The sequence below is a fragment of the Drosophila obscura genome, unplaced genomic scaffold (assembly GCF_018151105.1).
Source record: "Drosophila obscura isolate BZ-5 IFL unplaced genomic scaffold, ASM1815110v1 contig_95, whole genome shotgun sequence".
NCBI lineage: Eukaryota > Metazoa > Arthropoda > Insecta > Diptera > Drosophilidae > Drosophila > Drosophila obscura.
The window spans coordinates 1,197,003-1,341,181 of record NW_024542889.1 but is presented as its reverse complement, the minus strand read 5'-3'; the positions used below and the strand labels follow the sequence as shown (position 1 = coordinate 1,341,181).

The 144,179-nt window shown below is 46.0% G+C and overlaps 1 protein-coding gene across 1 annotated transcript; it reads right to left on the bottom strand.

Annotated features, from left to right (window-relative positions):
* Nucleotides 1–140,901: 140,901 nt before the first annotated feature.
* LOC121405397 lies at nucleotides 140,902–141,477 on the bottom strand. The gene has a single exon (XM_041596073.1). It carries the CDS (start codon nucleotides 141,475–141,477, stop codon nucleotides 140,902–140,904), a length of 576 nt encoding a protein of 191 aa, XP_041452007.1.
* Between the last annotated feature and the right edge of the window lie 2,702 nt (nucleotides 141,478–144,179).

The window sequence follows — 144,179 nt, the reverse complement described above, 5'->3', positions numbered from 1 at the left end:
TTCTATTAAAATGTGTTGGTTACCAAAAACTAATTCATATGGACAATAATCATGTGCCATAGAGGGGGTTGTGTTGAAGCAATATACGAAGTATTGTAGCCATACATCCCAATCTGTTTTGTCAGTTGTGATGTAAGAGCGGTTCCGCTGCACGGTTCCTACAGTCTGGTGATGATGTGCAGTGGTTGTTATGTTTTGAATATTTAAGTTTTTACATAAATCTTCAATTATTGAATTTTTGTATTCCCTTCCCATGTCCGTAATGAACGTCTTCATTGGACCGTACTTTAGAATAAAATCTTCAAATATAGCCTTAGCTACTGTTTTTGCACTTTTGTTCTTGTAATTTGACGTGTAATGTTTTTCCAATAATAATGCCTTCTTATTTTCGCTAATGTTTTAGCTATACCTGTGTGACCTCCTTGGTTTGGAGCATCATGGAATGTAGACAGTATCTCTTCTTTTTCTTTACTTTCTTTTATTGTGGTCACTGGCTTGAGTAGCGCTACTCTTAAATTCTTTAATATTTTATTGCCCTTGTTCTTAAAAGAATCTATTGAAATGTTCTCAAAGATTTCTTCGCTCGGTGCCATTTTAAGTTGGCTGACGTTATTTATACCGGCTTCTTTTTCAAGCCTTTGGAAAAATTGACCTAAGTCGAAGGTTCCATTAGTATAAAGGTCGCTAACTTTAATTCTCACAAATATCTTTTTCCCATGTTTAAAGAAACATTTAGTCGAAGATAAATGTAAGGTCACTACTTTTTTAACATCATCATTTTGTATGACGTTGTATATATTGGGCTTTGAAGAGATCGATTGCTTTTGCAATTCTGTGTTTGAACCTGCGCAGGTTTTTTGTCTACTTTGATTTCTTGTAATGACTTTTAATACTGTATTGGTTTTTTGTATATTCTTTAAGTCTGTAATGGTTTTTCTTGATAACGCATCTGCTATATAGTTGTCATTTCCCTTAAGATACTCCACAGTAAAATCATATTCCTCCAAATCTAGTCTCATACGTGTTATTTTTGAGCTGGGATCATGGATAATAAATAGGTAAGGTGCCTATGGTCAGTTTTGACAGTGAAATGTTTGCCATAAATGTATGGTCGAAAATGATTTATTGCCCAATGTATTGCCGCTAATTCTTGTTCTGTTGTGTTTTTATTACTTTCTCCCTTTGTGAATGATCTTGATGCATACGCTACTGGTAGCTGAGTTCTATTATAATTTTGTGTTAGAACAGCACCACATGCTTGCTTACTTGCATCCGTTGTTATACAAAATTCTTTGCTAAAATCTGGATATTGCAGTAAGGTTGGTTTCATCAATTGTACTTTTAAATATTCGAATGCTTTCTGACATTTATCTGTCCATTCGAAGTTAACATTCTTTTTACATAATCTTGTTATGTGACATGAATAATCGGACAAATTTTGAATGAAACGTCTATAATAATTGCAAAATGCAACGAATCTTCTAGCGCTATCTGCGTCCGTTGGGACTGGGTATTTCTCTATAACGTCATATTTCTTGTCGTCTGCTAAAATACCTTTATCAGTATCACTTATGACCTAGAAAGGTTACTTCGTGTCTGAAGAATGAGCACTTTTCAGGGTGCAATTTAAGGTTGTGTTTTCTACACATATCAAAAACGCTGGTGAGCTTTTTAATCATGTGTTTTTTGGAACAACCGATGACAATTAGGTCATCCATATACAAGAATGCCTGAGAAGGTTCGATACCTGAAAATGCATTTGTCATCGTTCTTTGAAAAGAATTGGGCGCTATTTTTAGACTATATGGTAATGGCGTGAAGCGATAGGAGCCATTGCTCGTTGAAAACGACGTTATATTTATTGAACTTTCTTCAAGTTCTATTTGATGAAATCCTGACATCAGATCTAGGCATGAAAAGTATTTAGCTAATTGATCAAGAATATCATCTATTCTGGGAAGTGGAAATTTGTCTGATAAAACTTTTTTGTTTATTTGGCGGTAGTCAATCACTAGGCGCCATCTTTTACTATCTGAATTCGGTAATGATTTTTTCGGGACAATTAATAATGGACTGTTGTATTGAGAGACTGAGGGTTCTACTATTTTGTCTTTTATAGGCTGTTCTACTTGCTTTATTACTTCCTCTTTTTGACTGTGGGGAATTCTGTAGTTTTTTATATATATCGGTTCATCATCTTTCATTCTTATTGTTCGGGCCAGCGGCTACTTAAGCGTCTATCATAATATTAAATGTAGCTGTAACTAGGTGTATAAGAGTATCGAAACCTAAGCTTATGTATGTCCCCAGCGTTCGGCAGTGCTGTTGCGCTCTCCCTGTTAAAGGGCACTCTGCACCTGCCGCGTCGGCTCTTGCATTGATCGGCCGTCGTGGCCCAAGTAGTTCTATGCTAATTTCTCGCCGCATAGGTTGCATACTGAACCCCCGCTTGTGCACATTTATCTGGCTGGGCAAAAGAGCGAGCAATTGGCTTCAGCTAGCCGTCGGTATAAATAAACATTATAACGTTTTAAATCAAAGGTCTTTAACTGATTTTGGATAAATATAGGTGCCAAAAAAGCTTGGCATCTCAAACATTGGTGACCCCGACGTGATCTAACTACAATTTTTAATCGCGTTTTGTTTAAAAACTATAAAAATCGAATAAGATATTCGTTGCTGTGCCGTTTAACGACCAACAAATACATTTTGTGCAAATAAGAACAGTTAAAGTGCAAGTTCAGTGAGACTGCAGCCGTCTAATATTCCGTTGCTTAATCGCCGATTCTCTCTTGCTCTGCGTCGCTACAGCCACGGCCCTTGACTTTCCGTGTCTTCTATTCTGGCTCCCGTTCTTTCGCCGTCGCTTAAGCGGTCTTACATTTTCCGTTGTTTCGTTGCATTACACCGGTTGGCATGGACATAGAACCGAATACAGGTGCGGGCGGAAATATTGCGATGGAGGAAAGCGTAAAGCTCAGTCTCTGCATGATCGGCTGCAGCGTCTTGGCCAGTCATTCTCGGGGAATAAAATCGACAATCTTAGTGCGGCTGAAATAGATGTGCGCCTCGATATGTTGGCTGAAATGCGTGAGGAGTTCAACAAGTCCCATAATGAGTTGGAATCACTGGATTCGATACGCTCTTCATTTCTTTGAAAGCCGAGCTGATGGCGGCTCTCGAACTAGGACATTTGCGCGTAGCTGCTCATTCCACTAGCATGCCAAATAGGTCTGGAGGTCATACCATCATCATGGCTCACAAGCAGCGGCTTCCTGAGCTGAAGCTACCTAGCTTCTCCGGTGGCTATGTGGAATATGCGAATATTATTGCCATGTTCAATTCGGTCATCGAAGGGGATGCAGATCTCAGTGAAATCGAGAAGTTCCAACATCTTCGCTCATGTCTCTCGGATGCGGCCCTGGATTCGGTTCGATCGTTGGAGCTCCCCAGTGCAAATTATCGTGTGGCTCTGGACATACTTAGCAGACGTTTTAATAATAAACGACTTGTTTTCCAGGCACACATCAAGGAGATTCTTGGGCTCAAGAAGGTAGATTCGCATTCTGCTAAAAGGCTTCGGGAGTTTTCGGACGCAGTCAACTTGCATATCTGGATGCATGATAATCCACATGCTGCTGCAAAAGCTAGATGAGAAGACCCAAACCAAATGGGAAGAGACTGCGTCATCGGACAGGATACCCACAGCTGGGGAATTCTACGATTTCCTGGAGAAGCGATGCCAGAAGATGGAGAACGTGCAATACGCTATAGCGACACACGCTGGTAGCGCTCAGGTGGGAAAAAGCCAGTCTACACACCTTAAGAAAACCTTTGTTGCCTCTAACTCTTCCGCCGACCCGTCTGGATGCCCTTTCTGCTATTCAGCGGGCCACGGAATATACTCGTGCAGCATCTTCACAAATTTATCTCCTTTTCTGCGTCACAAAGAAGTGAAGAAGCTGTCACTGTGTTTTAACTGCTTAAAATTGGGTCATCGGACTCGTGCATGCACGGGTGGCCAGTGTAGAGTTTGCGGAAGGAGGCATCATACCTTGTTGCACTTCGACTCATCTATAGCGCAAAGCTCCCCAGCTGTTTCTCCTCCAGAACGAGCAGTACAACCAGGAGCTATTACGCCGGTTCTGGATTCTGCCAGCAGTGTGCCGTCTCATGCGTCTACCTCTCTTGCTGCCCAAAGTCTCCACTCCGATATTGTGCTGCTGGCCACAGCTGTTGTTTTGGTTAAAATCTATCTGGCGTTTTGGTTCCTTGTCGCGCTATTCTAGATTCAGGATGTCAGCTTCATCTCGTTACCTCCAGGTTCGCCCAGCAGCTTCAGCTTAGGAGAACTCAATCGTCTGCCCTTGTTTCTGGTCTGGGCGATACTAGCGTGTCCACTGAGGGATCCACCGTCAGCATTTGCATGCAGTCTCGCACTTCGGACTATTCGACCACATTCACTGCTCTCATCGTACCCACAATCACAGATAGCCAACCAAGTCTGGCAGTTAAGGTAGCCGATTGGAACATTCCCTCCAATATTCAGCTTGCCGATCCTGCATTCTTAAATCCTCAGCGAGTAGATCTCCTCATTAGCGCGAGCATATTCTATGTCCTTCTCTGCGTAGGGCAAATCAAGCTTATAGATGGATTGCCTTTTCTGCAGAAGACCCGGCATGGGTGGATCGTATCTGGTGGTGGACAGAGGGTATCAAGCTCGTCGCTTTTGGCAACCCAAATTTCTCCGGATTCGGAGGATAGAATGAATGCAAGGTTGTATCGAACTCTTCGTATGTTTTGCGAAGTTGAGAATTGTGTGGAGGCTAGCTTGAGTACAAAGGAAGAAGTAGATTGTGAGGCGCATTTCGTAAGCCACTTTTCACGGTTGCCATCAGGGGAGTACTCCGTTCGACTGCCTTTAAAGCATGATGCTGATCACTTAGGAGAGTCCTATACTCAGGCGTATCGACGATTTCTCAGCTTGGAGCGAAAACTAGATCGTAATCGCGCGCTCAATGAGCGTTACTCAGCTTTTATGAAAGAGTATACTGATTTAAAGCATATGTCCAAAGTCCATCTGACTCACGTAGCCTCTGCAAGTATTTTCTGCCTCATCACTGCGTTTTAAAGGAGGATAGTACCACAACAAAACTCCGTGTCGTTTTCGATGGCTCTGCAGCTACATCAACTGGATGCTCCTTAAATGATGTGATGATGACAGGTCCTGTTATTCAGCCAGCATTGTTTAACGTACTGATCCGGTTCCGCACATATCCCGTCGCTCTCACTGGTGACATTTGTAAAATGTACCGCTGCGTAAAGGTATCTCCGCCCGACAATTTTCTCCAGTGTATAATATGGCGAGATTCGATACGGTACGAGGGCTGCATCGTTTTTAGCGATCCGCGCAATGCACCAGCTGGCCATCGACGAGTGTAATCCCTACCCTTTTGGCTCAGCTGCTCTGCAACAGGAGTTCTATGTTGATGATCTCATCTCTGGCGGCAACTCGGTCGCAGAGGTCATGGAAAAGATGCGCGAAACTTCAAGTCTTGCGGTAACTTTAAGCTTAGAAAATGGTGCTCGGGTAACCAGGAGGTGCTTGATGGAATTCCAGAGGACGACGTTGAGAAATTTCTATGGTTTATGGAAGCGACATTACCAAAACTCTTGGTTTAGCTTGGGACCCTGCGTCGGATCAGCTGCTGTTTGCCTTGTCCGCGCTGGACACGAATTCAGGGCCCTCCAAGCGGTCGGTTTTGTCAACTATTGCGCGTTTCTACGACCCTCTTGGATTGATTAATCCTGTTATTGTCAGGTGCAAGATATTTCTTCAGCAGCTTTGGAGAGAACATTTGGACTGGGATGAAAGCCTACCGACAGCGCTGCACTCAACTTGGATTGACCTGAGAAACAGTTTGGCAAGCATCTCTCGCATTTCCTTTCCTCGCGTTGTCCATCATTCTAGCACAATTGTAGAGGTTCATGGATTTTGTGATGCCAGCATGGAAGCATATGGTGCTTGCATATATGTCGTGTCCTGGCAAGGGGAGTCATCGAGCAATGTTTTGTGCTCAAAGTCTCGAGTGGCGCCACTAAAATCATTGTCGATTCCAAAGCTGGAATTGAGTGGAGCCCATTTGCTTGCGAAGGTTATGCCCAACTTCAAGGAGACGGGCATTTTCCCAGCTCAGTTTTACTGCTGGTCGGATTCGTCTACGGCGTTATCTTGGATTCGGGATGAGCCAGCAAAATTTCAGGTTTTCGTGGCAAATCGAGTGGCAACAATTCAGGAGTTAACGCAAGGCATGGAATGGCGCTATGTTCCCACATTGTTGAATCCCGCTGATATCCTCTCCAGAGGCTCGCTTCCCAGCTACCTCATCCAGTCAGAGCTGTGGTTTCACGGCCCCTCGTTTTTGTTAGGTTCTAAGGATGAGTGGCCTGTATCTGCCGTTTCTGAAACTCCGACCATTGAGCTTCGCAAGCGTGTATTGCTGATCGCGTCTCCACATGCCGATCTCACGTTCGGATGCAAATTTGCTAATTCTTTCTTTGGCATGCAGCGCACATTTGCTTACATGCATAAATTCGTTCATCGTCTTAGGCATCCTGGACTCACGGTTTCTGACATACAGCAAGGAACGCATCTTCTTGTTCGAAACGTTCAGCTGTCAAGTTTGTGGTCGGACATAAAGGAGATTAGACGCAATGGGCAAGTCAGGAAGTCTGGCTCCATCAGTTCGCTATCTCCGTTCATCGATCCGTCTGGTTTACTTCGAGTTGGAGGTCGTCTAGGTAACTCATCGCTCCCGTTTAATGCTCAGCACCCGCTTATTTTGCCCAAGGGACATCCCGTAACATCTGCAGAGATAAGCTATTATCATCAACGGAACCTCCATGTCGGACCTCGCGCCTTGCTTGCTAAAATTCGATTAGAATATTGGCCTATTGGAGGAATCAAAGCCGTGTCGAAAGCGGTTAGGAAGTGTGTAAGATGCTTCAGGACGAGACCGCGCATGGTTGAGCACATTATGGGAGGCTTGCCTAAGGAGCGTCTGGAAGTATCGCGGGCCTTAAAAGTAACTGGAGTGGACTATTGTGGACCTTTTTTCTACCGATCAGAAATCCGCACGAGGCCTCCGATCAAGTGCTACATAAGCGTGTTTATTTGCTTCACATCCAAGGCCATACATATGGAGCTTGTTAAAGATCTGACCACCGCATCGTTCCTAGGCGCATTGAAACGTTTTACGTCCACTGGAGGAAGGCCAAGTCATATTTGGTCGGACAATGCTACAAATTTAGTTGGCGCTAAGAATGAGCTTCTGGAGCTGAAGAAGCTTTTCCTGAGCGACTCGCACATGAAGGAAGTCAATGAATCCTGCTTGGCTGACAGCATCGACTGGCATTTCATCCCCCCGCGGTCTCCGCAGTACAGTATCACCTGTACCGCTCAGTTGGGCCATACATCCTTAGCTTCGACGAGCTCCGCACCTTTATATGCCAGATCGCGGCAATTGTTAATTCTCGCCCTTTGCTCTCGCTTTCAGAAAATCCTGATGACTTGGATGTGTTGACGCCTGCTCATTTGCTTTTAGGAGGCCCGCAGAAGTCAATTCTCAAGCCTGACCTAACGAAGCTCAATTACAACCGTCTGGATGGTTGGCAGCGGGTCACTCAACTGCAGCAGACATTCTGGAGGCGTTGGCGCGAAGAGTATCTTTTGCAAGAGCGCTCGAAGTGGCGTACGCCTGCGAAAAACCTCTGCGTCAACGATGTCGTCTTGGTGAAGGATGAGAATCTTCCTCCAATGCGTTGGCCACTGGCTAGAGTGGTCGACGTCGTCAAAGGCAAGGATGGAGTATGCCGCGTGGCTGATTTGAAGACGGCTTCAGGAACCATCAGGAGGGCCGTTACTCGGCTGTGTTTGCTGCCCCTTGAGAAGTCAGTTGAAAGGCGAGCTTCCAACGGGGGGAGTATGTTCGCGTCTATCATAATATTAAATGTAGCTGTAACTAGTTGTATAAGAGTATCGAAACCTAAGCTTATGTATGTCCCCAGCGTTCGGCAGTGCTGTTGCGCTCTCCCTGTTAAAGGGCACTCTGCACCTGCCGCGTCGGCTCTTGCATTGATCGGCCGTCGTGGCCCAAGTAGTTCTATGCTAATTTCTCGCCGCATAGGTTGCATACTGAACCCCCGCTTGTGCACATTTATCTGGCTGGGCAAAAGAGCGAGCAATTGGCTTCAGCTAGCCGTCGGTATAAATAAACATTATAACGTTTTAAATCAAAGGTCTTTAACTGATTTTGGATAAATATAGGTCCCAAAAAATCTTGGCATCTCAAACACTTATCTTTTCTTTATAAAAATTATTAGTTGATATCGATTCGGTTTGTGTTCCGAATATATCACAGTATTTGATGTATTCCAATGTATACTCCATTTTGAATCTCTTGATTTGGTATGAATATATATTCAGTTGCTGTATTTATAGCAATCTTTCGGACAACTTCGGATCGTGCTGGTAAAATTGTTAAATTGTTTTCTAGTGTATATATTGGAATATTGATGGGATAATTGAAATTATTTGGTCTCAGGATGAGCCAATCATTTTCTGGTTTTAAGTCTATTTGACAATTGAATTTTTTCATGAAATCTATACCAATTATTCCATCGCAAGGAATGGGAAAGTTTGAATCTACTATATGAAAATTATGTGGAATAGCATATTTTCCTGAGAGAAGTTCTATGAATGCTAATCCTTTGGAATTGGTTGAACCTTCACCAATACCTGATATTTGTGTGATATTTTTGTAATCTATGTTACGAAATGTGTCTGTATTTTCTTTTATTAAAGATATGTCCGCACCTGTATCTACCAATAATGTATACATGTTGTGTGTTTTTTCATTTTGTAATGAAGCAAAAAGAAAATTAAGATTGATAGTGTGAACCGTTACTGTTTTTGTTTTCTTAAGGGGGCTTACTGGTTTTCCGGCGTGGTTTGCACCTGTCGGACGTTATTATTTTTCCTGTTAGAGTTGGCATTAATACCACTATAGAATCCACCGTTTTGACGGTTGTTTCCTCTATAGTTTGTATTGTTGTTATTACTATTGTTGTAACGTCGAAAATTTCCTCTGAAATTCCCGAGTCCACGGCTTTGGCTACTTTGGTAACTACCACGGTAACTACCTAACTACCTACCTCCTCGGTATGAGTTTCCTCTATATGAGTTATTACTCTGCCGATTATAGTACAGTACGGTATCAGTTTTAGCGGTTGCATCTGTGCAACTGCTTAGGAACTTGGAGACAGCTTCGTTCATGTTATCGAACTGTCCCGCTTCCATAATAAGTTTAACTTTTTCGATGGAGCAATTCTTTGTCATAGCTTTTACAGCTTGTTGGGTTAAATATTTAATGGCAAGTGAAAGGGAAATTCCGTCTGCAATATAGGCGCTTTCTAGAGCCTTTGTGAATTGTTGTATTTCCTGACTATAAACATTTTCAGTTTTATTTTTCTGTTGGACGTTCAACATTTTAGCGTTCAGTACTTCAACTGACTCACCTTTTACGTCATTTTTAAGCTTACGGATGATGTCTGCTATTGTTGTTTCTGATTCTATTAAGTTCCTGGCATGTCCTTTAAGTTTTGATTTAAGGAGGGATACAGCTAAAACTTCATGAGTTCCTTTAATGGAATCTACTATTTCTAGTGCGTCTAGGAAACTTCTCAGATTTTCGTGTTTACCACGAAATCTGGTATAAGCCTAGAGGCTGAGTTGAGAAATTCTATATTTGTTTATGCCATTGTTTTTTCTATTTCTTGGTCAGTTTCTAGGTCAGTTTCTAATACTATTTGTTTTGCTATATGTCTTGTATCGGGCAGAAATGATTTATTAAAGCTGGCTAGAGTGGTGTAATTGTTTGGTAAGGAGAGTTGCAAGCTATGTATTGAACTGATTTTAATAAGTTTTTCTTGTAGGTTTGTTAATACATCTATAATTTGGGTTTCATGTAGATATGATAGATAGATAGATAAGTACTATTTTATTATATTGTGCAATAAGTATTTCTGTATGCTTTAATATAGTTTGTATTGTGATATGCACATTTTTGTTTAAACATTTAAAAGATCTATCAAATTCTGCTCTAATTCTTACAATTGCTTTTGTTATCGGTATCCAACCATTGTCCATAGATAATCGGATATTTTGAAATAATTTAATTAAATTTTTTTTTTTAGTATATATTTGTGTTTATAAAATGGTTGTTGCGTACTTTTTCTTTAATATCTTATTGTGCATTGCATACAATTTTAGCAAATGCATTGTGGATAGCAAAATAATTTTTATTAGTAAAAGTGTCCACAGTGAACCTATGTCTTCTGTGTGATCTACTTTTTCAAGTTTATTGACGACATTTGCCGTCGGATTTTAGATCTTTGATTCTGTTTTACCCATGATTGAATTATTGGGTTTTTCTTTTATCTCAAAAATTATTTTTAAATTTGATATATTATTATACCAATTACACTAGTCAACACGATTTTTCCTCAAGGAACAAAACGAACTTTTTCTTAAAGATTTGGGGCTTAGAAATGGTTTGATGATATTTTTTTTTTTCTATGGCAGAACTTTTTTTTAAAGAATTTTTGAAAACTGGTATTTTTTTTTTAAGCTTTTTTCAGAGGTAGCGCTTGTTTTTTTCACATAACTCTAGTATCTTACGTCTGGTTGTAAAGAACTTTGCTATGTTGAAAAGATAATTAAAACAGCTAGAAGTTAAGCCCAAACACTTTGTGATTACAGCTTACCGTCTGGGAAATATAAAGCATTGAAATGCAAAAATTATGATTTTTGTGCGGTATTTCTTACGAAATTTTGACTTTAAAAACTCAGGAAAAGTCGAAAAAAAATTATATCCTGTGTCCTCTATTTTTTTGTGTATAGGTGCGTTAATTTGGCGTCGTTCAAGGTATCGCTCATTAAAATCTATGGAGAGACTTTGGAGCTAAAATTCGTTAACCAAACCTAAAATATGGAAAAAATGAACAAAAAATACCTTTTTGAAGGCGGCGGGCCCAACTGCCAATTGGGAACAAAGCAAACGAACAAGGGTTGTACATTTGGTACCTGATCGCGCTACAATGGACTTAACGATAAGGGCTTCGAAGTCAAACTACTATCAACTACGACTCCAGGAGTTTCTTTTGCTCAGGCGTTAAGCTACAACAACGGGTCGTACGCCTCAGTCTCTAAGCCGACACTTCAACCAACCACAGCTGGAATAATGCTGGAGCTCCTAATCAAACAGAAATCTGTTTAAATGTCCTGTCTAAATATATGTTTCTGGAATGCAAATGGCATTTCTCAGCACAAATGCGAGCTCTTACAGTTCCTCGCTCAACACGACATTGACGCCATGCTCATATCAGAGACTCACCTAACAAATAAAAACTATTTTCACCTCGATGGCTATAACTTCTATCCATTACCATTGGCTACCTAAACCTAGTCGCAGTATACTGCCCACCACGCTTCTGCATTTCCGAAACAGAATTTGTAACATTCTTCGACCTACTAGGTGACCGATTTATAGCAGCTGGTCACTACAATGCCAAGCACACCCATTGGGGATCTAGACTTAGCAACCCGAAAGGAAGACAACTATATAACGCTATAATAACCCCAATAGCCCCACAACCCTAGACTTTATCTCTCCGGGCAAGCCCACATATTGGCCCACAGATCCAAACAAGCAACCCGACTTGATTGATTTTGCAGTTACACGAAGGGTGCTGCAAGCTCAGATTAATGTAGATCACTTAACAGTTCTATCATCGGATCACTCGCCCATTCTACGCCCACACTTTCTAACTTCTAGTAATAGCTACCCAAACATTAATTGTGAATATGACATTGATAGGTCAGTCGAAGCATTGGTATCCTCAATGTCACTAGCGGCAAAACACTCAACACCAATATTAGCTTCTAATAAACTTTCCAATAGCAGTCGTACTTCTAGGCACATTGAAGTGCTGCTACGCGATAAAAGAAGGCTTCGCCGAGAGTGGCAAGCACACAGATCACCTGCCTCGAAAGAGCGGCTAAAAATAGTCAACCACCTACTACGCAGAGCCCTAGAAGATGAAAAAAACCGAGCTCAAATATCCTATATGGAGCAACTCTCCCCAATTAGCAAACGATTCCCACTGTGGAAAGCAAAATCAGGCGTATGCCCACCAATCGATAGTGAATCACCTTTGCGTACACAAACCAAGAAGTTAACTTGATTGCTCTTGCTTAAGCCGGTCGTCTTTTCACCTCGCTTCTGCATTTTTTGCCTTTTTGCCAATTTAATTTCAATATTAATTACAACAAATCGTGTACATCTTAAACTCATCATAATTGGTTCTTTTTTGTGCCAATTATCTGTGTTTCGCTGTGTTTTGTAGGAGGGTGGATGTTGGTCGTTCCCACAGTTCGGATTCCCAAATAAATAAAAAGGCGGGGGCGTCAACTATAATTCTGGTGTATTTGGCGTGCACAAAGCTGAGGGCTGGTTGTAGATAGGCGCGTAGTTGTCGAGAGACTGTTCTCTCCAGCTCGGCCTACGGCTAGCGCCCGTGATGGAGCGCCGAGTGGATCGCGTCCACGCCGCGCGAGAGCGAAGGGCATGGGAGAGCGTGCGAGCTAACAGAGCGCTGTTAACCGCGCTGCTGCCCTAACATCCTCTCCCCCTTGCAGGACTGCAACATCACCTCCTATGGCTGCGTACAGGCCCCGGACACAATCCATCCGAAAACGGTGCTTTGGGCCACTGGAAGGCCGTCTCCTCGAGCAAGGAACCCGGGTTGGATCACCTTCTGGTAGACATCCGCTCCCAATACTAGAGAGACGGTGGCCGGGCGATGGAAATGCTCATTGGCAAGGCTGATGTCGTTGAACCTGACCCGAGTCGCCTCGCTCAAGGGTCGCAGCGGCGTGCGGACGCGTAAGCGGGGCGCCAGTTTGAGGACGACGTCCAATTGGACATCGCCGGTCCTGGCGCGGATAATGGCTGTGGCCACCTTCTCCGCTCCGATGCGCGTGCTGGGCAACTTTAAGTCGGCGGCCAGGGAAGCGTCAATGCAGCTCACAGGCGTGCATGGGTCGATGAGCGCCGTTGTCTCGTGGGTTTTCGTTCCGTGTCCAAGACCACTCGGGCTGTCGGGAGGCAGTTGGTGCTTCGGTGCTGGAGCAGCGTATCGACCGATGGAGCCGGATGACCCACGATGGGTCGGCGATCGGCTCGGGACACTGGAGCTGGAGACGGACCTGGAGTCACGGCTGACGACTCCGAGCGGGCTGGGCGCTGAGAGGACCACGTCTTTGGGCGTCTTGCGGGAACCCGTTGGCGGCGATCGGCTCGGGACACCGGAGCTGGAGACGGACCTGGAGTCGCGGCCGACGACTTTGAGCGGGCTGGCCGCCGGGAGGGCCCCGGCTTGGGGCGTCTTTCCGGAGAACGGGGGCGGCGATCGGCTCGGGACACCGGAGCTGGAGACGGAGCTGGCGACTCCGAGCGGGCTGGGCGCTGGGACGGTCGCATGTGGAGCAGCGTGTGATGGTCCTTGTGGCACACCTTGCACCGGCCACCACTTCGGCAATCCTTGCCAGAGTGCTGATGAGCCAGGCAGTTCCGGCAGTATTTGTTGACCAGCACGGCTCGTAGCCTCTTCGCCACGCTCAGCTTGAGGAAGCTACGGCAGTCTCGGAGTGGATGGCTTCCGGAGCAGACTCGGCAGCGGTAGGTAGCTTGTACTCGGGAGCGTCTGCTCCCTGAGGTGTGATTGACACGGGGTTGTGGAGCCATCAGGATCTGGATGCAAAATGAACTGGTTCGGAAAAGAAGAATCGGAGAAGCATTAGTAACGTGCTAGGAACAGGTGACAGGCACTTCTCTAAGTACTGTTGGAAGAACAAACGAGGGTTTTTTGGAGGCGAAAAGAAACTTGGATGGAATAGTAGACACGGAGAGGCATTACTAAACGGGCTAGGCACAGGACGCCTTCCGTTATTGTTGTACGGGACGAGGGAGTTCCCCCGGAAGGAGAACGACTTTTGCGACCGGGCGTTTGAGCACACCGCGGGCAGTAAGAATGTCTACCACCCGAACCCTGTTATCGGCGCCGGGATACACGGACTGTACTCTTCCGAGTCGCCAGTCGTTAGAAGGCAGGTTATCTTCTTTCACGATAACCATATCGCCGATCTGAAGATTGGGCATATCCGTCTGCCACTTGTTGCGCTTGTGGAGTTCCTTGAGGTACTCATCCTTCCACCTCTGGCAGAACTGCTGGTTGAGGGCCTTCAAATGCTGCCACCGATTAATGATCGACTGGAGGTTCTCTTTAATTTCGGGCTCTGCGGTCGCCATTAACGGTCCTCCCATAAGGAAGTGCCCTGGAGTGAGGGCCAGCAACTCTGTCGGACTTTCGGACATAGGTGAGAGTGGCCTGGAATTTAGGCATGCTTTAATCTTAGCGAGCAGCGTCGAGAGCTCCTCAAAGGTATATTTCCGGGTGGACGTGGCTTTGTAGAAGAGCGTTTTAAAACTCTTTACGCCGGCTTCCCAAAGGCCCCCCATATGTGGAGCTCCTGGCGGGATGAAACGCCATGCAACCCGTTGATGGCTGTATGCCTCAGTCACCGAATCCTGGAACGCCTCTAGAAAGTCCCGAGAAAGTACAGTTGCTGCTCCCACGAAAGTTTTTCCATTGTCGGAATGGATACGCTGCGGACAACCTCGTGCAGCGACGAAGCGAGCGAAAGCCGCTAGAAACTTCTCGGTGGTCAGGTCGGAAGTGGCCTCCAAGTGAATGGCCTTCGTGGAAAAACATACAAATACGCACACATAACCCTTGGTGATCAGGCACGCTTTCCCGGTATAGTTCCTTATGCCGAAAGGACCTGCATAGTCAATACCGGTATGGGTAAACGGTCTGGAGAAAGAAGTTCGGTCTGTCGGGAGATCACCCATCAGTTGGGTCTGTAGCTTCTTCTTGTGGATGATGCAGACCTTGCAGGAGTTCACCACGCCCTTCATCAGGTTCCGGATTCTCGGGATCCAATATTTGCGGTGAATGAGGCGCGTCATCAGTTGATTGCCGCCATGGAGAGTGATCCTGTGCGTGAAGTGAGCGAGCAGGCGAGACAGGCGGCAACTATAGGACAGGATGATTGGATGGCGCTCATCATACTTCAGATCTTGTGAAGCTGTGATCCGGCCACAGGCTCTCATGATCCCCTGTCGGTCTAGAAAGGGGTTCAGATTCAAAATAGAGCTTGAACTTGGCACGGGACGTTTACCACTCAGGCAGTGAGATTCTTGGGGGAAGTCCCGGCGCTGAGCCTCTAGCTCTCACCGGCAACACTGAATAAAACGTAGAACATATGCCCGCACTCGAAGAGCCTTCTCAAGCTGGAAACGAGATGGACCTTCACGGCCCGCTGCTCTAGGGTTTGAACTGGAGTTTCGGCGGCTTGGGCTGGCCATTGATCACGTGGAGATTGCAACCACGCTGGTCCATGCCACCAGAGTTGGCTACCCACCAGTTCTGGTAAAGCTACGCCTCGACTGGCTAAGTCAGCGGGGTTATGTTCGGAACGAACATGAGCCCAATGACAGGTTTCGGTAGTCTGAGCTATTGGCGTCACTCGATTGGCCACAAAGGTAGTCCAATGGCAAGCGGGCTTGCTCAACCAAGCCAGTACAATAGTAGAATCGGTCCAGTAGTAGCATTGATGACTTCCCGTCGGCATGCTTGGCAGGATAGCCGTCGTCATTTCGGAAAGGAGCACTGCACCGCACAGCTCTAGTCGAGGAAGCGAAACGGTTTTCACGGGAGCGACTCGTGTTTTCGCCGAAAGTAGATGCACCGTGATATGCTGGTCACACTCGACGCGCACGTAGAGCGCTGCACCGTACGCCTTTTCGGAGGCATCGCAGAAACCGTGATATTCGATCTTTACCGATGGCTGGTAACATACCCATCTTGGAATCTTGATCTCGGGTAGTGATGCGTAACTTTGCAGAAAGTCCAGCCAGCGTTGGTACAACGAACTTGGAAGAGGTTCGTCCCATCCCAAATCTTGCAACCAGATCTCCTGCATAAAAATCTTGGACCGGACGATGAATGGGGCTAGCCACCCCGCGGGGTCAAACAGCTTCGCAATTTGGGAAAGAACTTCTCGCTTGGTGTAGGATAACTCAAGTGTGAACACGGGAGAAACAAAGAAGAACTCGTCTGACGCCGCCTTCCAGCGAACTCCGAGGGTCTTTGCCGTGCTCTCGGCATCGATTTCCAGAAAATCGGTGTGCAGGAGGTGGTCACTCGGAAGCTCGGCCAAAATCTCCTTTTGGTTGGACGTCCATTTGCGCAGTGGAAAACCTGCAGAGCTGAGGGCGGCCTGCAATTCGTGGATAGCCAGCTGAGCCTCCTTGATGGAGTCTGCCCTGGCTAGGACGTCGTCGACGTACATGAAATGCCGTACAATGTGGCTTGCCTTTGGAAATCGCGACTGGATGTCGTCGGCAAGCTGTTGCAGTACCCGGATGGCTAGAAACGGAGCGCAATTGACACCAAAGGTCACGGTTTTCAGCTCATAATCCCGAATCTCACCCTCCTGGTTTCGAAATAATATTCGCTGGAAGGGTGTGCACGTTGGATGTACCCAAATTTGGCGGTACACCTTTGTAATGTCGGCGTTGAAGACGTATCGGAAGTAGCGCCACTTCAGGATTTGGAGGGTTAAATCGGATTGGAGGACCGGACCAGCATGAAGAAGATCATCTGTCATATGATCGAGATCTAAGTATTCCTGGATCACAGAGTTATACTGTTCTTGAAATGGAACGTTTGTCTTTAGCCGATTCTCATTTCGGGGAAACTGAGCTAGGGCAATGGACCTTGAATGCCCCAGGCCTGATCCACAATGATCGGGGTCACGAAACGGCAGTGTTACCACGTACTTTCCACTTGACGTTCTTGACGTGGTTCGCAGAAAATTTCTTTCGCAATAGGAGTCCGACTCTCCTGCTACCTTGATAGGTAGATCCTCCACCTCCCAAAACTTTGTGAGAAGTTTGTCCAATGGAGCATCGCGGACGTGGGAAATTTGGGTGGAGAAAGATGCAATCTGGTCTGCAACAGCACTTGGCACTGGACCGGTAGGCACCCATCCAAAGATGGTTTGCTGTCCGAGGAGGGAACCACAGATGTCGGTCTGTGAGCCGCTTAACAGTATGGACGGAAGGATGTCGGCTCCGATCAGAACGTCTATGTGTAAGCTCTCATAAAATTAAGGGTCTGCTAAAGGCAGGTTCGGCAAGTCTCGCAACGCGCTCTGCGGGATCGGATATGAAGGGAGATAGCCGGCTATGTCGGGCAGGACGTAGGCCGTGGCGTTTAACTGTACGCTCGGCGTCATCAGGGAGCGAATGGACAAATCACAGAGCTTCTTGGATTGAGCTGCTACAGTCTCATTTAGGCCTGAAACCTGGGCCTGAATAAGGCGGAATGGCAACTGGATGATATTAAAGAGACGTTCCGTAATGAACGTCGCCTCGGAGACCGAGTCGATCAGAGCGCGGGCACGGAAATTTGTCCCCCGGTGGCAGATGTTGATTATTGCCGTACCGAGAAGCACCGCTCTTGTTCCCGAAGCAAAATAGTTCTGAACGTTGGGCGGAGCGACGGAAGAAGCGGGATCCTCCGCTGTTGTGGAAGTCAGCTCGCTGGGAGCTGGAGTCCCCCGATGCAGGAGCGTGTGGTGGCGGGCTCCACAAGTGAAGCAACTGTGGGCGCTTTGGCATTCACGGAGCTGATGACCTCTAGCGAAACAGTTCAAGCACAGCTGCCTTTTTTAATGCAGCTGGCTCGTGCATCCACAGTCATTTGTAGGAAGTGCGGACACAGTCGGATCGGATGGTTCTCTTGCAACAGAGATCACACGTTCTTCTCTTCGGACTCACTTGTGTCTGGAAGGAGTGAAACTTCCTTGGCACGGGACTACCATGAGACCGGAACGGATTGGAGTGGCTTCCAGAGGATTGCGGATTCAAGGAACTTTTGGACGATGGTGGGGTCGGATTGCCTTTGGAAGTGGACGGGTCGCTCTCCATGGCCTCTAGCGTCAAATAGCGCTGAGTGAGGAAGGCATCGATTTCCGTCCATGGAGGCACCTCCTTCTTGTCTGTGACGGACGCTTCCCACAAAGACCGGGTCAACTTCGGCAACTTGGAGGCACAAATAGTAACGAGGAGGCTATCCCAGTTGTCGGTGCAGACCTTGGAGTGAGCAAGGGCGGTGAGGACCCCTTGCATCGTGCTTTGAAGCTCTTTTAAAGCTCGACTGGTCTCGGACTCGACGCGAGGCAAAAAGAGCAAAATATTTATCTGGTTGGTCACCAGGAGCCGATTATTTTCATAACGGTTTCGGAGGGCCGACCATGCCGACTCGAAACCATCGTTTGTGAGCGGGGACTTCTCGACTATGGCCTTCGGATCGCCACTTGTCTTCGCGGTGAGATGGTACAACTTCTCTACCGGAGACAGCCTAGAATTATTTATGTAAATTGCAGTAAATAAATCTCGAAAAGTAGGCCAACGGACGTAATCTCCTGCGAAGACCTCGATGTCGCAGGGAGGCAGTCGGCAGCCGCCCTGGTAGGTTTGCGGTGCAGACGGATGGACTGCTGTTTGGGCCAGCTGAGCATTGAGGTCGGCGAGGCACTGCTCAAATACCCCATAGCACTCGCCGTACTTCTCTCGGATGTCTTCTTGGACCCTTGGGTCCTCGTCAACCATCACTGCGGAGCAAGCTTTATATTCCGCCTCGACATCCGCCCACATACTCAGAATTTGTCCTCGGCGAACCTCGGAAAGAGATGCGGATGGAGCGGAAGTGATGCGCGCTTCCAAATGAGCCAGCCGGCCAATGGCGGCGGCTAATTTTGCTCGTGCAGTAGTGGTGGTGGGTTGAGCCATTGTGATGGAAGGTCTCGAGCTGAAGGGACTATTACCGAAGGAGCTGGTTGGATCGCCTTGGATCCGAGCTGGCACCTTGAGAGTGACGGGAGACGGAAAGAGAACCGACTTGGTCCTCGCAGCTGGGCTGCTACTGGCTGCTCTGGGAGTGACTGGCGACTTGATCTTTTGAGTGGGGGTAGTTCCTGAGGCGGAAGAGGTGCGTAGCCGACGTGGAGATGTCGCAGCCAAGAACCCTTTGCTGTCCTTGTCCCCCGTTGGCATACTACTCGCACACGCAGAGGTTGGATGCGAAGTCGGATGCGGAATCCGCGGATTGGCGAAAGAACAGAAAAAAAACTAAGCCTGGGCTGGGCACCACACGAGAAGGCACAAAATCCCTTCAACACACAAAAAAGAACCCACTGCTGAAGGAATGGAAAGGAAAGGGCCTCGCGCGATGTTGGACAACAATTTTTAATACCAACTCGAATTATTTGTGGCCGCTCTGGATCGAGGTTCCCAAACAATGAGTGGATCAAATTGATACACGCCGAGGAGAGGAACGGTCACACTGGCTGTGGCAATATTTAAAAAAAATATTGTTAGTGCGGCTTTCCTCCGTTTACCCTTTTAACGGACCCTTGCAGTGGGCAACTAATCTTCCTTATCTAGTGCGGATGGATTGTGGACGGAATTGGTCAATTTCTTGCTCCCCTTGTTATACCGTGGAGGTGGTAGGGCCGATAGGATACACGAGCACGAAGATCGGAGCCAAGAAATTAACTGCTACTGGTGTGGCAGAGACTATCGGAAGGAATATGCAAAAAAAAATAATAATTCCTTATACAGTCGTCTGTTAGTGGAAGCGGAACAAACGTGGGACTATGTATTTTGGGTAATTCGGCAGCTTGAATTTATTTCTTGTCTTCAATTTGGTGTTTGTGATACCGATAGTTTTTCTTAAATTTTGTCACCTCTAATTTCCCACGGACATACAATTCGACAGTTGGCACCAAAAAAAATGCGAAATCGCGGCGGAAATGCGCTGTGCCTGGGTGGAGGATAATTTGTTACGGAATTGGAGATAATATCACGTATTGTGGCGACCAAAGTTATTGCTGGAACGCGTAAACTGCTCGGAATCGCAGATTTTTATTGTTAAATGTATGTGGATATGAGCGGAATGTATGTGTGGGACGCGGTATTTAAATACGGAGTATGGTATTTTTGTATGTGAGTTATGTTATTTTTATATACATATGTATGGCTCCATCGATAGATCGATCTATTGCAGCCAACTATGGAAATAATATGTGTATATAGATGTCGGAATAAAAACACTTAATAATTGTTGAGTGGGTTTTTAATATGTTAGCACTTGGATGTATGTATGTATGTGTATGTATTTATGGATGTATATATATATTGGTATGTTATTTTGGAGATGCGGAGCCGCTCTTGCGAATTGGAATGCACATATGTTTTAGTGAACTGGGGTGCAGTTGGATTTTGTCGAATATATTTAATTTTTCACAAATCATGCCCATACAAAACGAAATGGAAGAACTACCGTAGTACTGGTAGTTGGAGCGTTGGCGTTGGCGAAAGAGAAGGAAGCACAGAGAAGGATAGCACTGTATGCACAGATATGTATATAAGAATATATATACATATATCGCGGAACTCGGACGTGGTGGGGAATAAATCAAAAAACGCACTAGGAAGCGATTTGGGAAGACGAAATCGTACTTATCTTCGGAACGTAGCGATGTAATCCACCGATGCTTGCAGGTTGGACTCCTCCTCATAGGGAAGGCGAAGATCCGGCTCGAAGGACCAATGTTTTGTAGGAGGGTGGATGTTGGTCGTTCCCACAGTTCGGATTCCCAAATAAATAAAAAGGCGGGGGCGTCAACTATAATTCTGGTGTATTTGGCGTGCACAAAGCTGAGGGCTGGTTGTAGATAGGCGCGTAGTTGTCGAGAGACTGTTCTCTCCCGCTCGGCCTACGGCTAGCGCCCGTGATGGAGCGCCGAGTGGATCGCGTCCACGCCGCGCGAGAGCGAAGGGCATGGGAGAGCGCGCGAGCTAACAGAGCGCTGTTAACCGCGCTGCTGCCCTAAACACGCTGTTTAACAATTGAGTTAATAATAACTTTATATTTCGAACGCATATCAGACGTGCGCAAGCAATTTGTTAGTGCTTTTATCCATTCCGTGTTGGATCATTGCTCTCTGCGCTCACTGTGCGTGCACTCCATCCGTTATATCGCCTATCAACACCCGCTCTGGAGAGCATAAGCGCAAGCTCACTTGCTCTCACTCTCACTGGACTTCGCCTGCATCTGCATCTTCTTGAATTGCTCTCTCGGTGTCTCTGTTTCGTGAGCTTCACCGTTTGTTTTCGTCACTTCGCTGGATCGTCTGCCGCTGCTGCTGATCGTCGCTCTCTCTGCTGCCTGCACTCTTATATCGCTTGCGCTCCCACTTTGCGTTTTTCTTCGAGCACAGTGATTCAACTACTGTCAAAAAATGGTTCTTGTCTGCAAAAAATCATAAGCCCAAAAATGTATATACTGACTGAGTACGGGTATAAGTAGAGTCGCGTCCCCAGAAGCGACTCACACGTTCCTTCTCGTTATTATTCATTACCAGAACGTACGCAGTCTGTTAGGAAAATTGTGTCAAATACATACGAATAGTTCCTCTTTTGACTTTGACGCTGTCGCTTTAACTGAAACCTGGCTTAACTCCTCCGTCTATGATCATGAAATTTTCGTTCCAAAGTTTATCACATATAGATTGGACCGTCCATCTTTTGCTGGTGGGGTTCTGATTGCTGTGAAAACGGATTTCTCATCCGAGTTGTTCCCATTCAACAATATCTATGGCATTGAATTCATTGCAGTCAAAGTTTGTGTTGGATCGGTATCGATCTATTTGACTTGCTCTTACATTCCTCCCAAATCAGATGCTGAGGTTTACTCTTATCACCTTTCTGCAATTCAGACTATTGTATCTACTTTAGGTTGCAACGATCATATTATTGTCATGAGTGATTTTAACTTACCACTTCTTTCTTGGCTGCCTAGTGATGAGTCTACCGATGTCTCCCTTGTTCAAATTAATTCCATACGAAATAGTAGGGATAGACTACTTGACCTTATTTTTGTGTGTGTGATGCTGCTCTTGCTACGGTCTTCAGACTAAGTCCAGTATCACTTCCTGAAGACCCATACCATCCAACTTTAGCCATATCCCTTGAGTGTGTCCGATCCAGTTGCGCTGCCAATCCCATGGCACCCAGCCGCATACAGTGTTTTCGGAAAACTAATTTTGCTGAGCTAAATCTTCACCTCTCGCACATTGACTGGTCTTTTCTCCACGTGTTCCCGAACATTGACGAAACAGTCAACTCGTTCTATGAAACTATTAACGACGCCCTTAATATATATGTTCCTGTCATCAAATCTTTGTCGTCAAAACCTCCTTGGTTCTCCAAGAATTTGTCTTATTTAAAGAATAGAAAAACTAGGCTCTATAAAAAGTATCAGAATACTGGATCTATGATTGTCTTCGCCCAATATTCCTCCGCTCGTTCTCAATTCCTCACTGTTAATAGTCTTTGTTATAATCAATACCTTTCCCGATGTAATAAACATTTTCGTAGTGATCCAAAAAAATTCTATTCGTTCGTTAATTCTAAACGTTAGTCCAATGCATTTCCTCCATCCCTCCATTATCAAAACAAATCTGCCACCTTCTTCCAATCAACGTACTTGTCACATATCTACCATGCATCTACTCCGTATCCCTATCATTTACCTTATGCCAACAGCATTTTTCTGCCTTATTTGAGGAAAGTGATGTTCTAGAAGGTTTGTAAACGATTGACATATCATTCTCGGCGGGTCCAGACAAGGTACCAAGTTGTATTTTAAAACACTGTGCCCAGTCCTTATGCAAACCGTTGACATATCTTTTCAACCTATCATTGGAACGGTCCTGTCTTCCAGTGATTTGGAACGAATCCTATATCATTCCGCTTCACAAAAAGGGTTCAAGATCTCACATTGAGAACTACCGAGGTATTGCTAAGCTTTCCGCCATTCCAAAGCTGCTTGAGTTCCTTATTACCAGGCAATTGCAACACCTATGCAGGAGTCTAATATCTCCATCGCAACACAGATTTTTTAAACATCGATCAACATTGACAAACCTTCTCGAGTTCTCTTCTGCAATTAACCGAGGATTTCAAAGCTCCCTGCAAACAGACGTAATTTTCACAGATTTTAGCAAGGCTTTCGACTCCGTGAACCATTCTCTTCTCACAAGCTTTCTTTAATTGGTTTCCACCCTAATCTTCTAAACTGGATTTCGTCATATCTTTCTAACCGCACACAAAGTGTTTTGTTTACTAATGTGTTGTCGAATGTCGTTAATGTTACATGTGCCACAATGTAGTCATTTAGGTCCACTTCTGTTTATTTTATATGTGAATGACCTTCCTCAAGTTATAACATACTCCCTCCTACTCCTCCTACTCCTCTCTGATTGGTACCTGCACAAACGCCTTCAACTCGACCTAAACGAGTTGCAAATTTGGTGTTCAACAAATCTCCTCTTTCTGAACCTTTCTAAATGCAAACTTATGACTTTTTACCGTCGCACTCCACACTAGGAATTCATGCCCTCGAACGAATTTCGAGTTCTAATGACCTTGGAGTTATTTTCGATCATAGACTGTGTTTTAATAGCCATATAGCTGCAACTGTAAATAAAGCTAAGGGTGTTCTAGCGTTTATAAAACGTTGGTCCAAGAAGTTTGATGACCCGTATGTCACCAAAACACTGTACGTCTCCTTGGTTCGTCCGATTCTGGAATATTGTTCTTGTGTGTGGAGTCCACAGTACAAGGAGCAACAGTCCATTCTCGAGTCGGTCCAAAAACAATTTTTAATTTTTGCCTTACGTAATTTTAACTGGGACTCGGATAGAATCTTGCCACCTTATCAATCGAGGCTACATCTATTAGACCTCCCTTCTTTGCGCCATCGCAGAATTTGTAACGGCGTTATATTTGTACACAAGCTCTTAGTTGGGCTTGTTGATTCAGAAGAACTTCTTGGCCTGCTTGACTTTTCTGTTCCCCTTAGACCTACCCGTACCTTTCGTCCGTTTCGTTTACCCTTCTGTAGGTCTAATTACGCTCAACACGACGCTTTTCGAATCTTATGCTCTAATTATAATAATCTTTATCACACCCTGTCCCCTGAATTATCCCTTAAAATCATAGCCAGTAAGATATACCTGTTCTTACAATCCACTAATTTTTAATTTTTTCCCATATCCACTTTTTTTTTCCTTTAATTTTAATCATAATGTATGTTAGCAGATAGTTGCTAGTCTTCAATAAATAAATAAATAAAAAAAAACAGGAGAGTGGGCTCGCAGCAACAAAAAGATGGCAAATACATTTGCCGTCCATCTAGAAAACGTCTTCAAACCACACCCAGCAACAAATAGCTTTGTGCTCCCACCAACCAACAATCACGAAGCTACTCCGCCTATCATATTCCAATCAGGAGAAGTCACAAGGGTCATTAATGACCAAATCTCAAAGCAGAAGAAAGCTCCTGGCCACGATTTCATCTCCCCTAAAATGATCATAGAATTTCCGAGCTGTGCAGTGTATTTCCTTACTGTGATATTCAACAGCATGATGCAATGGGACTATTATCTTCAAAGGTGGAGGAAATCAGTCATCAGAATGATCCATAAAGCCGGAAAAGACAAGTCCAAGCCATATAGACCTGTCAGCCTACTGCCTTGCCTATCAAAGATATTTGAGAAGCTGCTCCTGAATCGTATCAAGCAACACCTACATATCAACGTAAAGGTGACTTTGCTCATTTGCATGTATCCGCCAGTCTGCTAGCCATTTTTCCAAGGCCACGAGATGAGATGATAAGTGTTCCGTGGCCCTTCTTGGGCACTTGGAGCGACTTAATATGGCAGTATCATCAGCAAATGTCGAAGTTGTTTTTAGGCTGTTTGTCGGGAGATCTGCTGTGAATATGATATACAGTGTCGGTCCAAGCACGCTGCCTTGCGGTACACCAGCTTCAATTGGATGATATTCAGAGAGGAAATCTTTGCATCGTACTGCGAAACTTCTTTGCTGTAGGTATGACTCCAATATTCCATGGATGTTCTGTGGAAGTAATATTTTGATTTTGTGGATTAAGCCATCTAACCAAACGCGGTCGAAAGCCTGTTCGACATCCAGAAAAACAGCGGAGCAATACTCCCGTCATTCAAATGCATTTCGTATCTCAGAGGTTATACGGTTTACTTGTTCAATGGTGAGTCGGGATGGCGGTACACTTATCATCTCATCTCGTGGCCTTGGAAAAATGGCTAGCAGACTGGCGGATAAATGCAAATGAGCAAAGTCACCTTTACGTTAAACAGACAAACTTACCCTCCATTATGTCTGAACAATATCAACATTCCACAAACCACCGAAGTAATATACCTTGGTGTTCATCTGGATAGAAGGCTTACTTGGCGTAAACATATCGAAGAGAAGAGAAATCTACTTAAATTTAAAGCTAGTAATCTACATTGGCTAATAAACACCCGTTCACCACTAAAACTGGAGTACAAAGTACTTTTGTACAATGCAGTTCTCAAACCCATCTGGACATACGGCTCCGAGCTATGGGGAAATGCTTGCGTTAGTAATTTAGAAATAATCCAGACAGCTCAATCGAAGATACTAAGAACTATCACTGGGGCACCATGGTACATACGGAATGAAAATATCCATAAAGACTTAAATGTAGGATCAGTTAAAGATGAAATTGCCAAAGTGAAAGCAAAGTACCAGGCAAAGCTTCAAGCCCATCCTAATAGACTTGCGCTGTCTTTAACTTGGCACACTAGCCATACACGACTCCGGCGAAGAGACATTTCCACCCAGCAATAATACTTAGCTAGGGACGTACTCTAAGTAATTAAGTGTAATTAATTAAATAAATATATTATGCTAAGATTTGTATACTTGTCGTAAGTCTCTAATAGGCAATATTCAATAAATAAAATCCCGTAATAAATAAAAAAAAAATTGAATGCCTCTGGGCAGCGTGCTCCTCCTTGTTTGAATCCATTTCGCTTCTTACTTATTATTTTGGCCGGTTGGGAGAATTTTTGTTTGCTTTGCAGCTGGATCCGCTCCTATTCGCAACCGATGTTGGTCAAAGTAAACGTACAGACGACGTACTGGATGGAGGCTTTGTGCTGGTGAAACGCACTTGTGATCTTAATCTTATTAATCGTTGATCTTGTTGGCTGATGATCTGAAAGTGCCAGATCTGCCAAGTATGTGGCTTGCTGCCAGTTTGTGTTGAAGAGTCCTGGTGACTTCTTCAGTGTGATCTGCAGGTTTTCTGCGTCGGGGTCACCAAATGTCAATGTGTGTATGTGATTTGGTATGCATTCGGTTACAAATTTACAAATTTGTCATCGCAACTAGAACTTGAACCAGTTGGACTGCGGAGAGGGTTTCCTACGTCGAGCAAATGAGGTTCTGAAGACACGGCGACAGCCTCTGTTGATTGCAGTTGTAGAGAATGAGTGAACAGGCAGTGATGGTACTGTTTCTGATACTGATTTTATTCAACAAACTTAAATTCCAGTTATAGGTCACAAAAGGTACAGAAAGTGCTGAGTCTAGTAAGAATATGGTAAAAGGGAATTGGAATAAATATTGAATTAATTTGGATTTAATATGATATTTTGTCATTGGGCAAATGTGATAGTCAGCAATTGCACCAGTGCTGTTGCCCTCTGATTTCAATCTTTCAAAGCACAAGAATCCAAAACAAACGAGAAGGCACGTGTGAGTCGCTTCTGGGGCGACTCTACTTTATATCCGTACTCAGTCAGTATATTCATTTTTAAACTAATAATTTTTTTAGAATTTTGGAATTAAGAAATTCATTTGAACTCTGGGTGTGGTAGCTGAAAGAGAAGGTCTCCCTGGTTCAAGAATAAGGCGACACAAGTAAGAGGGCAAAAATAGGTGGTTATTTTTATTGATTTAAGGATACAGAGTCGAATGTGGTTCTCTGGAGGATCTCTGGCTCTGTCTCGAGGTCTTCCTTCAGGGTCGTCAGGGCCGCACGTGGCTACTCGCAGCGTGCAGGTCGGACCTGGTGGGGATCGGTCGTGGAGGATAATGCGCTCGGAGAGAACAGAGTTGCGGAAGATAATGCGCTCCGGGCGAAGTACTCGTGGCGGAGGATAATGCGCTCCGAGAGAAGTGTTCGTTGCGGAGGATAATGCGCTCCGAGAGAAGTGTTCGTTGCGGAGGATAATGCACTCCGAGAGAGAAGAGTTGCGAAGGATAATGCGCTCCGAGGAAAAGGATTCGTTGCGGAGGATAATGCACTCCGAGAGAGAAGAGTTGCGGAGGATAATGCGCTCCGAGAGAGAAGGCGTTGCGGAGGACAATGCGCTCCGAGGAGAAGATTGGGGAGACAGAGGAAAATGCGCTCTGAGTAGGAAGGGGAAAGCCGGAGGCCAATGCACTCCGACGAGGAATCCGAAGAAAACAGTAAAGATTACCGGGTAGAGGAATCGTACGCTCTAATACGGTGATCAATGCATTCCAAAGGAATGGACGGTATATAGCAGGGAGAGTTGTGTTCTAGAGGAATTGTTCGCTCTGAGAACCACAGCAATCAATGCTTACCAAAAGCCTTGGGGAGCGAATCAGCGAAGCCTGAAGAATGGAATGGTGCTGATGGCTCTGGCCTGGCTGCTTTTACCTATCATTGGAACGGTCCTGTCTTCCAGTGATTTGGAACGAATCCTATATCATTCCGCTTCACAAAAAGGGTTCAAGATCTCACATTGAGAACTACCGAGGTATTGCTAAGCTTTCCGCCATTCCAAAGCTGCTTGAGTTCCTTATTACCAGGCAATTGCAACACCTATGCAGGAGTCTGATATCTCCATCGCAACACGGATTTTTTAAACATCGATCAACATTGACAAACCTTCTCGAGTTCTCTTCTGCAATTAACCGAGGATTTCAAAGCTCCCTGCAAACAGACGTCATCTCATCTCGTGGCCTTGGAAAAATGGCTAGCAGACTGGCGGATAAATGCAAATGAGCAAAGTCACCTTTACGTTAAACAGACAAACTTTCCCTCCATTATGTCTGAACAATATCAACATTCCACAAACCACCGAAGTAATATACCTTGGTGTTCATCTGGATAGAAGGCTTACTTGGCGTAAACATATCGAAGAGAAGAGAAATCTACTTAAATTTAAAGCTAGTAATCTACATTGGCTAATAAACACCCGTTCACCACTAAAACTGGAGTACAAAGTACTTTTGTATAATGCAGTTCTCAAACCCATCTGGACATACGGCTCCGAGCTATGGGGAAATGCTTGCGTTAGTAATTTAGAAATAATCCAGACAGCTCAATCGAAGATACTAAGAACTATCACTGGGGCACCATGGTACATACGGAATGAAAATATCCATAAAGACTTAAATGTAGGATCAGTTAAAGATGAAATTGCCAAAGTGAACGCAAAGTACCAGGCAAAGCTTCAAGCCCATCCTAATAGACTTGCGCTGTCTTTAACTTGGCACACTAGCCATACACGACTCCGGCGAAGAGACATTTCCACCCAGCAATAATACTTAGCTAGGGACGTACTCTAAGTAATTAAGTGTAATTAATTGTAGGGGGGTACACGAATTACAAAACTCCGCACAAATCAGTTCGTTTTATCTTTTTTTTATTCGTTTTATCTCTTTTTTTATTCGTTTTATCTCTTTTTTATTCCGCTTCGTGAGTTTTCAGCCGCTCGTATTCCAACCAAAAGTCCAGCCTCGATCACGATCTCCGCTTCCTTCCCTATCGATATTATCTCTACGATCTATTCTAATATATTCTACTCGCAACTGCATGTATCGAGTTGGTGAACGTCTCTCTAAGTATTTACAGTACTCTACTTATATTACTACAATTCGGCCATCCTGACCGGAGTGCTCCTGAACTCCTTACAGTTGCCTTGGCTTCTTGTTGGCCTTATTTTTAACAGGTGGTTTCATTCTTATTTTACTATCCTTAATCTATATATTACAATCATTTTGTCTGTCATTTTTCCCTGTGACATTTGCCTCGTTTCCTTTTCCCAGCCATGGCTTCATATTCGCTACCGCCCACACTCCTTTGTACGGGATCCTAGACTGCTGAAAACCTTCTACATCTTCCAATACGTATCTATCGTTTCTTAACACTTTAGCTATCCTATACGGCCCTTTGAACTTCGGAATAAGTTTTTTAGATACCCCTATATGGGTATCGAAGTTTTTCACCATGACTAGATCGTTGTCTTTGTATACATGTGGCTTTTTCCGTCTTGCGTCTGCTGCCTGTTTGTTGTAGTCCTGTACCTTTTCCTGATGAGTGTTTGCTTCTGATCTAATTTTTTCTAAATCCCTGGTCACTCGTTGCTCGGTTAGCTCTTTTAAACAATCACCTAGTAGATCTGACACTTCGCCTATCTGCCTGACCCCGAATAACATACGACTCGGGTGTTCATTAACTGTCCTTTGAATTGTGTTGTTCATTGCGTGTTCAACTGTTCGTACCACTGTATCCCAGTGTAAACCTTTCTCCGGGTCGACGAGCTTTGCGATCATTGGTCCTAAGCTTCTGTTAACTCTCTCTACCTGGCCGTTGGCTTGTGGCGATCCTGTAGCTATCTTTATGTGCTTAACGTCGTTCTGCTCTAAAAAATCCCCGAACTCTTTTGACGTGAAACAGCTTCCTCTGTCTGATACGATGCATCTCGGTCTGCTGTAGCCTCGAAAATAATCGTTCATTGCCTTAACTGCTTCCCTTGAGTTAGTGGTTTTTGTTGTGTAAAGCCTTACAAACTTGGTGAACGCGTCTATAACTACTAATATATGCTTGTTCGCTCTACTTTTGTCAACTGGTCCAAAATGGTCGATATGTACCACATCGAATGGAACCGATCCTTTTGGTACCTTGTGCAAAAACCCTTCCTCCTTTCCGTGCTTCTCCGAATACGCTAAGCATTTGAGACAGTTCTCTATGTGCTTTTTGGTTTTTTCCCTAACGCTTGGGAACCAGTAACTCTTCGATATCGCATCGGTCATTTTGTCTATTCCAATGGGTCCTAACTCATCGTGGTATTTATAGAGTACATGGCTTTCCATCTCCTCGGGTACGCAGAACAGGAGGGTATCGTTATCCTTCTTTCTATATATCACTCCGTTTCTCATCTCGTACTGTTTGTGCTCGGACTCCTGCAATATCTCTTTTAACTTTAACAGTTTGTCGTCTCTGTTCTGGCATATTATTAGGTTTTCTTCAAAAGTGTTCGTGTCTATCGTCAGTATCTGTGTAACTCTGCTAAGAGCGTCCACGTGTTGCATTCTGCTCCCGGCCCTGTGCTCTAACTTGTAGTCATAATTCTGTAACTCTAACGCCCAGCGGGCGATGCGTGGATTCAGTTCTTTCTTGTTCAGTGTCATGGTTAGTGCATTGCAGTCTGTCACTACCTTAAATGGTATGCCTAGAACATATATTCTGAACCGTTGAAGGGAGTAAATTATCGCTAGAGTCTCTAGTTCGAAGCTGTGATATTTTGCTTCGGTGACTGTCGTCCTTTTGGAAAAATAAAACACTGGGTGCATCTTGCCATCGCTCTTCTTCTGCATTAGTATCGCTCCGAACCCTAACGCGCTCGCGTCGCAATGTAACTCTGTTGGATCTAGGGGATTATAAAGTGCCAATATTGGCGCTTCAAACAAGTTATTCTTTAGCTGCTCGAAACACTCTAATTCTGTGGCTCCGAACTCAAACTTTCTGTATTTTTTTAACATCGATCAACATTGACAAACCTTCTCGAGTTCTCTTCTGCAATTAACCGAGGATTTCAAAGCTCCCTGCAAACAGACGTCATCTCATCTCGTGGCCTTGGAAAAATGGCTAGCAGACTGGCGGATAAATGCAAATGAGCAAAGTCACCTTTACGTTAAACAGACAAACTTTCCCTCCATTATGTCTGAACAATATCAACATTCCACAAACCACCGAAGTAATATACCTTGGTGTTCATCTGGATAGAAGGCTTACTTGGCGTAAACACATCGAAGAGAAGAGAAATCTACTTAAATTTAAAGCTAGTAATCTACATTGGCTAATAAACACCCGTTCACCACTAAAACTGGAGTACAAAGTACTTTTGTACAATGCAGTTCTCAAACCCATCTGGACATACGGCTCCGAGCTATGGGGAAATGCTTGCGTTAGTAATTTAGAAATAATCCAGAGCGCTCAATCGAAGATACTAAGAACTATCACTGGGGCACCATGGTACATACGGAATGAAAATATCCATAAAGACTTAAATGTAGGATCAGTTAAAGATGAAATTGCCAAAGTGAACGCAAAGTACCAGGCAAAGCTTCAAGCCCATCCTAATAGACTTGCGCTGTCTTTAACTTGGCACACTAGCCATACACGACTCCGGCGAAGAGACATTTCCACCCAGCAATAATACTTAGCTAGGGACGTACTCTAAGTAATTAAGTGTAATTAATTGTAGGGGGGTACACGAATTACAAAACTCCGCACAAATCAGTTCGTTTTATCTTTTTTTATTCGTTTTATCTCTTTTTTTATTCGTTTTATCTCTTTTTTATTCCGCTTCGTGAGTTTTCAGCCGCTCGTATTCCAACCAAAAGTCCAGCCTCGATCACGATCTCCGCTTCCTTCCCTATCGATATTATCTCTACGATCTATTCTAATATATTCTACTCGCAACTCCGCTGCATGTATCGAGTTGGTGAACGATACCTACGCGCGCTCCTTAATATTTAAATGGTGTCTCTCTAAGTATTTACAGTACTCTACTTATATTACTACAATTCGGCCATCCTGACCGGAGTGCTCCTGAACTCCTTACAGTTGCCTTGGCTTCTTGTTGGCCTTATTTTTAACAGGTGGTTTCATTCTTATTTTACTATCCTTAATCTATATATTACAATCATTTTGTCTGTCATTTTTCCCTGTGACATTTGCCTCGTTTCCTTTTCCCAGCCATGGCTTCATATTCGCTACCGCCCATACTCCTTTGTACGGGATCCTAGACTGCTGAAAACCTTCTACATCTTCCAATACGTATCTATCGTTTCTTAACACTTTAGCTATCCTATCGAAGTTTTTCACCATGACTAGATCGTTGTCTTTGTATACATGTGGCTTTTTCCGTCTTGCGTCTGCTGCCTGTTTGTTGTAGTCCTGTACCTTTTCCTGATGAGTGTTTGCTTCTGATCTAATTTTTTCTAAATCCCTGGTCACTCGTTGCTCGGTTAGCTCTTTTAAACAATCACCTAGTAGATCTGACACTTCGCCTATCTGCCTGACCCCGAATAACATACGACTCGGGTGTTCATTAACTGTCCTTTGAATTGTGTTGTTCATTGCGTGTTCAACTGTTCGTACCACTGTATCCCAGTGTAAACCTTTCTCCGGGTCGACGAGCTTTGCTATCATTGGTCCTAAGCTTCTGTTAACTCTCTCTACCTGGCCGTTGGCTTGTGGCGATCCTGTAGCTATCTTTATGTGCTTAACGTCGTTCTGCTCTAAAAAATCCCCGAACTCTTTTGACGTGAAACAGCTTCCTCTGTCTGATACGATGCATCTCGGTCTGCTGTAAGCTCGAAAATAATCGTTCATTGCCTTAACTGCTTCCCTTGAGTTAGTGGTTTTTGTTGTGTAAAGCCTTACAAACTTGGTGAACGCGTCTATAACTACTAATATATGCTTGTTCGCTCTACTTTTGTCAACTGGTCCAAAATGGTCGATATGTACCACATCGAATGGAACCGATCCTTTTGGTACCTTGTGCAAAAACCCTTCCTCCTTTCCGTGCTTCGCCGAATACGCTAAGCATTTGAGACAGTTCTCTATGTGCTTTTTGGTTTTTTCCCTAACGCTTGGGAACCAGTAACTCTTCGATATCGCATCGGTCATTTTGTCTATTCCAATGGGTCCTAACTCATCGTGGTATTTATAGAGTACATGGCTTTCCATCTACTCGGGTACGCAGAACAGGAGGGTATCGTTATCCTTCTTTCTATATATCACTCCGTTTCTCATCTCGTACTGTTTGTGCTCGGACTCCTGCAATATCTCTTTTAACTTTAACAGTTTGTCGTCTCTGTTCTGGCATATTATTAGGTTTTCTTCAAAAGTGTTCGTGTCTATCGTCAGTATCTGTGTAACTCTGCTAAGAGCGTCCACGTGTTGCATTCTGCTCCCGGCCCTGTGCTCTAACTTGTAGTCATAATTCTGTAACTCTAACGCCCAGCGGGCGATGCGTGGATTCAGTTCTTTCTTGTTCAGTGTCATGGTTAGTGCATTGCAGTCTGTCACTACCTTAAATGGTATGCCTTGAACATATATTCTGAACCGTGGAAGGGAGTAAATTATCGCTAGAGTCTCTAGTTCGAAGCTGTGATATTTTGCTTCGGTGACTGTCGTCCTTTTGGAAAAATAAAACACTGGGTGCATCTTGCCATCGCTCTTCTTCTGCATTAGTATCGCTCCGAACCCTAACGCGCTCGCGTCGCAATGTAACTCTGTTGGATCTAGGGGATTATAAAGTGCCAATATTGGCGCTTCCAACAAGTTATTCTTTAGCTGCTCGAAACACTCTAATTCTGTGGCTCCGAACTCAAACTTTCTGTATTTTTTGACGAGATCATAAAGAGGCTTGGCTTTCGTCGAAAAATCCTTCACAAAACGCCTGAAGTAAGAACATAGCCCTAAAAAACTTTGTACTTCGTTCGTTTTCATTGGAACTGGGAACTCTTTCACTGCCTGTAATCCTCTGGAGTCCGGTTTAATCCCGTTACCAGAAATAGAATAACCCAGGTACTTGTCTTCTGACTTCAAAAATTCGCATTTATCTAACCTCAGCTCGAGTTTGTTTGCTATCAACCGTTTCATCACTTCCTGTAGAATTTCCATGTGACTGTCACTATCTTTTGTCGCTATCATTATGTCATCCATGTATATTATCACTTTGTCTTCTTTTACCATGTCGGCGAAAATCTTGTTAGTGAACCTTTGAAAAACCGCGGACGCGTTGCGCAGTCCAAATGGCATCCTTAACCACTCGTATTGTCCCATCGGCGTCGTGAAAGAGGTATATTTGACTGAGTCGTTGTGCATGAAAACGTGGAAATACCCGTTTTTCAAGTCTAATTTAGTGAACAGTCTTTTTTCTGCCAGTTTATCCAACAGGTCGTCTATCAATGGAGTCGGGTAGTTGTCTTTTATCATCCCCTTATTGAGTGTGCGATACTCGACGCATAACCTTAACTCTCCTGATTTCTTTTTTATTACTACTATGGGCGAGACATATTCCGACTCGCTGGCTCTGATGTAGCCTTTCTCTGTGTACTCGTCTAACATCTTTTGAACTTGCGCCTTTTCGCTATACGACAGCCTTCTGGGGGGACAATGGAACGGTTTTTCGTGTTCGAAGCTTAATTTCATCTCCCACTTTGTTTCCGGTAAATCTGGTCTGATTGCGTCCACATAGTCCGTTCTGAACAGTTTCATAAGCCTTTCTACGAGTTCCTGGTTACAGTCTGTACCTACTTTCAGGTCACACTCGTGCTTTACGGCGGGATATTCGTGCGGCAGATCGTAAAAGTTGACCCGGATGTTCTCGCATGTATCAATGTCTTTCAACCTCATTTTTCTCTTCGCACTCGTCTTCCTCTAAACACTCATTTTCTCTTTCACACTCATTTTCTCTTTCCCAATCATTTTCTATGTGGCACTCATTTTCTATTTCACACTCATTCTTCCCTAACCACTCATTTCTCTCTTCTTCTTCGACTTCCGTTTCACACTCCTCTTCTTCGAAATCGTCATTTTCAGCATTGCCAACGTTCTCTTCCCCACTCTCATTTTCCTTGCAAATGTCACTTACAATCTTAAATTTACATAATCTCATAAAATCTCTATCTAATACAGCCTTATGGCCCATCGACTCGTTTGCCACTACTAATAGTTCAAAATTAAATTGTTCTTCATTAAAAATTACAAAACCGGAAACTTGTCCGAAAACACGAAGTCTACTGTTGTTAAGACCAATGTATGTGTGGCTCGTATTTTTTTTAATAACAAATGTAGGCTTCTTCGTTTCATTGCCATACTGTGAATTACATGAACTTAACTCGCCTTCTCGGCCTTCTGTCGCATTAATTTTAGTTTCTTGGTTGTGATATGAACTTAAATCTACTTGATTAATATTGTGTCCATTTGAGAGGCACGAGATCTTCACAAAACTTATAGGGCTCCCTGAGTCGATGAGGCAGTCTAAGAAAAAACATTTATTACTAAAATTCTTAATGAATATGTTAAATTTACGGATGTATTCGTTCTGTACCTTATCTTTCCGTTCACCGCAATGTGCTTTCTGGTGGTTCATGCTACCGCATCCGTAGCATGCTCCTCTTTCACGCTTGGGCTTGCGACAATCCACAATTAAGTTATAGCAGCGGACCAGTGACGAAGACTCTCCCGAGATGCTCCTTGCTCCTGGTGGCGTGTACTTCTTCGGCAGCATGACTTTCTCGAAAGCCCTCAGCAGTTGATACGGCGCGACGAAACACTGCATATGGGCCTGACGGCGCAGTGTCTCATCTGGGATACCCTCGACGATGCCGTCGATTAACTCTTCGGCGTCGATGGCTATGCGAGACGCTAGCATCATTTTGTCGTTGAAGTAGCCGACGAACTCCTCGTCGCGCATCCACGACCGTGACTCAAACTTGCGGCGGAGTGATAGCTTGCTTTCCTTGAGTTGAAATGTATTCTCCATTATGTTTAATAGTTGATCAATTGGCATGGACATGTGCTGTACCTCAGAATGCAGCCACATTAGGGCATTGTGTTTCAGCTTTGACATCAGCAGCATCAGTAGCTGCTCATACGACAGTTTGTTTATCTTTGCCGTCGCTCTGAATTGCGCGATCCAAGCAGTGACGTCACTATTGTTGCCAGAGGTGTTGCCGTGGTAGTTTGGCAACATGTCTTTCGCAACATTGAGTCGCGAGAGGCTAGACTCAATATTGACAGACGTGCCTGCACACAGCGGAATATTCTCGCTCTCTCCTCCCTTTTGCAGCTTTAGCAACTCAATTCGTAACTTCAAGGCCTCGATTTCGTTTGCTAGATCCGTTGCTTTTCGTTGCTCCTTTTGTGCTTCTGGTTCGTTGTTGTAGCTGTCGTTTGTCGGCAATACGAAGGTCGACGTCGCATCATCGGTCTCTCCTTTGTCCTCACCGTTAGAATGCTGACTGGCGTCGTGGTTTTTTGTCGAATCTGGATTGTTCTGGAACACCTCGTTTTCCGACTCGCTCTCGCACATGTCGGCCCCTGTCCGCGTGCTTCCAGTGGGACTTCATTTAAACGGGCTGCCATGGCGGCTGTGGTCCCGTTCTTTGGCAAGTTAAGGGACTCAAGCCACTCCCGCAGTTGTGCCGCTGAGTATTGCACTGCTCCAACCAAATCCGACATTTTTACTTTTGAATTTTTTAGTTTTGCTTTAATTGTAGCCGGCGTCGATTAAGGGTTGAAGAAGAAAAAAAATGTGCAATTTGCTTGTGGCGACTGTGGTTCTGATCCCACTTCTGAATTTGTAGGGGGGTACACGAATTACAAAACTCCGCACAAATCAGTTCGTTTCATCTTTTTTTTATTCGTTTTATCTCCTTTTTTATTCGTTTTATCTCTTTTTTATTCCGCTTCGTGAGTTTTCAGCCGCTCGTATTCCAACCAAAAGTCCAGCCTCGATCACGATCTCCGCTTCCTTCCCTATCGATATTATCTCTACGATCTATTCTAATATATTCTACTCGCAACTCCGCTGCATGTATCGAGTTGGTGAACGATACCTACGCGCGCTCCTTAATATTTAAATGGTGTCTCTCTAAGTATTTACAGTACTCTACTTATATTACTACATAATTAAATAAATATATTAGGCTAAGATTTGTATACTTGTCGTAAGTCTCTAATAGGCAATATTCAATAAATAAAATCCCGTAATAAATAAAAAAAAAAATTGAATGCCTCTGGGCAGCGTGCTCCTCCTTGTTTGAATCCATTTCGCTTCTTACTTATTATTTTGGCCGGTTGGGAGAATTTTTGTTTGCTTTGCAGCTGGATCCGCTCCTATTCGCAACCGATGTTGGTCAAAGTAAAAGTACAGACGACGTACTGGATGGAGGTTTTGTGCTGGTGAAACGCACTTGTGATCTTCATCTTATTAATCCTTGATCTTGTTGGCTGATGATCTGAAAGTGCCAGATCTGCCAAATAGTTCTACTTATTGGTAGGAGATTCTTCCGTAAGTATGTGGCTTGCTGCCAGTTTGTGTTGAAGAGTCCTGGTGACTTCTTTAGTGTGATCTGCAGGTTTTCTGCGTCGGGGTCACCAAATGTCAATGTGTGTATGTGATTTGGTATGCATTCGGTTACAAATTTACAAATTTGTCATCGCAACTAGAACTTGAACCAGTTGGACTGCGGAGAGGGTTTCCTACGTCGAGCAAATGAGGTTCTGAAGACACGGCGATAGCCTCTGTTGATTGCAGTTGTAGAGAATGAGTGAACAGGCAGTGATGGTACTGTTTCTGATACTGATTTTATTCAACAAACTTAAATTCTAGTTATAGGTAACAAAAGGTACAGAAAGTGCTGAGTCTAGTAAGAATATGGTAAAAGGGAATTGGAATAAATATTGAATTAATTTGGATTTAATATGATATTGTGTCATTGGGCAAATGTGATAGTCAGCAATTGCACCAGTGCTGTTGCCCTCTGATTTCAATCTTTCAAAAAGACTCTTATCGTTGACCATATGGTCGGAAGCACAAGAATCCAAAACAAACGAGAAGGCACGTGTGAGTCGCTTCTGGGGCGACTCTACTTGTATCCGTACTCAGTCAGTATATTCATTTTTAAACTAATAATTTTTTTAGAATTTTGGAATTAAGAAATTCATTTGAACTCTGGGTGTGGTAGCTGAAAGAGAAGGTCTCCCTGGTTCAAGAATAAGGCGACACAAGTAAGGAGCAAAAATAGGTGGTTATTTTTATTGATTTAAGGATACAGAGTCGAATGTGGTTCTCTGGAGGATCTCTGGCTCTGTTTCGAGGTCTTCCTTCAGGGTCGTCAGGGCCGCACGTGGCTACTCGCAGCGTGCAGGTCGGACCTGGTGGGGATCGGTCGTGGAGGATAATGCGCTCGGAGAGAACAGAGTTGCGGAGGATAATGCGCTCCGGGCGAAGTACTCGTGGCGGAGGATAATGCGCTCCGAGAGAAGTGTTCGTTGCGGAGGATAATGCGCTCCGAGAGAAGTGTTCGTTGCGGAGGATAATGCACTCCGAGAGAGAAGAGTTGCGAAGGATAATGCGCTCCGAGGAAAAGGATTCGTTGCGGAGGATAATGCACTCCGAGAGAGAAGAGTTGCGGAGGATAATGCGCTCCGAGAGAGAAGGCGTTGCGGAGGACAATGCGCTCCGAGGAGAAGATTGGGGAGACAGAGGAAAATGCGCTCTGAGTAGGAAGGGGAAAGCCGGAGGCCAATGCACTCCGACGAGGAATCCGAAGAAAACAGTAAAGATTACCGGGTAGAGGAATCGTACGCTCTAATACGGGGATCAACGCATTCCAAAGGAATGGACGGTATATAGCAGGGAGAGTTGTGTTCTAGAGGAATTGTTCGCTCTGAGAACCACAGCAATCAATGCTTACTGTTCGGCTAAGCGCCGGCCCATGGCAGCACAATGAGCAAAGAGACCATATGTAACATCTCTTAAAAGTAACGTCTCTCTTTATTACTGTTTTGTTTGCTTTGCTTATGCTCTGTCTGGTGCTTTGCTCTCTGTCGGCGTTCGACAGCCGCTGTGGGGGAGGCTCGTCAGAGAAAGCAGAAGACACTTCAGATTCGATCATCACCGTCGTTAAACGTTTTGCTGTCTGGCACAGTGACCTGCCTGCCACAGAGTTCTAAACTAAACCTTACATAAATCTAACAACTTCAACAGTCTTGAACCAGCCCCCGCGTCTTCAATCGACCCATCGTTAACTCTCGTTATCAAATCCGCACACCTTTCGCTAGTTTTGGATAAAACATATATATTAACTTAAGTACAATAAACTGTGAATACATTAACTGAACAATCATCGCCTTTTTAATAATATCGCAATACAACGCTACTGAAGAAGCTCAGTAGCTCAACATTTGGTGACCCCGACGTGATAGAAACATAAACTTGTTAAATTTTATCACAAAAAACATAACATTTTCGTTGGATAAATTGGCTTTGAACCACGGTTTTTTCGGTTTGTCGTATGTGCACAAGCAACAGAAACGGTTCTCGCGTCATCTGCTTTGCGGTCTGCTTGCTTGCTGCTGTTTCGTTTCGGTTTCGTGCTCTCAGTGTGCATGCCTTTGTTGTTGTCGGATGCACAAGTTTAGTGCGTTTCAAACTGTTAGCTCACGCTGCTGATCTGTAAAACTGCAAGACCGTGTGTTTTGAGCGCTGCGATCGATTGTACAGTTCATGTAAAACTGCTCGAGGTTGTTCACCGGCTGTTAACCTCTACACTCGCTCAGTGACTCTAAACCCAGCTTTCTACTGAGCATACACGATGGCTTCTAATAGCACCCCTTCAATCTCTCCCCCCTCACCTTTGTTCGTCGATTCGGAAGCTGCATTCAACAAGCGCAAGGTGCAATCCATGGTAGGAGCAGCACGGAGAATGGAAACTGCCGTCGCCAAGGAGAGGATTGGGGAACTCAGTGAGGAGGAGTTAAATGTGCGACTAAAGTTGCTAGCGGATCTGGTCGCTTCGTTCAACGAGCACCATAATGCCCTGGAGAGGATTGATCTCGATGAGATTGGCAGTCCCTTGAGGGAGGAGTTTGACGAATGCGTGGTCATGCTGGAAATTCGTATGAAGCGCGAGTTGAACAAGCGGCAGCCCACAATGCTCCCATGCTCAACAATGCGGACGGATCATGTTGGAGAGGCCCCAGCTACAGTCATAGTGCAGAGTCGGCCTCGCCTGCCGGAATTAAAGCTTCCCGAATTCAGCGGGGGCTACGCGAAATATGCTGCGTTTTGGGGCATGTTTGCCTCCATAATTGACAAGGATTCTGACCTAACGAATGTGGAGAAGCTGCAGCACCTACGATCCTGCCTGAAAGGACCTGCTCTAGACACAATCTCTTCGCTAGAATTCAGCCACGCCAGCTATCCCATCGCCCTAGACCTTCTTAATAAACGATTCAATAACAAGCGTTTAATATTTCAGGCACATGTCACCGACATTTTGGGTGTGCAGCGTATTGAGACCTCGTCTGTGTCCCAGCTCCGGTCATTGTCAGATACTGTAAATGCCAATCTGCGGGCCTTGCAGAGTATGGGGACAAAGGACCAGATAGCTGACTGCATTCTGATACATATCCTGCTACAGAAAGTGGACAGCGCCACACAAGCCAAGTGGGAGGAATGCTCGTCAATGGATAGCATACCCACAAGCCAGCAATTTACCGCTTTTCTGGAGCAGAGATGCCAGAGGTTGGAGACTCAGGAGCACGCTAAGGAAATGTACACTAATAGCAATCGGAAACACTGCCTAGTTGCAACTACCTTCAAGCCGATTGCCTGCGCGCTCTGCGGCGACACCGGACATTCGATATATCGATGTTCTCAATTCAGCAACCTTTCTCCTCGACTTCGGCTCCAGGAAGCTAATAAGCTATCCCTATGCACCAACTGCCTCCGATCAGGCCATCAGCAAGGTGAATGTCGGTCACGATCCTGCCGAGTATGTGGTGCTAAGCATCACACACTACTTCATTTCGAGTCTTCGTCCTACACTTCTCAAGCCATTCTGCCTCAACTCGTCAAATCAACATCGACTCTACGAATTCCCGCGATACCCTCTGTCGCTGAACATGCCGTAACATCGTCAGCCACGTCGCTCTTGGCCCAGAGTCATCGACGGGACGCTGTGATTTTGCCCACTGCCATAATCAGCGTAAGGAGTCGCTCCGGGATGTTGATTCCTTGCCGTGCCCTGCTCGATTCTGGATCGCAGGTGCATTTCGTCACTTCTCGTCTGGCTCAACAGTTGCAGCTACAGAAGAAAGAGTCGGAAGTTTCCGTTTCTGGTCTAGGCGATTCGTGTGCCATATCCGAAGGATGCTGCGTCGATATCCAACTGGAATCATACGCGTCCAACTATGCCGCGACCATTACGGCCCTTATTGCTCCAACCATTACGGGTAACCAACCCAACGGTATCCACGACATTAATCGCTGGAACATGCCCTCCAACATACCTCTGGCGGATCAGAAGTTTCACCAGCCCCAGCCAGTTGATATTCTGATTGGAGCGGCTCTGTTCTTCGAGCTTCTATGCCCTGGCAATATCAAGTTGGGAACTGGACTGCCACGTCTTCAGGAGACCAAACTGGGATGGATAGTTGCAGGAGAGGTTTCTCCGTCTCTCAAGGCAGCTCCACTTTTTGCTTCTCTATTTTCAGGTAGCTCATCTGAAGTGGCCCCTCGCTCGACCCAGCATAGGGTCAGAAATAAAGTCCGGAGTAGCGGTACTGAAGACGGTTCTGAAGACAACAACAGTGCTGCAAAATAAGGACGTTAAAGATCCGTGCTCTTCAACGGGGGAGTATGTTCGGCTAAGCGCCGGCCCATGGCAGCACAATGAGCAAAGAGACCATATGTAACATCTCTTAAAAGTAACGTCTCTCTTTATTACTGTTTTGTTTGCTTTGCTTATGCTCTGTCTGGTGCTTTGCTCTCTGTCGGCGTTCGACAGCCGCTGTGGGGGAGGCTCGTCAGAGAAAGCAGAAGACACTTCAGATTCGATCATCACCGTCGTTAAACGTTTTGCTGTCTGGCACAGTGACCTGCCTGCCACAGAGTTCTAAACTAAACCTTACATAAATCTAACAACTTCAACAGTCTTGAACCGGCCCCCGCGTCTTCAATCGACCCATCGTTAACTCTCGTTATCAAATCCGCACACCTTTCGCTAGTTTTGGATAAAACATATATATTAACTTAAGTACAATAAACTGTGAATACATTAACTGAACAATCATCGCCTTTTTAATAATATCGCAATACAACGCTACTGAAGAAGCTCAGTAGCTCAACACTTACCAAAAGCCTTGGGGAGCGAATCAGCGAAGCCTGAAGAATGGAATGGTGCTGATGGCTCTGGCCTGGCTGCTTTTACCTATCATTGGAACGGTCCTGTCTTCCAGTGATTTGGAACGAATCCTATATCATTCCGCTTCACAAAAAGGGTTCAAGATCTCACATTGAGAACTACCGAGGTATTGCTAAGCTTTCCGCCATTCCAAAGCTGCTTGAGTTCCTTATTACCAGGCAGTTGCAACACCTATGCAGGAGTCTGATATCTCCATCGCAACACGGATTTTTTAAACATCGATCAACATTGACAAACCTTCTCGAGTTCTCTTCTGCAATTAACCGAGGATTTCAAAGCTCCCTGCAAACAGACGTCATCTCATCTCGTGGCCTTGGAAAAATGGCTAGCAGACTGGCGGATAAATGCAAATGAGCAAAGTCACCTTTACGTTAAACAGACAAACTTTCCCTCCATTATGTCTGAACAATATCAACATTCCACAAACCACCGAAGTAATATACCTTGGTGTTCATCTGGATAGAAGGCTTACTTGGCGTAAACATATCGAAGAGAAGAGAAATCTACTTAAATTTAAAGCTAGTAATCTACATTGGCTAATAAACACCCGTTCACCACTAAAACTGGAGTACAAAGTACTTTTGTACAATGCAGTTCTCAAACCCATCTGGACATACGGCTCCGAGCTATGGGGAAATGCTTGCGTTAGTAATTTAGAAATAATCCAGAGCGCTCAATCGAAGATACTAAGAACTATCACTGGGGCACCATGGTACATACGGAATGAAAATATCCATAAAGACTTAAATGTAGGATCAGTTAAAGATGAAATTGCCAAAGTGAACGCAAAGTACCAGGCAAAGCTTCAAGCCCATCCTAATAGACTTGCGCTGTCTTTAACTTGGCACACTAGCCATACACGACTCCGGCGAAGAGACATTTCCACCCAGCAATAATACTTAGCTAGGGACGTACTCTAAGTAATTAAGTGTAATTAATTGTAGGGGGGTACACGAATTACAAAACTCCGCACAAATCAGTTCGTTTTATCTTTTTTTTATTCGTTTTATCTCTTTTTTTATTAGTTTTATCTCTTTTTTATTCCGCTTCGTGAGTTTTCAGCCGCTCGTATTCCAACCAAAAGTCCAGCCTCGATCACGATCTCCGCTTCCTTCCCTATCGATATTATCTCTACGATCTATTCTAATATATTCTACTCGCAACTCCGCTGCATGTATCGAGTTGGTGAACGATACCTACGCGCGCTCCTTAATATTTAAATGGTGTCTCTCTAAGTATTTACAGTACTCTACTTATATTACTACAATTCGGCCATCCTGACCGGAGTGCTCCTGAACTCCTTACAGTTGCCTTGGCTTCTTGTTGGCCTTATTTTTAACAGGTGGTTTCATTCTTATTTTACTATCCTTAATCTATATATTACAATCATTTTGTCTGTCATTTTTCCCTGTGACATTTGCCTCGTTTCCTTTTCCCAGCCATGGCTTCATATTCGCTACCGCCCACACTCCTTTGTACGGGATCCTAGACTGCTGAAAACCTTCTACATCTTCCAATACGTATCTATCGTTTCTTAACACTTTAGCTATCCTATACGGCCCTTTGAACTTCGGAATAAGTTTTTTAGATACCCCTATATGGGTATCGAAGTTTTTCACCATGACTAGATCGTTGTCTTTGTATACATGTGGCTTTTTCCGTCTTGCGTCTGCTGCCTGTTTGTTGTAGTCCTGTACCTTTTCCTGATGAGTGTTTGCTTCTGATCTAATTTTTTCTAAATCCCTGGTCACTCGTTGCTCGGTTAGCTCTTTTAAACAATCACCTAGTAGATCTGACACTTCGCCTATCTGCCTGACCCCGAATAACATACGACTTGGGTGTTCATTAACTGTCCTTTGAATTGTGTTGTTCATTGCGTGTTCAACTGTTCGTACCACTGTATCCCAGTGTAAACCTTTCTCCGGGTCGACGAGCTTTGCGATCATTGGTCCTAAGCTTCTGTTAACTCTCTCTACCTGGCCGTTGGCTTGTGGCGATCCTGTAGCTATCTTTATGTGCTTAACGTCGTTCTGCTCTAAAAAATCCCCGAACTCTTTTGACGTGAAACAGCTTCCTCTGTCTGATACGATGCATCTCGGTCTGCTGTAAGCTCGAAAATAATCGTTCATTGCCTTAACTGCTTCCCTTGAGTTAGTGGTTTTTGTTGTGTAAAGCCTTACAAACTTGGTGAACGCGTCTATAACTACTAATATATGCTTGTTCACTCTACTTTTGTCAACTGGTCCAAAATGGTCGATATGTACCACATCGAATGGAACCGATCCTTTTGGTACCTTGTGCAAAAACCCTTCCTCCTTTCCGTGCTTCTCCGAATACGCTAAGCATTTGAGACAGTTCTCTATGTGCTTTTTGGTTTTTTCCCTAACGCTTGGGAACCAGTAACTCTTCGATATCGCATCGGTCATTTTGTCTATTCCAATGGGTCCTAACTCATCGTGGTATTTATAGAGTACATGGCTTTCCATCTCCTCGGGTACGCAGAACAGGAGGGTATCGTTATCCTTCTTTCTATATATCACTCCGTTTCTGATCTCGTACTGTTTGTGCTCGGACTCCTGCAATATCTCTTTTAACTTTAACAGTTTATCGTCTCTGTTCTGGCATATTATTAGGTTTTCTTCAAAAGTGTTCGTGTCTATCGTCAGTATCTGTGTAACTCTGCTAAGAGCGTCCACGTGTTGCATTCTGCTCCCGGCCCTGTGCTCTAACTTGTAGTCATAATTCTGTAACTCTAACGCCCAGCGGGCGATGCGTGGATTCAGTTCTTTCTTGTTCAGTGTCATGGTTAGTGCATTGCAGTCTGTCACTACCTTAAATGGTATGCCTTGAACATATATTCTGAACCGTTGAAGGGAGTAAATTATCGCTAGAGTCTCTAGTTCGAAGCTGTGATATTTTGCTTCGGTGACTGTCGTCCTTTTGGAAAAATAAAACACTGGGGCATCTTGCCATCGCTCTTCTTCTGCATTAGTATCGCTCCGAACCCTAACGCGCTCGCGTCGCAATGTAACTCTGTTGGATCTAGGGGATTATAAAGTGCCAATATTGGCGCTTCCAACAAGTTATTCTTTAGCTGCTCGAAACACTCTAATTCTGTGGCTCCGAACTCAAACTTTCTGTATTTTTTTAACATCGATCAACATTGACAAACCTTCTCGAGTTCTCTTCTGCAATTAACCGAGGATTTCAAAGCTCCCTGCAAACAGACGTCATCTCATCTTGTGGCCTTGGAAAAATGGCTAGCAGACTGGCGGATAAATGCAAATGAGCAAAGTCACCTTTACGTTAAACAGACAAACTTTCCCTCCATTATGTCTGAACAATATCAACATTCCACAAACCACCGAAGTAATATACCTTGGTGTTCATCTGGATAGAAGGCTTACTTGGCGTAAACACATCGAAGAGAAGAGAAATCTACTTAAATTTAAAGCTAGTAATCTACATTGGCTAATAAACACCCGTTCACCACTAAAACTGGAGTACAAAGTACTTTTGTACAATGCAGTTCTCAAACCCATCTGGACATACGGCTCCGAGCTATGGGGAAATGCTTGCGTTAGTAATTTAGAAATAATCCAGACAGCTCAATCGAAGATACTAAGAACTATCACTGGGGCACCATGGTACATACGGAATGAAAATATCCATAAAGACTTAAATGTAGGATCAGTTAAAGATGAAATTGCCAAAGTGAAAGCAAAGTACCAGGCAAAGCTTCAATCCCATCCTAATAGACTTGCGCTGTCTTTAACTTGGCACACTAGCCATACACGACTCCGGCGAAGAGACATTTCCACCCAGCAATAATACTTAGCTAGGGACGTACTCTAAGTAATTAAGTGTAATTAATTAAATGAATATATTAGGCTAAGATTTGTATACTTGTCGTAAGTCTCTAATAGGCAATATTCGATAAATAAAATCCCGTAATAAAAAAAAAAAAATTGAATGCCTCTGGGCAGCGTGCTCCTCCTTTTTTGAATCCATTTCGCTTCTTACTTATTATTTTGGCCGGTTGGGAGAATTTTTGTTTGCTTTGCAGCTGGATCCGCTCCTATTCGTACTGGATGGAGGTTTTGTGCTGGTGAAACGCACTTGTGATCTTCATCTTATTAATCGTTGATCTTGTTGGCTGATGATCTGAAAGTGCCAGATCTGCCAAAAAGTTCACTTATTGGTAGGAGATTCTTCCGTAAGTATGTGGCTTGCTGCCAGTTTGTGTTGAAGAGTCCTGGTGACTTCTTCAGTGTGATCTGCAGGTTTTCTGCGTCGGGGTCACCAAATGTCAATGTGTGTATGTGATTTGGTATGCATTCGGTTACAAATTTACAAATTTGTCATCGCAACTAGAACTTGAACCAGTTGGACTGCGGAGAGGGTTTCCTACGTCGAGCAAATGAGGTTCTGAAGACACGGCGACAGCCTCTGTTGATTGCAGTTGTAGAGAATGAGTGAACAGGCAGTGATGGTACTGTTTCTGATACTGATTTTATTCAACAAACTTAAATTATAGTTATAGGTAACAAAAGGTACAGAAAGTGCTGAGTCTAGTAAGAATATGGTAAAAGGGAATTGGAATAAATATTGAATTAATTTGGATTTAATATGATATTGTGTCATTGGGGCAAATGTGATAGTCAGCAATTGCACCAGTGCTGTTGCCCTCTGATTTCAATCTTTCAAAGCACAAGAATCCAAAACAAACGAGAAGGCACGTGTGAGTCGCTTCTGGGGCGACTCTACTTATATCCGTACTCAGTCAGTATATTCATTTTTAAACTAATAATTTTTTTAGAATTTTGGAATTAAGAAATTCATTTGAACTCTGGGTGTGGTAGCTGAAAGAGAAGGTCTCCCTGGTTCAAGAATAAGGCGACACAAGTAAGGAGCAAAAATAGGTGGTTATTTTTATTGATTTAAGGATACAGAGTCGAATGTGGTTCTCTGGAGGATCTCTGGCTCTGTTTCGAGGTCTTCCTTCAGGGTCGTCAGGGCCGCACGTGGCTACTCGCAGCGTGCAGGTCGGACCTGGTGGGGATCGGTCGTGGAGGATAATGCGCTCGGAGAGAACAGAGTTGCGGAGGATAATGCGCTCCGGGCGAAGTACTCGTGGCGGAGGATAATGCGCTCCGAGAGAAGTGTTCGTTGCGGAGGATAATGCGCTCCGAGAGAAGTGTTCGTTGCGGAGGATAATGCACTCCGAGAGAGAAGAGTTGCGAAGGATAATGCGCTCCGAGGAAAAGGATTCGTTGCGGAGGATAATGCACTCCGAGAGAGAAGAGTTGCGGAGGATAATGCGCTCCGAGAGAGAAGGCGTTGCGGAGGACAATGCGCTCCGAGGAGAAGATTGGGGAGACAGAGGAAAATGCGCTCTGAGTAGGAAAGGGAAAGCCGGAGGCCAATGCACTCCGACGAGGAATCCGAAGAAAACAGTAAAGATTACCGGGTAGAGGAATCGTACGCTCTAACACGGTGATCAATGCATTCCAAAGGAATGGACGGTATATAGCAGGGAGAGTTGTGTTCTAGAGGAATCGTGCGCTGTGAGAACCACAGCAATCAATGCTTACCAAAAGCCTTGGGTGGCTGCTTCTATTGCCAAAAGTCAGCTTTTGGCTCCCTTCTTTGGCACTAGCGCGTTGTCACGATCAGCTGCTAGTGTGGCCGTTTGGTTCTGAGGGCTGGGCACACTGTTGGCGCGTGGATTTGAATGTTGGAGTGTGGCCGTTTGTGATGATCGCTGGTCCCATTGTTGGCGCGTAGATTTAAAAGTCGTGAGATCTGTTTTCTTTGTTTTATGTTTAATTAACTAAATCTTCATTGATTTTCTCTTATGTATCTAGGTAAATGTTTTTAAATTTTAACTGTAATAAAATAATAATGAGGAATATGCTGCTGTTATTGTGACGCTTGGTGCTGCTGGGCTGGGCGTCACACTCCCCCTCCCCTTCTAGGGTAGGTCGTCCGGATGTCCCCGCTGCGTTGAAGTCGTACGTCGCCCGAATTCCCGATTTTAACCCAGCATGCCCTGTCTGGTGTCTCTTCGCTCCATAGCTTTAATCTCCTTTGGGTGTGATTCTTACGGACGTCTATCGCTCGTTGGATGGTCGTCACTTGGTTCTGGCTAAGCTCACACCCTGGGGGTACTACCCAGTTGCTGGGTATGGGTTGAGGCCGTGTTGTTGCCCGGCTGGGTGTCTGTGTGTCCGCTGTTCGTCGTGGCGTTTGGGCTTGCGTTGACGTGTTTGGTGTTTGGTCGGGCCCCTGTGCTACTACTACTTCTACTACTCGTCTCTTTGGTGGTCCTCCGAGGTCCAAGATATCCTCGTCGATTTCTGACAGCTCGACTTGTCGTGACCAGCTAATCCGCTCGGTGGCCCTCGTCGCGCTTGTTCTGGTCGTGTGGTGTTGGCCCAGCTGATCCGCTTCTTTCTGGGACCTTCGTTCCCGGCCGCCTCTAGTGAAGTTATCGGTGGACTGGATGTGGTCCCGCTGGCTTCCGTGGCTCGATGTGGTGCCACTACTTTGGTGCTGGACACCCTCATCCTTCCTCCTAGTTGCGGTGGCGCTGGTACCACTTGTACCTTGCGTTGTTTCGCCTTGGTCTCCTCCATCTGCTTCTTGAACTTGCGTGCGCTCTTATCGAATTTATCCATGGTTCTGCAAGGAAAGAGAGGTGTTGTTATTGTGACTGTTTCTTGCTCTTCTTTGCTTGCGGGTATTAGATGCGATACGTGCGCTCGACTTTTTTTGTTAGTAGCGGTGTTTTTGACTGTTACTGTGACGGGGACAAGAGTTCGAGGACCTTTCAAGGACCGTTGTATTTTGGTTCGAGTTTTGCTGTTATTTTGTCTATTTTCTTCGAGAGCGGGTGAGTTCTGACCCACACTATGTCCCCCTATCTTTGGCCTCCAGTCTCTTCGTCTTAAGTTGTAATGTCTCATCTGGTTTGCTACTGCTTTATTCCTCTCTCTGGCTGAATAGATTTCCTGGTAGACGTAGCTCCCGTCCGAATAATAAGTATGCTGGTGTGAATCCTGTTGATTCAAATCGACTGCTGTTGATCGCGAGTGCTAACTCCGGCAGGAGTTAATATTTTCTCCCGGAACGCTTTTATGAATATATCGGCGGTCGCTTTCCTCGCTGGTGAAACCTCTACCCATTTCGAAAATTTGTTGATGAATACGATGAGTACTGTGTTCCCCTGTGATGTTCTCGGTAGGGGTCCTACGAAATCGACGCATATTGTTTCCCACAGGGCATCCGCGATTTTTGTGAGCATTTTTCCTGCCGCTGTTTGTTGCGATATCTAGAATTTGGCAGCTTTCACATGCGCGGATGAATTTCGTTACATCTCTGTTTATCCCTGGCCAAAAATATCGTTGTCGGACCCTTACTTTTGTGCGTCGTATCCCTAGGTGTCCCGCTGTTGGGTTCGTATGATTTTCCGTTAGTACCCTATGCCTTTCTTGTTTTGGCACGCACAGCTTCCAGGGTTGGTCGTCCTCATCCATTTGGCTTGGTACGTGCCGGTAGAAGCGGTTGTGTTTTATCATGTAGTCTTCTGATAGTTTTGGGGTTGTTTTTACTTGCCTCCACTTTGTCGTACTTCTTCGTGTGGTAAGCGGGATAATCCGTTCGCCACTGCGAACCCTTCCTCCTTTCCGTGCTTCTCCGAATACGCTAAGCATTTGAGACAGTTCTCTATGTGCTTTTTGGTTTTTTCCCTAACGCTTGGGAACCAGTAACTCTTCGATATCGCATCGGTCATTTTGTCTATTCCAATGGGTCCTAACTCATCGTGGTATTTATAGAGTACATGGCTTTCCATCTCCTCGGGTACGCAGAACAGGAGGGTATCGTTATCCTTCTTTCTATATATCACTCCGTTTCTCATCTCGTACTGTTTGTGCTCGGACTCCTGCAATATCTCTTTTAACTTTAACAGTTTATCGTCTCTGTTCTGGCATATTATTAGGTTTTCTTCAAAAGTGTTCGTGTCTATCGTCAGTATCTGTGTAACTCTGCTAAGAGCGTCCACGTGTTGCATTCTGCTCCCGGCCCTGTGCTCTAACTTGTAGTCATACAGAACTAACGCCCAGCGGGCGATGCGTGGATTCAGTTCTTTCTTGTTCAGTGTCATGGTTAGTGCATTGCAGTCTGTCACTACCTTAAATGGTATGCCTTGAACATATATTCTGAACCGTTGAAGGGAGTAAATTATCGCTAGAGTCTCTAGTTCGAAGCTGTGATATTTTGCTTCGGTGACTGTCGTCCTTTTGGAAAAATAAAACACTGGGTGCATCTTGCCATCGCTCTTCTTCTGCATTAGTATCGCTCCGAACCCTAACGCGCTCGCGTCGCAATGTAACTCTGTTGGATCTAGGGGATTATAAAGTGCCAATATTGGCGCTTCCAACAAGTTATTCTTTAGCTGCTCGAAACACTCTAATTCTGTGGCTCCGAACTCAAACTTTCTGTATTTTTTTAACATCGATCAACATTGACAAACCTTCTCGAGTTCTCTTCTGCAATTAACCGAGGATTTCAAAGCTCCCTGCAAACAGACGTCATCTCATCTTGTGGCCTTGGAAAAATGGCTAGCAGACTGGCGGATAAATGCAAATGAGCAAAGTCACCTTTACGTTAAACAGACAAACTTTCCCTCCATTATGTCTGAACAATATCAACATTCCACAAACCACCGAAGTAATATACCTTGGTGTTCATCTGGATAGAAGGCTTACTTGGCGTAAACACATCGAAGAGAAGAGAAATCTACTTAAATTTAAAGCTAGTAATCTACATTGGCTAATAAACACCCGTTCACCACTAAAACTGGAGTACAAAGTACTTTTGTACAATGCAGTTCTCAAACCCATCTGGACATACGGCTCCGAGCTATGGGGAAATGCTTGCGTTAGTAATTTAGAAATAATCCAGACAGCTCAATCGAAGATACTAAGAACTATCACTGGGGCACCATGGTACATACGGTTAAAGATGAAATTGCCAAAGTGAAAGCAAAGTACCAGGCAAAGCTTCAATCCCATCCTAATAGACTTGCGCTGTCTTTAACTTGGCACACTAGCCATACACGACTCCGGCGAAGAGACATTTCCACCCAGCAATAATACTTAGCTAGGGACGTACTCTAAGTAATTAAGTGTAATTAATTAAATGAATATATTAGGCTAAGATTTGTATACTTGTCGTAAGTCTCTAATAGGCAATATTCGATAAATAAAATCCCGTAATAAAAAAAAAAAAAAAAAATTGAATGCCTCTGGGCAGCGTGCTCCTCCTTTTTTGAATCCATTTCGCTTCTTACTTATTATTTTGGCCGGTTGGGAGAATTTTTGTTTGCTTTGCAGCTGGATCCGCTCCTATTCGTACTGGATGGAGGTTTTGTGCTGGTGAAACGCACTTGTGATCTTCATCTTATTAATCGTTGATCTTGTTGGCTGATGATCTGAAAGTGCCAGATCTGCCAAAAAGTTCACTTATTGGTAGGAGATTCTTCCGTAAGTATGTGGCTTGCTGCCAGTTTGTGTTGAAGAGTCCTGGTGACTTCTTCAGTGTGATCTGCAGGTTTTCTGCGTCGGGGTCACCAAATGTCAATGTGTGTATGTGATTTGGTATGCATTCGGTTACAAATTTACAAATTTGTCATCGCAACTAGAACTTGAACCAGTTGGACTGCGGAGAGGGTTTCCTACGTCGAGCAAATGAGGTTCTGAAGACACGGCGACAGCCTCTGTTGATTGCAGTTGTAGAGAATGAGTGAACAGGCAGTGATGGTACTGTTTCTGATACTGATTTTATTCAACAAACTTAAATTATAGTTATAGGTAACAAAAGGTACAGAAAGTGCTGAGTCTAGTAAGAATATGGTAAAAGGGAATTGGAATAAATATTGAATTAATTTGGATTTAATATGATATTGTGTCATTGGGCAAATGTGATAGTCAGCAATTGCACCAGTGCTGTTGCCCTCTGATTTCAATCTTTCAAAGCACAAGAATCCAAAACAAACGAGAAGGCACGTGTGAGTCGCTTCTGGGGCGACTCTACTTATATCCGTACTCAGTCAGTATATTCATTTTTAAACTAATAATTTTTTTAGAATTTTGGAATTAAGAAATTCATTTGAACTCTGGGTGTGGTAGCTGAAAGAGAAGGTCTCCCTGGTTCAAGAATAAGGCGACACAAGTAAGAGGGCAAAAATAGGTGGTTATTTTTATTGATTTAAGGATACAGAGTCGAATGTGGTTCTCTGGAGGATCTCTGGCTCTGTCTCGAGGTCTTCCTTCAGGGTCGTCAGGGCCGCACGTGGCTACTCGCAGCGTGCAGGTCGGACCTGGTGGGGATCGGTCGTGGAGGATAATGCGCTCGGAGAGAACAGAGTTGCGGAGGATAATGCGCTCCGGGCGAAGTACTCGTGGCGGAGGATAATGCGCTCCGAGAGAAGTGTTCGTTGCGGAGGATAATGCGCTCCGAGAGAAGTGTTCGTTGCGGAGGATAATGCACTCCGAGAGAGAAGAGTTGCGAAGGATAATGCGCTCCGAGGAAAAGGATTCGTTGCGGAGGATAATGCACTCCGAGAGAGAAGAGTTGCGGAGGATAATGCGCTCCGAGAGAGAAGGCGTTGCGGAGGACAATGCGCTCCGAGGAGAAGATTGGGGAGACAGAGGAAAATGCGCTCTGAGTAGGAAGGGGAAAGCCGGAGGCCAATGCACTCCGACGAGGAATCCGAAGAAAACAGTAAAGATTACCGGGTAGAGGAATCGTACGCTCTAACACGGTGATCAATGCATTCCAAAGGAATGGACGGTATATAGCAGGGAGAGTTGTGTTCTAGAGGAATCGTGCGCTGTGAGAACCACAGCAATCAATGCTTACCAAAAGCCTTGGGTGGCTGCTTCTATTGCCAAAAGTCAGCTTTTGGCTCCCTTCTTTGGCACTAGCGCGTTGTCACGATCAGCTGCTAGTGTGGCCGTTTGGTTCTGAGGGCTGGGCACACTGTTGGCGCGTGGATTTGAATGTTGGAGTGTGGCCGTTTGTGATGATCGCTGGTCCCATTGTTGGCGCGTAGATTTAAAAGTCGTGAGATCTGTTTTCTTTGTTTTATGTTTAATTAACTAAATCTTCATTGATTTTCTCTTATGTATCTAGGTAAATGTTTTTAAATTTTAACTGTAATAAAATAATAATGAGGAATATGCTGCTGTTATTGTGACGCTTGGTGCTGCTGGGCTGGGCGTCACACTCCCCCTCCCCTTCTAGGGTAGGTCGTCCGGATGTCCCCGCTGCGTTGAAGTCGTACGTCGCCCGAATTCCCGATTTTAACCCAGCATGCCCTGTCTGGTGTCTCTTCGCTCCATAGCTTTAATCTCCTTTGGGTGTGATTCTTACGGACGTCTATCGCTCGTTGGATGGTCGTCACTTGGTTCTGGCTAAGCTCACACCCTGGGGGTACTACCCAGTTGCTGGGTATGGGTTGAGGCCGTGTTGTTGCCCGGCTGGGTGTCTGTGTGTCCGCTGTTCGTCGTGGCGTTTGGGCTTGCGTTGACGTGTTTGGTGTTTGGTCGGGCCCCTGTGCTACTACTACTTCTACTACTCGTCTCTTTGGTGGTCCTCCGAGGTCCAAGATATCCTCGTCGATTTCTGACAGCTCGACTTGTCGTGACCAGCTAATCCGCTCGGTGGCCCTCGTCGCGCTTGTTCTGGTCGTGTGGTGTTGGCCCAGCTGATCCGCTTCTTTCTGGGACCTTCGTTCCCGGCCGCCTCTAGTGAAGTTATCGGTGGACTGGATGTGGTCCCGCTGGCTTCCGTGGCTCGATGTGGTGCCACTACTTTGGTGCTGGACACCCTCATCCTTCCTCCTAGTTGCGGTGGCGCTGGTACCACTTGTACCTTGCGTTGTTTCGCCTTGGTCTCCTCCATCTGCTTCTTGAACTTGCGTGCGCTCTTATCGAATTTATCCATGGTTCTGCAAGGAAAGAGAGGTGTTGTTATTGTGACTGTTTCTTGCTCTTCTTTGCTTGCGGGTATTAGATGCGATACGTGCGCTCGACTTTTTTTGTTAGTAGCGGTGTTTTTGACTGTTACTGTGACGGGACAAGAGTTCGAGGACCTTTCAAGGACCGTTGTATTTTGGTTCGAGTTTTGCTGTTATTTTGTCTATTTTCTTCGAGAGCGGGTGAGTTCTGACCCACACTATGTCCCCTATCTTTGGCCTCCAGTCTCTTCGTCTTAAGTTGTAATGTCTCATCTGGTTTGCTACTGCTTTATTCCTCTCTCTGGCTGAATAGATTTCCTGGTAGACGTAGCTCCCGTCCGAATAATAAGTATGCTGGTGTGAATCCTGTTGATTCAAATCGACTGCTGTTGATCGCGAGTGCTAACTCCGGCAGGAGTTAATATTTTCTCCCGGAACGCTTTTATGAATATATCGGCGGTCGCTTTCCTCGCTGGTGAAACCTCTACCCATTTCGAAAATTTGTTGATGAATACGATGAGTACTGTGTTCCCGTGTGATGTTCTCGGTAGGGGTCCTACGAAATCGACGCATATTGTTTCCCACGGGGCATCCGCGATTTTTGTGAGCATTTTTCCTGCCGCTGCTTGTTGCGATATCTTGAATTTGGCAGCTTTCACATGCGCGGATGAATTTCGTTACATCTCTGTTTATCCCTGGCCAAAAATATCGTTGTCGGACCCTTACTTTTGTGCGTCGTATCCCTAGGTGTCCCGCTGTTGGGTTCGTATGATTTTCCGTTAGTACCCTATGCCTTTCTTGTTTTGGCACGCACAGCTTCCAGGGTTGGTCGTCCTCATCCATTTGGCTTGGTACGTGCCGGTAGAAGCGGTTGTGTTTTATCATGTAGTCTTCTGATAGTTTTGGGGTTGTTTTTACTTGCCTCCACTTTGTCGTACTTCTTCGCGTGGTAAGCGGGATAATCCGTTCGCCACTGCGTTTAGCTTTCCCTTTCGATACCGAATTTCGAATGTAAATGGTTGTAATCCAAACGCTCATCTTGCTACTCGGCCGGATGGACTTTCGATGGAATTTAACCATTTTAGGGCTAGGTGGTCTGTTATTACTATGAACTGGTACCCTTCGAGGTACATCCTCAGTTTGTGGATTCCCCAGTAGATGGCGAGGCACTCCTTTTCAACAGTCAACACTGCTCCTAATCCGTAATCGCTTGCGTCCGTTTGTAAAATGAACGTTCTCCTGAAATCTGGGCAGACCAGAATGGGTGCCTCCGTTAGACAATGTTTAAGATCGCTAAACGCGTTATCTTGGGCTTCTCCCCATGCGAATCGCTGCCCTTTTTTCAGAAGGTCTTGCAGTGGCTTCGCCCTTTCTGTGAAGGTTGGTACGAACCTTCGGTACCATGATGCTAGCCCTAGGAAACTGTGTAGTTGCTTTAGTGTCGTTGGTGCAACCAGTTCCTTGATGGCTGCTACTTTGTCCGGTCTGTGTCTGTGTGTATTCCTTCCTCGCTCACCATGTGTCCCAGATATTTTAACTTCTGTTGGAAGAAGTGGCATTTTGCTGCGTTGATGCGTAGATTCGCTTTCCTTAAGCGATCCAATACCTCCTGGAGTTTCTGCATGTGCTCTGCTTTTGTTCCCCCAATTACGATTATATCGTCCAGGTATGCGAAGGCGAATGGCTCCATGTCTGGTCCGATGACGGAATCTAATGCCCTTTGGAACGTTTCTGGTGCTGTGGTTAGTCCGAATGGCATTACCTTCCATTGGTACAAGCCTCGCCCGGTGGCTGTCAAGGCTGTGTACTGTCGGCTCTGCCTCTCCGTCGGAATTTGCCAGTATCCTGATTTTACATCCAGCGTGCTAATGAATTTCGCCTCTCTGAGTTGGTTTCATATGAAGTCCATCCGGGTACGGGTATGCGTCCTTCTCGGTTTTTTCATTTAGCAGTCTGTAGTCTATGTAGAGTCTCCAATCTCCCGACTTCTTTTTTACCAAAACGATCGATGAGCTGTATGGGCTTCGTGACGGTTCAATCAGGTTCAGGCGTTTTAGCTCGTTTATCTCTTTGTTGATGATTTCCATTTGCGCTGGGTTCCTTGGATAGTACCGCTGCTTGATTGGTCTATCGTCTTTTAGGAATATTCTATGAGATTTTATGTTGCTTATTCCTCCGAGGCTGTCGAATTTCTGTACTTCTGTCGTTATCCATTGTTCGATTTCTCTATCCGTTGGTTCTGGTTGCGAGTTCCTTGCTCTCTCTTCGGGTCTTTGATTTGTTTCCCTTCCACTGATCACCACTGTACTGTCCCGCATGTAATGACTATTCCTGCGTCTCTTAAAAAGTCCATTCCGAGTAGTGGAGTGTCCGGTAGCCCATCCATTATTAGAAATGATAATGTCGTTTCCTGGCCCCCTAGCTCTACCTCGTTTAGGAACTTCCGCGTGGTTTTCTGTATGCTTCCGTCTGCCAGTCTGATCAATCTCTCTTCTTTTTCTTCCTTCCCGTATTTATGCAGCATTCTTATCGTATTTTCGCTCAAGATGCTTCTCGTGGCTCCCGTGTCTATTACTACTTCCATCATCTTTCCGCCAATCTTGGCTATCCCAACGAGTTGGTTGTCTTCGTATTTCAAGTCTGGGGTGTTCCGCTTTGCGTGTTTTGGGCTCCGGGTGTTTCGCGGGATTGTCACGGGCCCTGTGCGTTTTCCTGTGGTTTCCTGCAGCAGTCTATCGTCTGTACACCTTCTCTATTCCAGGTCCAACAGTACAGTACTGGCTCCCTGGTGCATCCTCTGGCTACGTGTCCTATTTGTCCGCATAGGTGTCATTTTGATTGTCTCCATTGTGGTCGTTGCCAGGGTGTCTGGTTATACTGCTGCGCATTTGTTGTTGTTTTTGACAGGCCTGCCTCTCTTTCTAGTTTCTCAAATTCTTCCGCTGTGATGATCTATTCCGATAGCGTTTGGATATCTCTCCTTTTCACGTAGAGCTTTATCGGCAGCCTACAATTTCGGTAAACCATGTGCAGTTTTTCGCTCTCGGTGTATGTCCCGAATCTCATTAACTTCCTCAGGTCCTGCACGAATTCTCGTATGGTCTCCGTTTCTGCTAGTTTTCGTTCCCATACGAGTTTTCCTAGTTCTTCGTGATATTGGGGTGACATACAGTTTTCCTTCAGCTGGCTTTTGACGTCCTCCCATGGCCGGGGCTTTAGCAAATTGCCTGATTAATCCACACTCTTGCCATCTTGACCATCAATGAGATCCCAATTCTATGCTACCACAACCAGCTCGTTCGCCACTGTGACGGCGCTTCGGCCGGGGTATGCTCGCCGCGCCGGGGTTCACAGAAATTTATTTCATCTCTGGATGTGGTAGCTGAAAGAGAAGGTCTCCTGGTTCAAGAATAAGGCGATACAAGTAAGAGGACAAAAGTAGGTGGTTATTTTTATTCACTTAAGGATACAGAGTCGAAGGTGGTTCTCTGGAGGATCACTGGCTCGGTATCGAGGTCTTCCTTCAGGGTCGTCAGGGCCGCACGTGGCTACTCGCAGCGTGCAGTGGGGATCAGTCTTCTCTCTTGCTCCGATAGAGAAGAGTTGCGGAGGATAATGCGCTCCGAGAGAAAAGATTGGGGAGACAGAGGAAAATGCGCTCTGAGTAGGAAGGGGAAAGACGGAGGACAATGCACTCCGACGAGGAATCCGAAGAAAACAGTAAAGATTACCGGGTAGAGGAATCGTACGCTCTAACACGGTGATCAATGCATTCCAAAGGAATGGACGGTATATAGCAGGGAGAGTTGTGTTCTAGAGGAATCGTGCGCTGTGAGAACCACAGCAATCAATGCTTACCAAAAGCCTTGGGTGGCTGCTTCTATTGCCAAAAGTCAGCTTTTGGCTCCCTTCTTTGGCACTAGCGCGTTGTCACGATCAGCTGCTAGTGTGGCCGTTTGGTTCTGAGGGCTGGGCACACTGTTGGCGCGTGGATTTGAATGTTGGAGTGTGGCCGTTTGTGATGATCGCTGGTCCCATTGTTGGCGCGTAGATTTAAAAGTCGTGAGATCTGTTTTCTTTGTTTTATGTTTAATTAACTAAATCTTCATTGATTTTCTCTTATGTATCTAGGTAAATGTTTTTAAATTTTAACTGTAATAAAATAATAATGAGGAATATGCTGCTGTTATTGTGACGCTTGGTGCTGCTGGGCTGGGCGTCACACTCCCCCTCCCCTTCTAGGGTAGGTCGTCCGGATGTCCCCGCTGCGTTGAAGTCGTACGTCGCCCGAATTCCCGATTTTAACCCAGCATGCCCTGTCTGGTGTCTCTTCGCTCCATAGCTTTAATCTCCTTTGGGTGTGATTCTTACGGACGTCTATCGCTCGTTGGATGGTCGTCACTTGGTTCTGGCTAAGCTCACACCCTGGGGGTACTACCCAGTTGCTGGGTATGGGTTGAGGCCGTGTTGTTGCCCGGCTGGGTGTCTGTGTGTCCGCTGTTCGTCGTGGCGTTTGGGCTTGCGTTGACGTGTTTGGTGTTTGGTCGGGCCCCTGTGCTACTACTACTTCTACTACTCGTCTCTTTGGTGGTCCTCCGAGGTCCAAGATATCCTCGTCGATTTCTGACAGCTCGACTTGTCGTGACCAGCTAATCCGCTCGGTGGCCCTCGTCGCGCTTGTTCTGGTCGTGTGGTGTTGGCCCAGCTGATCCGCTTCTTTCTGGGACCTTCGTTCCCGGCCGCCTCTAGTGAAGTTATCGGTGGACTGGATGTGGTCCCGCTGGCTTCCGTGGCTCGATGTGGTGCCACTACTTTGGTGCTGGACACCCTCATCCTTCCTCCTAGTTGCGGTGGCGCTGGTACCACTTGTACCTTGCGTTGTTTCACCTTGGTCTCCTCCATCTGCTTCTTGAACTTGCGTGCGCTCTTATCGAATTTATCCATGGTTCTGCAAGGAAAGAGAGGTGTTGTTATTGTGACTGTTGCTTGCTCTTCTTTGCTTGCGGGTTTTAGATGCGATACGTGCGCTCGACTTTTTTTGTTAGTAGCGGTGTTTTTGACTGTTACTGTGACGGGGACAAGAGTTCGAGGACCTTTCAAGGACCGTTGTATTTTGGTTCGAGTTTTGCTGTTATTTTGTCTATTTTCTTCGAGAGCGGGTGAGTTCTGACCCACACTATGTCCCCTATCTTTGGCCTCCAGTCTCTTCGTCTTAAGTTGTAATGTCTCATCTGGTTTGCTACTGCTTTATTCCTCTCTCTGGCTGAATAGATTTCCTGGTAGACGTAGCTCCCGTCCGAATAATAAGTATGCTGGTGTGAATCCTGTTGATTCAAATCGACTGCTGTTGATCGCGAGTGCTAACTCCGGCAGGAGTTAATATTTTCTCCCGGAACGCTTTTATGAATATATCGGCGGTCGCTTTCCTCGCTGGTGAAACCTCTACCCATTTCGAAAATTTGTTGATGAATACGATGAGTACTGTGTTCCCGTGTGATGTTCTCGGTAGGGGTCCTACGAAATCGACGCATATTGTTTCCCACGGGGCATCCGCGATTTTTGTGAGCATTTTTCCTGCCGCTGCTTGTTGCGATATCTTGAATTTGGCAGCTTTCACATGCGCGGATGAATTTCGTTACATCTCTGTTTATCCCTGGCCAAAAATATCGTTGTCGGACCCTTACTTTTGTGCGTCGTATCCCTAGGTGTCCCGCTGTTGGGTTCGTATGATTTTCCGTTAGTACCCTATGCCTTTCTTGTTTTGGCACGCACAGCTTCCAGGGTTGGTCGTCCTCATCCATTTGGCTTGGTACGTGCCGGTAGAAGCGGTTGTGTTTTATCATGTAGTCTTCTGATAGTTTTGGGGTTGTTTTTACTTGCCTCCACTTTGTCGTACTTCTTCGCGTGGTAAGCGGGATAATCCGTTCGCCACTGCGTTTAGCTTTCCCTTTCGATACCGAATTTCGAATGTAAATGGTTGTAATCCAAACGCCCATCTTGCTACTCGGCCGGATGGACTTTCGATGGAATTTAACCATTTTAGGGCTAGGTGGTCTGTTATTACTATGAACTGGTACCCTTCGAGGTACATCCTCATTTTGTGGATTCCCCAGTAGATGGCGAGGCACTCCTTTTCAACAGTCAACACTGCTCCTAATCCGTAATCGCTTGCGTCCGTTTGTAAAATGAACGTTCTCCTGAAATCTGGGCAGACCAGAATGGGTGCCTCCGTTAGACAATGTTTAAGATCGCTAAACGCGTTATCTTGGGCTTCTCCCCATGCGAATCGCTGCCCTTTTTTCAGAAGGTCTTGCAGTGGCTTCGCCCTTTCTGTGAAGGTTGGTACGAACCTTCGGTACCATGATGCTAGCCCTAGGAAACTGTGTAGTTGCTTTAGTGTCGTTGGTGCAACCAGTTCCTTGATGGCTGCTACTTTGTCCGGTCTGTGTCTGTGTGTATTCCTTCCTCGCTCACCATGTGTCCCAGATATTTTAACTTCTGTTGGAAGAAGTGGCATTTTGCTGCGTTGATGCGTAGATTCGCTTTCCTTAAGCGATCCAATACCTCCTGGAGTTTCTGCATGTGCTCTGCTTTTGTTCCCCCAATTACGATTATATCGTCCAGGTATGCGAAGGCGAATGGCTCCATGTCTGGTCCGATGACGGAATCTAATGCCCTTTGGAACGTTTCTGGTGCTGTGGTTAGTCCGAATGGCATTACCTTCCATTGGTACAAGCCTCGCCCGGTGGCTGTCAAGGCTGTGTACTGTCGGCTCCGCCTCTCCGTCGGAATTTGCCAGTATCCTGATTTTACATCCAGCGTGCTAATGAATTTCGCCTCTCTGAGTTGGTTTCATATGAAGTCCATCCGGGGTACGGGGTATGCGTCCTTCTCGGTTTTTTCATTTAGCAGTCTGTAGTCTATGTAGAGTCTCCAATCTCCCGACTTCTTTTTTACCAAAACGATCGATGAGCTGTATGGGCTTCGTGACGGTTCAATCAGGTTCAGGCGTTTTAGCTCGTTTATCTCTTTGTTGATGATTTCCATTTGCGCTGGGTTCCTTGGATAGTACCGCTGCTTGATTGGTCTATCGTCTTTTAGGAATATTCTATGAGATTTTATGTTGCTTATTCCTCCGAGGCTGTCGAATTTCTGTACTTCTGTCGTTATATATTGTTCGATTTCTCTATCCGTTGGTTCTGGTTGCGAGTTCCTTGCTCTCTCTTCGGGTCTTTGATTTGTTTCCCTTCCACTGATCACCACTGTACTGTCCCGCATGTAATGACTATTCCTGCGTCTCTTAAAAAGTCCATTCCGAGTAGTGGAGTGTCCGGTAGCCCATCCATTATTAGAAATGATAATGTCGTTTCCTGGCCCCCTAGCTCTACCTCGTTTAGGAACTTCCGCGTGGTTTTCTGTATGCTTCCGTCTGCCAGTCTGATCAATCTCTCTTCTTTTTCTTCCTTCCCGTATTTATGCAGCATTCTTATCGTATTTTCGCTCAAGATGCTTCTCGTGGCTCCCGTGTCTATTACTACTTCCATCATCTTTCCGCCAATCTTGGCTATCCCAACGAGTTGGTTGTCTTCGTATTTCAAGTCTGGGGTGTTCCGCTTTGCGTGTTTTGGGCTCCGGGTGTTTCGCGGGATTGTCACGGGCCCTGTTGTTGTTGCCTCTCTTTCTAGTTTCTCAAATTCTTCCGCTGTGATGATCTATTCCGATAGCGTTTGGATATCTCTCCTTTTCACGTAGAGCTTTATCGGCAGCCTACAATTTCGGTAAACCATGTGCAGTTTTTCGCTCTCGGTGTATGTCCCGAATCTCATTAACTTCCTCAGGTCCTGCACGAATTCTCGTATGGTCTCCGTTTCTGCTAGTTTTCGTTCCCATACGAGTTTTCCTAGTTCTTCGTGATATTGGGGTGACATACAGTTTTCCTTCAGCTGGCTTTTGACGTCCTCCCATGGCCGGGGCTTTAGCAAATTGCCTGATTAATCCACACTCTTGCCATCTTGACCATCAATGAGATCCCAATTCTATGCTACCACAACCAGCTCGTTCGCCACTGTGGCGGCGCTTCGGCCGGGGTATGCTCGCCGCGCCGGGGTTCACAGAAATTTATTTCATCTCTGGATGTGGTAGCTGAAAGAGAAGGTCTCCTGGTTCAAGAATAAGGCGATACAAGTAAGAGGACAAAAGTAGGTGGTTATTTTTATTCACTTAAGGATACAGAGTCGAAGGTGGTTCTCTGGAGGATCACTGGCTCGGTATCGAGGTCTTCCTTCAGGGTCGTCAGGGCCGCACGTGGCTACTCGCAGCGTGCAGTGGGGATCAGTCTTCTCTCTTGCTCCGATAGAGAAGAGTTGCGGAGGATAATGCGCTCCGAGAGAAAAGATTGGGGAGACAGAGGAAAATGCGGCCTGAGTAGGAAGGGGAAAGACGGAGGACAATGCACTCCGACGAGGAATCCGAAGAAAACAGTAAAGATTACCGTGTAGAGGAATCGTACGCTCTAACACGGTGATCAATGCATTACAAAGGAATGGACGGTATATAGCAGGGAGAGTTGTGTTCTAGAGGAATCGTGCGCTCTGAGAACCACAGCAATCAATGCTTACCAAAAGCCTTGGTGAGCGAATCAGCGAAGCCTTGGCAGTCCAAGAATGGAATGGTGCTGATGGCTCTGGCGTGGCTGCTTTTATTGCCAAAAGTCAGCTTTTGGCTCCCTTCTTTGGCACTAGCGCGTTGTCACGATCAGCTGCTAGTGTGGCCGTTTGGTTCTGAAGGCTGGGCACACTGTTGGTGAGTGGATTTGAATGTTGGAGTGTGGCCGTTTGTGATGATCGCTGGTCACACTGTTGGCGCGTGGATTTGAATGTTGGAGTGTGGCCGTTTGTTAGGATCGCTGGTCCCATTGCTGGCGCGTAGATTTAAAAGTCGTGAGATCTGTTTATTTTGCTTTATATTTAATTACCTAAATCTTCATTGATTTTCTCTTATGTATCTAGGTAAATGGTAATAAATGTTAACTGTAATAAAATAATAATTGGGAATATGCTGCTGTTATTGTGACGCTTGGTGCTGCTGGGCTGGGCGTCACAACATCCAACATATAGATTCTACATGTACCATTTAGATTCTACATCCTTTTCGCTAGAGGTCGTTCGCGCACTGAACGCGTCAGAGTGTACGAGCGAGAAAAAGAAAGAGTAGGGGGTCGCTGGCTGCTGGTGGCAGGGGAACCAACTGAAAATTAATTTCTTCATTCTGGCTATAATTATGATCCGATCTGATTTAGATTCGGCAGTCTGGTAGATATCTCTCTATCTGCTTGAGCGTAGAGGCGTCTCAGGGTGTCCACCAAAGAGTCCCAAGATAAAAGGCGTTAGAGTCCGTGTTTTTCAAATCTATATTTCGGGGGTTTGTTCTGGATATGTATATGTAAAATGTCGCGAGCAAAAGCCGGCCGTTTTGCGTTGGGTGGAAAAGCGAATTGAAGCTCGATCGGTTGTACTCCAGCTGCCGAGGGCTGTCGGCGGCGAGAGCGGGAGCGTGATCGTGAGCGTGGGCGGGAGCGGGAGCGCAAGCGTGGTGAATATGCGCTCGAGAGCGCGTCACCGGGGGAAAAAAGCTCCTAAGCGTGAGAGCGAGAGCGAGGGCAACAGCTTGCGTAGCTGGATTGCTAACAGTGGTGTGGCTGGAATGCCCACAGAGCTGTTGCCCCGCCAGCACCGCCCTCACTCTAAACATTCTCCCCCCCCTTGCAGGTTTGCAAAGACTCTATATGCTCCGATCTGGAAGCAAGGAGGTTGCTGCTGGATTCGGAATTCCTATGCCGGGGCGGCTCACAGGAAGACGAGGGCGCACATCGACGCTGTCCGCTGAAGATGAAGGCGGCGGTGCCGCAGAGGAGCCAGATGGGCACCGAGACTCGGGAAAGTGGAGTAACGTGTGGTGGCTCCGGTTACACACCTTACACCGATCACCGCTTCGGCAATCGTGGCCGGAGTGTCGGTGAGCCAGGCAATTGGTGCAGTAGCTGAAGTGGAGGACAGCTTGGAGCCTCCTTTCGGAATCCAGGATGGGTTTCAGAGCAGACTCGGCATTGGTAGGACTTAGTACCTCGGGAACGTCTGCTCTCCACGGTGCGGTCGAAACGGGATCGAGCAGCCATGTCTGTATGTGGAAGGCTAGGGCGAAATGAAAAAGTCGAAAAGGCATTAGAAGTGAGCTTGGAACGGATTACGGGCACATTTGGGACATTGGAAGCTTCTCTGGAAATTTGACAAGAAAAGGATGCGACTTGATGGCTCGCCGTATCGGACACGGGACCAGTGAGCACCCATCCGAAAATGGTTTCTTGGCCGAGAAGAGAGCCACATATGTTGGGATGTAAGCCCCTCAGCATGACCGATGGTAGGATATCGGCTCCAATCAGGACATCGATTGGTGAGCTCTCGAAGAATGTAGGATCCGACAATGGAAGACTCGGCAGATCTTTCAATAAACTTGGCGAGATAGGATGCAACGGAAGATTCTTTGCCAATTCCGGGATAACATAGGCCGAAGCGTTTAATCGTAAACCCGGCCTTGTTGGGGAGCGAATGGAAACTTGACAGAGCTTATCGGAATAAGCGGATACTGTCTGATTGAGGCTGGAGATCTGTGTCTGAATACGTTGGAATGGCAATTGAATCGTGTTGAAAAGGCGTTCCGTAATGAACGTTGCCTCGGAGCCCGAGTCGATCAGAGCGCGGGCGCGGAAATTTTTCCCAAGGTGGCAAATATTAATAATTGCCGTGCCTAGAAGGACAGAGCTTGTGCCGGATGCGAAATACGTCTGAACGTTAGGATGAGGTTCGGAAGAACTTGAATTTTCTGCGGAAGGTACTGGTCGATTGACGTCTGGCCAAGCTGTCGAATTGGGTACGGATGTGGAATGTGACTCGCTGGAAGCTGGATTGCCACGATGCAGAAGCGTGTGGTGTCGTCCTCCACAAGTGTTGCAATTGTGGGAGCTTGAGCAGTCGCGAAGCTGATGGCCTCTTGCGAAGCAATTTAAGCAGAGCTGCTTTTGCTTTATGCAGTTGGAGCGGATATCCACGGTCATTTGTAGGAAATTAGGACATAGTCGGATTGGGTGATTCTCCTTGGAACAGAGATCACACGTGCTCTTGCTCGGATTCACGTGGCTTTGGAACGAGTGCGCTGTCCTTGGAACAGGACTGCCTTGGGAACGGAACGGATTGGACTGGCTTTGGGAGGATGGCGGATTCTGATTGCCTTTGCCTGGTGCCGGATTCGGAGCGCCTTGGGAAGTGGAGGGGTCGTTCTCGATAGCCTCTAGCGTTAGGTATCGCTGAGTCAGGAAAGAGTCGATTTCCTTCCAGGGCGGCACCTCCTTTTGTCCGTTACGGACGCTTCCCATAACGCCCGGCTTAACTTTGGCAATTTGGAAGCGCAGATGGTCACTAGGAGACTATCCCAATTGTCGGTACAGACGTTGGAGACAGCTAGTGCATTTAAGACCCCCTGCATAGTACTTTGTAGATCCTTCAAAGCCCGACTGCACTCGGAAGTTACGCGGGGCAAGAAGAGGAGGATGTTTATCTGGTTGGTAACCAGAAGCCGATTATTTTCATATCGGCTGCGGAGAGCCGACCATGCGGACTCGAAACCGTCATTAGTGAGGGGGGATTTCTCTACGATGGCCTTCGGATCGCCCCGGGTCTTCTCGGTGAGGTAATACAGCCTCTCTACCGGAGACAATCTAGGATTGTTGATCACGACCGCAGTGAACAGATCCCGGAATGTGGGCCAGCGGACGTAGTCCCCTGTGAATGCCTCAATATTGACGGGAGGCAGTCGACAGCCGCCCTGTTGGACTGGCTGTGAAGGAGGAAGAACTGTGGATGCGGCCAGTTGGGCATTGAGGTCACTGAGGCACTGCTCAAATACCCCATAGCATTCACCGTATGTGTCACGGATGTCCGCTTGGATTTCTGGCTCCTCGTCAGTCATCACCGCGGAGCAGGCCTTATATTCGGCCTCGACGTCCGTCCACATGCTGAGGATTTGGCCTCGACGGACCTCGGACAAAGAGGCGGATGGGGCGGCGGTGATGCGCTCTGCCAGGTGCGACAGTCGGCCAATAGCGGCAGCCAATTTGGTCCGAGCGACTGAGGTGGCGGATTGAGCCATTGTGATGCAGTGGCGGGAGCTGACGGGGCTGCTAACGAAGGAGCCCTTCGGATCTTGTTTGGTCACAGCTGGAACCTTAAGAGTGACAGGAGACGGGAACAGAACCGATTTGGTCCTTGCCGCAGGGCTGCTACTGGCTGCTCTCGGAGTGAGGGGTGCCTTGATTCTCTTGGTAGGCGTAGTTCCGGAGGCGGACGAGGTGCGTTGGAAGAGGTCGCAGGCAGAAGCTGGTTGCCGTCCTTGTGACCTGTTGGCATATTCCGAACTCACACACGCACAGAAAATCGGATTTGGAAGTCCTGGAGGGACAGAAGACTGATCTGAGTGGAATTCCAACAGAAAGACGCCAGGAAACAAATATAACCCACTTCTGGAAGGCTGTCAGGAAAAAGGCCTCGAGCTTGTTGGAAAACAATAGTCGGGTCGACTCGGATTGTTTGAGATCACGGTGAAGTGAAATTTCTCAAACAATGAGTGACTTATATTGCGCTGAGCCGAGGAGAGGACCGGTTGCACTGATTTTGGCAATATTTTGCAAATATTGTTAGTGCGGGCTCCTCCGTTTACCTCTTTGACGCAGTCGTGATCAGAACTGGGTTATTTGCGGATGGACGGCGGACGGAATGGCATTTATATCCTCGATAGGTGATTGGAATGGGCGATAGTTTGCTCTTGATGTCGGTTTGGATCGACAAAGTGCAGATAAACCTAGTCGCCGTAAGCGTTACCGGAAGCTACAGTCAAGAATATGACTGCGGAGTGGGCGCTGGAGAACTATCGGGAGAAATACCGAAGGAAAACAGAAAATATCGGAAAAAGGAGGACGAAACGGTTTAAATAAGAAATCGTGGATCGTTTAATTTATTTCTTGTAGTGTCGGTGTGTTTGTTTGGAAATTCTATTTTTATTTTTTTATTAATTTATTTTCGGTCGAACGCAAGACTCGGTTACGATACCGATATTTTTGGATTGCGCCACCTCTGATGCACGGAACAAAAAAAACAACAACAAAGGACCGAAACACCAATTTGCCAATTGGCAGTGGAAATTGCCAAATAATTACTATAAGTGCGCCGTGCCTTGGTCGCGAGTAATTTATTTGGAAAGTGGAGGATGTTGGAGTTGGGGTAGCGATCGTGAAAAGTGGCTAGAGTGCACGAATTGTACGGAATCGCGAATTTTATATTAAAATTGGCACTTGCGCGGAGTATGTATGTAGTGTATGGAGCGCGGTATTTTTCTACGGGGAGTGGTATTTTTATGGTATGGAATTATGTATGTTATATAGTTGGGAGCCAACTATGCAAGTAAATGTAATAAATAAATAAATAAAATAAATAATAAATTTAATTTAGAAAACACAGGTAGCTGCATGGATACTTTTAATGCTGCTGTAATGTGTATATAGGTTGGTATGTGTGTGTGTTCACTTGCACTTGGAGTGTGCCAGTGTATATTGTATTAGGGTATGCGCGGATGGAATGCTCTTGGAGACCTGTATATTAATGTAGGTGTGTGGGAATTCACTTGCACTTGGATCGTGCCAATGTATATATTATTGCGGTAGGCCGCGAATGGAACGCACTGAAGAAATATTAGTGTATGTGTGTGTGAATTCAATTGCACTTGGAGCGTGCCAAGGTATATTTGATTGGGGTGGGTCGTGCTGGAATGCACCTGTTGAGACACGGATGTAGATGTGTGTGTATGTACGCAAGCCGCTCTTATGGGCTTGAATGTGCGTACATACATATGCGCGGAATGCACTTATTTTGGTTTTAATTTTTTTTATTTAATTTGTCCGCAAATCATGGACAGACACAAGTAATCGGAAAAAACTACCGTATCACTGGTAGTTGAAGGGGAATGACGGGAGAACGGCAGGAATCGCCGATAATATGGCGGTGTCGAAAAAAGAAGAGACACGGATAACGGAGATGGCGAGAGTACATATATAAGACTATATATATGTACTTCGGTCGCGGCACTTTGAACTCGCGGAATTTTCTCTGGAGCACAAACCGCTAAATGGAGGCGGTTTATGGTAAAGAAGGCAAGCGTACTTATCTTGTGATTCCCTGGTGCGGTGAAGGCGATGCCGTGCTCGAAGGCTGGAGAAGCTTTTGGGGAAGCAGTAGTATCCGGCTCGAAGGACCAATGCTTGAGCGTAGAGGCGTCTCAGGGTGTCCACCAAAGAGTCCCAAGATAAAAGGCGTTAGAGTCCGTGTTTTTCAAATCTATATTTCGGGGGTTTGTTCTGGATATGTATATGTAAAATGTCGCGAGCAAAAGCCGGCCGTTTTGCGTTGGGTGGAAAAGCGAATTGAAGCTCGATCGGTTGTACTCCAGCTGCCGAGGGCTGTCGGCGGCTAGAGCGGGAGCGTGATCGTGAGCGTGGGCGGGAGCGGGAGCGCAAGCGTGGTGAATATGCGCTCGAGAGCGCGTCACCGGGGGAAAAAAGCTCCTAAGCGTGAGAGCGAGAGCGAGGGCAACAGCTTGCGTAGCTGGATTGCTAACAGTGGTGTGGCTGGAATGCCCACAGAGCTGTTGCCCCGCCAGCGCCGCCCTCACTCTAAACACTATCTATTAGAGAGAATGTAGCAAAAAAATGTAAAATGTAAAATGTAAAATTTATTCTAAAATTCTAAAAAATCATATGCTCAAAAATGTATATACTGTCTGAGTACGGGTATAAGTAGAGTCGCGTCCCCAGAAGCGACTCGCACGTTCCTTCTCGTTATTTTTTATTCTGTGTATCTCGTATTTATTTTAAGTTGTTATTCTAAATTTTGACTAATATATATAAATTATAATCTAAAAATCTAGGACATTGGGGAGAACAGTAGAGAGTTCCGAGTCCCTGCGGGAGTGCCGCGAAGCATTGCTTCGCAGGGACAGTGGCTTCTCCTATGTCTCCCTTCTAATACGCCTTCTAATACGCTAATACCCAGTTTCCAACATCTGGAATGAGGCGGTGGGTCCACCGGCCTTTTTCAGCGATGTTCCAGCGGCTTTGCCAGGCTCTGATGCTCTCTTCTCTAGCCTGCTCTCGCGCCGCCTTTCGGTCGACACCTGCACGGATAGCCAATGCCACGTTCCTCTCCTCGATGATTTGGATGTCGATGGGGAATAATCCTGCAATGACAAGCACAACAGATCCGGAGCGCGCAGAGCCGGTGGATGGACTTAATGCCCCTGGCGTAGCTGGCGATTTTAACGCCGTCCGCCCACACTGCTGCAGCCTACGTGATGGCAGTACGAACAACACTTGTCAGCAGTAGCCTTCTATCCTGCTTCGGTCCGCGGGTGTTTAGAAGCAGTGGAAAAAGGGCTCGACTCGTGTTAGCCGCTTTCTCCTGCACACAGCCGTATGGCCGTGTTGCAGGCTTTTTCTGCCGCATGCAGGTGTTTGGCCACGTCGTCAGCGTACCAAGTCAGCTGGCGTCCAGGTGGCAGTGTAAGCCGCATCACTCCGTCGTAGACCATGTTCCACAGTAGTGGGCCCATCACCGACACTTGGGGGAGTCCTGCCGAGATGGTGTGGGATTGAGCCCCTGTCGCCGTGCCAAAGTTGAGGATCCTATCCTCAAATAACTCCTCACAATCGCCTGGAGGTATCTGGAAATGCCCCGCTGGCTCAGAGCACTCGTGATGCAGTCCCACTTCACCGAGTTGAAGGCATTCTTGATGTCTAGGGTGACTATTAGGCAATATTCCTTCTTGCCATCCTTCCAGCGAGTTCCGTCTACGGCTTCGGATGCGATACGAACCACCCTGCCTATGGCGTCCACCGTCGAAAAGCCTTCTCGGAAGCCGAATTGGTTTTCCGAAAGCCCTCCGGACTCTTCCAGCGCCGTCTCCAGCCTTGAGCAGATAATTTGCTCCAGCGTCTTCCCCAATCCATCGATCAAGCATATCGGTCGATATGAGGAAGGGTCGTCTGGTGGATCTTCCACTGTCTTGAAAAGATACCTTCGCGGAGACACTGCATGTATGCGCAAGCGAACTCGTGCGGCTTGAGCGATATAGCCAGTTTTACCGCCATGTTGGGGATTCCATCCGGGCCTTGTTTGGCTGCGGATAAAAGCTCCTCGGTCGCTACTGGCTCCACATCGTGTGGTGGCTGGATCTCGTCGACTCCTGGAGCGCGGTTGGTTGCGCAAGTAGGGAACAGCGCCTCGATGATAGCCCGGAGTTGATGAGGGTCAAAGGGCGCTTCTTCGCTTCTCCGTTACATGGGTCGACCTGACTTATTCGATAAGTGTAAGTCATCACACTTGGCGACTGTGATTTCAATCGGGGACTCCAAAACATCAAATCTTTCAAAAAGACTCTTATCGTTGATCATATGGTCGGAAGCACAAGAATCCAAAACAAACGAGAAGGAACGTGTGAGTCGCTTCTGGGGACGCGGCTCTACTTAAACCCTTTTTCGGTCAGTATATTAGTTTTTAAACTAATCATTTTTTAGAATTTTGGAATTAAGAAAACATTTTACATATTATATTTGTTTGCTACATCTACATCAACAATGTGTAACGAACCATGGATCCCATGGTTCGTCACAAGCAGATGACGCAGCCAACGCTACTCCCAGGTGAAGCGATCAACACCCAGCAAAAATGCAAACTCAGCACACGCCAAAAGACAGGAGACCAGCACAAGGGGCTTACGCAATAAGTACCTAAAATAATATTAAATAAATCTTCCTAACAATATATATTCCCGAAGTGCCAACGAAATTCCTTTCCCACGGTACCGGTGCACACCGATCACCTTACCTGGGACATTGGACACTTGTTGGGAGGCGATTGCTTAGATAACCCTCGGTTACCGGGCAAACCCCTCACATGCGCGAGCCAGTCAGCAGTCTCCGACTTTCCTTACCGGGTAACCTTCTGTTATCGATCAGCCCGTCTGCACGCGCAGACTATAATTCGGCCATAGATATTTATGTAAGAACCCTTCCCACGGTCTGGAGTAGAAATAAGATATCTATAAGACATTCATGGGAAAATCGAAGGCCGGCCGATCTATAAAAGGCACTGCCTTGCATGAAGAAAAAGGCAGTCCACCAGCCATCGTCGGAGGCAGTCCACCATCCATCGTAGGGTAGGCAGTCAGTCAAACCACCATACGCGTCGTAGAACAATTAAACTTAACATAACCGGGAAGAATAAAGAAACCCATTAAAATTAAAAGAACCAAAAAGTGTTGTGATTTCTATTTCAGTTGCTGGCAAAGTTCCTAGTTTCCCCAAATAAAGTCCTGCGAATTATAAATAACTTGTAATTCAGGACCCTGGATAGACTGATGCATACCTCAGCCTGAAATAGGACATTACAAATGTATATTATACATCCAACATATAGATTCTACATGTACCATTTAGATTCTACATATTTTCCGCTAGAGGTCGTTCGCGCACTGAACGCGTCAGAGTGTGCGAGCGAGAAAAAGAAAGAGTAGGGGGTCGCTGGCTGCTGGTGGCAGGGGAACCAACTCAAAATTAATTTCTTCATTCTGGCTGAAAAATCCGGAATGGTTTTCCCGGAACGATATTGCGGGGATGACGCCGATCCAGCAGCTCTAGGTGTGGTGCTTCGAAAACGGTGGTATGCGGTGTCAGCGAAAGAGAAAAAGACAGCCGTTCAATTCAAATCCGTTTAATGCCCTGGTCGCAGCCAGCGGTGCCAACGTTCGCCCCAGTCCAGAAAGGAGCCGATCGAACGATCGTAACAGCGACTTGTAATGTCCTATTTTTAGGCTGAGGTATGCATCAGCCTGTCCAGGGTCCTGAATTACAAGATATTTCTAATTAACGAGGACTTTATCGGGAAAACCAGGAACTTTGCCAGAAACTGAAATAGAAATCACAACACTTTTTGGTTCTTTTAATTTTAAGGGTTTTCTTTATTCTTCCGTATTCTTCCGTATGATTATTCTACCCGGTTATGTTATGTTTTAATTGTGCTACGACGCGTATGGTAGTTTGATTCGACTGCCGCCCTACGATGGCTGGTGGACTGCCTCCCCCGATGGCTGGTGGACTGCCTTTTTATAGATCGGCCGGCCTTCCATTAATGTCTTATAGATATCTTATTTCTACTCCAGACCGTGGAAGGGTTCTTACATAAATATCTATGGTCGAGGTATAGTCTGCGCGTGTAGACGGGCTGATCGGTAACAGAAGGTTACCTAATCATTTTGCCCTGCAGTCAATGTCCAAGTTGGAGACTGCTGACTGGCTTGCGCATGTGGGGGGTTTTGCTCGGTAATCGAGAGTGGTGTCCAATGTCTCCGGTAAGGTGATCGATATGCACCGGTACCGTGGGAAAGGAATGTAACTTTAGGGAAATTTGAGATTCTTACTTGGCTTTTATTTATATGGTTATACATTTTGTGAGGTCCTATTTCAGGCTGAGGTAAGCATCAGTCTGTCCAGGGTCCGCTACAAGACAATTTGTAGTTTGTAGGTGACTTCAGGTGTCGGGCTGGCTTGAAAAATGCAGTAGGCAAGCGAAAAGTGATGATGCGGGAGTTTTTGTGGTTCTTGGATTATTCAGTATTTATTCATTCACTTAATTCCTTTACGTTGCTACTCTGGCTTGTAGTTGTATGGTGCGCTGGTGGACTGCGTTGTGCAGTGTCTTGTGTTTGGGCTGAGGGACTGCCTAGTGCAGTGTCTTGGGTGTGTGACTGAGGGACTGCGTAGTACAGTGTCTTGGGTGTGTGACTGAGGGTACTGCCTTGTGCAGTGTCTTGTGTTTGGGCTGATGGACTGCCTACTCTTTCGGCCGATCTTGGCCCTTTTATGCAGCTGGCGATCGCACCTGAGACCCGAAAATAATTAATTCTTGCTGACTTAAGGTTATTGGGTAATAATAATTGTAGGGTGTGGTAACTAGGCCGAAGCTTGGTGCTTCGTTGACAATTTTTAGTGAGTCAGGGTGGTTTTGCTGATGCTGCATCCCGGAAGGTGCAGTTGGGAATTGGGTATTTGGTTTCAAAAGAAATGAGTTTCTGCTAACTCTGCATCGGGAGGTGATATCTGAATTTGGGTCGATGTTTCGATAATTTTATGCTAGCTTGACTTATTGTGAAATAACGCCAATGATATCTCTTATTGCGAAATTGTGTCGGCTTGGCTTATTGCGACATTGTAGGCTGCTGATTTCACAATTGTCTCAAGAGGTGGGGTGTTGTTGATCGAGAGTTCTTAATTAATTGTGTGCTTAAGACTATTTTATTTCCGGGGTGCTGACACACCGCTATTTGTGGAGAACCGTGGCTAGAGCCATGTGGCTTGTGCCGAGTCTCCGGATTCGTCGCTTTTAATCTCGTCACTTTAGCGTGGCGTCGGTAACGTTATATTTTCTACTGCTGCTGTGATCGTGGCCTGTCTGCTGTTCTGGGTGCTTTGTAGTTGGTGTCTGCTTGGTGGGTCGATTATCCCATATGACGATGGTTTTTTCGGCGGTTTTCTTCGGTCGTTCTTTGTCCAGGCATTGAATCGGCGGTGCTATGTCGGGTGGCCAAGGATCCGTCGGTAGTTCTGGGTCGTCTTCGGTGGGTTCGGTGGCACCGGGGTCAAACGTTTGATTCGGGTCTTTCGGTAGGATGTGTCTGTCGAATGTAAATGCTTGGATCTGCGGGGCCAAGTCCGGCGGCCACGGCTCCGGGACTGGTTCGGGCTCATGTTTGGTTGGATCGGCGGCTTCGGAGTCAAATGGCTGGCTGGGGTCTTCGGGTGAGAGGGTTGTGTCGAAGGCGCTGGGCGTTTCGATCCTCCGTTGGTAGTCGCTTATGTGGGCGACGATGGGTGTGGTGTCGACCGTGGGTGAGATATGTTTCATATCTCTGATGTAATACGTGGGTGGTACTGGTGGTCGTTTGGCGCATGAACAGGTGAGTCTCGGTGATGCCTCTTGTGTCGCAGCGACGACTTGCGTGGGCGACGAAGATCTCGGACATGGCTCTAGGCATGGCTCGTTGCATGGCGCTTGGAATCATGTCAGTACGCGGAAGGTACTCCATTGTGTTGGCGAGGATCGGTGTGGCGTCGGCCGTGGGTCGGACAGGACGGCTGTCTGGGCATCGTGGGGGCATCGTGCTGGTTTCCGGGCCCTCGTTGAGAGGCTCTGTGGAGATCAGTTCGATTATGGGCCCCGTCCAGCGTGGGGTTAGCGTGGCTGTTTCCCGTGTGGCTGGGCTGTCGGATGGTGGTGGCCGTTGTCCTTTTTCGCTGCTGGCGGTCGGTTTTGAGGGTGTCCGTGCGTTCCCTGCTTCCGATGCGGTTTCTCTGCGTGCTTGCTCTGTTGCTTGTCTTGGACCTGGGCTTCCTGTGTCGAGCGCCGGGTTCAAGTGTGTTTGTCTCGTGAGTGAGATCCTCGTGGATTGTTTGGGGTGTGTGTCCCCTGTGGTTGGCCTAGGACGCGGTTGCTCCGTAGTGACCGTGGGACTCGTTTTCCCGATTGCTTGGTTGTGGTTGGCTTGTGTTGGCCTCGGATTCGTGTTCTCCGTTGTGGGCCGGCGTTTCGTATTCGGTGCGATTGGTTTGGGTGTCAAGTGCTGCGTTGCGTTATTGGGTGCCGTGTGCGTTGTGGTAGGTCGTGGACGTAGGTTCGTTGCGATTTGTTGGGGTTTCTGGTATCGGGGTTCGGCGTCTTGTACGTGGATGGTAGTAAGCACGGGTTCAGTGGGCATGGTGTGACGGTCTCGTAGCTGTAGCAGCGTGGAACCGCATTGGATCGTCATTTCGGTGGCACCTAGGAAGTCCATGCCAACAATAACTTGTCCCAACATGTTTGGCAGGACCAGGAGCGGGATTTTAACCTCTCGTTGATCCAGCTTGATGTGCGCCAGTAGAACTTGTGAGATCTCTCTGACCGAGCCATCGGCCAGGCGTATGCGGACGCATGCATCTTGCAGGTTGGTGTTGTTGTCTAGTTGTCGGGCGAGGTTTGCGCTGATGAAGCTTCTGGATGCCCCGGTGTCGATTGTGGCTTCCGTTGCGTGTCCTCCTATGGTCACCATCGCCACTATCCGGCCGTTGCTTACGTGTAGAGAGTTATTTAGTCGCGGGTTGGAGGAGGCGTCGTTCCCGGCTGATCCCGTGTCAGTTGGGGACGCATGTCGTTTCCCGACGTTGTTTGGCGGCAGTTTCCCCGGCTAGTTTCCCCAAATAAAGTCCTGCGAATTATAAATAACTTGTAATTCAGGACCCTGGACAGACTGATGCATACCTCAGCCTGAAATAGGACATTACAAATGTATATTATACATCCAACATATAGATTCTACATGTACCATTAAGATATTACATATTTTCCGCTAGAGGTCGCTCGCGCACTGAACGCGTCAGAGTGTGCGAGCGAGAAAAAGAAAGAGTAGGGGGTCGCTGGCTGCTGGTGGCAGGGGAACCAACTCAAAATTAATTTCTTCATTCTGGCTGAAAAATCCGGAATGGTTTTCCCGGAACGATATTGCGGGGATGACGCCGATCCAGCAGCTCTAGGTGTGGTGCTTCGAAAACGGTGGTATGCGGTGTCAGCGAAAGAGAAAAAGACAGCCGTTCAATTCAAATCCGTTTAATGCCCTGGTCGCAGCCAGCGGTGTCAACGTTCGCCCCAGTCCAGAAAGGAGCCGATCGAACGATCGTAACAGCGACTTGTAATGTCCTATTTTTAGGCTGAGGTATGCATCAGCCTGTCCAGGGTCCTGAATTACAAGATATTTCTAATTCACGAGGACTTTATCGGGAAAACCAGGAACTGAAATAGAAATCACAACACTTTTTGGTTCTTTTAATTTTAATGGTTTTCTTTATTCTTCCGTATTCTTCCGTATGATTATTCTACCCGGTTATGTTATGTTTTAATTGTGCTACGACGCGTATGGTAGTTTGATTCGACTGCCGCCCTACGATGGCTGGTGGACTGCCTCCCCCGATGGCTGGTGGACTGCCTTTTTATAGATCGGCCGGCCTTCCATTAATGTCTTATAGATATCTTATTTCTACTCCAGACCGTGGGAAGGGTTCTTACATAAATATCTATGGTCGAGGTATAGTCTGCGCGTGTAGACGGGCTGATCGGTAACAGAAGGTTACCTAATCATTTGCCCTGCAGTCAATGTCCAAGTTGGAGACTGCTGACTGGCTTGCGCATGTGGGGGGTTTTGCTCGGTAATCGAGAGTGGTGTCCAATGTCTCCGGTAAGGTGATCGATATGCACCGGTACCGTGGGAAAGGAATGTAACTTTAGGGAAATTTGAGATTCTTACTTGGCTTTTATTTATATGGTTATACATTTTGTGAGGTCCTATTTCAGGCTGAGGTAAGCATCAGTCTGTCCAGGGTCCGCTACAAGACAATTTGTAGTTTGTAGGTGACTTCAGGTGTCGGGCTGGCTTGAAAAATGCAGTAGGCAAGCGAAAAGTGATGATGCGGGAGTTTTTGTGGTTCTTGGATTATTCAGTATTTATTCATTCACTTAATTCCTTTACGTTGCTACTCTGGCTTGTAGTTGTATGGTGCGCTGGTGGACTGCGTTGTGCAGTGTCTTGTGTTTGGGCTGAGGGACTGCCTAGTGCAGTGTCTTGGGTGTGTGACTGAGGGACTGCGTAGTACAGTGTCTTGGGTGTGTGACTGAGGGACTGCCTTGTGCAGTGTCTTGGGTGTGTGACTGAGGGACTGCGTAGTACAGTGTCTTGGGTGTGTGACTGAGGTACTGCCTTGTGCAGTGTCTTGTGTTTGGGCTGATGGACTGCCTACTCTTTCGGCCGATCTTGGCCCTTTTATGCAGCTGGCGATCGCACCTGAGACCCGAAAATAATTAATTCTTGCTGACTTAAGGTTATTGGGTAATAATAATTGTAGGGTGTGGTAACTAGGCCGAAGCTTGGTGCTTCGTTGACAATTTTTAGTGAGTCAGGGTGGTTTTGCTGATGCTGCATCCCGGAAGGTGCAGTTGGGCATTGGGTATTTGGTTTCAAAAGAAATGAGTTTCTGCTAACTCTGCATCGGGAGGTGATATCTGAATTTGGGTCGATGTTTCGATAATTTTATGCTAGCTTGACTTATTGTGAAATAACGCCAATGATATCTCTTATTGCGAAATTGTGTCGGCTTGGCTTATTGCGACATTGTAGGCTGCTGATTTCACAATTGTCTCAAGAGGTGGGGTGTTGTTGATCGAGAGTTCTTAATTAATTGTGTGCTTAAGACTATTTTATTTCCGGGGTGCTGACACACCGCTATTTGTGGAGAACCGTGGCTAGAGCCATGGTTCGCTAGCTCGGTGTATATCAGTTTGGTTATTGTCTCCCGCCAGCGTGGATGCGCTGACCCTTCGCCGTTTGTGACGAGCCATGGCTAGAACCATGGTTCGTTACACCCCGCCCTTTCTACCGGGTGGGTGATGGAGATATTAGTGGCGTCGCTTGGCGGGTGCTGAGGTTCGCCTTTTTCCTGTCCTTTGGCTTGTGCCGAGTCTCCGGATTCGTCGCTTTTAATCTCGTCACTTTAGCGTGGCGTCGGTAACGTTATATTTTCTACTGCTGCTGTGATCGTGGCCTTTCTGCTGTTCTGGGTGCTTTGTAGTTGGTGTCTGCTTGGTGGGTCGATTATCCCATATGACGATGGTTTTCTCGGCGGTTTTCTTCGGTCGTTCTTTGTCCAGGCATTGAATCGGCGGTGCTATGTCGGGTGGCCAAAGATCCGTCGGTAGTTCTGGGTCGTCTTCGGTGGGTTCGGTGGCACCGGGGTCAAACGTTTGATTCGGGTCTTTCGGTAGGATGGGTCTGTCGAATGTAAATGCTTGGATCTGCGGGGCCAAGTCCGGCGGCCACGGCTCCGGGACTGGTTCGGGCTCATGTTTGGTTGGATCGGCGGCTTCGGAGTCAAATGGCTGGCTGGGGTCTTCGGGTGAGAGGGTTGTGTCGAAGGCGCTGGGCGTTTCGATCCTCCGTTGGTAGTCGCTTATGTGGGCGACGATGGGTGTGGTGTCGACCGTGGGTAGATATGTTTCATATCTCTGATGTAATACGTGGGTGGTACTGGTGGTCGTTTGGCGCATGAACAGGTGAGTCTCGGTGATGCCTCTTGGCTCTTGGCTTGGACATGGCTCTAGGCATGGCTCGTTGCATGGCGCTTGGAATCATGTCAGTACGCGGAAGGTACTCCATTGTGTTGGCGAGGATCGGTGTGGCGTCGGCCGTGGGTCGGACAGGACGGCTGTCTGGGCATCGTGGGGGCATCGTGCTGGTTTCCGGGCCCTCGTTGAGAGGCTCTGTGGAGATCAGTTCGATTATGGGCCCCGTCCAGCGTGGGGTTAGCGTGGCTGTTTCCCGTGTGGCTGGGCTGTCGGATGGTGGTGGCCGTTGTCCTTTTTCGCTGCTGGCGGTCGGTTTTGAGGGTGTCCGTGCGTTCCCTGCTTCCGATGCGGTTTCTCTGCGTGCTTGCTCTGTTGCTTGTCTTGGACCTGGGCTTCCTGTGTCGAGCGCCGGGTTCAAGTGTGTTTGTCTCGTGTGTGAGATCCTCGTGGTTTGTTTGGGGTGTGTGTCCCCTGTGATTGGCCTAGGACGCGGTTGCTCCGTAGTGACCGTGTGACTCGTTTTCCCGATTGCTTGGTTGTGGTTGGCTTGTGTTGGCCTCGGATTCGTGTTCTCCGTTGTGGGCCGGCGTTTCGTATTCGGTGCGATTGGTTTGGGTGTCAAGTGCTGCGTTGCGTTATTGGGTGCCGTGTGCGTTGTGGTAGGTCGTGGACGTAGGTTCGTTGCGATTTGTTGGGGTTTCTGGTATCGGGGTTCGGCGTCTTGTACGTGGATGGTAGTAAGCACGGGTTCAGTGGGCATGGTGTGACGGTCTCGTAGCTGTAGCAGCGTGGAACCGCATTGGATCGTCGTTTCGGTGGCACCTAGGAAGTCCATGCCAACAATAACTTGTCCCAACATGTTTGGCAGGACCAGGAGCGGGATTTGAACCTCTCGTTGATCCAGCTTGATGTGCGCCAGTAGAACTTGTGAGATCTCTCTGACCGAGCCATCGGCCAGGCGTATGCGGACGCATGCATCTTGCAGGTTGGTGTTGTTGTCTAGTTGTCGGGCGAGGTTTGCGCTGATGAAGCTTCTGGATGCCCCGGTGTCGATTGTGGCTTCCGTTGCGTGTCCTCCTATGGTCACCATCGCCACTATCCGGCCGTTGCTTACGTGTAGAGAGTTATTTAGTCGCGCGTTTGCCACATTCCCAGCAGAATAGGATGGAGGGATTATGGCAGTCGTATGCCGCATGCCCGGCTTCACCACACCGGCGACAGGCTGCGCGTGGGATTCGCCGTACTGTTTGGATGAGCTGGTGGTCTCCCTGGTGTGTCTGTCGATTCCCAATGGGGACTCAGAAATGGCGGCTGGTGAGAGTCGCAATTCCTCTACTCTGAAGCCGGCCTTGCGTATCTTGGAGTGTTCCGCGGGGGTGCGAAAGCGGTCGGGATGGTCCGCTTTTGGATGCTCTCGAACTCGGTGGCCAACATTGTGAGCTGTGCTAAGCTTTGTAGTTCGTGTCGCCGCACGTACATCTGGTATGCTGGCAGGGCGTTATCGTAAATCCTGTTTAGTTCCTTGGCTGCGTCGTACCTGGCGTGGTGCATGAGTAGACGTATCTCGATGAGGTAATCCTTGAACAGTTCTCCTCTCGCTTGCTTGCGGGCCCGGATTTGGTCTTCCAATTGTTCGAAGTACCGTGGCGGCAAGAAGAAAGTCAAGAATTCTTGGCGGAAATATTCCCATGAGCTGCCTTGTAGTTGGCTGGTGCGGTACCAGCGACTGGCCCGATCGGTGAGAAGCTCTGTCATGGCCCGAGGTAGCTGATTTGTGTCCACCCCATATGAGAGCGCACGTTCTTCGAGTAGTTCCAGAAATGTAAGTGGGTCGTCCTGTCCGTCGAACCTGATTCCCCATTTCCGAATCTGTTCCGCGATGTGGGCGGTGTGGCTGTGGTGGCGTCCATCTATGGAAGAGTCCATGGCTGGCACGATCCTCTGTGTGGGCAAGCGGCTGGTCTCCGTAACTGGAGGTCTGGGCAAATCGGCTGGTGTTACGATGCGTGGTGGGCCAGGTGTGCTGTATTCGGACGCTGTGGGGACTTGTAACCCGACTTTTGGGTCGGTTTTCCGCTGGTCAGATGTCCTAGGAGTGGTGGGGATGGGTGCCTTGGAGCGTCCTGCTGGTCTGGCGTATTGCCGTTCGAGGTCTGCCAGTCGAACCCAGGCATCCTGCGAGAGTGTTCCGGCGACTAGTGCGGCGAACCTCTTTCGTCGTTCTTCGACTATTCCTTCGTTGCCAAATCCGAATTCCTCGGCCAGGGCTTCCAGCTAGTCCCGTCGGAGTTTGTAGATCCAGCCGGTGGTGACTCCTGGATTGGTATGGTATCCCTCTGGGTAAAATTCGTCGGGTTGACCGGCTTCGTGGGCTTCCATGGTGTGTTTCTGCGGTTGGCAGCACTGACTTACGTGTTGTTTGTGGTGTTTCTGCTTGCGACCGGATGTTGCGAGGGTGCCGGTTTTTAGTGTTGGACGAGTATTAGTCCTTGCTAGCCTAGTTTTCTTTCAGTGCCCGTTGGTCTTTACTCCACAAAGCTCCGTATTAAGGTGTTAGTCTCCTTAAAGCCACCAAAAAGTCCCTGCTCAGGCGCCACTTGTGAGGTCCTATGCATCAGTCTGTCCAGGGTACGCTACAAGAAAATTTTTAGATTGTAGGTGACTTCAGGTGTCGGGCTGGCTTGAAAATGCAGTAGGCAAGCGAGAAATGATGATGCGAGAGTTTTGTTGTTCTTGGATTATTCAGTATTTATTCATTCACTTAATTATTTTACGTTGTTACTCTGGCTTGTAGTTGTATGGTGCGCTGGTGGATTGCTTAGTCAGTGTCTCGTGTTCGGGCTGATGGACTGCCTAGTGCAGTGTCTTGTGTTCGGGCTGATGGACTGCCTGCTCTTTCAGCCGATCTTGGCCCTTTTATGCAGCTGGCGATGGCACCTGCGACCCGGAAATAATAGCGTATTGCTAACTTATGATTATGGGTGACAATAATTGTAGGGTGCTTCGTTGACAATTTTTAGTGGGTCAGTGTGGTTTTGCTGATGCTGCATCCCGGAAGGTGCAGTTGGGAATTGGGTATTTGGTTTCAAAAGAAATGAGTTTTTGCTAACTCTGCATCGGGAGGTGGTATCTGAATTTGGGTCGATGTTTCGATAATTTTATGCTAGCTTGACTTATTGTGAAAAAACGCCAATGATATCTCTTATTGCGAAATTGTGTCGGCTTGGCTTATTGCGACATTGTAGGCTGCTGATTTCACAATTGTCTCAAGAGGTGGGGTGTTGTTGATCGAGAGTTCTTAATTAATTGTGTGCTTAAGACTATTTTATTTCCGGGGTGCTGACACACCGCTATTTGTGGAGAACCGTGGCTAGAGCCATGGTTCGCTAGCTCGGTGTATATCAGTTTGGTTATTGTCTCCCGCCAGCGTGGATGCGCTAAAGATATTTAAAGAGGTTTTACTTAGCGTTCAGTTATGCGATTATACATGTAGAGATATTTAAAGAGGTTTTACTTAGTATTCAGTTATGCGATTATACTTGTAGAGATATTTAAAGAGGTTTTAATTAGTTGTGACGAACCATGGGGAACCATGGGAACCATTACAGCGTTCGTTACTTCCGTTGTAGTGGGGGTTGGTTACATATTCCGAGCCCGCGGGTTTTTGGTTCTTGGCTGCGCGTGTGCTGCGTTCTCGTCCCTGTCCTCGTGGAATTCCTTCAGGTCGTTGATGTTAGCAACCTTCGTTTTTCGGCTGCCCGGATGCTGTAGTTCGGTGATGCAAAACCTTTGACTCGGTAGGGTCCATCGTATTTCGGTGCCAGCTTAGCGGCGAATCCGTCGGCCGCGTTGGAGAGGTGGTGTTGTCGTAGAAGTACTAGGGCTCCAATAGTGGGGCGCCATTGCCGGCGGCGGAGGTTGTAATGCCTTCCTTGTTCTTGGCTTGCCCTCTGGATGTTATTTCTGACAATGGTGAATACTTCGCTGAGTTTGGTTGCCTTGCCGAGAGCGGTCTCTGGGGGGCTTCCGGTGCCTGCCGTGACTTCGTCATAGAGGGCTCCAGGCAAACGGGGCTCTCTTCCATGCAGTAGGAAAGCTGGGCTGAATCCCGTTGTCTCCGAAACGCTGGAAATTATTGCGAGGGATATTTCCGGTAGTAGCTCATCCCTGGTATTTTGACGATCCCCTACGAATTGGGCAATCATGGTCTTGACCGTCCGATTTGCCCGTTCCGTTGGATTTTCCTGGGGGCAGTATGGTGCGGTATGTTGCAGTTCTACTCCTGCTGTCTGTAGAAATGACCGAAACGATCGACTTGTGAATTGCGTGCCGTTGTCGCACACAAAGCGTTTGGATATGCCGAAATGGCTCAGGATTCGTTCTCGGAAAGCCAGTTCCAGGGTAGCGGTGGTGGCCTTTTTGAGTGGTACCAATTCGACCCATTTCGTGAAAGTGTCAAAGAAGACGAGCAGCATCGTGTTTCCTTTCTTTGATCGAGGTAGTGGTCCAACGAAGTCAGCGCATAGTGTAGCGAATGGCTCTTCGGCTTTGCGAGTGAGCATCTGGCCCACCGGCTTGCGTTGTTGAGCTTTGAACTTCTGGCAGCTTACGCAGCCACGGACATATTTCCTCACGTCCCGGTAGAAACCTGGCCAATAGTACCGTTGGGATATTCGGGTGATGGTTTTCCTGACCCCAGGTGGCCGGCTGTGGGTTGGTCGTGGCATTCGTGAAGTATTCTGGCTCGTTGATCTTTTGCTACGCAGAGTTTCCATGCTATATGGTCGTCGTCGTCGGCGCCATGGCCCAGATGTCGATATAGTTCCCCGTTAGCATAGGTGTAGTCGGGGTATTTCTGAGGCTCGTCCTGGACTTGTTTTATCCGGTGCTGGAGCCAGGGGCAGGCTGTCTTCTCCTCTTCGATCCGTGCGAGTGTTCCTAATGGCTGCCTGGATAGTGCATCTGCGACTACGTTCTGTTTGCCCGCTCGATAATGCACGTCATATTGGTATTGCTGAAGTTCGAGGGCCCATCTCGCCACTCTACCGTATGGGCTGTCAAGCGTATTTAGCCATTTTAGCGCTAGATGATCGGTGATTACATCGAATCGGTACCCTTCCAGGTAGCAGCGTAGTTTTCGAATGGCCCAAATGACCGCCAGGCACTCCTTGTCATTAGCGGAGTAGTTTTCTTCCGCCTGGTTCAGTCGTCGGCTGACATATGCTATGACTCGTTCTTTGCCTTCGATTTCTTGGGCGCCAACTCCTAGATTGCTCGCATCTGTTTGCAGAGAGAACTTGAAGTTGAAATCGGGGCACGCAAGGACGGGGGCGGTCGTGAGAAGTGTCTTCAGTTGGTCAAAAGCAGCCTGTTGTGCTTCGGACCATACCCATGGTTGGTCCTTCTTGAGTAGGCGAGACATCGGTTGGACGACCGTCGCGAAGTTTGGTACAAATCTTCGGTACCAGGACGCCATCCCGATGCATTGACGAAGCTCTTTTAGGTTGGTGGGCGGCCGGAGTTCTTTGACGACGGCAATCTTGTCGGGGTCGGTGTGGATTCCCTCATTGCTGACCATATGGCCGAGATACTTGATTTGGGTTTGAAAGAATGCGCATTTTTCTGCATTTATCCTTAGGTTTGCTTTCCGGAGTCGGGACAAAACCACTTTCAAGTTGCGTAGATGTTGATTGAAATCTCGCCCCACGATGACAATGTCATCTAGGTACGCGAATGCATATGACTCCATGTCTGTACCAATCACGGTGTCGAGAGCCCGCTGAAATGTTGCCGGTGCCGAGTGCAGTCCAAAGGGCATAACCTTCCATTGGTAGAGGCCCCGGCCCGGTACGGTGAAAGCTGTTGCTTCTCGGCCATGGGGATCTGCCAGTATCCGCTTTTCAGGTCGAGGGTGGTGATGTACCGCGCGTTTTGTAACCGTTCCAGAATATAGTTGATCCTCGGCAGCGGGTATGCGTCGGTGATGGAATGCGTGAGGAGTTGCCGGTAGTCCACGCACATGCGCCATTTTCCATTCTTTTTACGGACGAGTACAATTGGGGCGCTGCTGGGGGCTCCGGAAGGGCTCGATGAGCCCTTCCGAAATCAATTGGTCCACTTGTTCATCAATTATTCGCATCATTGCTGGGTTCTTAGGATAGTACCGCTGGTTTATGGGCCGGTTATCCCTCATGACAATAGTGTGCTTGGCGATGTCCGACGTCCCGTGGAGGCCATCAAATTTTGGTAGCTCCTCGTCTAGAAATGCTTGGATCTTCGGGGCTAAGTCTGGCGGCCACGGCTCCGGGACTAGTTCAGGCTCATGTTCTGTTGGGTCGGCGGCTTCGGAGTCAAGTGGTTGGTAAGAGGGTTGTATCGAAGGCGCTGGGCGGTTCGATCCTCCGTTGGTAGTCGCTTATGTGGGCGACGATGGGTGTGGTGTCGACCATGGGTATGATGTTTTGGTACGCCGGGTGTAGTACTCGTGTTATACTATAGCCAGACTGGAACGTGAACAGGTGAGTCGCGATGACCCCTCTGGTACCTCAGCAACGACTTGTGTGGGCGACGAAGATCTCGGACAAGGCTCTAGGCATGGCTCGGTGCATAACGCTAAAAATCATGTCAGTACGCGGTACTCCATTGGGTAGGCGAGGATCGGTGTGGCGTCGGCCGTGGGTACGACAGGGCTGCGGTCGGTGTATCGTGGGGCCATCGTACTGGTTTCCGGGCCCGCGTTGAGGGGCTCTGTGGATATCAGTTCAATTATGGGCCCCGACCAGGGTGGGGCCAGCGTGGCTGTTTCCCTTGTTGCTGGGCTGTTGATCTGTTGCTGCCGTTGTCGGTGTCGATGTTGTTGTCTTAGTTCAGGGCTGATTGTCGTCTCTGAGAGTGTTTCTATGTTCACTTTCTCCTGGGAGGAGAGGGTACTTACATGCTCTGTTGCTGGACTTGGACCTGGGCCTCCTGTGTCGAGCGCCGGGTTCCAGTGCGTTAGTGCTTGTCTCGTGGGTGAGATTCTCGAAGTTTCTTTGGGGTATGTGTCCCCTGTGGTTGGCCTAGGACGCGGTTGCTCCGTAGTGACCGTGGGACTCGTTTCCCCAGTTGCTTGATTGTTGTTTCGTGTTGTTGGCTTCGGCTTCATGTTCGTGGGCCGGCGCTTTGCCTCTGCTGGGGCTGGGCTGGGTGTCGTGTTCTTCGTGGCGATCTGGGTCGTTTTGTTCATTGGGGTAGGTCGTGGTCGTGTGTTCGCTGAGGTTTGTATGGGTGTCATGTTGGCGTGGCTGGGTGCCGAAATTGTTGGGATAGGTTGCCGACGTATGACGGCCGCCGTTGGCTTCAGTTTCTGGTGTCGGGGTTCGTTGCCTTGTACTCTGTTGGTCGGAACGGTGTGAATATGTGGTGTGTGGCACTGATCTCGTAATTGTAGAAGTGTGGTACCGCACTGGATCGTTGTTTCAATGGCGCATAGGAAGTCCATGCCGACGATAACTTGATCCAACATGTTTGGTAGGACAAGGAGGGGTATTTGAACTTCTCTTTGATCCAGTCTGATGTGCGCCAGTAGAATCTGGGTGATCTCTCTGACCGAGCCGTCGGCCAGGCGTATGCGGACGCATGCATCTTGTAGGTTGGTGTTGTTGTCTAGTTGTCGGGCGAGGTTTGCACTGATAAAGCTTCGGGATGCCCCTGTGTCGACGGTGGCTTCCGTTGCCTGTCCTCCTATGGTTACCATTGCCACTATCCGGTTCTCGTTCATGTGTAGCGGGGTTTTTATTCGTGGGTCGGGGCAGACGTCGTTCCCGGCTGATCCCGTGTCAGTCGAGGATGCGAGTCGTTTCCCGACGTGTTCTGGCGACAGCAATCGATGGTCCGGGTGCCGCGCTTGCCACATTCCCAGCAGAATAGGATCGAGGGATTTTGGCATTCATATGCCGCATGCCCTGCTTCGCCACACCGGCGACAGGCTGCGCGTGGGTTGGCGATGGGGGTCGTGATCATGCGATGTGCTACCTCGGGCTTTGTCGTACTCACTGGGTTGGATGGCTGTCTTCTTGGTGAGTCTGTCGAGTCCCAATGAGGCTTCCGGAATGGTGTCCGATTGGAATCGTCGCTCCTCTGATCTGTAGTAGGCCGTGCGTATCTGGGCGTGTGTCGTGGTGGTGCGAGAGTGCTCGGGATGGTCCGCTCTTTAATACTCTCAAACTCTGTGGCCAGCAGTGTTAGCTGTGACAAGTCCTGCAGTTCGTGGCATCTGGTAGGCTGGGAGGGCGTTGTCGTAGATCCTGGTTAGCTCCTTGGTTGTGTCGTACCCAGCGTGGTGCATAAGTAGACGTATCTCGATGAGGAAATCTTTGAACAGTTCGCCAGCCACTTGCTTGCGGGCTCGGATCCGGTCTTCCAATTGTTCAAAATACCGTGGTGGCAAGAAGAACGTTAAGAATTCCTGGCGGAAATTTTCCCATGAGGAACTTTGTAGGCGGCTGGTGCGGAACCAACGACTGGCACGGTCTGTGAGAAGTTCGGCCATGGCCCGCGGCAGATGGTTTGTGTCTACCCCATACGAGAGCGCGCGTTCTTCGAGCAGTTCGATGAATGATAGAGGGTCATCTTGGCCGTCAAACTAGATTCCCCACTTCCGGATGCGTTCCGCCATTGCTGCAGCGTGGTTGTAGTGGTGCCCTTCTATGGGTCGGTCGATCGCTGGCAAGACCCTCGGTACGGGTGCTGGGTGGGTCTCTGTAGCTAGGGGCCTTGGAAACGGGGCGGCAGGAGTGCGGTATTCGGTGGCTGCGGGGACTCGTAGTCCGGTCTTAGGATCCATTTGGCGAGTGTCGGATGGTCCAGGAGTAGTGGGCAGTGGTGACTTGGAACGAGAGCGTGAGGCTGGCTTGGCATAGTGCCTCTCGAACTCTCCTAGGCGGACCCAGGCTTCTTGCGCGAGTGGTCCGGCGACTAGAGCGGCAAATTTCCTTCGGCGTTCATCGACCGTTCCTTCGCTGCCGAATCCGAATTCTTCGGCGAGGACTTCTAGTTCGTCCCGACGGAGTTTGTGGATCCAGCCGGTGCTGACCCCTGGATTGGAAAAGTGTCCCGCAGGGTATGCCTCCTCTGGTTGTTCATCGTCGTGATGTTCCATGTTGATTTCTGTTGATTTTTGGCAATGAGTCAATGTTAAACGGCACTTTTAGGATCGGCACTGCGTATACTTTCGCGTTTGTTTTCGCGCCCGGATTATGTAAGTGCGCGGACTTGTTATCGATTCAATTTTCTTTTTGATGGCAGTGGGTCTTTAATCCACGAAGTCCCTGATTTCGGTTTTCTTGAATTTTCCACGAAAAATCCTTTAAAGTCCCTGCTCGGGCGCCACTTGTAATGTCCTATTTCAGGCTGAGGTATGCATCAGCCTGTCCAGGGTCCTGAATTACAAGATATTTCTAATTCACGAGGACTTTATCGGGAAAACCAGGAACTTTGCCAGAAACTGAAATAGAAATCACAACACTTTTTGGTTCTTTTAATTTTAATGGTTTTCTTTATTCTTCCGTATTCTTCCGTATGATTATTCTACCCGGTTATGTTATGTTTTAATTGTGCTACGACGCGTATGGTAGTTTGATTCGACTGCCGCCCTACGATGGCTGGTGGACTGCCTCCCCCGATGGCTGGTGGACTGCCTTTTTATAGATCGGCCGGCCTTCCATGAATGTCTTATAGATATCTTATTTCTACTCCAGACCGTGGGAAGGGTTCTTACATAAATATCTATGGTCGAGGTATAGTCTGCGCGTGTAGACGGGCTGATCGGTAACAGAAGGTTACCTAATCATTTGCCCTGCAGTCAATGTCCAAGTTGGAGACTGCTGACTGGCTTGCGCATGTGGGGTTTTGCTCGGTAATCGAGAGTGGTGTCCAATGTCCCCGGTAATGTAACTTTAGGGAAAAATGAGATTCTTACTTGGCTTTTATTTATATGGTTATACATTTAAAGATATTTAAAGAGGCTTTACTTAGCGTTCAGTTATGCGATTATACATGTAGAGATATTTAAAGAGGTTTTACTTAGTATTCAGTTATGCGATTATACTTGTAGAGATATTTAAAGAGGTTTTACTTAGTTGTGACGAACCATGGGGAACCATGGTTCGTTACAGAGCGTAACAATCCAATACCTTTTATACTATGCTATTCTATGCTATACTATGCTATGCTATGCTATTTTAATGCTGCTGCTCCAACATTCCGGCCCCGTTGAAGGCCTCCGGCGCTTCAACCATCCATTGGCAATTTTGCCAGTTTTTGTATTGTGCGTTTAATAACGCATGCGGAAGTCCGCACCTCTGCCACGCGCTCTCTCCCATCGTCTCCTTCCGTCGTTGCCACCACTCGCCCTGTGGTCCACTTCTGAGGCGGTGTGTTGTCCTCGTGGACGAGCACTAGGCATCCTGCCTCGATGTTCGGCCCTTCGGTAGACCACTGCTGCCGCTGCTGCAGGCTGGCCAGGTAGTCCTTGTACCAGCCCTGCCAAAACTACTGCTTGAGGCGGCAGCGAAAGAAGCGGCTGCCCGATGAGCAGGTGTCGTGGGGTCAGGGCTTCTCCATCGCTGGGGTCGTTGCCTGGCGAAGCGATTGGCCGGGAGTTGAGGATGGCCTCTACCTCGACCAGGTGGGTTCTGAGCTCGTCCGCGGTGAGCTTGGCGTTGCCAACTCCGCGTATCAGCCGTTGTTTGGCTGCCTTGACTGCCGCCTCCAAAAGCCCTCCGAAGTGCGGTGCTCTCGGTGGTATGAAACACCACTCGACGCCGTGCTGTGCTGCGTACGTCCTGAGCCGATCCTGATCTCTCTGAAATGCTGCGTGAAGCTCTTCCATTACTCGGCTCGCGCCCACGAAGTTGGTGGCGTTGTCGCTCTAGACCTTCTCCGGAAGGCCTCTCCTCCCGACAAACCATTTAAAGTCGTCCAGCTGATAGTGAAACAAATCAGTTTGCGGATTCCAACGAATTCCGAGTGTTTTAATGGAAGCGGAAGGGTCAAACTGAAGAGATTTTTCCTGGCCACTATCGGACAGCAGATGGGGATGATTTGACGCCCATTTGGCCAACATGAAACACACCCACTTGAAACAACACTCACTTCCTGCCGAATTCTTCCCAGTTCTTCCAGACTATTTGCTCCTGTCAGCATATCATCAACGTAAAAGTCATTTGCTATGACTTGCGCTGCCACAGGATGGGACTTAGCATAGACTTTTGGTAGCTCAACGAGACAGCGGATGGCCAAAAATGGAGCTGAAGCTGTCCCATACGTCAGCGTATTCAGGCGATAAGTTTGCACGTCAATATTTGCTTTCTCCCTCCAAAGAATCAATTGGAAATTTCGATCTTCTTCAGCAACCTGCACTTGCCGCAAGTGCTTCTTATCCGCTGTAAGGGCAAAACGGTTTAATCGAAGCCGTGCAAGAGTTGCAAAAAGCTCCCTCTGAATAGTGGCTCCCACCATCAAAGTCTCGTTTAAAGAGATTGAAGTTGAAGTTTTACTCGATGCATCAAACACTACGCGGAGCTTGGTGGTGCTACTATCAGGTCTCAGGACACATTGATGCGGAATATAGTAATGGTGTCCTGGAGGAGTGCCTGGAAGCAATGACATGTGACCAAGGTTGAGATACTCTTTCATAAACTCCATATACATGTCATGCAGGTACTGATCACTCGCGATTCTGCGTTCCAGGGATAGAAAGCGGCGTTTTGCCGTCTCGAAAGAGGAACCCAAGACATTGGGATTCACTTTAAACGGCAAATTTACTTCGAATCTACCCGACTCAAGCCTGCGTGATGCCTGCTTGAAGTTGCGTTCGCAAGCCAACTGCTCAGCTGTATGTACAGCCTTCGACTTCTCTGGGACATGTTCCAATTCCCAAAAGCGCTCCACCAGAGAGTCGAGAGAACACGTATCGCTACCAACAGCGTTATTGCATACAACATCCTGTTTTGATGCACTATATTTTCCCGAAACAATCCAGCCCAACAACGTTTTTTGGATTGATGGATGTTCGGAACTTGGCTTTATTTGGCCCACATATATCAATTCGAAGAAGGTTTCTGCCCCTAGCAGTAAGTCGACCTTAACAGACTTGAAATAATGTGGATCTGCCAGCTCAAGGTTTGCTGGAATATTCCACTGGACGAAATTTACTACATGGTCGGGTTGGTATGTGGAGATTGAACGTGTAAGGAGGATGAAGATGGTTCGAGCCTGTCGGATGGGTATAGGCAACTTTCCACACCATAGAATCAGGTTCATTATGCGTAGCATTATCCCGGATGGAACATTCCTGGGGTACATATCTCAGTCTGCCCCGGGTCACCTACAGATTATTTGTAAGTTGCTAAGACTGCTGAGACTGGAGGGCGTATTGGGGCATAGTGAGAATCGATGCCCCGTCAGAGACGGAAACTTCGAGAGAGGTTATATGGAGCAGGCGAGAGAGCAAAGCCATCTCGATCCCCACCGCTCCTAGTAGCGCACCACACCCTCAATCCCAGCAGGGTAAATACCCTGTTGATAGGATCGGAGCAGAGTACGGGTCCCAGGGACGGTATGGGCATGGAGGCGCAACTGGTCAGGGATCTGAGAAGTGGAAGAGGAAGGTGGAGCTCGCCCAGAACACAGCCATACCCCGACTCCAGCAGGGTAAAGCCCCTGTTGCTGAAGTCGAGGCGGACAACGAGTCCATTGGCAGGAGGGGGAAGGTGAGGGGGAGGGAGCGACATAGCCACAAATGCGTTCCGCGTCCGGCCCCAGCAGGGTAATACCCCTGTTGCTAGGATCGGAGCGGGGCATTAGGGCTAGGTGGAGTGGGAGAGGAGTGAGAAGGAATGGATCTATGGTAGGGGCTCCGACCATGCGCTCGGCGTAGGAGAGAGAGCGGCACGGTTTTATGTCAATGTAAGGTATTTATTACGGCTTGTCTTCCTAACTGTGAATTTCCCTACGACCCCGCACTTCTAACCTCCTCATTTTCCCTATCATAGCCATCGGCCAGCTCACCCGCGGGTGCGGCGTCGTTGCTCCATGCCTGGCTGCTCCATGATCCGAGGCTTCCCTCTGGGGTGATGTCCGTCGCCGGCCCTGGCTGGTCACTTTCCAGGCGCGTGGTTTGCTCGGCTCGTTCACTTTGAATTTTGGTTTTTTTCACTGGTCCGCGATTTCGACTCCTCGCTCTCGCCAAAGCGAAGCGATCCCAAGCCTCCGTTCGCTGTCTGCTTTCGGGTAACCGGGACTTCTTTTCCAAGAGCGGCGCTGTCCTGCGTTCTCTCGGTGCGTTCTCTCGGTGTGTGGGTGCCTTAGTGTCGTCTCTCTCTCTCTCTCGGTGTGTTTTTGGCTGTTCCTCGCTCCTTGTTGTTGCCTCTCTGCTGGGTTCTCTTTATTGCGTTCTCTCGGTGCGTGGGTGAGCTGATCGGTTGGCGGGTTTCCCTATTCTAGGTTTAGGAATATATTATTTACTATATTATATTTATTTGTATTTATATATTATTATTTATTTAGGTATAAAAGATTGTGAGGCTCCCAGAATGGGTCCTCACAAACGTAATACCCAAAAATCGGTTGCAAAATTATGAGCGTTGACAGGAGATTGGACGGACGTGTGAACCTTGTTCTTTACGACGGACGAACTTTTTCCAACAGTTGTGATACTAATGTATGACTCGTCACGGTGCAGTCTTAGGCGCTGTGCGAGATCCTCGGAAATAAAATGTATCTGGGAGCCGGAATCTAGCAGTGCCCTAGCATATTGGAACTGTCCAAACCGATCTTTCACCTTTACTACTGCCGTAGCGAGAATCACTTGGTCAGTACTCGCCACATGACTCGAGTAGGCTGTTGGGTTTTCAGAAACTGAGGGCTGTTCTACAGGAGCCGAACCAGACGTACTTTGCTGTGACTCTACCCCGTATCGGTGAAGCAGCGTGTTATGGGACTTGGAGCACACTCGAAATTATGCTGTCTTGCACTTCGTAACTGTATGACCTGGCTTCAAACAATTTATACACAAGCGAAGTTGCTTGGTGATATCAAAACGTTGAAGAACAGGAAGAGCTGCACTTCGACTGGGCGCGCCGATCTGACTTTGCACAGGAAAAGGAAGACTTCGTGTGTCCTTTGCCTATCTCTGATTTGCCTTTTCCCTTACTCCTTGTTGATTCTTCAGCTGCCAGATGCTGATAGCGCCGATTCAATTGGGATGCGCAATCGGACCACGACGGCAATTTGTCGTAATCTAATTTCTCTTCGAAGCGCGAAGTGTGGTATGATCTACTTTGGGCATTGCTATGTGAATCAACATTGCACTATTTATGTCCTTCTCACTTCCTAACGACTGCAGAGAGGAGTAGAGGGCAGACACCGTGTCAATGAGGGACCTCAGAAATGAAGCAGAGGGTGTTGTTTTTTGGGGAATGTCGAACAACTGCGAGATGGTGTCTAAAAAGATTAAACACTTATTGTCGTAAACATTCTTTAAGCTCTCCAGAGCCTTTTCATAATTGGTATCAGAGATTTGGAACGCCTTCACTGTGCCCAATGCAGCATCAGTGAGACAAGCCAGCAAGCCAGCAACTCTCAAACAGGCTTATGAAGTTTTTAAATTCGGAATATTTTCCACTAAACTTAGGCAAATTCATTTTTGTCAGTTGTGCCGAATGACGCTGATCACCGCGATCGTTCCTATGTGCTCGCTGACTCTCAGGTACGTTAACTGCGGACATATACATAGCCCTCGTAGTAATACACACATCCTCGACCATTGACCTTAAATCGTTGCTGGGATTCAACAAATCCACATCTGCCTGAATGTCCATTAACTTGTCGCAATAATTTTCGATCAGTTCTAACCTGCACTTAATTTGAAGAGGGTCAAACGAAATTGTTTTTTCCTCGAAAGCCGTTTTCTGTCGCCTAATGTCGTTCATCACCTTGTCGTGTTTCTGCATTGCGGTCATTAACTTTTGGCTGAGCTTGGACCCTACTTCCTTGGCCGCGAATTTCTTCTCTTTTTCACTCATTTTTAACACGATTACTCAAATTACTACAGTCGAAAGCTAATGCGCAGGTTTTCGCACGGTTCCAAAAAGCTGATATGAGGGTGAGTACGCAGTATTCAACTAAATGTTTTTAAAAAAACACCAAAACAAAAAAAATAAGTTCCCCAAAACCCTCTATTAGCGGGTTAAAACAGCGATAGCAACGTTACCGCGTTGCAGAATTATGATGCCAACGCACACAGCCGAAACCGCCAGAGTTTATTATCCACAATTAATTACAACAACACCGACAACAGAAATGTCGAAAGACTATGTATCGGCTTTAATGGGCTAATGCGGCGACAGCAAGAGAGACGAGAAAAATTATGCTCTCAGCGCACACAACCAAACGCCAACCGACGCCAACAGACCACCAAGAAGCGGTACTTGATAAAAGAGAATTGACAAAAGAGGCAATGACCGTTCCGTTGCTTTTGATTAGCGAGTACAGTCGGACCTCAATATGATGTACACTTTTTTATTGAGTTTCCACACATAAATAATTAATTAATATTTCTGGCTAGTTCACTTCGGTTGATTTTATTTGGGTTATGTTTTATTAAATTGGTATTCCAATTCATGCAGTGCCAGAAAATGAGGCCACCGGTTATGGTGCTATAATAGGCACACACGACTCACAAATTTGTGGATTGATTGCACTCAATTTTTGACACTAGAATACCTGTAGATTCGGCATTGAATTTTCCGAAGAACTTTCCTTAATGCGATGCTTCACCAGATGTCGCAGACCAGCCAGCTATAGCTTTATTCGCACAAAGACTAAAAACCAGTAACTTGTGCCGAGACGACGAAAGTGCACTGTTAACTGTTTTTGTCTTGCGAATTTCCACGAAAATGCTGATAACCGATGTCCCTGCTCGGGCGCCAATGAAAAATCCGGAATGGTTTTCCCGGAAAGATATTGTGGGGATGACGCCGATCCAGCAGCTCTAGGTGTGGTGCTTCGAAAACGGTGGTATGCGGTGTCAGCGAAAGAGAAAAAGACAGCCGTTCAATTCACATCCGTTTAATGCCCTGGTCGCAGCCAGCGATGCCAACGTTCGCCCCAGTCCAGAAGGGAGCCGAACGATCGTAACAACGACTGAGCGTAACAATCCAATAACTCTTATACTATGCTATTCTATGCTATACTATGCTATGCAATTTTGCTGCTGCTGCTCCAACACTGGCTATAATTATGATCCGATCTGATTTAGATTCGGCAGTCTGGTAGATATGGGTATCTATAAGAGAGAATGTAGCAAAAAAATGTAAAATGTAAAATTTATTCTAAAATTCTAAAAAATCATATGTTCAAAAATGTACATACTGACTGAGTACGGGTATAAGTAGAGTCGCGTCCCCAGAAGCGACTCGCACGTTCCTTCTCATTTTTTTTTATTCTGTGTATCTCTTATTTATTTTAAGTTGTTACTCTAAATTTTGACTAATATATATAAATTATAAACTAGAAATCTAGGACATTGGGGAGAACAGTAGAGAGTTCCGAGTCCCTGCGGGAGTGCCGCGAAGCATTGCTTCGCAGGGACAGTGGCTTCTCCTATGTATCCCTTCTAATACGCCTTCTAATACGCTAATACCCAGTTTCTAACATCTGGAATGAGGCGGTGGGCCCGCCGGCCTTTTTCAGCGATGTTCCAGCGGCTTTGCCAGGCTCTGATGCTCTCTTCTCTAGCCTGCTCTCGCGCCGCCTTTCGGTCGACACCTGCACGGGTAGCCAATGCCACGTTCCTCTCCTCGATGATTTGGATGTCGATGGGGAATAATCCTGCAATGACAAGCGCTGCGTCATCTGAGATGGTCCGAACACCACAACAAATCCGGAGCGCGCAGAGCCGGTGGCGATTTTAACGCCGTCCGCCCACACTGCTGCAGCCTATGGCATGGCACATCGAACAACGCTTGTCAGCAGCAGCCTTCTCTCCTGCTTTGGTCTGCGGGTGTTTAGAAGCAGTCGAAAAAGGGCTCGACACGTGATAGCCGCTTTCTCCTGCACACAGCCGTATGGCCGTGTGGCAGGCTTCTTCTGCCGCATGCAGGTGTTTGGCCACCACTGAGAGTGCCACTTCGTCAGAGTAGCAAGTCAGCTGGCATCCAGGTGGCAGTGTAAGCCGTATAAGTTTTAGCTGTATCCGTCCTTACATCAAAACTTAAAGGACATGCCAGGAACTTAATAGATTCAGAAACAACAATAGCAGACGTCATCCGTAAGCTTAAAAATGACTTAAAAGGCGAGTCAGTTGAAGTACTGAACGCTAAAATGTTGAACGTCCAACAGAAAAATAAAATTGCAAATGTTTATACTCAGGAAATACAACAATTGACAAAGCGCCTATATTGCAGACGGAATTTCCCTTTCACTTGCCATTTAATATTTAACCCAACAAGCTGTAAAAGCTATGACAAAGAATTGCTCCATCGAAAAAGTTAAACTTATTATGGAAGCGGGACAGTTCGATAACATGAACGAAGCTGTCTCAAAGTTCTAAGCAGTTGCACAGATGCACCCGGTAAAACTGATACCGTACTGTACTATAATCGGCAGAGTAATAACTCATATAGAGGAAACTCATACCGAGGAGGTAGGTAGTTAGGCTGTTACCGCGGTAGTTACCAAAATAGCCAAAGCCGAGGACTCGGGAATTTCAGAGGAAATTTTCGACGTTACAACAAGAGTAATAACAACAATACAAACTATAGAGGAAACAACCGTCAAAACGGTGGATTCTATAGTGTTAATAATGCCAACTCTAACAGGCAAAATAATAATTTCTGACAGGTGCAAACCACACCGGAAAACCAGTAAGCCCACTTAAGAAAACAAAAACAGTAACGGTTCACACTATCAATCTTAATTTCAACCTTTTTGTTTCATTACAAAATGAAAAAACACACAGAACATATATACATTATTGGTAGATACAGGTGCGGACACATCTTTAATAAAAGAAAATACAGACTGTAAGGACCTATCTCAGGCTGAGGTAGGCTCAGTCTGTCCAGTGCTCTTGAATTACAAGGTTATTTATAATTCGCAAGGACTTTTATGGGGAAGGAACCAGGAACTTGGCCAGGAAGCTGAAAGAAAGCGGTTTTAAATCACAACACCTTTTTTGAATGTCTTTAGGTGGGTTTTTTTTTTATTATTGCTTTATTTAGTGTTTTATTTAGGCGCGACGTATATCGGCTCGATTGACTCCCGCGATTGAATCTCGATTGACTTCCCTGTCTCCACGCCAGGCAGTGCCTTTTATGGATCGGCCGGCCATCGATTTTGTTGGGTCTTACAAAAGATATCCTATTACAGTGTGGGAATTTTCTTACGTAAGGGTGGTTGGTAACAGAAGGTTACCTAATCACTGGCCCTATAGTCAGTGTTCGATATTCTAGGTAAGGAATATCGGGCTCGCGCATGTGAGTGTCCAACAAGAAAGCAATGCCCCAGGTAAGGGGATCGATTTGCACTTGTTGGCACTTGTTGACTTCGCGTTTCTCGTGTGTAAAAAGAATGTCTTTCGAGGCAATTTGCTGTGTATTTCTGATTACCAATAATCATATTAGTGTATAATATATAATATAATAGGTAATATATAATATGTAATTAACCCGCTTGTGACGAACCAAGGTTCGTTACACCCCCCTTTCTTCCGGGTGGGTGATGGAGAGATTTGTGGCGTCGCTTGGCGGGTGCTGAGGTTCGCCTTTTTCCGGGTTATCCTGTCCTTTGGCTTGTGCCGAGTCTCCGGATTCGTCGCTGTTAATCTCGTCACTTTAGCGTGGCGTCGGTAACGTTATATATTCTACTGCTGTTCTGGGTGCTTTGTAGTTGGTGTAGTTGGTGCTTGGTGGGTCGATTATCGTATATGACGATGGTTTTCTCGGCAGTTTTCTTTGGTAGTTATTTGTCCAGGCATTCTCGAATCTGCGGTGCTATGTCGGGTGGCCAAGGATCCGTCGGTAGTTATGGGTCGTCTTCGATCTCGGGTGTCAAACGCGCTCGGTGGTTTGATGCTGCGGTTAACTTCGCTGATGTGGGCGACAATTGGTGTGGTCTCGACCGTGTGTACGACAGTCTGGTACGTCGGGTGTCGAATATAGTTGATCCTCGGCAGCGGGTCGATGGGGCCTTCCGAAATCAATTGGTCCACTTGTTCATCAATTATTCGCATCATTGCTGGGTTCTTAGGATAGTACCGCTGGTTTATGGGCCGGTTATCCCTCATGACAATAGTGTGCTTGGCGATGTCCGACGTCCCGTGTAGGCCATCAAATTTTGGTAGCTCCTCGTCTAGAAATGCTTGGATCTGCGGGGCTAAGTCTGGCGGCCACGGCTACGGGACTGGTTCAGGCTCATGTTCTGTTGGGTCGGCGGCTTCGGAGTCAAGTGGTTAGCGTGGGTCTTCGGGTAAGAGGGTTGTATCGAAGGCGCTGGGCGGTTCGATCCTCCGTTGGTAGTCGCTTATGTGGGCGACGATGGTTGTGGTGTCGACCATGGGAATGATGTTTTGGTACGCCGGGTGTAGTACTCGTGTTATACTACAGCCAGACTGGTACGTGAACAGGTGAGTCGCGATGACGCCTCTGGTATCGCAACAACGACTTGTTTGGGCGACGAAGATCTCGGAGATGGCTCTAGGCATGGCTCGGTGCATGGTGCATGGTACCCATTGAAGGTACTCCAATGGGCTGGCGAAGATCTGTGTGGCGTCGGCCGTGGGTACGACAGGGCTGCGGTCGGTGTATCGTGGGGTCATCGTCCTGGTTTCCGGGCCCGCGTTGAGGGGCTCTGTGGATATCAGTTCGATTATGGGCCCCGACCAGTGTGGGGTTAGCGTGGCTGTTTCCCTTGTTGCTGGGCTGTTGATCAGTTGCTGCCTTTGTCGGTGTCGATGTTGTTGCCTTGGTTCAGGGCTGATGGTCGTCTCGGAGGGTGTTTCTATGTTCACTTTTTCCTTGGAGGAGATGGTACTTACATGCTCTGATGCTGGGCTTGGACCTGGGCTTCCTGTGTCGAGCGCCGGGTTCCAGTGCGTGAGTGCATGTCTCGTGGGTGAGATTTTCGTAGCTTCTTTGGGGTGTGTGTCCCCTGTGGTTGGCCTTGGACGCGGTTGCTCCATAATGACCGTGGGACTCGTTTTCCCGTTTGTTTGTTGTTTCTTGGTGTTGGCTTCGGATTCGTGTTCTTCGCCTGTGTTCTTCGCCGTGTTTTGCCTTTGCTGGGGCTGGGCTGGGTGTCGTGTTCTTCGTGGCGATATGGGTCAGTGTATTCGTTGGGGTATGTCGTGGTCGCGTGTTTGCTGGGGTTTGTATGGGTGTCATGTTTCCGTTGCTGGGTGCCAAAATTGTTGGGATAGGTTGTGGACGTATGACGGCTGCCGTTGGCTTCGGTTTCTGGTGTCGAGGTTTGTTGCCTTGTACACTGTTGGTTGGAACGGGGTGGATAGGTGGTGTGGGGCACTGATCTCGTAATTGTAGAAGTATGGTACCGCACTTGATCGTTGTTTCAATGGCACATAGGAAGTCCATGCCGACGATAACTTGATCCAACATGTTTGGTAAGACAAGGAGGGGTATTTAAACTTCTCTTTGGTCCAGCCTGATGTGCGCCAGTAGAATCTGAGTGATCTCTCTGACCGAGCCGTCGGCCAGGCGTATGCGGACGCATGCATCTTGCAGGTTGGTGTTGTTGTCTAGTTTTCGGGCGAGGCTTGCATTGATAAAGCTTCGGGATGCCCCTGTGTCGACGGTGGCTTCCGTTACCTGTCCTCCTATGGTTACCATTGCCACTATCCGGTTCTCGTTCATGTGTAGCGGGGTTTTTATTCGTAGGTCGGGGGAGACGTCGTTTACGGCTGATCCCGTGTCAGTCGAGGACGCGAGTTGTTTCCCGACGTGTGCTGGCGATAGCAATCGACGGTCCGTGTGCCGCGCTTGCCACATTCCCAGCAGAATAGGATCGAGGGATTTTGACATTCGTATGCCGCATGCCCTGCTTCACCACACCGGCGACAGGCTGCGCGTGGGTTGGCGATGGGGGCCGTGATCATGCGATGTGTCGCCTTGGGTTTTGTCGTACTGGTTGGGTTGGATAGCTGCCTCCTTGGTGAGTCTGCCGAGTCCCAATGAGGCTTCCGGGATGGTGTCCGATTTGAGTCGCTGCTCCTCGGCTCTGTAGCCGGCCTTGTTTGTTGTGGTGGTGCGAGAGTGGTCGGGATGGTCCGCGCTTGAATACTCTCCAACGCCGTGGCCAGCAGTGTTAACTGTGACGAGTCTCGCAGTTCGTGGCGGCGCACGTACATCTGGTATGCTTGCAGGGTGTTGTCGTAGATCCTGCTTAGCTCCTTGGCTGCGTCGTACCCAGCGTGGTGCATGAGTAGACGTATCTCGATGAGGAAATCTTTGAACAGTTCCCCCGCCACTTGCTTGCGGGCTCGGATCCGGTCTTCCAATTGTTCAAAATACCGTGGTGGCAAGAAAAACGTTAAGAATTCCTGGCGGAAATTTTCCCATGAGGAACTTTGTAGGCGGCTGGTGCGGAACCAACGACTGGCACGGTCTGTGAGAAGTTCGGCCATGGCCCGCGGCAGATGGTTTGTGTCTACCCCATACGAGAGCGCGCGTTCTTCGAGCAGTTCGATGAATGATAGAGGGTCATCTTGGCCGTCAAACTGGATTCCCCAGGAGCAGGAGTGCGGTATTCGGTGGCTGCGGGGACTTGTAATCCGGTCTTAGGATGGAGCAGTGGGCAGTGGTGACTTGGAGGCTGGTTTGGCATAGTGCCTCTCGAACTCTCCTAGGCGAACCCAGGCTTCTTGCGCGAGTGGCCTTGCGACTAGTGTGGCAAATATCTTTCGGCGTTCATCGACCGTTCCTTCGCTGCCGAATCCGAATTCTTCGGCGAGGACTTCTAGTTCGTCCCGACGGAGTTTGTGGATCCAGCCGGTGCTGACCCCTGGATTAGAAAAGTGTCCCGCAGGGTATGCCTCCTCCGGTTGTTCATCGTCGTGATGTTCCATGTTGATTTCTGTTGATTTTTGGGCACTGAGTCACTGTTGAACGGCACTTTTAGGATCGGCACTGCGTATACTTTCGCCTTTGTTTTAGCGCCCGGATTATGTAAGTGCGCGGACTTGTTATTGATGTATTCTTTTTGATGGCAGTGGGTCTTTAATCCACGAAGTCCCTGATTTCGGTTTTTTTTTCTTGAAGTTTCCACGAAAAATCCTTTAAGGTCCCTCTCGGGCGCCACTTGTAAGGACCTATCTCAGGCTGAGGTAGGCTCAGTCTGTCCTGGGCTCTTGAATTACAAGGTTATTTATAATTCGCAACGACTTTTATGGGGAAGGAACCAGGAACTTGACCAGGAAGCTGAAAGAAAGCGGTTTTAAATCAAAACACCTTTTTGAATGTCTTTAAGTGGGTTTATTATTATTATTGGTTTATTTAGTGTTTTATTTAAGCGCGACGTATATCGGCTCGATTGATACCCGCGATTGAACCTCGATTGACTGCCCTGTCTCCACGCCAGGCAGTGCCTTTTATGGATCGGCCGGCCATCGATTTTGTTGGGTCTTACAAAAGAAATCCTATTACAGTGTGGGAATTTTCTTACGTAAGCGTGAAGGTTACCTAATCACTGGCCCTATAGTCAGTGTTCGATATCGGGGATCGATTTGCACTTGTTGGCACTTGTTGACTTCGCGTTTCTCGTGTGTAAAAAGAATGTCTTTCGGTGCAATTTGCTGTGTATTTCTGATTACCAATAATCATATTAGTGTGTGTATAATATATAATATAATATGTAATATATAATTAAACCAAGGTTCGTTACATGACACATTTCGTAACATAGATTACAAAAATATTACACATATACCTTGGTGAAGGTTCAACCAATTCCAAAGGATTATCATTCATAGAACTTCTCTCAGGAAAATATGCTATTCCACATAATTTTCATGTAGTAGATTCAAACTTTCCCATTCCTTGCGATGGAATAATTGGTATAGATTTCATGAAAAAATTCAATTGTCAAATAGACTTAAAACCAGAAAATGATTGGCTCATAATAATAAAAATAATTTCAATTATCCCATCAATAATTCAATATATCATACACTAGAAAACAATTTAACAATTTTACCAGCACGATCCGAAGTTGTCCGAAAGATTGCTATAAATACAGCAACTGAATATATATTCATACCAAATCAAGAGATTCAAAATGGAGTATACATTGGAAACTCTATTTCAGACTCTCAAAACACCTTCGTCCGAATATTAAATACAACAAATACAAATGCAATCATTGAATTAAATACTATAAAATTCGAACCATTAGATGATTATGACATAGTAAATACCAATCCTAATAATATTCAGACCGAAATTTTAGACAAGTTAGATAAAAACTTCTCTATTCAATTCAAAACCATTCTTACAGAATTATGCACCAAATACTGTGATATATTCGGAACAGAAACCGAATCGATATCAACTAATAATTTTTATAAACAAAAGATAAGAATAAAAGATGATGAACCGATATATATAAAAAACTACAGAATTCGCCACAGTCAAAAAGAGGAAGTAATAAAGCAAGTAGAACAGCCTATAAAAGACAAAATAGTAGAACCTTCAGTCTCTGAATACAACAGTCCATTATTAATTGTCCCGAAAAAAACATTACCGAATTCAGATAGTAAAAGATGGCGCCTAGTGATTGACAACCGCCAAATAAACAAAAAAGTTTTATCAGACAAATTTCCACTTCCCAGAATAGATGATATTCTTGATCAATTAGGTAAAGCTAAATACTTTTTGTAATGCATTGACACTAGCAGTTCAATAGACATGCGTTCATTTCAAGTCTCTTTTATTGAATGTCTTTCTCATCTCCTTAAACTCTACTCTTATATGTTAGGTGTGACCGTAAATTGCTCTTAACATAATACCTAACACGCCTCTCCTTAGACTTTTAATATGTACATGATTAATGTGATAAGTTTTCTTATGATAATTTTATAACAATTTCTATTTTAATTAATCTAGATACAATATATATATATTTCATTTTTGTTTCAATGTTTACGAATGTTTTTTTTAACTTCATTTACTTTCATATTTGACAAGTCAATTTTATTTTATTTAATTTTTAAATACGCTTTACTACTTTCCCTTCCATACGTGGTCTTAACTCTCGTCTGGTTGGTGTTAGTTGAGGAGAAACAATTTGTTCATTTTTGTTGTTAGAATTTACATTTACTGAACAATTGCCTTTGACATCAGGTTCCTTCACTTTAGGTGATGTAAGATTGTCAGTGCCTTGATCTCTAATTTGATCCAAGTGATGTTTTATTTCCCGATTATTATTCGCCAAAATACAACAATACGAACGAGGGCCCAGTTGTTGTTTAACAGTTGCCTGAGTCCAGCTTGCCTTGTTAGGATTTTTATAGTCCCTAACCATGACTTTCTGGCCCTTTAAAAATTCTGTGCTTCGTCTGCCTTTATGATTAAGGATACTTCCATTCTGTTTTCTATTTATTATGTTTTCTACCGAAGGTGGTTTTAACAAAGAAAATCTTGTTTTTAGTGTCCGACCAAAACATAACTTAGCAGGAGGCTCTCCCGTAGTACAATGAATCGTGTTTCTGTAATCTATCAAAAATCTATTCAAGATTGTGTCAAATTCTTGCCTTTCATTGAATTTCATATTTGCGTATAATGATTTCTTAACCGTCTTTACGAAATTTTCTGCTTGACCATTTGTTGCTGGATGTCCTGGTGCTGTAAAAATGTGATTAACACCATTGTTTTTCATAAACGTTTGAAAATCATCAGAAGTGAACTGTCGTCCGTTGTCACTAACTAAAACGTCCGGTAAACCATATCTGCAAAATACTTCTCTAAGCTTGTTGATTGTAAACGATGAAGTTATGTCTTTCATTTTGAATACTTCTACCCATTTCGAATATGAATCTATTATAACCAGCAAATAAAAACCTTTGATTGGTCCTGCAAAATCAATGTGTATTCGACTCCATACCTTTCCTGTAGATTTCCATGGAATTAATAAACTCTTTTCTGGACTTGATTGTAGTTCTTGACAAGGAATACATTCTCGAATTAACTTCTCAATCTCAGAATCCATACCAGGCCACCACACATAAGAACGTGCTAACATTTTCGTTTTTACTATTCCCAAATGCGATGCATGAAAGTCCGCTAGAATAACTCGTCTCAGCTTGGTTGGAAGTACTACTCTATACCCCCATAAGATACAATCGTATTCCACAGAAAGTTCATTTGATCTGCAAATGTAACTAGAATATTCGCTGCCTTTTAATCTTGACATCGAACCATCGAATTGCATCACAAACTTTTGATAATATAGGGTCGCGTCGTGTTTCTCGTGCTATTTCTTTGAAACCTATTTTAAACGCCTTATCGGACTGTATAAAATTTATGTAGTTGTACTCTTCGTTTGGTACTGCCGTTTTCCATTGAGGCATTCTAGAAAGTCCGTCTGCTATGTTCAACGTCCCCTTAATGTGCTCGACTGTGTATTGAAAACCTGACAATGTCAGTGCCCATCTTTGCATTCTTGCAGATGCCATCAGTGGAAGTCCTTTCATATCACCGAATATACTTAATAATGGTTTGTGATCAGTTCGAAGAATGAACTTGTTTCCCAAAAGATACTGTTTTAACTTAGTCACGCAAAAAACTATGGCCAGTGCCTCTTTCTCAAGAGTACTGTAATTATACTCGCTTTTGGACAAGGCTCTCGATAAAAATGCTATTGGTTTGATATCTTTATTGCATTTATGTGATAAAACACCTGAGACTGCATGGCTGCTTGCATCAGTTGTTAAAACTATAGGTAAATCTGGGTTATAATGAACTAAAACTTGTTCAGAAGTTATCTCTGCCTTAATATCCTTATATGCACTTTGACATTCCCTTGTCCAATTAAATTTCGTGTTTTTCTTTAGCAATGCATATAAAGGACTCATTATTTGGGCGAAATTATTGACAAATTTTGAATAATAATTTACCATGCCTATGAAAGCTCTCAGCTCAGATACATTTTCTGGAGTCGGTGCAAACAAAACACTCGAAACTCTGTCATTATTTTTGCTCAGTCCTATTTTGTCAATTGAAAATCATAGGTAACAAATTTTGGATTTGAAGAACTCACATTTCTTGTCATTTAATTTTAATCCAACTGATTTCAGTTTGCTTAGTACTGCTTTTAAATTTGAAATGTGTTCCTGAAGATCTCTTCCTGTAACTGTTATGTCATCTTGATAAACGACAACTCCTCGCATACCCTGAAACAATCCTTCCATTGTTTTCTGAATAGCTGCCGCTGTTTTTATACCAAATGGTAAGCGTTTTACTTTTAATAGCCCAATATGTGTGCTCCAAGTGCACAACATTTGAGATTGCTCATCTAAATTTAGCTGATTGTAAGCATTTGACAAATCTAGTTTTGGAATACAAGGTACCCCCTTCAAGCGCTGCAAAAATGTCGTCTATTCGAGGAAGTGGATACTTTACATCGACTAAGGATTTGTTTAATGTAACCTTGTAGTCACCACAAATTCTAATGTCACCGTTTGGTTTTAAAATTGGTACCAAAGGTGTTCCCCATTCAGAACTAACAACCTGCTCTAAAATTCCATCTTTTATGTATTTTCGCAGTTGAGTTTCAATTTTTTTCTTCCACGCTAATGGTAACGGTCTAGGCATGAAAAAAACTGGTTTTGATTTTTCTTTCAACAATAACGATACCGTGTTCATGTTATATGAACCTAAACAGGGCTCAAAAACATCATAAAATTCCGATCTAATCTGTTCTATAATTACAGAATTATTTTTGTTTTCATTTACATTGTTCACTTGCATTAACTCAAAATTAAAAGCTCTCAGAAATGTTCTTCCAAGTAAAGGTGGACTCACTGTATTCGTTACAACAACAACAATTTCTTTTTTTATACCTCGATATTCGATTGCTGCATCGTACTCACCAATTACTTTAATAGAATCTCCATTGTAATCTACATATGGAATTACGCATTTTCTAAGTGTTCTGTAGTTATTATGACATTCATAAAATGATTTTGGAACCAATGTGCAAGGTGCACCAGTGTCGCAAGCAATTTTCATATATGCTCCATCAATATTTACAGGTAAATAATAGACTCCACCAGTTGAGGTCGTACCAACGCTATATACGGAAAAATCATATTTATCATTATCAAAATTATTATCAGAATATGCGTTATAATTTGTTTGAGATACATAATTTACTGATTTCTTTACTTTATTTTTACATATACTCGCTAAATGACCTATTTTACCACAGCTGTGACATTTGCACGCCTTATACTTGCAGTTATTTGATACATGATTCCGCCAGCCACAATGTGTGCATGGCTGCTGCTTCTTTTCTCTGCCAGCGCCGCAGTCACCGTCGCCGTCGCCGTCACCGTCACCTTCGCCTCTGCCGCTTCTGGAACCAGCATTTCGGTTGCCCTTGAAATGACTTCTTCCGTTGCTTATCGGTTGATCTCTATTGTCGCTCCTTTGCTTATGCCAGTGACTAGTCCCGTTCTTTTGGTACACGTAGTTGACGTTGTGTTCAGTCTTCTTTATGCTCATCTTTGTCTCCAGTATCATTTCCTTCTTAAGTGCATCAGCAAGAGTTAGTTTTTCGTCTTCTTCGCACATTCTTTCGTATATGGTGTTTGGGAGACTCATTACAAATTGGTTTAACACAAATGCTTCTAGATTTACTCCAAATTTACACTGCAATGCCAATTGTTTAACTCGAGCATACCACTCCGCTACAGTCTCATCTTCACTTTTAGTGGACACGTGAAATTTTTTCCGCTCTCTAAATATGAGTGTAGGTGGTGTGTAGTGTGTCTTTAAAATTGCACATAGTTCTTTGTATGTTTTGGACACAGGTGATTCCGGACTACACAAACTATGTAGTACAGTGTAAGCCGCTGTACCGATCGACTTCAACAAAACTGCCTTTTTTGTGTTTTCCTCTTTCACATTCAATTCGCACAAATGTATGTCGAATTTTTCTTTCCAAATGCAGAAGGTTTCTTGATGTGGCGAAAACTCAGCAATTGCTGCCGTTTGATAAAATGTTGGAGCTGTATTATTCGTCATTGCGTGTTCGTATATTATACGAGTATGCACTTCTTTGTATATTAATACGTTTTTATTTCCTCGTCGCCAATTATGTAATGTATTGACACTAGCAGTTCAATAGACATGCGTTCATTTCAAGTCTCTTTTATTGAATGTCTTTCTCATCTCCTTAAACTCTACTCTTATATGTTAGGTGTGACCGTAAATTGCTCTTAACATAATACCTAACACTTTTCATGCCTATGTATGTATCAAGATCACTCACAAAGGGAGAAAGTAATAAAATCACAACAGAACAAGATTTAGCGGCAATACATTGCGCAATAAATCATTTTCGACCATACATTTATGGCAAACATTTCACTGTCAAAACTGACCATAGGCCACTTACCTATTTATTTTCCATGATCCCAGCTCAAAAATAACACGTATGAGACTAGATTTGGAGGAATATGATTTTACTGTGGAGTATCTTAAGGGAAATCACAACCATATAGCAGATGCGTTATCAAGGATAACCATTACAGACTTAAAGAATATACAAACAACCAATACAGTATTTAAACTCACTACAAGAAATCAAAGTAGACAAAAAACCTGCGCAGGTTCAAACACAGAATTGCAAAAGCAATCGATCTCTTCAAAGCCGAATATATACAACGTCATACAAAATGATGATGTTAAAAAAGTAGTGACCTTACATTTATCTTCGACTAAATGTTTCTTTAAACATGGGAAAAAGATATTTGTAAGAATTAAAGTTAGCGACCTTTATACTAATGGAACCTTCGACTTAGGTCAATTTTTCCAAAGGCTTGAAAAAGAAGCCGGTATAAATAACATCAGCCAAATTAAAATAACACCGAGCGAAGAAATCTTTGAGAACATTTCAATAGATTCTTTTAAGAACAAGGGCAATAAAATACTAAAGAATTTAAGAGTAGCGCTACTCAAGCCGGTGACCGCAATAAAAGAAAATAAAGAAAAAGAAGAGATACTGTCTACATTCCATGATGATCCAATCCAAGGAGGTCACACAGGTATAGCTAAAACATTAGCGAAAATAAGAAGGCATTATTATTGGAAAAACATGACACGTCAAATTACAAATTATGTGAGAAAGTCCAAAACGACTAAACATTCCAAGACCCCATTGACTATAACTGAAACACCACAAATGGCGTTTGATAGGGTAATTTTGGGTAGGGTAATCAGAACAAGGAAACGAATATGCAGTCACTTTAATCTGTGACTTGACGAAATACCTTGTAGCCATACCAATCAAGAACAAAAGTGCAAAAACAGTAGCTAAGGCTATATTTGAAGATTTTATTCTAAAGTACGGTCCATTACGTTCATTACGTTCATTACGGACATGGGAAGTGAATACAAAAATTCAATAATTGAAGATTTATGTAAAAACTTAAATGTTCAAAACATAACATCCACTGCACATCATCACCAGACTGTAGGAACCGTGGAGCGAAGCCACAGAACTTTTAATGAGTTCATACGCTCATACATCTCAACTGACAAAACAGATTGGGGTGTATGGCTACAATACTTCGTATATTGCTTCAACACAACCCCCTCTATGGCACTCGATTATTGTCCATATAAATTAGTTTTCGGTAAGACTTCAAACTTACCAACACATCTTAATAGCATAGATAGAATATATCCTCTTTATAATATAGATGATTACGCTAAAGAATCAAAATTTAGACTAGAACAAGCTTTTAAAAGAGCAAGATTATTGGGAAGGGAATACAAAAATTCAATTCAATGATTAATGGTAGAATCTAATAAACAGAAACAAAAAATTAATTATGATAAAAACAGTTTAGATTTCAAATTAAAAACAGGAGATCAGGTTTTATTGAAAAATGAAACAGGTCATAAGTTAGATTTTAAATATACTGGACCATATAAGGTAGATAGTATAGGAGAAAATGATAATATAACAATTTCAAATATAAAAGACAAAAAACAAAAAGTACATAAGGATAGACTAAAACTTTTCATTTCATAATAATTTCGTTTTATCCTGTCATGTAGTTCATAAAAAAAAAAATAAATAAATAAATAATATAAATAAATAAAACAAAACAAAAAAAAAACGAGAAGGAACGTGTGAGTCGTTTCTGGGGACACGACTCTACTTATACCCGTACTCAGTCAGTATATACAATTGTGTTCAATGAAATAGTAGTGCCGCACCTCATCACTTTCAAAACTCTTTTTGAGACACTTCCAGTTATCCAAATTAAACAAATGATACCTTTTTAAATAGACTGGACTGTTAGCATTAGAAGACCGAAGAAATATCCATACATTTCAGTTCCATCTTCTTGTTTTACATGACATAAGCCGAATACCCATAAAATATGCTGTTCAATGAAATAGTAGTGTTTTTTTAGAAAATTAAAAAAAACAACGAAACTCAAATAAAAAAATATATTTCATGTTCTTCATGTTTCTTGAGCTTTAATATTTAGTTTTTTATTAATTTGGTTTTCATTGCGAACTTGCACCGGCCGGCTATGGGCCATTAATCTCTTGCCAACGCTTCAATAGGATTTGAGCCAATAATCCATGAACCACTTGCTAAAACTTGGCTCTGGTTCACGGATTTGCAGTTTCAACAATGTATTTGGTATTCCAGCATAAGATTTTGATGAGATTTATATCCAGTTGGACAGTTGGCCATGGAAAAACGTCGATCTTTTCCTATAAAAATCAATTCCTAGCGAGCTTTTATGGGCATTTTAAGTCATTATCCTGTTAAAAGATCCTGTTAACATGAATTTTTCAACTGTAATATGAATGTAATGTGAAAATTTAGAATAGTTTTTCTAATTAAACAAAACCGAAATACTTGGGTGGCGTATAGATTTATTAAAAGGCGGGGACGAAATAATTTTAGGTGCGCTCGATCGAATCCAATTTCAACGATTATATTATAAAATTCATTCCACTTCATTCTATGCCTAACTAACCTACGGTGGCAAAGCGGGGCGAATTCGCCTTGAGCGAAAGAGCGAGCTTTTATTGCGCTCCCGCCTTGCCTTAACCTACTTACACTAGACTTCAAACAATTCAAAAATAATCTTAACATAAAACATTAACTAAGACGACGACATGACGAAACACCGGCCCCGTTGAAGGCCTAAGCGGCTTCAACCCATTGGTAGCGGCGCCAACTTGTGGATGGCCCGCCGAAAAATGCCCCCATCGCTCCTCCTAAGGTCGACGACCCTGACCATGCCGTCCTCCCCGGCGTGCGTGGCGATCACCCTCCCGAGGAGCCACTCCTGTGGAGGCATGTTGTCCTCGGCCACGAGGACGAGGTCTCCCTCCTTGACGTCGGGTTTCCGCTGGTGCCACTTGCCCCGAATTTGAAGGCCCAGGACATATTCCCTGGACCATCGCCGCCAGAACGCTTGCCTGACTGACGAGGCAAGTTGCCATCGCCGCAAGCAGCTGAGACCCTCCTGGTCCGGAGTCCGCAGTGCTGGGGGGGCGATGAGCGACCCGCCTGTCAGCAGGTGCCCGGGCGTGAGTGCCTCGCCGTCGCTGGGGTCCTGGCTGAGGGCTCCCAGCGGCCTGGAGTTCAGGACGGCCTCGATCCCGACGAGGACTGTGGCGAGCTCTTCGGCGGTCAAGAGCGCGCTGCCTACCGCCCGTAGGAGTAGGCTCTTCGCAGACTTGACACCTGCCTCCCAGAGTCCTCCCATGTGCGGCGCTCGAGGCATCCTTTTCTTGACGCGAATTCGCGAACTGCGTCCGCCCCGTCCTCGAGCGCCTTCTGCAGAGCGCCGACGAAATTCGTCCCGTTGTCGCAATGGACGATCTGGGGATATCCTCGGCGCCCAACGAACCTTTGGAAAGCCAATAAAAAAGAATCAGTGGTCAAGTCAGATACAAGTTCTAAGTGAACCGCTTTGGACGCAAAACAAACAAAAAGCGCGATATAGGACTTGTATGGGGGCCTTCCTCGAATTTTCAATGTCGTCGAGACGGGTCCACAAAAATCAACGCCGCAAATTGAAAATGGGCGGAGAGCACGGAGCCGGTCTGCGGGTAAATTTCCCATCAGTTGCGTCAGCAGTCGAGGCTTGCATTTAAAGCAGCGGATACACGATCGAACTGTCTGACTGCAGACCTCCTGAGCGTTTACGATCCAAACACTCTGTCGAAGGATGCTCACAAGTGCTCGTGGGCCGACATGAAAATTGATATGGTGCAGATGACGAACATAGCTCCGCACGAATTGCGAACGCTTCGTCAAAAGCAACGGAAACTTGGCATCGTATGATATAGGAGCTTTAGCTAGTCGCCCCCCTACTCTCAACAACGAAAAAGTACACCAAGTACCAGTGTCTTCATGGATGAAAGGGTTCAACCGCTGAAGACTAGGACCAACTCTAGATCCTTTCCGAACTTTCTCGATTTCCTCACGATACTCGTGATGTTGGATAACTTCAACAATTTTGCGAAAGGCTTCATCATACTCGGTCGGTGAAACCGTTTTTTCAAACGTTATGCTCGGGTTCTTACATTTTCTTATAAAGCGGAACATATAACAAAACACTCTAAGCAGCTTGAGGTGTGACGAGAATCCCTCGATGACATCTACCAAATCCGAAATTTCTACCGCAGCGGTCAGCCCGACCGCGTTCTTCCTCTTCTCCAGCTCGACATCTTCTGTAGGCTCGAAATGAGGGTTTTTTGGCCAGGTCTCTTCTTCATCCTTCAAAAATGATGGTCCTTCAAACCAGATTGACTGGACGATTTCTTTGACGTCACAACCTCTTGACACAATATCTGCAGGGTTCTGTTTTGTAGGGACATGCCGCCACGTAGCTTCATCTGACCACTCCTGAATCTCAGCCACCCTATTCGAAACGAACGTCGACAACGAAGATGGATGCGACCGAATCCAGTGAAGAGTTACTTCAGAGTCTGACCAATAAACAGCTCGTTCGATAGGGACCTTTAATGGGGGCTTGATTCTGTGACAGAGATCCGCGAGAAGGTGAGCGGCACATAACTCAAGCCGTGGGAGCGTTTTGGTCTTGAGCGGCGCTACTTTGGACTTTGAAGCCAACAATGATATTTTTAAACCTTCTGCAGTTCTGCTACGGACATAGACGCACGCTCCATAAGCTCTCATGGAGGCGTCATGGATCGGTGACATCGGATCGGAATACACAAACCGAGGTATGGATATCTCTTCCAATTGAGACAGTGTATTTTTCAACATATTCCATGCTGTTTCCAAATGCATCGGAATCGACTCATCCCAATCTAGGTTGTTAAGCCAAAGTTCCTGCAATAGGATCTTGCCCTTTATGACGATAGGACTTAACAATCCAAGGGGGTCGAACAGCTTCGAAGTCACCGACAGTATGTTCCGTTTTGTCGCTCGGAGACCCATGACTTCATTGTCAATTTTAAACTGAAAGGCATCTTCCTTAGGCAACCATGAGATTCCTAACGCCTTAGTCGATTCTGAATCCGAGATCGTTATGGGTTTTGCTGTGCTCTCAGATGCGGTGATTTCAGGTGAGTTCGAAAACCACTTCGCTAACTCAAACCCTGCGGTCTGAAGAACCTGAGATACTTCGGACTTAATTGCCCTTAGCTCCTCTACGCATGCAGCACCAGTCAACATGTCATCAACGTAAAAGTCGGACCCAATAACGTCAGCAGCTTTAGGGAATGATAGCTTCACAGACTCACTCAACCTTTTTAAACACCGGATAGCCAAAAAAGGGGCTGGTCCAGTCCCATAAGTCACGGTGTTAAGCTTGTATAATCTCAAGGACTCAGATGGGTCTCTTCTCCACACTATCATCTGAAACTGCCTATCCGCTTCATTCACCATCACTTGGCGATACATCTTTTTCACATCGGCAGTCAGGGCGAACCTGTGCAGACGGAAGCGGAGCAGTGTTGAGTATAATTCCTCTTGAATGGTCGGTCCGACCATCAGAATCTCATTCAAGGCCACCTGAGAGGACGTCTTCGACGACGCATCGAACACGACGCGAAGCTTGGTGGACGTACTTTGGGGCCGAAGGACACACTGATGTGGAATTACGTAGTGTGGAGTAGAAGGAACCGTATTGTCAGTCGGAGACATATGACCTAAGGAGAGGTACTCTTCCATGAATTCCAAGTACATTTTCTTCAACTCAGGGTCACGAGACAATCTTCTTTCGAGCGACAAAAACCGCCGTTTAGCAACCTCAAAGGAGTTGCCCAAACAATTTGGATCTGATTTAAACGGCAGCCTTACTTCAAACTGACCTGATGGCAATACCTGAGTCGTCTTCCGAAAGTGATTTTCACATAACGTGTGCTCAGGCGAAATAATTTTCTTTGGAGATGGCATTTCTTCCAGTGACCAGAATTTTTGCAAGGTAATGGAAACTAACAGCTCTTCACTGCAACTCAAACTGTTTGCCGTTTGGGGGGCAGAACTTTTGGAAACATATTTTCCCGAAACAACCCAGCCAAGAAGGGTCTTCTGAAGAGTTGGATAGTCAGGACCTTGCTTGATTTGACCAACAGCTAATAACTCAAAGAATGATTCAGCTCCAATCAGCATGTCTATTCTTTGTGGCTTGTAGAAATAGGGGTCTGCCAGTGGTAGGTTCTCTGGGATTTTCCAATCAGTTACATTAACTGACTGGTCAGGATGATAACCTGAAATTGATTTCAGGATCCAAAAATCAAAGGAGAACTCACTACCATTTATGCGCGACTTCACCACAGTGTGTATTTTATTCTTTACTTGAGAATTGGATTCACCAATACCAAGCAAGGTAATACACGACTCCTCTCTACGGATCTGTAAGCGGTGGGCGAGGTCTTCCGTGATGAAGTTTGTTTGGGATCCAGAGTCAAGGAGAGCTCTGGCCAAAATGTGTTCACCATTTTTTGTTCTGACACTTACGATCGACGTAGCCAAAATCACCCTGTCCAACGAAGTCGCATGCAGAGCATGAGAGGTGTAAGGGTGGTCCTGATTTAAAGGAGGAGACGAACTCTCTGGGGGTGGCGGCAACGCGAGACTATTATCAGTCACTGTGTATCGATGCAACAATGTGTGATGTGAGCGGCCACAAACTCGACATTTGGCGACCTTGCATCTTACAACAGTGTGACCCTTTTGCAGACAATTTATACATAAGGACGCAGACTTTGTGAACTCGAACCTTTGCATAACCGAGAGACGTGAAAATGGCGTGCAGTTGGCCACTACATGGTCTCCCGAATTGCAATAGCTGCATGTTCGCTGAGCTCTACTGTTGGGGGAGTGGAAGAACAAGCAAATGAACTGCGATTGTGCGACTTGCTTGGCATGACTTTTTCTTGCCTTGGCTTTGTCGACTCTTCCGCAGACAAATGCTGGTATCGACGATTTAAAACTTTTTCAAAGTCGGACCAAAGCGGCAACTTTTCGAAGTCAAGCTGTTCTTCCCACTTCTGTCTAGTCACTGGGTCGACTCTGTTCAAAACGAGATGAATGAGCATTGCATTCGAAATCTTCGTATCGTCTCCTATCGATAATAATGAACCATAGATCGATGACACTGTATCGATGAGGCTTCTTAGGGACGATGCGGACTGTTGCGAGATTTTTGGCAGATTAAACAGTGCGGAGATTTGGTTCGAGAATATTAGACATTCGTTGTCATATACTCGCTTTAGGCTGTCCATGGCCTTTGCATAATTGGCCTCGGTGACTTGGAACGCCTTTATTGTTCCTAATGCTTCATTAGAGAGGCACGAAATTAAATGATTAAATTTTTCGATCACCGGTATACTCTCATCATTATGAACAAAGTCTCAAAAAGGCTAATAAAATTTTTAAACTCCGAATATTTACCACTAAATTTTGGTAGTGCCAATTTCGGAAGTCGAGCACGAGTTGGGGCTGTAGAAGCTGATACCGAGGGCGGCGGATCGCTTGTTAGCTTCAAGGCATCGATAAGCGACATTATCTTTGCCTTGGTTACAATGGCCATTTCTTCCAGCTCGGCTCCAAATTCATCTTTGCTATCAATTTCTTCTATTTGCTCCTGCAATAGGTTGGCCTTGTTAATAGCAGAATTCAGAACATCGAGTCTGCATTGTAGCTCTGTCAATTGCAATGGAATCGACACACCCTCTAAACGATCCTCTAAGCGGCGAATGCTTTTGACTCGGTTTTTGAGCTTACTTTTTAAGTCATCGAGAACAGACTTATTTTCTTGTGCCATTTTACTATTTATAATCTACGCGACGAAAACCAATATTTTTGTAGATAAAGAAATAATAAATGTTCAAACAAGAACGAAAATCGAGAACGACAATAATTGAATGTCGAGGAACGAGGTGTATAGTTGGTTGCAAGTGACAGCCAAAACGATATATCCTCACACTGTAGGGTAGAGCGTAGTTTTCCAACTGAGAGCCAAAAGCAATATACCCTAAGAATGTAGGGTAGCGCGTCACTTTCCAACTGAGAGCCAAAACAATATACCCTAAGAATGCAGGGTAGCGCGTCACTTGCGAAGTGACAAGAAAAACAATATACCCTCGAAAAACAGGGTAGCGCGTCACTTGGCGCTCCGTTTTGATCAAGCGCGGCAACGAAATTCTCCCACCAAATACACAGCAAGCAACGGTGGATAAGCGAAAGCGAGAGACGAAAAGAATGCACCGGTGCAGCTGCTTGTATGTATGTATGTATGTATGGAAGTAAGTGTTATACACCGCGGCTTGGGTTAACGAACCAACTTTTTGGCGAATTTCACACAACGAGAGGGGAAAGGGGGGGGGCGACAGTGATTGCGGTAAACGATATATATATAATTGTGCGTCCAAATAGCGGTTCAAATAGAGTATGGTATGGTTTTTGTACATATGTGTTATGGTGTTATATATGTATGTATGTGCACTAATAAATTAAATGCATGCAAATCAAACTCTACTATATCATACGGCTGTGCCAAGAATTGAAAGCGAGGTGCAATTTTTCCAGCACAAGACAATTTATATATGTATTTATGTATGTCTTCGGCTCTAGCTTTCAATTTTTTGCACAAATACCTCAGGCTCTGCGTTCGGATCTTTAAGTCCAGCTGCCACTTTCCTCTTGCAGTCCGTGCAATCACAAGGGGCCATAGGTCTTCTAGGTTGCAGCTACGGGGTCTGTTTGGGAAGCAGCAGGTAACCAGCAGGGTATTGCGCGGCCGACACGACGGATTTGGCAAGTCTTTTGTTATTTGATACACACACGACGCGGGCAACTATACAATGCTTTTTATTCTATAATATAGAATTAATTAGTTATATTATTTATAACTAATGTTGGCGTATTTTTGTTACACTGTTTTTACACTGTGTCACTGTCACTTTTCTTTGTTGCCTTTTTATTTATTCTTTACGTCCACCCGGGGGCGCCATGAAAATTTAGAATAGTTTTTCTAATTAAACAAAACCGAAATACTTGGGTGGCGTATAGATTTATTAAAAGGCGGGGACGAAATAATTTTAGGTGCGCTCGATCGAATCCAATTTCAACGATTATATTATAAAATTCATTCCACTTCATTCTATGCCTAACTAACCTACGGTGGCAAAGCGGGGCGAATTCGCCTTGAGCGAAAGAGCGAGCTTTTATTGCGCTCCCGCCTTGCCCTAACCTACTTACACTAGACTTCAAACAATTCAAAAATAATCTTAACATAAAACATTAACTAAGACGACGACATGACGAAACATAATGTATTCTAAAGTATGCCCACATCCTCAGTTTTGCTCAAAACCATACTATACTCAAACGCCAGGCCAGAAAGTACTAGCTCATATGAGCTGGGCCCCATAAGGCTCAGCCTAGCATGCCCAATGCAAATTTTTTCATGATTTTAGGTGGTAATCGGATTTCTGTGAATGCCAAACATAATCTTTTGAGTTTATCTTACCATATAATACAACTTTACTATCTTTAGTCAAAAGTATTTTTGTCACTGTGACACAGGCCAGACCACATGCGTTTTTCCAAACTGAAGTCGTGCACCCATGTACTCTTAGACCCAAACGCGGAGCTTTCTGGGACTTCTTGCATTCAAATAATGTGTAATAAACCGTCTAAGAACCGTCACATCACTGACAGAGCGATTTAAAATTTTTTTCATAATTTTTGAGGATATTAAAGGCCTGGTCTTGCCTTCGACCATCGCCGACCATCCTCTAAACAATAATTTTTTCGCATACAAAATCGATTTCCAGTCTACTTATTTTAGTTAATTGGGTTAAATACAATAGTGAGAGTGCCTACAACTTAGTTTTCAATCCCATTATACCTCCTGCCTTAAGTTTTTAGTCTAACTCTTAGGTCTCCTCTTCTGGACCGAGCAATGATTTCTTCAACGCCTCAAAATCAAAAGTACCGCTATGTCCAAAACTTTCTTTCATCAAATTATTCAATAAATAATATGAGCTTACGGATGGTGACTTATTTAAAAAAATTTGCTTTGCTTTTTCATTTTTAAAAATTAATTTAACCCAGCACTACTATTTCATTGAACAGCAGATATCATGGGTAGTTGTCTAAAGTCATAAATAACAAGAAAATAGAATGCAAATGTAATGGGGTTTCTTCAAGTTTATAATGCTTACATTCCAGGCTTTCCGTAAAGGTATCACTTGTTCAATTTGAAAGACTAGAAATATCTCAAAAAGGGTTTTGAAAGTGATGAGGTGCGGCACTACTATTTCATTGAACACAACTGTACATTTTTGAGCTTATAATTTTTTAGAATTAAAAAAAAATTTTACATTTTTTTGCTACATCTGTTATCTACATCTACATATAAAATGTCTATTATACATCTAACATGTAGATTGTACATGTTCCATTCATATTCTACATCTCCTCCGCTAGGGGTTGCTCGCGCACTGAACGCGGCAGAGTGTGCGAGCGAGAAGGAAAATGAGTTGTGTTGTCTCGTCGGGAGGGGGAGGGGAAGCAACTGAAAATTAATTTCTTCATTCTGGCTATAATTATGATCCGATCTGATTCAGATTCGGCAGTCTGGTAGATATGGTCATTCTCTACGATACTGCGTTTTTAGTTTTATCGTTTCTTTAAAATTGTGCCTGCCACAGATTTTCGTCCTTTGTGGAGGCGGAAGGGAGCGGGGCGAAATTTTGAAATACACTTGTAGCAGTGGGATATCACATGAGTCTGGAAACCAAATTTGGTTGCCCTAGCTCTTATAGTGTCTGAGATCTAGGCGCTCATCGAGACAGACAGACAGACAGACAGACAGACAGACAGACAGACGGACAGACGGACAGACAGACATGGCTATATCGACTCGGCTATTGATACTGATCAAGAATATATATACTTTATGGGGTCGGAAACGTTTCCTTCTCTGCGTTACACACATCCACTTTTACCACAAATCTAATATACCCCTTAACTCTTTTTTGAGTACGGGTATAACGAGAAGGAACGTGTGAGTCGCTTCTGGGGACGCGACTCTACTTATACCAGTACTCAGTCAGCATATACCTTTTTGAGCATATAATTATTAAGAATTAAAAAAAAAAAAATTTTACATATTACATTTTTTTGCTACATCTGTTATCTACATCTACATATACTATGTACATTATACATGTAACATGTATATTCTACATGTACCATTTAGATTCTACATCTCCTCCGCTAGGGGTTGCTCGTGCACTGAACGCGGCAGAGTGTGCGAGCGAGAAGGAAAATGAGTTGCGATGTCGTTTGCTGGAGTGGGCAGGGAAAGCAACGGAAAATTCATTTCTTCATTTTGGCTATAATTATGATCCGATCTAATTCAGATTCAGCAGTCTGGTAGATATGGGCATTATCTACGATAATGCGTCTTTAATTTTATCGTATCTTTAAAAATGTGCCTGCCACAGATTTTCGTCCTTTGTGTGGGCGGGGCGAAATTTTGAAATACACTTGTACCAGTGTGATATCACATGAGTGTGGAAACCAAATTTGGTTGCCCTAGCTCTTATAGTCTCTGAGATCTAGGCGCTCATCGAGACAGACAGACGGACAGACAGACATGGCTATATCGACTCGGCTATTGATGCTGATCAAGAATATATATACTTTATGGGGTCGGAAACGTTTCCTTCTCTGCGTTACACTCATCCACTTTTACCACAAATCTAATATACCCCTTAACTCTTTTTTGAGTACGGGTATAAAAAACAAAACAAAAACTATTTTTTTATACATAAACATACATTTTAGTTCAAAAAATTCAAATATTGTTTTAAATAACTTCACATATTACGTTGTTTTTTAAAAGGGAGGTGTAGTGAACCCATGCATGTACATATGTAACACTCTGTTATATATATAAATACATATGTAAGCGCGTACATATGAGCATTGACATAAACAACTTATGTTTATGTTACGCATTCCTTTTGCACAGCAACGATCTACGACTTGAACGCAGATCAGTCAGCTACCAAAACTGCTGAGCAGGCATTTACCCGAACTCAGGCAGAACTCAAACGCCCTTACACTGAGGCGATGGGTCTCCCTCTCAAAAGCCCCTTAACGCTGATCATGCATTTCCATTAGACTCAGGCAGAGACCACGCACACTAATATTTATGCGGTGGTACTCTTTTCATATAATGCGTGGGAGAACTCTCGCTCTCCGTTATACATAAGAACGATTGTACCCTAGGATAAGAACCAAAAGATATTTAATAAACATTCTCAATCAATCAACCAAATGAAGCAGTCGTGCTTGCTCTGTGTACTTCTAATATAACAATGGATTTCTAACATTATAAGGTTCCACAGTAGGTGGCCCATCACCGACCCTTGGGGGACTACTGCCGAGATGGTGTGGGAAGCTGCAAAAAACACTCCCGTAAATGAGGTTCTGAAGACACGGCGACAGCCTCTGTTGATTGCAGTTGTAGAGAATGAGTGAACAGGCAGTGATGGTACTGTTTCTGATACTGATTTAATTCAACAAACTTAAGTTCTAGTCATAGGTAACAAAAGGTACAGAAAGTGCTGAGTCTAGTAAGAATATGGTAAAAGGGAATTGGAATAAATATTGAATTAATTTGGATTTAATATGATATTGTGTCATTGGGCAATTGTGATAGTCAGCAATTGGACCAGTGCTGTTGCCCTCTGAAGAGCGATCGCATCGTTGGCAGAAATTGCTGCAGTAGCGGTTATTGTTGACTCAGCTACAATGCTTTGTCGTTTGTTATTATGTCTCCCGTTACATGGGTCGACCTGACTTATTCGATAAGTGTATATTATGTAATATTAATTAATGCATAAATATGCGACTGAACAGTACTTATCACACTTGGCGACTGTGATTTCAATCGGGGACTCCAAAACATCAAATCTTTCAAAAAAAACTCTTATCGTTGATCATATGGTCGGAAGCACAAGAATCCAAAACAAACGAGAAGGAACGTGTGAGTCGCTTCTGGGGCGACTCTACTTATACCCGTACTCAGTCAGTATATTCATTTTAAACTAATAATTTTTTTAGAATTTTGGAATTAAGAAATTCATTTGAACTCTGGGTGTGGTAGCTGAAAGAGGGACCTCAGGCATGAAGCAGAGGGTTTTGTTATTTGTTATTTTGTTATTTTAAATGTCAAGCAACTGCGAGATGGTGTCGAAAAAGATTAAACACTATTGTCGTAAACATTCTTTAAGATGTCCAGAGCCTTTTCATAACATTAGTCAACACTAGAATTAGGCTGTGGCCCAAAATAAATGGTACATGTAGAATCTATATGTTAGATGTATAATATACATTGTTGATGTAGATGTAGCAAAAAAATAAAATATGTAAAAATTTTTTTCTTAATTCCAAAATTTTTAAAATGCATTAGTTTAAAAATGAAGATACTGACTGAGTACGGGTATAAGTAGAGTCGCGTCCGTATCAAGTACGACAAGTGCTACATTCTCTCTTATAGATACCCATATTTACCAGACTGCCAAATCTAAATCAGATCGGATCATAATTATAGCCAGAATGAAGAAATTAATTTTCTGTTGGTTCCCTCTCCTTCTTCAGCGCTGCTGACGCTACTGATTCTCTTTCTCGCTCGCACACTCTGCCGCGTTCAGTGCGCGAGCAACCCCTAGCGGAGGAGATGTAGAATCTAAATGGTACATGTAGATGTAGAATATACATAATATATGTAGATGTAGATAACAGATGTAGCAAATAAATTTAAAATGTAAAATTTTTTTTTTTTAATTCTAAAATTCTAAAAAATTATATGCTCAAAAATGTATATGCTGAGTACGGGTATAAGTGGAGTCGCGTCCCCAGAAGCGACTCGCATGTTCCTTCTCGTTTGTTCTCTTATTGCAATGTTTGCTTCGTGTTTGCTGGCAAAAGATCAAATTGATATCTTTTTCGAGGTGGGTCGAAACATACCAAAAAAACAAGCAAATACTTATTTTCTAGTATATACCGACCTTTTTGTTTTTTGATCTGAGTAGTGCCTTCCGTACAGTGCCTAAAAAAAAGTTTTAGCCGTAAAAAATATCTTATCGGTTTCATACGAATATCAACCCTGATTCTGTTCGCTAGGTGTTTTTTTCAAATCTGGTAAAATCTGGTATTTTTTGTAATGTTTTTTTTTTCAGAGGTAGTGCTTCTATTTTCACATAGGTTAAGTATCTTATATTTTCTTGCATAGAACTTTGCAGCTCTGAAAAGCTGACAAGCGCAGCTATAAATCCGACCCAGACCATTTGTACCTGCAGCTTAACGCCTGAAAGATATTAAGCTTTCAAATTCAAATTTCATCTTTTTTTGCGGTATTTTTTTTCGAAATTTTGAGTTTAAAATCTCGGGAAAAGTCGAAAGAAAAATTTTGGCATGCATTTTTAGTTTTAGACAGACGCATTAATTAGGCGTCTTTTAAGGTATTGTTCATTAAAATATATGGATATTTATTACTGGTTCTTGCATGAAAAAGCAGCGCTCTAAAAGAACTTCTTGGAAGGTATAAAGTCCGACTGGGTAGTAATAATATATATATGTATATGTAATAATAATATGTATGTTATATTAATATGTATGTAATAATAATATGTAATTTTTATGTGTTGGATTTTAAAAACTGAATAACAAAATATGTAAATTACTTAAATAAAGAAATATGTAATTGAATTAATCCAACTCCAAATATTGGAGAACGACATTTTGTATGTCATTTCTCATTTGTAGTTTTTGTTTCGAAGTAAGGCAGGTGGGCAATAAAGGAATAGGGCTTTTAAAAAATAATAAACCATCCTTGTCGTTGGTTTTATTATTGGCTATAACTTTTCACACACAGCACATCTACGAGGAACGGTGGGAATTTTTGACAGATTTGATAGTCCGATTCCCACTGGCACCATCCACCATCTACCATCCATCCATGAAAAATAGCTGATGTACACAATTGGTGCGGCGGAAAATTTGTTTCTTTTATAATTTAAATGAATATTAATAATATTGCAATGGTTGTGAATTTGATTCAGCACCAAAATATATTCTTGCACAATCTAACCATGTTTCTGGACATGGATAATGATAATAATGTGGTCAACATTGACGTGGAGAATTTATTGGAATGGATTTTTGTTTTGAAAACACTGAAGCGTGGTCATTTGTGACTGATTCTACTAAATTCAATCAATGTTTTAAATACAATTATATATTCTATGTTTTTTGAGAAGCGGTTTGGGCCATTTTAGGAGAAAGATGTACCCGAAAACAACGAGGCGTTTTTTAAGGAAAGTTTTCTATGGCCTAAGCATTGTATACTTTGGGCTCATATTCTGAGTACAGAATGGTCGGAAGGCTGTCAGCCAAAAGCGAGTGAAATATCCTGCATGAGTTTTTCAGAGCATTCAAAAAGAGTTCACAGAGTCCACAAACCGAGTTTTTCTGCCTGAGACAATTCTGACATACAAGATGTTTTGTTGTTGTTTTTACCATTTTCCTGTCTGTCATTGTTTATATTTTCGTAGTGAATTCCGATTTTTTGTTGTGAATGTCAAATATTTATGGTTGCATTTGACAATTATTGAAAAGTCCTGTGGGAATAGGCTATAAAGCCTAGTACTCAGATCGAAAAAAACACCTCGCGAACAGAATCAGGGTTGATATTCGTATGAAACCGTTAAGAAATTTTTTACGGCAAAAACTTTTTTCTAGACTCTGTACGGAAGGCAGTACTCAGATCAACAAAAAAAAGGTCGGTATATACTGGAAAAATATCCGAAGTATTTGCTTGTTTTTTTTTATATAAAACGAGAAAGGAACGTGCGAGTCGCATCTGGGGACGCGACTCTACTTATACCCGTACTCAGTCAGTATATACATTTTTGAGCATATGATTTTGTAGAATTTCAAAATTAAAAAAAAAAAATTTACATTTTACATTTATTTGCTACATCTGTTATCTACATCTACATATATTATGTATATTCTACATCTACATGTACCATTTAGATTCTACATCTCCTCCGCTAGGGGTTGCTCGCCCACTGAACGCGGCAGAGTGTGCGAGCGAGAAAGAGAATCAGTAGCGTCAGCAGCGCTGAAGAAGGAGAGGGAACCAACAGAAAATTAATTTCTTCATTCTGGCTATAATTATGATCCGATCTAATTCAGATTCGGCAATCTGGTACGATTGGTACGATCTGGTACGATTTTCGTCATTTGTGAGGGTGGAAGGTGGCGGGGCGAAATTTTGAAATACACTTGTAGCAGTGTGATATCACATGAGTCTGGAAACCAAATTTGGTTGCCCCAGCTTTTATAGTCTCTGAGATCTAGGCGCTCAACAAGACAGACAGACAGACAGACGGACAGACAGACAGACATGGCTATATCGACTCGGCTATTGATGCTGATCAAGAATATATATACTTTATGGGGTCGGAAACGTTTCCTTCTCTGCGTTACACACATCCACTTTTACCACAAATCCAATATACCCCTTAACTCTTTTTTGAGTACGGGTATAAAAACGAGAAATTGGCCTTCTATATATTTTGTACGTTTTAATTCTGTTTGTGGTCGGGGCTGCACTACTTTAATCTGCGCTCAGAAACTGCAGCAGCAACCAAAGCTCAGCAAGAGCGCAAGCTTTAACGCGAGAGAGCTAACAGAGTGATAGCCAATAACAAAACATAGTACAACAAACAATTATGGTCGGTGGCTTTTACTTAATGCTATGTATTGTAATTATAGGCCGGTCTGCTCCGAACATCCTCCCCCGTTGAAAGAGCCTGGCTTTCAATTGATCCAGGGTCGACGGGCAGAACGGCTAGCTTTCCAACGGCTCTCTTCATGAGACCCGTCGCTGTTCGAACCAGCACGACTCTGACAATTCCATCCTTGCCTGGTATGGACTCTTCGACGCGCCCGAGAAGCCATTTGAGGGGTGGCAAGTTTTCCTCCTTTATGAGAATGAAGCAAGGACAAGTATTCGACGCTCCATTTTCGCCAAAAATTTTGTTGCATCTGGGACACCTGCTGCCATCGACTTAAGCGATTAGCGTTGAGATGCGTTGGGAACGTCGTGAAGCTCGATCCCTTTAGAAAGTGCGCTGGCGTAAGCACTCCCAGACTGTCTGGGCCTTCTGAATTGGGATAAAGTGGTCGAGAGTTAAGAATAGCCGATATCTCATAGACGAGAGTGCTAAGCTCTTCAAGGGTTAAAACAGTGGATCCGACGACTCGATAAAAATGGTATTTTGCCGACTTGACAGCCGCTTTCCATAACCCTCCAAAATGAGGAGAGAGAGGCGGGATAAATTTCCAGTCTATTCCATCACTGAGGCAAAACGAAGCGATGACAGAGACGGTTGGCTCACTATTGAACAGCTGCTTCAGTTCCAGCAGCTCATTCTTTGCGCCAACGAAATTTGTAGCGTCGTCCGTCCACAAGGTCCGAGGCTTTCCTCTTAGGCAAATATGGAGATGTAGCATTTGCATGGCGGCTTATTCCGGACATCAGCCGTATAATAGAACGGCCCACAAAAATCATTTCCAGTTGTGTGAAATGCGGGGTTCGATTGGACACGATCAGTTGGCAAATCTCCCATCACGTGCTCAGCCAACTTTGGCTTTGTCCAAAAGCAACAGACGCAATTTCGACCTCCAACCGGCCAATACTTCTGACGATGCGAGGCTAGTAAAGCCTGTGGTCCAGCATACAAGAATTTTTTGTGATAGAACGGTATGATTGCCTTCGTGATCGGATGACACTTCGCCAGCAATATAGGGTGCTTTGCATCGTATGCTACGTTCGAATTTTGAAGCCTACGCGAAGCAGTCCATCAGCATCGAGCAGCAGATGCAATGAAAGTAGTTTGCTCCTGGCCGGAAGTACTTTACTGGCGATGAGTGCGTTGAGCTCCTCAGCGAAATGAACTTTCTGGATACTTTTAATAAACTCCTGTACGGTGAGCGTGGCACTTGAACGAATAATATCCTTGCTTTGAAGGGAGATAAAACGATAAATATATCCAAAGACACGTTGGAGCTTGCCAAACGAGTTTATATACTTGCTGTTACATGAGAGGTCCGACTGTCCAACTGTTCCAACCAATGCCGTCTGTCTGCGCTCTGGTAGGTCTTCAGCTGTCTGAGCATGAGAAGGCCACCCGGACGAGTCCGATAACAGATAAGGTGGTCCATTTAGCCACAATTCCAATCTATAAGCTCTTTTGGAGAACATCCTCTAGACACTATATCTGACGGGTGAAGATCCGTCGGCACGTGATGCCATTCCATTTCCCTTGTCAACTCCTGGATTTGCCCAATTCTGTTGGAGACAAAAACGTTAAAATTTGATGGGGCTTCACCTATCCAAGACAACACAATAGTTGAATCCGACCAACAGTGGAAATCGCAGGGTAATGAGATGCTTTCTTTTACGCTTACGACGAGCTTAGCCAAAGCAACGCGGCGGACAGTTCTAACTTGGGTATGGTTAGCGTCTTTAAAAGCGCTACCTTGGACTTCGAGCAGAGTAAGCGGGATGCTTGTCCTTGCTTGTTCGATCTTGTGAGGTCCTATTCAGGCTGAGGTATGCATCAGTCTGTCCAGAGTCCGCTACAAGAAAATTTGTAGATTGCAGGTGATTTCAGGTGTCGGGCTGGCTTGAAAATGCAGTAGGCAAGCGAGAAATGATGATGCGAGAGTTTTGTTGTTCTTGGATTATTCAGTATTTATCGATTCACTTAATTCTTTTACGTTGTTACTCTGGCTTGTAGTTGTATGGTGCGCTGGTGGATTGCTTAGTCAGTGTCTCGTGTTCGGGCTGATGGACTACCTAGTGCAGTGTCTTGTGCTCGGGCTGATGGACTGCCTGCTTTTTCGGCCGATCTTGGCCCTTTTATGCAGCTGGCGATCGCACCTGAGACCCGAAAATAATTGCTTATTGCTAACTTATGATTATTGGTGACAATAATTGTAGGGTGTGGTAACTATATCGAAGCTTGGTGCTTCCTTGACAATTTTTAGTGGGTCAGGGTGGTTTTGCTGATGCTGCATCCTGTAAGGTGCAGTTGGGAATTGGGTATTTGGTTTCAAAATGAGTTTTCGCTAACTCTGCATCGCGGAAGTTGATAGCTGCATTTAGGCCGGTAGGTCGATAATTTTATGCTGGCTTGACTTATTGTGAAATAACGCAAAAGATATTTCTTATGTAGGCCGTCGATTACGAAATGTCCCAAAGGTGGGGTGTTTTAAATTGTTGTGTGGACAAGAATGTGTAGAGTTGTTGATCGAGAGCTCTTAATTAATTGTGTGCGTTGCTTAAGACTATTTTATTTCCGGGGTGCTGACGCACCGCTATTTGTAAGGAGAGACGTGGCCAGAGCCAGGGTTCGGTGTCTCTGCGTATATCAGTTTGAGTGTTGTCTCCGGCCAGCATGGATGCGCTGACCCTCCACCGTTTGTGACGAGACATGGCTAGAACCATGGTTCGTTACACCCCCCCCCCCCGCACCCCTTTCTTCCGGGTGGGTGATGGAGAGATTTGTGGCGTCGCTTGGCGGGTGCTGGGATTCGCCTTTTTTTCCAGGGTATTCTGTCCTTTGGCTTGTGCCGAGTCTCCGGATTCGTCGCTGTTAATCTCGTCACTTTAGCTGCTGTGATCGTGGCCTTGATGGGGAAAAAGGAGGTCGGCCGATCGATTAGTTGTGTCAGCAAGATTCTGGTGCCTGGTAGCGGACTTCTTATTGCTGAGTTTGGTTTATAGGTCAGCCGTGGTGTCTGCTTCGTTCGTAGCCCCTCCCGCGTCGTGTTCGTGGTATTCTTTTAGATCATTGATGTTAGCGATTTTCTGCTTCCGGGTGCTGAGGTGTTGTATTTTTATGATGTTGGCTGACCTAAATCCTCGCACTTTGTAGGGCCCCTCATATTTCGGGGCCAGTTTTGCAGCGAAGCCGTCGGCGGCGTTGGACAGATGATGTTGTCGCATCAGTACCAAAGTGCCCACCGTGGGGTGCCATTGTCTTCGACGGAGATTATAGTGTCTTGCCTGTTCGTGGCTGGCTCGCTGGATGTTATTTTTCACTATCGCGAATACTTCTTTGAGTCGCGCCGCTTTCCGGAGCGCGGTGTCGGTCGGTCTTCCTGTGCCAGGTGTAACTTCATCATACAGGGCTCCAGGTAAGCGAGGCTCTCTCCCGTACAGTAGAAAGGCTGGGCTAAATCCGGTTGTTTCCGAGACACTTTCGGAACTCCGTAGTGGCTGAGTATCCGCTTACGGAAAGCTAGCTCCAATGTGGCGGCGGTGGCTTTCCTAAGCGGCACCAGTTCTACCCATTTAGTAAAGGTGTCGTGGAATACAAGCAGCATGGTGTTCCCTTTCTTGGATCGAGGCAGTGGTCCAACGAAATCGGCGCATAGCGTTGCAAATGGTTCCTCTGCCTTCCGAGTGAGCATCTTTCCCACCGGCTTGCGTTGCCGGGCTTTAAACTTCTGGCAGCTGATGCAGCTGCGGACGTATTTCCTTACGTCCCGGTAAAGCCCTGGCCAATAGTAACATTGACAGACTCGGGTGATGGTCTTACGGATTCCTAGATGGCCGGCCGTGGGTTGGTCGTGGCATTCTTGGAGGACTCTTGCGCGACGATCCTTTGGTACGCAAAGTTTCCATGATGTGTCCTCATTGTCCTCAGTGCTGCGGCCCAGATGTCGATATAATTCCCCGTTCTCGTGAGTGTAATCGGGGTATTTCTCGGGTTCGTCCTGAACTTGTTGTATCCTGCGCTTGAGCCAGGGGCAGGTTACCTTTACTTCCTCGACTCGCGCGAGGGTTCCCAGGGGTTGTCGGGATAGTGCATCTGCAACTACGTTCTGCTTACCTGCCCGATAATGTACTGGTATACTGACGTATGCTATAACTCGCTCTTGCCTTCGATTTCCTGCGTAAGGGCTGCGCCCGCGTCTGTTTGCAGCGAGAATTTCACGGAAAAATCGGGGCAAGCAAGAACTGGCGCGGTAGTGAGGAGTTCTTTTAGTCGGTCGAAAGCAGCTTGCTGGGCTTCGGTCCATGCCCATGGTTGGTCCTTCTTGAGTAGGCGAGACATCCGTTGGACGACCGTCGCGAAGTTGGTACAAATCTTCGGTACCAACACTCCATCCCGATGCATTGACGAAGCTCTTTTAGGTTGGTGGGAGGCCGGAGTTCTTTGACGGCGGCAATATTGTCGGGGTCGGTGTGGATTCCCTCATTGCTGATCATATGGCCGAGATACTTGATTTGTGTTTGAAAGAACGCGCATTTTTCCGCATTTATCCTTGGGTTCGCTTTCCGGAGTCGGGATAAAACCACTTTCAAGTTGTGTAGATGTTCGTTGAAATCCCGCCCCACGATGACAATGTCGTCTACGCGAATGCATATGGCTCCATGTCTGTACCAATCACGGTGTCGAGAGCCCGCTGATCCTAGGTAGCGGGTATGCGTCGGGGATGGAATGCGTGTTGAGTTACCGGTAGTCCACGCACATGCGGCATTTCCCATTCTTTTTACGGACGAGTACAATTGGGGCGCTGTGGGGGCTCCGGGAGGGCTCGACAAGGCCTTCCGAAATCAACTGGTCCACTTGTTCATCCAATAATCCCCTCATTGCTGGATTCTTAGGATAGTACCGCTGTTTTATGGGCCGGTTATCCCTCATGACAATAGTGTGCTTGGCGATATCCGACGTCCCGTAAAGGCCGTCATTTGTGAGGGTGGAAGGGGGCGGGGCGAAATTTTGAAATACACTTGTAGCAGTGTGATATCACATGAGTCTGGAAACCAAATTTGGTTGCCCCAGCTTTTATAGTCTCTGAGATCTAGGCGCTCAACAAGACAGACAGACAGACAGACGGACAGACAGACAGACATGGCTATATCGACTCGGCTATTGATGCTGATCAAGAATATATATACTTTATGGGGTCGGAAACGTTTCCTTCTCTGCGTTACACACATCCACTTTTACCACAAATCCAATATACCCCTTAACTCTTTTTTGAGTACGGGTATAAAAACGAGAAATTGGCCTTCTATATATTTTGTACGTTTTAATTCTGTTTGTGGTCGGGGCTGCACTACTTTAATCTGCGCTCAGAAACTGCAGCAGCAATCAAAGCTCAGCAAGAGCGCAAGCTTTAACGCGAGAGAGCTAACAGAGTGATAGCCAATAACAAAACATAGTACAACAAACAATTATGGTCGGTGGCTTTTACTTAATGCTATGTATTGTAATTATAGGCCGGTCTGCTCCGAACATCCTCCCCCCGTTGAAAGAGCCTGGCTTTCAATTGATCCAGGGTCGACGGGCAGAACGGCTAGCTTTCCAACGGCTCTCTTCATGAGACCCGTCGCTGTTCGAACCAGCACGACTCTGACAATTCCATCCTTGCCTGGTATGGACTCTTCGACGCGCCCGAGAAGCCATTTGAGGGGTGGCAAATTTTCCTCCTTTATGAGAATGAAGCAAGGACAAGTATTCGACGCTCCATTTTCGCCAAAAATTTTGTTGCATCTGGGACACCTGCTGCCATCGACTTAAGCGATTAGCGTTGAGATGCGTTGGGAACGTCGTGAAGCTCGATCCCTTTAGAAAGTGCGCTGGCGTAAGCACTCCCAGACTGTCTGGGCCTTCTGAATTGGGATAAAGTGGTCGAGAGTTAAGAATAGCCGATATCTCATAGACGAGAGTGCTAAGCTCTTTAAGGGTTAAATCAGTGGATCCGACGACTCGATAAAAATGGTATTTTGCCGACTTGACAGCCGCTTTCCATAACCCTCCAAAATGAGGGTTGGCAAATGAGGCAAAACGAAGCGATGACAGAGACGGTTGGCTCACTATTGAACAGCTGCTTCAGTTCCAGCAGCTCATTCTTTGCGCCAACGAAATTTGTAGCGTCGTCCGTCCACAAGGTCCGAGGCTTTCCTCTTAGGCAAATATGGAGATGTAGCATTTGCATGGCGGCTTATTCCGGACATCAGCCGTATAATAGAACGGCCCACAAAAATCAATTCCAGTTGTGTGAAATGCGGGGTTCGATTGGACACGATCAGTTGGCAAATCTCCCAACACGTGCTCAGCCAACTTTGGCTTTGTCCAAAAGCAACAGACGCAATTTCGACCTCCAACCGGCCAATACTTCTGACGATGCGAGGCTAGTAAAGCCTGTGGTCCAGCATGCAAGAATTTTTTGTGATAGAACGGTATGATTGCCTTCGTGATCGGATGACACTTCGCCAGCAATATAGGGTGCTTTGCATCGTATGCTACGTTCGAATTTTGAAGCCTACGCGAAGCAGTCCATCAGCATCGAGCAGCAGATGCAATGAAAGTAGTTTGCTCCTGGCCGGAAGTACTTTACTGGCGATGAGTGCGTTGAGCTCCTCAGCGAAATGAACTTTCTGGATACTTTTAATAAACTCCTGTACGGTGAGCGTGGCACTTGAACGAATAATATCCTTGCTTTGAAGGGAGATAAAACGATAAATATATCCAAAGACACGTTGGAGCTTGCCAAACGAGTTTATATACTTGCTGTTACATGAGAGGTCCGACTGTCCAACTGTTCCAACCAATGCCGTCTGTCTGCGCTCTGGTAGGTCTTCAGCTGTCTGAGCATGAGAAGGCCACCCGGACGAGTCCGATAACAGATAAGGTGGTCCATTTAGCCACAATTCCAATCTATAAGCTCTTTTGGAGAACATCCTCTAGACACTATATCTGACGGGTTAAGATCCGTGGGCACGTGATGCCATTCCATTTCCCTTGTCAACTCCTGGATTTGCCCAATTCTGTTGGAGACAAAAACGTTAAAATTTGATGGGGCTTCACCTATCCAAGACAACACAATAGTTGAATCCGACCAACAGTGGAAATCGCAGGGTAATGAGATGCTTTCTTTTACGCTTACGACGAGCTCAGCCAAAGCAATGCGGCGGACAGTTCTAACTTGGGTATGGTTAGCGTCTTTAAAAGCGCTACCTTGGACTTCGAGCAGAGTAAGCGGGATGCTTGTCCTTGCTTGTTCGATCTTGTGAGGTCCTATTCAGGCTGAGGTATGCATCAGTCTGTCCAGGGTACGCTACAAGAAAATTTTTAGATTGTAGGTGACTTCAGGTGTCGGGCTGGCTTGAAAATGCAGTAGGCAAGCGAGAAATGATGATGCGAGAGTTTTGTTGTTCTTGGATTATTCAGTATTTATCGATTCACTTAATTCTTTTACGTTGTTACTCTGGCTTGTAGTTGTATGGTGCGCTGGTGGATTGCTTAGTCAGTGTCTCGTGTTCGGGCTGATGGACTACCTAGTGCAGTGTCTTGTGCTCGGGCTGATGGACTGCCTGCTTTTTCGGCCGATCTTGGCCCTTTTATGCAGCTGGCGATCGCACCTGAGACCCGAAAATAATTGCTTATTGCTAACTTATGATTATTGGTGACAATAATTGTAGGGTGTGGTAACTATATCGAAGCTTGGTGCTTCCTTGACAATTTTTAGTGGGTCAGGGTGGTTTTGCTGATGCTGCATCCTGTAAGGTGCAGTTGGGAATTGGGTATTTGGTTTCAAAATGAGTTTTCGCTAACTCTGCATCGCGGAAGTTGATAGCTGCATTTAGGCCGGTAGGTCGATAATTTTATGCTGGCTTGACTTATTGTGAAATAACGCAAAAGATATTTCTTATGTAGGCCGTCGATTACGAAATGTCCCAAGAGGTGGGGTGTTTTAAATTGTTGTGTGGACAAGAATGTGTAGAGTTGTTGATCGAGAGCTCTTAATTAATTGTGTGCGTTGCTTAAGACTATTTTATTTCCGGGGTGCTGACGCACCGCTATTTGTAAGGAGAGACGTGGCCAGAGCCAGGGTTCGGTGTCTCTGCGTATATCAGTTTGAGTGTTGTCTCCGGCCAGCATGGATGCGCTGACCCTCCACCGTTTGTGACGAGACATGGCTAGAACCATGGTTCGTTACACCCCCCCCCCGCACCCCTTTCTTCCGGGTGGGTGATGGAGAGATTTGTGGCGTCGCTTGGCGGGTGCTGGGATTCGCCTTTTTTTCCAGGGTATTCTGTCCTTTGGCTTGTGCCGAGTCTCCGGATTCGTCGCTGTTAATCTCGTCACTTTAGCTGCTGTGATCGTGGCCTTGATGGGGGAAAAGGAGGTCGGCCGATCGATTAGTTGTGTCAGCAAGATTCTGGTGCCTGGTAGCGGACTTCTTATTGCTGAGTTTGGTTTATAGGTCAGCCGTGGTGTCTGCTTCGTTCGTAGCCCCTCCCGCGTCGTGTTCGTGGTATTCTTTTAGATCATTGATGTTAGCGATTTTCTGCTTCCGGGTGCTGAGGTGTTGTATTTTTATGATGTTGGCTGACCTAAATCCTCGCACTTTGTAGGGCCCCTCATATTTCGGGGCCAGTTTTGCAGCGAAGCCGTCGGCGGCGTTGGACAGATGATGTTGTCGCATCAGTACCAAAGTGCCCACCGTGGGGTGCCATTGTCTTCGACGGAGATTATAGTGTCTTGCCTGTTCGTGGCTGGCTCGCTGGATGTTATTTTTCACTATCGCGAATACTTCTTTGAGTCGCGCCGCTTTCCGGAGCGCGGTGTCGGTCGGTCTTCCTGTGCCAGGTGTAACTTCATCATACAGGGCTCCAGGTAAGCGAGGCTCTCTCCCGTACAGTAGAAAGGCTGGGCTAAATCCGGTTGTTTCCGAGACACTTTCGGAACTCCGTAGTGGCTAAGTATCCGCTTACGGAAAGCTAGCTCCAATGTGGCGGCGGTGGCTTTCCTAAGCGGCACCAGTTCTACCCATTTAGTAAAGGTGTCGTGGAATACAAGCAGCATGGTGTTCCCTTTCTTGGATCGAGGCAGTGGTCCAACGAAATCGGCGCATAGCGTTGCAAATGGTTCCTCTGCCTTCCGAGTGAGCATCTTTCCCACCGGCTTGCGTTGCCGGGCTTTAAACTTCTGGCAGCTGATGCAGCTGCGGACGTATTTCCTTACGTCCCGGTAAAGCCCTGGCCAATAGTAACATTGACAGACTCGGGTGATGGTCTTACGGATTCCTAGATGGCCGGCCGTGGGTTGGTCGTGGCATTCTTGGAGGACTCTTGCGCGACGATCCTTTGGTACGCAAAGTTTCCATGATGTGTCCTCATTGTCCTCAGTGCTGCGGCCCAGATGTCGATATAATTCCCCGTTCTCGTGAGTGTAATCGGGGTATTTCTCGGGTTCGTCCTGAACTTGTTGTATCCTGCGCTTGAGCCAGGGGCAGGTTACCTTTACTTCCTCGACTCGCGCGAGGGTTCCCAGGGGTTGTCGGGATAGTGCATCTGCAACTACGTTCTGCTTACCTGCCCGATAATGTACTGGTATACTGACGTATGCTATAACTCGCTCCTTGCCTTCGATTTCCTGCGTAAGGACTGCGCCCGCGTCTGTTTGCAGCGAGAATTTCACGGAAAAATCGGGGCAAGCAAGAACTGGCGCGGTAGTGAGGAGTTCTTTTAGTCGGTCGAAAGCAGCTTGCTGGGCTTCGGTCCATGCCCATGGTTGGTCCTTCTTGAGTAGGCGAGACATCCGTTGGACGACCGTCGCGAAGTTGGTACAAATCTTCGGTACCAACACTCCATCCCGATGCATTGACGAAGCTCTTTTAGGTTGGTGGGAGGCCGGAGTTCTTTGACGGCGGCAATATTGTCGGGGTCGGTGTGGATTCCCTCATTGCTGATCATATGGCCGAGATACTTGATTTGTGTTTGAAAGAACGCGCATTTTTCCGCATTTATCCTTAGGTTCGCTTTCCGGAGTCGGGACAAAACCACTTTCAAGTTGTGTAGATGTTCGTTGAAATCCCGCCCCACGATGACAATGTCGTCTACGCGAATGCATATGGCTCCATGTCTGTACCAATCACGGTGTCGAGAGCCCGCTGATCCTAGGTAGCGGGTATGCGTCGGGGATGGAATGCGTGTTGAGTTACCGGTAGTCCACGCACATGCGGCATTTCCCATTCTTTTTACGGACGAGTACAATTGGGGCGCTGTGGGGGCTCCGGGAGGGCTCGATGAGGCCTTCCGAAATCAACTGGTCCACTTGTTCATCCAATAATCCCCTCATTGCTGGATTCTTAGGATAGTACCGCTGTTTTATGGGCCGGTTATCCCTCATGACAATAGTGTGCTTGGCGATGTCCGACGTCCCGTAAAGGCCATCAAATTTTGGTAGCTCCTCATCTAAAAATGCTTGAATCTGCGGGGCTAAGTCTGGCGGCCACGGCTCCGGGACTGGTTCAGGCTCATGTTCGGTTGGGTCGGCGGCTTCGGAGTCAAGTGGCTGGCTGGGGTCTTCGGGTAAGAGGGTTGTATCGAAGGCGCTGGGAGGTTCGATCCTCCGTTGGTAGTCGCTTATGTGGGCGACGATGGGTGTGATGTCGACCATGGGTATGATGTTTTGGTACGCCGGGTGTAGTACTCGTGTTATACTACAGCCAGACTGGTACGTGAACAGGTGAGTCGCGATGACGCCTCTGGTATCGCAGCAACGACTTGTTTGGGCGACGAAGATCTCGGACATGGCTCTAGGCATGGCTCGTGGCATGGCGCTAAGAATCATGTCGGTACGCGGAAGGTACTCCATTGTGTTGGCGAGGATCGGTGTGGCGTCGGCCATGTATACGACAGGGCGACGGTCGGTGCATCGTGGGGGCATCGTCCTGGATTCTGGGCCCGCGTTGAGGGGCTCTGTGGATATCAGTTCGATTATGGGCCCCGACCACCGTGGGGTTAGCGTGGCTGTTTCCCGTGTTGCTGGGCTGTCAGATGGTGGTTGCCGTTGTCCTTTTTCGATGCTGATGGTCGGTTTTGAGGGTGTCCGTGCGTTCAATTATTCCGTTCTGGATTCTTTTGCACGTTTTGGACCTGGGCTTCCTGTGTCGAGCGCCGGGTCCAAGTGTGTTTGTCTCGTGTGTGAGACCCTCGTGGTTTGTTTGGGAGGCGTATTCCCTGTTGTTGGCCTAGGACGCGGTTGCTCCGTAGTGGCCGTGGGACTCGTTCTCCCGATTGCTTGCTTGCGGTTTGCTGGTGTTGGCCTTGGATTCGTGTTCTCCGTTGTGGGCCGGCGTTTCGTTTTCGTTGCCATTGGTTTGGGTGTCAAGTGCTGCGTTGCGTTATTGGGTGTCGTGAGCTTTGCGGTAGGTCGTGAACGTGGTGGCGTTGTGGTTGGCGTAAGTTTCTGGCTTCTGATCGCGGGGAAGCCACGGCCACGCCAATTGAAGGTCCGTGTGCCGCGCTTGCCACATTCCCAGCAAAATAGGGTTCTGGCAGCCGTATGCCGCATGCCCCGATTCACCACACCGTCGACAGGCCGCGCGTGGGTTGGCGGTAGGGGTCGTGATCATGCGGTGCGCCACCTCGGGCGTTGTCTGGCTGTTTGAGGGTGCTTTGGAGTTCGTGTCGCCGTACATACATCTGATATGCTGGCAGGGCGTTGTCGTAGATCCTGTTCAACTCCTTGGCGGCGTCGTACCCTGCGTGGTGCATGAGTAGCCGTATCTCGATGAGGTAATCCTTGAACAATTCTCCTCTCGCTTGCTTGCGGTCCCGGATTCGGTCTTCCAATTTTTCGAAATATCGTGGCGGCAAAAAGAAGGTCAAGAATTCCTGGCGGAAATAGGCCCATGAGCTGCCTTGTAGTTGGCTGGTGCGGTACCAGCGGCTGGCCCGATCGGTGAGAAGCTCTGTCATGGCCCGAGGTAGCTGATTTGTGTCCACCCCATATGAGAGCGCACGTTCTTCAAGTAGTTCCAGAAATGGAACCTGTCCGTCGAACCTGATTACCCATTTCCGAATCTTTTCCGCGATGTGGGCGGTGGGGCTGTGTTGGCATCCATCTATGGAAGGGTCCATGGCTGGCCATGTAACTGGAGGTCTGGGCAAATTGGCTGGCGTTACGATGCGTGGTGGGCCAGGTGTGCTGTATTCGGCCGCGGTGGGGACTTGTAACCCGGATTTTGGGTCCGTTTTCCGCTGGTCAGCTGGCCCAGGAGTGGTAGGCATGGGTGACTTGGAGCGTCCTGCTGGTTTGGCGTATTGTCGTTCGAGGTCTGCCAGTCGAACCCAGGCGTCCTGCGAGAGTGTTCCGGCGACTAATGCGGCGAATCTCTTTCGTCGTTCTTCGACTATTCCTTCGTTGCCAAATCCGAATTCCTCGGCCAGGGCTTCCAGCTAGTCCCGTCGGAGTTTGTAGATCCAGCCGGTGGTGACTCCTGGATTGGTATGGTATCCCTCTGGGTAAAATTCGTCGGGTTGACCGGCTTCGTGGGCTTCCATGGTGTGTTTCTGCGGTTGGCAGCACTGACTTACGTGTTGTTTGTGGTGTTTCTGCTTGCGACCGGATGTTGCGAGGGTGCCGGTTTTTAGTGTTGGACGAGTATTAGTCCTTGCTAGCCTAGTTTTCTTTCAGTGCCCGTGGGTCTTTACTCCACAAAGCTCCGTATTAAGGTGTTAGTCTCCTTAAAACCACCAAAAAGTCCCTGCTCAGGCGCCACTTGTGAGGTCCTATTTCAGGCTGAGGTATGCATCAGTCTGTCCAGGGTACGCTACAAGAAAATTTTTAGATTGTAGGTGACTTCAGGTGTCGGGCTGGCTTGAAAATGCAGTAGGCAAGCGAGAAATGATGATGCGAGAGTTTTGTTGTTCTTGGATTATTCAGTATTTATCGATTCACTTAATTCTTTTACGTTGTTACTCTGGCTTGTAGTTGTATGGTGCGCTGGTGGATTGCTTAGTCAGTGTCTCGTGTTCGGGCTGATGGACTACCTAGTGCAGTGTCTTGTGCTCGGGCTGATGGACTGCCTGCTTTTTCGGCCGATCTTGGCCCTTTTATGCAGCTGGCGATCGCACCTGAGACCCGAAAATAATTGCTTATTGCTAACTTATGATTATTGGTGACAATAATTGTAGGGTGTGGTAACTATATCGAAGCTTGGTGCTTCCTTGACAATTTTTAGTGGGTCAGTGTGGTTTTGCTGATGCTGCATCCCGGAAGGTGCAGTTGGGAATTGGGTATTTGGTTTCAAAATGAGTTTTCGCTAACTCTGCATCGCGGAAGTTTATAGCTGAATTTGGGCCGGTAGGTCGATAATTTAATGCTGGCTTGACTTATTGTGAAATAACGCATAAGATATTTCTTATGTAGGCCGTCGATTGCGAAATGTCCCAAGAGGTGGGGTGTTTTAAATTGTTGTGTGGACAAGAATGTGTAGAGTTGTTGATCGAGAGCTCTTAATTAATTGTGTGCGTTGCTTAAGACTATTTTATTTCAGGGGTGCTGAGGCACCGCTATTTGTGAGGAGAGACGTGGCCAGAGCCAGGGTTCGGTGTCTCTGCGTATATCAGTTTGAGTGTTGTCTCCGGCCAGCGTGGATGCGCTGATCCTCCACCGTTTGTGACGAGACATGGTTACATCTTATGTAAGCGCAAGCTCCATATGCGGTCATGCTGGCGTCACAGAATGCGTGCAACTGGAGAGATGAGTTCGGGAGCATGACAAAACGAGGGAATTTACAGTTCTGAATTATGCGTAATTGAGATATCATGTCTGACCACACTGTCGACAAAGGTTCAGGCAGTGCATCATCCCATCCTAACTCCTCCTTCTATAAGCTTCTGTAAGAATATTTTGGCTTTAGACAGAATAGGTGCTATTAAACCGAGTGGATCATAGCGGATAGGACAGAGCGTTTGGTAGGTGGGCCGTCTGGCATAATTTGCGAAAAATTGAACAGCAGGCTATCTGAGGTAGGATCCCATACAATCCCCAAAGCCTTCGCTATGTCCGTTCCATCATGAAACTTGAGAAGCTTCTCCCTGTCTTCCTCCGGCTCCTCATCAAGCACCATAGGTTCATTGGAGCACCATTTGCGTATGGGAAAGTGTCCTCTATGCAGGAGATCCTTTACTAGCCGCCGGATCACATTCACCTCTTCAATTGTGTCACCACCAGACATGAGATCGTCCACGTAGAAATCCCTTCTTACAACTTGAGCTCCTATAGGAAATGATGCCTCCTCGTCGTACGACAGCTGGTGCATGGCACGAATTGCCAAAAAAGCGGCGGGCTTTGTTCCATACGTCACGGTCTCCAGCTTGTGCACCTTGATTTCATCAGTGGGCGCTTCGCGCCAAAGGATGCATTGCAAATATTCATCCGGGTGAGACATCCGCATACAGCGATACATCTTGCAGATGTCTCCACAAAGTGGTTGGACCCGCCATCAAAAAGTCATTGAAGAACCTGAACCGAACCAGTGGGTTGAATATTTTTGGCTGAATGGTTGGACCCGCCATCAAAAAGTCTGGACGTTGATATGCAATGACTGCATCATCAAGTGGCCCATGCGAAACCAAGCCGAAACCTGTTACGCGCGGAACCCAGGCAGAAACGCATCACTCCTCCCGCCCAACCGACCGAGGGGCGCTGCCGCATGACTCGCGACGCGTGTTACCGAACCGATCGCGAGCATGCAGGAAAGATAGGTGTTAGACTAAAATTCGAGGAAATTTACATTGTCACAGTAGTGGAACCAATGTTGTTCAGTTACGTTTCCGTATCTGATTGTTATGCTGCGCAGGTTCAATGCCGCTCCCGCTCGCGTTAGCAAATCGGAACCTATAATGGCATCAAACGTACTTAGCGTGTCTAACAAAAAAAAATGGGGCGTTAAGCCCGAAAAGCTGCATTAGGCACTTGTTTTTTATTTCACTGGAGCCATGTATTGAGCTCACGGTGAAGGGGGTGTCGACCGAAGTTACGTTTTTTAGCTCCTTTACGGGCTTTACGTAATTTTTAGCCGCACCAGTGTCGATTAAAATTTTTAGTGTTTTGCCAGCCATTTTTTTTTTTGTCTGGACGTTGATATGCAATGACTGCACCATCAAGTGGCCCATGCGACACCAAGCCGAAGCCTGTTACGCGCGGAACCCAGGCAGAAACGCAGCCCTCCTCCCGCCCAACCGACCGAGGGGCGCTGCCGCATGACGCGCGACGCGTGTTACCGAACCGATCGCGAGCATGCAGGAAAGATAGGTGTTAGACTAAAATTCGAGGAAAATTAGAGCTAAACACAACTCAAAGAGCTAAGCATGCAAAGATAGCTAAAAAATATAACTAATTACGGGAAAGGTATGTTAGTATTAGTGATTTAAGAAGAGGAAGGGAATTAGTAGTTGATATTATGTGGTAAAGGGAATTGAAGTCCGAGCAAAGTACCCTAAATGGTTCGTGCAAGGAATAATTCGATCTACAAAGCGGAAGGAAAAGAGGAATGAAGTTTCTAGTAGATCTAATAGGAATCGTAAAGTTTATGCGGCTCAACAATTCAGGGCTATCTACATCACCCTTGATCAGTGTTTGGCTATTAAGAGTTTTTAATAGCCGTTGAAAATCGTTTGACTTAAAGAAAAAGGTCTAGCGTTTCAATGAGAAATGTACAATTAATTTTTATTGGGAATTAAAGTAGGCGTTAGTATGAGCGATATAATAAAGCGATGCGATTGATACGAAGATTATCTCTCCTCTGGCTACAAGGGCACATGGGCCGACTTGCCAGCGCCCTATGCAGCAAGTGTTAAAGAGAGCGAAAACCAGCGATGAATAGAGAGCAGATCGGGGCAGATGCTAAGCCGCGCACGAACGTCATATGGAACGAGAGAGACCAGCTTAGATGCTGCAACTGCAACAACAAAGCGAAGAAGGCGAGATAAAATGAAAGAGCGGCCGCTGCCGTGCATATCATAGGCTGATTAACAGTGATTGGTACAGTGCAAATAATGAACATAATTATTTAGGCTGCTTGACCCGACATACACCCCCCGTTGGAAGCCTGACTTTCAACAGCATCTTTAAGGGGAAGCAGACACAGCTTGTTAACGGCTCGCTTGGTGATTCCAGTTGCAGTCCTCAGCACAGCGACTCGGGCGACGCCATCTCTTCCAGGTAGTAGTTCGACCACCCTCGCTAGTGGCCACTTCATGGGAGGTAGATTTTCATCCTTGACGAGGACCAGGTCTTTGACTGCTAAACTCGGCTTCTGAGTTCGCCACTTTGAGCGCTGCTGCAGTGACGTGATGTACTCCTCCTTCCACCGGGACCAAAAGAGCTGTTGAAGGTAAGAAACGCGCTGCCAGGCGTCAAGGCGATCGAAGTTTAGCTTCGTGACATCAGGCTCAGCGAATAAAGCAGGAGGGCCGCCATTCAAGAAATGTGCTGGAGTTAAGACGTCAAGATCGGCAGGACTCTCTGAAATGGGAACTAAAGGTCTTGAATTGCTTGGTGACTGCCGTGATGTGGCATAACAGCGTCCGCAGCTCGTCAAATCCAAGAACCGAATTGGCTATTCCTCGATAGAAGTGGTACTTGGCCGTCTTCACTGCGGCTTCCCATAGGCCACCAAAGTGAGGCGAGCGCGGCGGGATGAAGTGCCAATCAATGGACTCAACCAAACAGAAATCCAGAACCGCCTTCTGATGATCGTCGCTGAGAAACAGGCGTCTTAGCTCCACGAGCTCGTTCCTTGCACCGACAAAATTGGTTGCGTTGTCTGACCAAATTTGCCGTGGCTTTCGTCTGGTGCATATAAAGCGCTTTAGGCCGTGGAGAAAAGAGACTGTCGATAGATCCTTGATCAGCTCCAGATGAACGGCCTTGGTCGCGAAACAAATGAGGACGCAGCCGTAGCACTTGATTGGAGCCTTGTTGCGTGCCTCCGGCTTGTAGAAAAACGGGCCACAAAAGTCTACGCCTGTGATCTCAAAAGCGTGAGAACCGTCTAGGCGCTCTTTTGGAAGATCCGCCATGATGTGCTCCAATATTCTAGGTTTCGTTCGAAAACATCTCACGCACTTGTTTACGGCCTTGTTAACTGTCTTTCTCCCCCCAATAGGCCAATATTGGGATCGAATTAATCCCAGTAGAGCTCGAGGACCGGCGTGTAGATTCCGCTCATGAAAGTGAGAGATTATTGCGAGAGTAAGTGGATGGCTGCTGGGCAAGATGATGGGATGACGGCCATCAAAATCCAACGAAGAATTCTTCAGCCGACCATCAACTCTGAGGAGTCCAAAATTATCCATGAAAGGGCACAATGATGAAAGTGAGCTGGATGAGGCGACCACTCCCCTAGAGCGCAGTGACTTCATGTCTTCCCAGAGCTGCGTACGCTGGACCAGCCGCACCAATAGCTGGGTTCCACGTTCAATGTCAGAGACGGTGAGTCCAGGGCGCCGAATCCGGTTGCAAAATTTGTGAATGTAGCCAAAAACGCGTTGCAAAGAAGCGAATGAGTTCGCATACTTGGATTTGGCTACAATGTCCAAGTAGGGTGATTTGGCTAAGAAAACCTTACGACGCAGCTCCAGGGTTGGCTTATCAGGCAACACCGTAGCTGGCCAGTCATCTGAAGAGCCGCAAAGAAAGGGAGGTCCATGAGCCCAAAGGGGTGACTCACTCAACTCGATTGGTAGAGCTCCTCGTGAAAGAATGTCGGCCGGGTTCAAATCTGTGGGAACATGATGCCATTCCATTTTTTCAGTCAGTTCCTGTATCGTTGCCACTCTGTTTGCGACAAATATATTGAATCGGGATGGCTCGTCCCGAATCCAAGAGAGCGCAACAGCCGAATCACACCAACAGTAGCACCTTCCTTTGAAGACACTCATTCCTGCTACCTCAGATATGAGCCTAGCTAGCAATTCCGCTCCACAAAGCTCCAGCTTTGGTATGGTTAGTGTTTTCAATGGAGCAACACGAGATTTTGCGCAAAGTAAGTGACTGCTGGATCGCTGACCCTTCGACACAACATAAATACAGGCACCATAAGCCTCTATGCTCGCGTCGCAAAATCCATGAATTTCTAACTCAGAGTTCGGAATGAGCACAAGCCGAGGAAATTCATAACGCCGAATCTGGCCAAAACTACTGCATATTTCCTGCCACGAGGTGTTGAGTGCGGATGGCAAGCTTTCATCCCAGGATAACTTCTCTTTACACAACTGCTGGAGAAAGATTTTTGATTTTGTAATGATAGGCCCAGCTAATCCGAGGGGATCGTAGAACCGAGCTATTGTTGACAAAACGGAACGCCTGCAGGGACGCGAAGATGACTGTAGGGCCGAAAACGAGAATAAAAGCTGATCAGAAACCGGATCCCAGGCAAGTCCTAAAGTTTTGGTGAAATTGCTGCCATCGTCGAACTTTAAAAAGGTTTCCTTGTCCTGTTCCAGAACTCCATCGAGCACAGCAGGCACGTTCGAACACCATTTCCTCAACCGGAACTGACCTCTCGACAAAATTCCAGTGGTTTGCTCACGAATGTGGATAGCCTCTTCCTGAGAGCTGGCTCCAGATATCAAGTCATCGACGTAAAAGTCCCGGCAAAGAATCTCAGCCCCAACAGGAAACGCTACCTGCTCATCCATTGCCAGCTGATGCATCGCCCGCACTGATAAATATGAGGCAGGCTTCGTCCCATAAGTAACGGTGTCAAGCTTAAACACACGCAAATCCTCTTGCATAGAATTCCTCCACAGAATACACTGCAAGTTACTATCCTCGGGTGAGACCCTTACACACCGGTACATCTTGCAAATATCTCCCGTTATCGCAACTGCATATGACCGAAATCGAGTGAGAATATGGAAAAGCTTGGGTTGGATTACAGGACCGGCCATTAAGACGTCGTTCAGGGAATAACCGGATGAAGTTGCTGCGGATCCATCGAAAACGACCCTCAGCTTGGTTGTCGAGCTATCTTCCTTTCTGATGCAATGATGAGGCAAAAAGTAGCGGCAGCAGCTGATTGACTCGGCAGGAACCAAAGACATATGACCTAGATCAAGGTACTCTTTTATGAAAGCAGCATACTGAGATTTCACATCAGGGCGACGATCTAACCTCCGCTCAAGAGATAAGAATCTACGTTGAGCTTGTTGATAAGATTCTCCCAAGAGATCCAAGTTATATTTAGCTGGCAGCCGAACACAATAATCGCCAGTTTGTAATCGCTGGAAATGTTGAACAAAGTGAGCCTCACAATCTAGCTCTTCTTTCGTAGACCTTACAATGGGCTCCATGCAATTTTCTACCTCCCAAAACCGTCGAAGCAGTACCTCAAGTCGCTCTTCTAGGTTACTATTGTCAGCAACTGCGGCCGCAGCACGCGACACAATCAAAGAAGATCCCTTTACCGGAGAATAACCTCCAGACACGACCCATCCCAAACGAGTTTTCTGAATTGATGGCAATCCTGGCAGTAATTTGACCTGACCAACACAAAGAAGCTCGTAGAACAGACTGGCGCCAATTAAAAGATCGACACGCTGAGGTCTATGAAACTCTGGATCAGCAAGAGGTAGGTTTGCTGGAATGTTCCAGTCGTGAGTGTCTATTCCGTAACTTGGTTGACGATCGGTTATGTTAGAGGCTACAACAGCAGTGATGAGAGTTGAGTAGTCCGTCGAGCGAGAGTGCAGGCTAATGTTGACCGAAAATCCATCCGTGA

Bases quoted from the DNA above. Each gene is read 5' to 3' on its own strand.
- LOC121405397 (XM_041596073.1), bottom strand. From the start codon at position 141,477: ATGGCGGATCTTCCAAAAGAGCGCCTAGACGGTTCTCACGCTTTTGAG.